The sequence below is a fragment of the Pipistrellus kuhlii genome, unplaced genomic scaffold (assembly GCF_014108245.1).
Source record: "Pipistrellus kuhlii isolate mPipKuh1 unplaced genomic scaffold, mPipKuh1.p scaffold_m20_p_12, whole genome shotgun sequence".
NCBI classification, from domain to species: domain Eukaryota; kingdom Metazoa; phylum Chordata; class Mammalia; order Chiroptera; family Vespertilionidae; genus Pipistrellus; species Pipistrellus kuhlii.
In genome coordinates this window covers 19983095-20127273 of record NW_023425427.1, presented here as the reverse complement: position 1 = coordinate 20127273, position 144179 = coordinate 19983095, and the positions used below count along the sequence as shown (strand labels likewise).

General features: G+C 41.7%; 4 protein-coding genes, 1 long non-coding RNA gene and 1 other non-coding gene across 16 annotated transcripts; 3 read left to right on the top strand and 3 right to left on the bottom strand.

The window, feature by feature from the left end:
• Positions 1-29402: 29402 nt before the first annotated feature.
• Positions 29403-76566, top strand: NAA35 (N-alpha-acetyltransferase 35, NatC auxiliary subunit). 9 transcript variants are annotated; one of them, XM_036433621.2, is made up of 23 exons: positions 29403-29662; positions 30397-30536; positions 34905-34938; positions 37998-38112; positions 39147-39221; positions 41943-42110; positions 50467-50533; positions 50614-50657; positions 51851-51901; positions 52547-52630; positions 53736-53850; positions 57168-57346; positions 60185-60244; positions 62091-62197; positions 64848-64914; positions 66819-66917; positions 67741-67919; positions 69397-69533; positions 71032-71099; positions 72046-72186; positions 72572-72694; positions 75268-75348; positions 76167-76566. In XM_036433621.2, the coding sequence occupies exons 2-23, from the start codon at positions 30413-30415 to the stop codon at positions 76224-76226; spliced, it is 2178 nt and encodes a 725-aa protein (XP_036289514.1). In that variant the 5' UTR covers positions 29403-29662; positions 30397-30412; the 3' UTR covers positions 76227-76566. The 9 variants fall into 9 exon arrangements, with proteins under 9 accessions (XP_036289514.1, XP_045436030.1, XP_045436031.1 ...); XM_036433622.2 differs by having other exon boundaries at positions 29404-29654; positions 30408-30536; XM_036433625.2 differs by having other exon boundaries at positions 29407-29520; positions 30408-30536.
• LOC118716436 lies at positions 44960-46213 on the top strand. Its single transcript, XR_004987149.2, has 2 exons — positions 44960-45396; positions 45431-46213. It is a non-coding gene; the product is annotated as an uncharacterized LOC118716436 (long non-coding RNA).
• On the top strand, positions 68308-68435 carry LOC118716795. The gene has a single exon (XR_004987257.1). It is a non-coding gene; the product is annotated as a small nucleolar RNA SNORA48 (small nucleolar RNA).
• A 4028-nt stretch (positions 76567-80594) lies between the features above and the next one.
• On the bottom strand, positions 80595-109309 carry GOLM1 (golgi membrane protein 1). Of its 3 annotated transcripts, none has more exons than XM_036433631.2 (10): positions 109189-109306; positions 104175-104324; positions 102195-102374; positions 95153-95207; positions 92146-92248; positions 87924-88053; positions 85908-86067; positions 85025-85297; positions 83738-83851; positions 80595-80994 (listed from the first exon to the last, which is right to left on the bottom strand). In XM_036433631.2, exons 2-10 carry the CDS (start codon positions 104301-104303, stop codon positions 80951-80953), a joined length of 1188 nt encoding a protein of 395 aa, XP_036289524.1. In that variant the 5' UTR covers positions 104304-104324; positions 109189-109306; the 3' UTR covers positions 80595-80950. The 3 variants fall into 3 exon arrangements, with proteins under 3 accessions (XP_036289524.1, XP_045436035.1, XP_036289525.1); XM_045580079.1 differs by lacking the exon at positions 109189-109306 and adding an exon at positions 104996-105014; XM_036433632.2 differs by lacking the exon at positions 83738-83851 and having other exon boundaries at positions 109189-109309.
• Positions 109310-121413: 12104 nt separating this feature from the next.
• Positions 121414-125469, bottom strand: CUNH9orf153 (chromosome unknown C9orf153 homolog). Its single transcript, XM_036433618.2, has 3 exons — positions 125374-125469; positions 123409-123889; positions 121414-122091 (listed from the first exon to the last, which is right to left on the bottom strand). Exons 1-3 carry the CDS (start codon positions 125437-125439, stop codon positions 121871-121873), a joined length of 768 nt encoding a protein of 255 aa, XP_036289511.1. The 5' UTR covers positions 125440-125469; the 3' UTR covers positions 121414-121870.
• Positions 125470-131555: 6086 nt separating this feature from the next.
• ISCA1 (iron-sulfur cluster assembly 1) lies at positions 131556-141638 on the bottom strand. Its single transcript, XM_036433620.2, has 4 exons — positions 141452-141638; positions 137556-137609; positions 134490-134595; positions 131556-133227 (listed from the first exon to the last, which is right to left on the bottom strand). Exons 1-4 carry the CDS (start codon positions 141530-141532, stop codon positions 133079-133081), a joined length of 390 nt encoding a protein of 129 aa, XP_036289513.1. The 5' UTR covers positions 141533-141638; the 3' UTR covers positions 131556-133078.
• Positions 141639-144179: the final 2541 nt, after the last annotated feature.

The following is a 144179-nucleotide window of genomic DNA, read 5'->3' as shown; positions in this document are numbered from 1 at the left end:
CTTCTTCATCTTCAGATTAATTGCTGAAAGACTTTAGGATCATACCGATGGTTCTGTAAAACCATACCCATGGTTCTTCAACATCCCTGAGCAGGATATTAGCAAGAAGGTAATATACAGCGGCTCCCTCCAACACATGGTGTTCCCGCTGTGAACAGAGCTCAGGGGAAAACAAGCTAACGGTGCCGTCAGAAAGACTTATGTAATGTTTCCCCAGAGCAGCAGCTGTTTTCTCTCTGAGGTTTTGATCTAGAATCTCCAGAGAACCTTCTCTAAACAAAACTGGTAAAAACAGTTTCATGAAGGATCTATTAAAAAAAAAAAAAACTCACAAAATAATTTTTATTTCATTTCTTATTTCTAATGCCCCATAATTAGGAAAGAAACTAAAAAAATAAGCACAATGGTTATTTCAATGTGGTCAGTCCTTTAGAAAGCTAATGATGCAAAGGTCTGTCATTGTATTATTTGAGGTCTGTGGATAGGAAGATATCATTTTGGTGTTTTTAAAGGAAGTCATTGCAAATTACAATTTAATTGTAAATCTAAATTGCATATCTTGTAAATATTCACTTTCTAGCTGTTACAAGCATAACGGAAATAGATGGTAATACTAATGCTATTGTAATACTACTAAATACCTTTTGAATATCATGACTGCCTTGTACTAGATCAGGGACCATCAAACTATGCCCTGTAGTCTAAATCCAGACACTGTCTGCATTCAGGACCTTAAAATGACCATCCTCATTACTATTTCAGTTTCTTCATAATTTGCTCATTTTTTTTTTTCCTTTTTGGCAATTTAAAGAACTCAGCTTTCTGGCTAGCTAACTTTGATGTGTGAGAGTACATATGCATGGGATCTAGGCATCAGATCCTGCCCAAGAATGGGTAGAATCCACACAGGTGGCTGAAGGAGGGAGCATTTGCAGATAACTCCAGACCCAGAGCACTGCCCGGTGGAGTAGGCTGGTTAGGAAGTTAATCTCTTTAAATAAATAAATAAAAATTTAAATCTCAACCAGTGTGGCTCAATGACTGAGCATCAATCTATGAACCAGGAAGTCATGGTTCAAATCCCCATTAGGACACATGCCAGAGTTTGGGGCTCAGTCCCCAGTAGGGGGCATCCAGGAGGCAGCCAATCAATGATTCTCTCTCATCATTGATGTTTTTTTATCTCTCTCCCTCTCTGAAATCAATTATAATTATATATATATATATATATATATATATATATATATAATTTTTAAATTTAAAAGTTGACTGTTGAAGAGAGTAAAAATTCAGCAGGTCCTCAAATATCATTTATAAGATGCCATAGGAATTTAACTCTTATTTATATCAATTAGCCTCTGGTTAAATTGATTTTGTCCAGTATGTGTCATTTTTTAATATTTTCAATGCTTTTATTAATTTCAGAGAGGAAGGGAAAGAGATAGATAGAAACATCAATGATGAGAGAGAATCATCGATCAGTTGCCTCCTGCACACCCCACACTGGGAATTGAGCCCACAACCCAGGCATGTGCCCTGACCAGGAATTAAACCGTGACCTCCTGGTTCGATTCTCAACCACTGAGCCATGCCTGCAGAGCTATATGTCATTTTGCTTTAAAGTCACAGAACCTATCTTCAATACTAAGTGAGGACTTACTATAGTAATGAATGTATTATTTTACCAATAGACTTTATGTTTTGGACAGTTTTACACAAAAATTGACCATATAGTACAGGAAAATTATCAATACATTCCTTCTACACTCACACACACACACACACACACACACACCTCTGTACACAGCTGCCCTGTTAGTACCATTTTACATTAGTATGGTACATTGGTACGATTAATGAGCCAACATTGATGGATTATTATTAACTAAAGTCAATACTTCATTCATATTTCCTTAGCATTGCCCTCATGTCCATTTTCTGTTCCAGAATCTCTGCAGGAATATCATGATACTATCACATTACACTTAGTTGTCATGCCTCCTTAGGCTCCTCTTGGCTGTGATAGTTTCTCTGACTTCCCTTGTTTTTCACTTTGCCCGTTGGGAGGAGCAAAGTGTTTTGTACAATGTCCCTCATTGTGAATTTGCCTGGTTGGCAAAGTGTTTTGTACAATGTCCCTCATTGTGAATTTGCCTGGTGTTTTTAATCATGATAATTAGGATATTTAAGGGAGGAAAACCTCCAAGGTGGAGTGTCATTTTCATCGCGTGTGTCGATTCTGAGCTAGTTATTTGTCAGCTTTCTCCACTGTACAGTCATATGCTTTTCCTCCTTTTCCATACTGTCCTATTCAGAAGGAAGTCACAGCACACAGCCCACACTTAAAGAGTGAGGAGTCATGCTCTCCTCCTTTAGGATGGAGTACCTACATAAATTATTTGGAATTTTCATCACAACCACCAAAACAAAAGCACAGTTATGAGAGTATTTCATCAGAGCATACGGATGATTCTAGCTCGGTGGTCGGCAAACTGTGGCTCGGGAGCCACATGCGGCCCTTTGGCCCTTTGAGTTTTTAGCAAAGACCAGCGTAGGAGTACCCTAATTAAGTTAATAATACTATAGTTTAAGTTTTAAAAAATTGGCTCTCAAAAGAAATTTCAGTCGTTGTACTGTTGATATTTGGCTCTGTTGACTAATAAGTTTGCCAACCACTGTTCTAGCTGATCCGTAAAATTCCCACTTCAACTGTGAAAAACCTGGCTCCCACATCTGTCATCAATTTGCTTTACTGTTCAAGTCCAGTACACAGGCATGTCAGTATCAAAATTCCCATTCCCCCAAAGGAAACAATTTTATCATCTAGAGTACAGTACTCTGTGCAGTTTCTTTTGCCTTTTATCTAACAGACTCCATTCATGTCCAAAGTTATTTAGATCAACAACTGCCCTTCACCCCCACTCCCTTCAGAAAGGTTGTTTCACACAGTTGTAATACAGTTAGATTCTTTTACCAGAATCTGCATTTTTTTCCTGGTAGCCCCTGACCTCCTAAATTTGCATTCATAACTATTCATTCTTTCTGTTATAGATTCTCTAGGTTTGATCTTTTAAAAAATATTTTTATTAATTTCAGAGAGGAAGGAAGACAGAGAGAGAGATAGAAACATGATGAGAATCATTGATCAGCTGTCTCCTGCATCTCCCCCACTGAGGATCGAGCGCGTAACCTGAGCCTGTGCCCTTGGCCAGAATCAAACCTGGCACTCTTCAGTCTGCAGGCTGACGCTCTATCCACTGAGCCAAACTGACTAAGGCAGTTCTCTAGGTTTTGACAAATGCATGATATTTTGTATTTACCATCACAGCATCATAAGAATGGTTTCACTGCTCTAAAAATCCCCTGTGCTCCACCTATTCTTACCCCCATTCCAACCTCCTGGAAACAACTGACCTTTCTACTGCTATCTCCATAATGTTGCCTTTTCCAGAACGTTATACAGTTGGAATCATGAAATATGTAGGCTTTTTAGATTTGTTTCTTTCACTTACTAATATGCATGTCTTATTGTGCCTCAGTAGCTTATTTCCTTTTATTGCTGAACTGGAGGCCCAGTGCACAAAATCCATGCACAGGTAGGGTTCCTAGCCCTGGTAGGCAATCAGGGCCAATCAGGGCCTTCCAACTGTCAGCCGGGGCCTTTCTTCCCCCAGCTGCCAGCTGCCGGCTGGAGCCTTCCTTCATTTTGTGCTATCCCCTGGTAGTCAGTGAATGTAATAGCAAGTGGTTGAACTCCAAGTTGGTCGAACTCTCAGACAATTTGCATATTAGTCTTTTATTATTTATACTAATATAAGCATAATATGCTAATTAGATGGACATCCTTCCAGACTACCTTCTGGACAAAGCCGGAGTGCCTGCTGGCAGCAGGAGGGAAGCCCGGGTCCTGGGTGCCAGAGGGAAGCCAATGCCGGCAGCTGGGGAAAGGAAGGCCTACTCTCACATGAATTTTGTGCATCGGGACTCTAGTATAGGATAATATTCCATTGTATGTATGTAGTATAGCTATTTTTGTGCAACTTAAATGGGTAAATACCTCATAGTAAGATTGTTGGATTGTATGGTAAGACTTGGTTTAGTTTGAAATTCTCATTTTTATGGATACTCTTATTCTAAAAAACAAAAGTATGTCACTGATAGCCTTACTCTTTTAGGTAAGAGAATCTAGTCATTATGTTTTAGCATCTGATTGTCTTCTCTGTGTTTTTTTATTCTCCATGTCATTTTATTACATTAGCAATAAAATCTTATCCAATTGGAAGACCAATTTGAAATAAAAACTGTGAACTAGATAATTTTTTAAAAATTTTATATCTTTCATATATTTGGAATTAGGAAATAAAGACCAAGTTTGCACTAATAAAGTCTTCTTTTTAAGGATCTGCTTTTATCTAACAGATAATTATTATTAAAAGTAGGACAATAGCCCTAGCCTGTTTTCTCAGTGGTTAGAATGTCAGCCCGTGGACTGAAAGGGTTCAATTCTAGTCAAGTGCACGTATCTCAGTTTCAGGCTTGATCCCCGGCCCTGCGTGGGCACTTGCAGGTGGCAATCAATCACTGTGTCTTTCTCACACAGATGTTTCTCTCTGCCTCTCCCCCTTCCTCCACTTTCTCTAAAAATCAATGGAAAAAATTAATCTCGAGTGAGAATTAACAACAACAACAAAAAATGTAGGACAATATGTGTAACTGGATTTGAACACTGTAGGAAAGCAATTTGTTTACTAATATATGCCTAACATTCTTTGTAGGTTTATTAGGATCACAAGCTTGCCTCTTCTCTCCCAACCGTCACAGAGGGGTAACTTATGTGCCCACAGTCTGCTCCTATTATTTCCCTTATGCATAAGTAATGTTATATACCTCCTCCTAATCTCCTTGAAGGCAGGGACTATAATCTTTTCAATCCTAATTCTTATGTCTGACATATATTAACCACTCAATAACTACCGGTAGTAAGTTCATTATGAGGATGGATGAATAATCTTGAAGCTAGAAAGAACTCTAGGTAGGAATTAGAGCATCTTGCAGATAAATAACCATCATCCCAAACCTTATATGGACTAACACATATTCTAAATCAGTAGAGGGTCTGGGGGAGGGGGAAGGGAACACAAACACAAATCTATTGAAGAATTTGTGATTCCACACTCATTTTATTTTTTTAAATATATTTAATTGATTTTTTTTACAGAGATAAGGGAGAGGGATAGAGAGTTAGAAACATCTATGAGAGGGAAACATTGATCAGCTGCCTCCTGCACACCCCCCACTGGGGATGTGCCCGCAACCAAGGTACATGACCTTGACTGGAATCGAACCTGGGACCAGTCAGTCCTCAGGCTGACGCTCTATCCATTGAGCCAAACCAGTCAGGGCTCCACACTCATTTTAAATGTGACTTCCCCCCAGTATTTATTGTCTATTATGAATTCAGCAAAGAACAAACACATCTTGTACAATTTATCCCCAATCACAAGAGGGCCAGCTCTATATCTCTGGTAATTGACTGACTGAATGTTGGGTGACTGGGGTAACAGGATTCCACAGAAACCAAGCAAGCCAAAAAATGCCTGGGAAAATGAACAAATTTCTAAAAAGCCAGAAAAATGTGAGATTAGTGAGGAGAGAGAGGTGGGAGACCCTTAGAGGCTTTGCGTTGAGAACAAGGGAAAACCACAGTAAAGCAGAGAAGGTGAGGCTGGAGATCGAATAGAGATAAGCTTTCAACTCATCTCAGGTGAACCACAGTGGAGGGCTCAACCATCTGAAGGGTAGATTGTTTGGCAACCTGCAGAGATTCGGGAGTTGACCTTAATGTGAAATAATTGTATCTCAGGATTTCTCATGTTTTAATATGCACACATATCATCTGGGAATCTTGTTAACTGCTGATTCCTCATTCTGAATCAGGATATGGGGCAGGGCGAAGAGTCTGCATTTCTAACAAGCAATCAGGCCATCTATGCCGCTGGTCCACTGGCTATGCCTTGACTAGCAAGGCTGCACTTGACTGAATTTCAACTGAAATTTTTAAGAGATCTCTACGTTTAGCTGAGTTTATCTGGAGGTGCTTAGATTAAATTTTATAATATCAGACAGAAACAGGTATTTGAGATGGAAATTAAGTTCAGTTTTAGGAAAATTAAAGTTACATTTTTACACACCTGATTGTATTATTTAAGAATCCAGGCTTACCACCACTATTACCCTTCAGTGTCCAGGTCAAATTTACCATCCTCCCTGAAGTCTTTCCGCATATTTCCCTGATAGGAATTAACTATTCTTGATAATCTATCTCTCATGTATTATTCACTGAATGAAGTGTTCCCCACAAAATAAGTTTGTTAGTCTAATATCCAAAGTGATGCTATTTAGAGGTGGGGGCCTCAGGAGATAATTAGGTTATGAGGGTGGAGCCCTCATAAATAGAATTAGTGCCCCTATGGAAGAGGCCAAAGAGTTAGCTTGCCTCTTTTTCAGTGTGTGAGGATACAGCAAGAAGTCAGCTATCTGCAACCCAGAAGACAGCCCTCATAGACTCTGTCCATGCCTTCACCCTGATCTGGGACTTCCAACCTCCAGAACTATGAGAAATAAATTTCTGTGGTTGATAAGACATGCAGTTTATGGTATTTTGCTATAGCAGCCTGTGCCTCTAGTAGTGAATAATAAAATAGAACAATTAAGACAATATACTGAAGAAAAAAAAGTTATGTGGATGTAGCATCATTCAATAAAATAAGGGTTACTTAAATGCAAGCACTGTGATACCATGACAATCTAATAACTGGGACTACCAAGCATAAAAAAGGTTTTCATTCATAGAGAGAAATGTTCATTGTGCATTATCTGCTTACAAGCAAATCTATGATGGGAGAAAAAGAAACAAACCAAGCAAACCACCATGAACACATTTCTGAAAAGAGTGAGAGCTCTTCAAAAAGAGCCTGAGGCAGGTTCTTTTTTTTTTTTTTTTTCAAGTAGATCTTTATTGATTTCAGAGAGGAAGGGAGAGGGAGAGAGAGATAGACATACATCAGCTGCCTCCTGCACGCCCCCTATTGGGATTGAGCCCACAACCCGGGCATGTGCTCTTGACCAGAATCGAACCCGGGAACTTTTAGTCTGCAGGCCGATGTTCTATTCACTGAGCAACTGGCTAGGGCCTCAGTTAGGTCCTTTAGGGGGTGTTCCGGGAGAAGGTGTTATGGAGGTGACAGCTACATATGTTTTATTGCCCTGAAGACCTGACCTTGTGTAGGCCTATGCTTATGTGTGTGTGTTTATATCTTAGTTCTTAACACACAAATTTTTTAAAAGTAAAAAAATAAATAAATAGGAGAAAGCTCTTAGCCAACATTACAAAGAAGAAAATATGTTTGTACAGCTGTATAATGTGTTTGTGTTTTAAGCTGTTATTACAGAAGTCAAGCGTTTTAAAATTTAAAAATGTTTACAATAATAAGGCTAATTACAGTAAGCTAAGGTTAATTTATTACCGAATAAAGAAAATACCTTTATAAATTTGGTGTAGCCTAAGGGTACAGTATTTATAAAATCTATAGTAGGATACACACCCTAGGTTTGTGTAAGTGCACGCTACGATTTTTGCACAACAAAGGAAATTGCCTAACGACTCACTTCTCAGAATGTATCCCCCCTCTGTCCTTAAGTGACACATGACAATATAGCTAGCAGTTCCTGCCCATCAGCTCAGACAACCACTCATAATTACAGCTATGAAAATCTGGGAGATGACTTTCTAGGTTTGAGAGTCGTTCAGGTTAGAACTTAGATGAGCGTCTCTCTTTGTATGATTTGTGTCTGCAAGAGTGCATTTGCTTGCAGTGTTGGTGAGCTACCCAACCAGGGCAGACAAGGTTGCCTTCTTCACTGGCAGGGACTGCTGCCCCCTGGAGGATGAATGCCTGCTCCCTGGATGCTCAGAACATCTGCAGGGATGCATTTTCTCTTTTTTTAGAACCTCAAAGGCTGGTGCAAAGGCACACAGGCACAAATCTTTTTCCTTCCCAGGCTCTACCCAAGCAACCTAAAGCTGGAACTACTCTCTGTTTCCTTCCCCAAAAGAAATAAACACATCTCATAAAAGTACATAAATGAGCCAAGTCAGGCTGTGGGGAAAAGCTCTGAGTGCTAGTAAAAAAGTTCTACGGCCTTTGACATCTTTGCATTAAGATCTGTCTCTCCACAATATAACTGGGAAGAATTAGCACATTTACTATGTTGACTCTTCCAATGCATGAAGTATGTCTCTCAATTTGTTTATACCTTTGCATTATATAGTTTTCAGTATATTTATGTGTAAGCATTACTCTCTTTTTTTGGAGGAATTTTAAAGAGCATTGCATTTTAAATTTTGGTGTCTATGCTTATTGTTAGTATATAGAAATACAACTGACTTTTTAAAATATATATTTTATTGATTTTTTTATAGAGAGGAAGAGAGGGATAGAGAGTTAGAAACATCAATGAGAGAGAATCATCGATCAGCTGCCTCTTGCACACCCCCTACTGGGGATGTGCCCGCAACCAAAGTACATGCTCTTGACTGGAATCGAACCTGGGACCTTTCAGTCTGCATGGCCGATGCTCTATTCACTGAGCCAAGCCAGTTTTGGCTACAATTGACTTTTGTATGTTTGCTTATATTCTTGTATCCTATGACCTTGCTGAACACAATTATTAGTTTTAGGAGCATTTTCATGCATCTTTTAGAATTTTCTATATAAACAAACATCTCATCTGCAAATAAAGGTGGTTTTATTTTTTGCAAACTGTATATGCCTTTTATGTCTCCCTCCCACCCTCAGCCTCGCCTTTTTGTTTATTTATTTATTTTTGTCTTATGCACTGGCTCAAAATTCCAGCGCTATGTTGAATAAGAATAATGAGAACAGACATGCTTTTCCTGTTTCCAGTCTAAGGAGGGAGGGAGTGTTCTTTTTTATGTCTGCAGGGTCTGTAGTGATATTCTCTGTTTCATTTCTATTGTAATATTGGAAATTTATAAATTTTATTAATCTTTTCAAAGTACCAGCTCTTTATTGTCTTTATTTTCTTGCTTGTTTTTCTGTTTTGTTTGTTTTTTATTTCATTGATTTCTGGTTAACTTCGTGTTTTTATGCTTTCTTTGATTTCTTTTGCTCTACTTCTATATTCTTGGGAGCTTACATGATTGATCTGAGACTTCTAACCTAATGTATGCATTTGCTATATATTTCACTCTTAGCACTGTTTTAGCTATGTCCACAAATTTAGATATTAACATTTTCACTCAATTCACACCATTTTCAATTTTTTTTTGGAAACTTAATCTTTGACCCATGAATTATTTAGAAATGTGTTATTTAGTTTCTAAGTGTTTGAATATTTTTTTTTCTGTTATCTTTTGCTATTCATTTCTAGTTTGATTCCATTCTGGTCAAGGAATACACTCTGTATGATTCCAAATATTTTAAAATTGTTTATGTTAGTTTATGGCTCAGGATATAGTCTACCTTGTTCTATGGATAATTGAAGATAATATATATTCTGTTTGGTGGAGTATTATATAAATGTCTTTAGATTCTGATGGAATATTCTATAAATATATTTAGATCCTGATGTGTTGGCATGGATTTCTTTAGATGTATCCTGTTTGAAATTCACTCAGATTCTTGAATCTGTAGATTTATGTGCTTTATCAAATTGGAGAAGTTTCCAGACATTATTCCTTTGAATGCTTTTTCAAAACCACCCTTCCTCTCCTTCTAAGACTCCAATGGCACAAAAGTTAGAATTTTATTTATAGTCCCACAAGTCCCTGACCAGCACAGCAGAGTGGTAATATAGTTCTTGAATTCTATATAAAGGCCTGAGGTGGCTGGAATACCACCAGTTCCACAGATATGATTCTTGAGCAAAAGATTTTCTTTTCTTTAGGAAGCTTATGGCAGAAAATCTACAAGAGGGGAAGGATACCCAGGTACCTCTCAAAGTGGGAATCAACCTAACCTATTTTAACAAATGGTAAAACATAAGCCAATGACTTTACTAGTATATTTCATTGGCCATTAAATATGGATTTCGTGAAGAGAAGCTAATGAATAAACTGAAGAATGGTGTATTGATTTCATTGATATGTGCTATCCTTATCTTTCATCATTATGTAGGAGCTAATTATATAATATGGACAATAATGTTTCCTTTGTTTCTTGTTATTGAGGTGTTTCAAAAACAGAAAATTATTTTTGAGCACCTAATTTATCACATATACTAAAATTTGCCATGCATGCTAAAAAGAGAAACTGTTAGATGAATTACTGAAAATAAAATATTGATTTTACCATGGAATGGTTTCAATGTTCTTAGACATGTACATTTGTCTCGGTCTTCTGTATTGCTCTTTCAAGATAAAAGGATTAAAGAGAGCAGTGTTTCATTTATAGAGTAAGGTGAGTGTATAACTTTTGTTGACTATGAATATAAATTGTCTTGAACTGAAGCAACTCTCATTCAAGTCACATATTTTCTGTCTAGTCTCCTATCTTTGGATGGCATATAAATTTCTAAGAAATAGACAGGAAGAATGCTGTATTTGCATACAAATACTGGTATTTTTTCCAAATTTAGCTACCAATGCAAGAACTCTATCTCAGGAGCTGACAAGCCATATTTGAATAATGGAAATTTGGGCTATAAAAGATCATATATCTATCTGATGCATGCATTGCAATCTATAAATAATTGCAAGTTGACTTTTAAAAAATTAATATTTTAATACAAATATTTCAATGAGACATTGAGACTCACGTAGCTTCTTATATTTTAACTTAGTTGACAACCCCTTTGATACTTCATAATTAATTAATTTGTTCAACAGATTTGATATGTGTCAGGCAAGCACTGCTTTGAGCACTGGGTATGTAGCAGTGAACAATATGGGTACTGTTCTTCTCTTTGGGGAGATATTATTCTTGGGAGAAGGCAAGAAATAGCTAAGCAAATGAATGAACAAGGTAATTGCAAATAATGATACGGCAATGGGACAAGATGCTATAACAGAGAGTAACATACAAGTGCACTATGAACTGATCAGAGAGGTCTTTGATCCGAGACAGAAATGATGTAAGGTAGCAGCCATGTGCATAACAATCTTCACTCACTCCAATGTGAATAGTATAAATAAAGGAATCCTGCAGCATAACGTAATGCCTTATTCCTTACAGTTGGTTGGTGCTCAAAAATAAGTTTTCCTGAAAAATGGTCACATTTATAGCAAAATACTTATAATTCCAGGTGTTATTTTGTCATGCAAAGTATGGACATGTTTAGCTTTTGCTTTGAGATGCTATACTTTGATGTCTGGATCAGACGTCCCTGAGGACTAGAGGAAGTAAAACTTTCAATTTCCAGTTTTACTAGTCAGTTTCAATTACTAGAGCCTCACCCAATGCTGTTTGTGCAAAAAATAAAGTAAAATAAAATAAAGTAAAATAAAATAAAATAAAATAAAATAAAATAAAATAAAAAATCTTTGGCTGCATTCTTGTTGCTTGCTTTTTAAATTTTTTCCAGCTGTATTAAGGCATCATGAACAAATAGAAATTGTGTATATTTAAGGTATACAATTTAATGTTTTGATATACACTGTGAAATCATCATCACAATCAAACTAATTAACATGTCCATCACCCCAACCTCTAAGATTCTTATTCAATTCATGTGGGGTCTGGGCGTCAGTATCTTTTTTTTTTTAGTAAGCTTTTTATTGTTGATAATATTACAGATATCTCGTTACTTACTTTTTAAAAAGTGGACAGTTGCAGATCTTTTACAGGCTCAGACACATCTTAAGTATTTCCATTTGTTCTTACTGTAACTATGAAATTGTAAAAATAGTCAGAAACAGAAGTACAATGTGCTTACTCCTTTCATTCTGTACCCTGCCTCTAGCTTAAGATATTTTTCTAGAAGTGGTATATTTGTATATGTGTAGAACCCTAACGCGGGCCTATTGTTCTGTATAACCTGTAGGCATTCATCCAATCGAGCTAGAAAGATATTTCAGATGTCAATGCTTCAAGATGTAGATTATGATTAACGTGTAGCTTTTCTAAGCTTTGAAGGAATTGGCCAAATAAATGCTTTTCCATATCCTGGAGTTCTAAATCCTAGACTCTCCCTGAAATTACCCCATGCTCCAAAAGAACTTGGGCCAGCCAGCAGGGCAGCTGGTGGCTCTGAAGAAACACAGACCTGCGGATCCCTGGCCTCCATCGCATTCCCTGGGCCTTGGACAGCACTCTATTTTCCTGTTGTTGTTCTCCCTCTCAGCTGGACCTGTGTGGTTTTATTATTCTGTGCTCAGTTAGTTTATGGACTCCCAATGTTGTTGCTTTTCACGTTATCTGTTCTTTACTGCTGGATATTATTTTTACTAAATAACCACTTTAATTTATTCTCTTTTACTTTTCTTTGATTTTGAAGTTTAAATTATGCCTTTATTTTATCATGTCTTATTTTATTTTATTTTTACCTCTCTTCTGACATTCTATCTTTTGTTATGTGTCTCTTTTTTTTGCCATTTTAGTTTCACATCATGTTGTTTCGCTTACTAGATTAGGTATGCAATTTTACCTATATGTTCTCAAAAATTCTAGTTTAGCACTTCTTAGTTGGGATTCAGGAATCTGTGTTTTAACAACTCCACCAGGTGATTCTCATCATGAGAGAAGGTTGGGAAACTGCTCTATTGGGACCACATGTAAGTGCTTCTGATCTGACGATCTTTCTCCTGCCCTGTGCTTCTTTATGCCTTCATTCTTTCCACTTGTGTGTGCAGAAATCCAGGTAGGGAGTCCACTGATGTTTTGGTAATTTGCGTGAGACAGAGAGAGCCCACAGATGGGGATAAGAAATTGTTTGTCCCACCGGATGAGCTGGAAGAGAGGGAAGATGAGTTTGTGTGGATGGATGTCAGCAAGGCTCCCAGGAAGCGGAGTAGGCTTGATCAGCATAATGCTTCACAAAGATAGGCATCAGCCTCACCTAGAGAGCTTGTGAAATCACAGATTTCCCAGCTCCACCCCAGAGCTTTTAATTGAGTGGGTCTGAGGTGGGGCTTGAGAACACATTTCTAACAAGTTCCCAGGCGAGACTGAAGCCGGTGGTATTGGGAGCTTGCTTTTGAGAACGCTGTCTACATGAAGTAACAGATAATGGAATCCTGAGTTGGGGAGCTGGAAGGAACTTGCTGATATTCAGAGCAATTGCTTTTCTTTTGAGATTGTGCAAAATAAGTTTTGCCCTTTTCTCCTGACAGCTCTCCCCCAGCCCAATAAACAGGTTTCTGGTTCCTACTTCAGAAGGTTATCAGACTCCAGCTGACTTTGCCTTACTCTGAAAGGAACTTTGTTGCTAAAAGGGTGAGCCTTCTGAGGACCATTTTAAAAGCCAGAATAATAATGATGATCATTAAATAAAATAATTAATAGTAAAAAATGAAATAAAAATAAATGGGTGGGCTTCATTTCCACACAGTAGGAGAGAGGCTTCTCTTTAAAAATTAGGTTTTTAGCAATTAGGGTCAGAAAAGTAAATTCCAACCTATAATAATAAAAGCGTAATATGCTAATTAGACCAGATGTCCTTTCGGACTACCTTCCAGACAAAGCCAGGACTGCGAGGGATGCCCGGGTCCCAGGTGCCTGAGAGAAGCCGGTGCTGGCAGCTGGGGGAAGGAAGGCCTACTCTTGAGGGGAAAACTAGTACAAGACTTTAAGAAACAATTGGTAGGTTCAGTAAAGCAGATTGCCCTCCTGAATGGGAGGTTCATCCAATCAGTTGAAGGCCTGAATAGAATGAATCCATTTCAACCTGTCATGGATAAGGGGAAACTTCTCCTGCCTGGCTGCTTTCAAATGTGGAACATCAGTGTTTTTCAGCCTTCAGACTCTAACTCAAATATTGGCTCTTCCTGAGTCTCAGCCTGCTGGTCTCAGCATTACCTCTTCTGGTTTCCCACCTTGCCAACTGCAGATTTTGGGACTTAGCTCCCATAATCACATGGGCTACAAATTATTTAACATGAACACACGTGTGCGTGCACACACACACACACACACACACACACACAATATCCTATTGGTTCTGTTTCTCTGGAGGATCCTGGTTAATAAAACCGAGATGATCCCAGCCACAGCACATCTTAGCCAATGAAGTCTTCTCAGAAGGCACCTGAGGAAGGTGCTTTGAGTCCAGTAATTCCTCAGGATGGACTAGGCTTGGAACAAAACCTGAGCTTTGTCTTTATTATATTAAAGCTTCTTCAGCATAATCCTCACTGTAGGCTAAACCTAGCCTAGATCAGCTAAACCCACAGTAGGGATCAATGGTTTGGTCTCCCCAATGTATATTTTTGTTATTTTTTCTAGAGCTTGAGTGGTTCTCAAGCTTGGCTACACATTAGAATCACTTGGAGTATTTCTAGAAAATTTCCATTGCCTTCACCATTCTGCAGACCAAGTAAAACAGAATCTCTGGACAGGAGGCTTGGCCATTAGTGTTTAAAGCCCTCTGGGTGATTCCAGTGTGCAGCCAAAGTTGAATATCTGAGTCCAGAACACCCCAAGTTTGCTAAAAACTAAATATTATCTAAATTATGGTTATGAGTTCCCATATTTCTCTGGGTACAGTGTATAAAACTTCTTGACAAACAGGGATCAGAAGAGCAGTAAATATTTAATAACTGATCCTTCTTCATGACTCAAAGCTATGTCATTTTGTAGATTCATTTGTAAACATCTTAATGATACCTCATTTAAATCTTAATCCAAACCTAAAATATGAGTGGTGTTATGACTACTTCCAAGATAGTAAAACTGAATCTTAAGGATATTGTGACTTGCAAAGTTCATATAGCTAGTAAATAATAAAGCCAGAATTAGATCTCAGGTTTGTAAATCCAAATTCATAATCCTCTCTACTCTACCTATTAATACGGTAAAGTGGTATGTTCTCTGCGACCTGAGAAATCACTGTTTTTACTTTGCACTAAACTCTGGATGCCTACTGGGAGGCATGTAATAGATAATATAAAATATTACAATTCTCAGAACTAATGGGTTATTGGCAAGTTAGTAACCTAAATATCAATTTAAAGTAACTTAAGTAAAATTTCTTAATGAAAATAGACATGTTCAAAATACTCATTGAAATACTCCATTCATAAAACAATTATTCAATTGCCGCTGAGGGTTTTTTCCCCCCGAGACTTTTTCTTTCTTGAGAATTTGTCATGGAGAGGTCACATCTTATTTAAACAGAAATTGCCTTCCCTATCTTGTTAACCTATATTCTCAATGTGCTTGGTTCCTGAATTTTAGCAAATACAACATTCATCTTCACATAAGTGTATGCCATCTTTTGTGTCACTAGATCTTTCTGTCTTTTCCCCTCGTATTCTGTAGCCTTTCCTGGGAATGTGGAGAGTATCTCACATATTCCTGTGGCTTCAGAAGTATAGGAAAAAAATGATCTCATTTCATATAAAACCTAAGAACCTAAAAGACAGATGGGTGTTACAGATGACGAACTTGAAGTTTAGCCAGGAAAAAGTAGCTTTATGACTTAAATAGTTAGGTAGTAAATGGCAGAGCAAGAACTAAGGCCAATTTTCATGTAGTCTTAATGACTGCAACCTCTACCTCTTACTCTTGGACCCTCCCCCCACCAAACTTATATTTCCCTGATTTTCCTCTGTAAAATCTATTCATTTAAGGACTTGCCTTTAGCCCAGCCTGAGAACTTCAACCCCTATAGATTGACAATCTAATGGGCTGTTCTAGAATGTAACCCTTCAAGTTAATTTTTCCGTCAATATTTTTTTGTTTTCTATTGCAAACTATAGTGCCAATCTTAGATGAAGTAGCATGTGGAGGACCACAGTGGATGGGTAGTTCTTAGCCTAAGACCAAAGCTGGTATATATGGCATTGCTCATAGATGCTACTGGGAAGGTTTGGTGGGACCTCTTCTGGATATAGTTATGAATACCCCAGTATAGCTATACCACAGTATAGTTAAGCTATAGTAACCAGTGTTGCAAATTTGACCAGAAACTAGATACTTCTTTATAAGAATCCAGTGTGCCTGACTGACAGGGAAACCAGGTAATTAGATGAAGATTTCCCACCGCTCCAAGTCCTCCATGCCTATCTCGGGTTTATGTCCTAGTTCTTCCTGCATTTGGTGGCTAGCCATACGGCTATGTTCTTGCCTGCATGGGAGAAATAGGGAGGGAGCAGAGGCAGTGACTAGGTACGACTTTACTTCTCTGCTTTCTCTCTGAGTGTTAACACTATGAACTCTGATTTCTGGAGCTGTTTAGATGAACACTGCCCTCAACTTATTTGACCTGTGGAATTCTATGGGGGTATTGGGCCATTTCACCCACCAGGAACCAATCCAGTGACCTTACATAACTACTGTCCTAAGAACATCTCCATGTAAGAAGACACCGTGGATAATTATGCTCTGCCTGGAAACCCAATATACATAGAGTTCTGTGCTCTGGAGGTTGATGGACACAGGGCTATAAAGAAATGCTCAGCTTCATAAGTCTTTGCTACATAACCCAGTGGTCAGCAAACTGCAGTTCTCGAGCCACATGCAGCTCTTTGGGCCCTTGAGTGTGGCTCTTCCACAAAATACCACGTACAGGCAAGCATGTAGAGTGCAATTGAAACTTCGTGGCCTATGTGCACAAGTAAGTTTTCAGCTCTCAATCGTTGTACTGTTGATATTTGGCTCTGTTGACTAATGAGTTTGCTGACCACTGACCTAACCAGTTGAAAATTGGCATATGCCTAGATAACTGGAATTTGTAAAATATTATTGCCTGCAGCAAAGCCTCTGGGCCTTGTGGGTGACCACAAATCTCTCCAGTGGTCTGAGGCTGGCCACACAATAATGCACCTCACAGGGAGCATTCAGGGAGTGACACTTCTGCTTCAGGGAGCGTGACTGTTCCAGGAATTTGAGTCTGACCAAGAATATTTCTTGTCTCTCTGAGCTGAAATTCCAAGCCCTCTGAGACTATACTTTTTTTAAATGTTATATTAGTGTATAATTTATATAACAAAATTTTCACTCGTTTTAAAGGGGTACACTTCAATTATTTTTAGTAAACTTAGAATTATGAAACCAGCACCATAATCCCATTTTAGAACATATCCACCATCCAGAGACATCCCTCTTGACTATTTGCAGTCGCTCTCCAATCCCACTTCAACTATCCCAAATGCTTTAAAAAGAAACAAACAAAGTTTTATAGAGATAACTCAGAGGTAGTACAATCTACTCATTTAAAGTGTACAATTCAATGGCATTTTAGTGCATTCAGAGCAACCATCATCATCACCACAATAATTTTTCAAACATTTTTATTACCTCAAAAAATAAAGCTTGTACCCCTTAGCAATTACTCCTACACCAGTCCTTCCTATGAAACTACTAATCTACTTTCTGTCTAGAGATCTGCCTTTTCTGGACAGTTCATCTACATTGGATCATATAATATGTTTCTTTTGTGACTGGCTTATTTCACTTAGCCTAATGTTTGCTGTTTTTTTAATTTTTTATTGAACTTATTTGGGCTACATTGGTTAATGAAATTATATAGGTTTCAAGTGTACAGATCTATAATGCATGTCTGTATATAGTACTGTGTGTTCACCACCCTAAGTCAAGTGTCCTTCCATCATCATTTATTCCCCCTTTACAAACTCTTCTACCTGCTCTCATCCCCCGACCCTTTCCTTCTGATAATCACCAAACTGTTGTCTGTGTCTGTGAGTGGTAGTTGTTTTCTTTTTGCTTAATCCCTTTGCCTATTTCACCCATTCCCAACCCCCTCTGACAGCTGTAAGTCCAATCTCTGTCTCTATACATCTGTTTCTATGTTTGATTGTCTCTGCCATTGAAAAGTTTTACTGTTAATCTTTTTCTAATAAAGGTATTAACTCTGAAAAAGTAAAGTAGACTTCTGTTCAACTAGTTTTCAGTTTGTTATTCAGGCTGATTGTCCTATATTTTAGTTGTAATTCCAGTTTGATTCTGGGAGGAGGTTAGTGTAACTTCTACCTATTGGGCTGCCATCTTGAATCTCAGCCTAAATTTTTCAAGGTACATCCATGTTATAGCATATATCAGTACTTCATTTCTTTTTTTAAGTATTTATCTTTATTGTTGACAGTATTACAGATGTCCTCTTTATGTTTTCCCCCCATTGATCTCCTCCACCCCACACCCACCCCTCCCAGGCCTTTGCCAGACTTTTGTCTGTGTCCATGGCTATGCGTTTATACATATTTATACAAATTTATACAAATTCCCCAGTTAATCTCTCCCCATTTATTTATTTTTATTACTGATTAATCTTCTGTGGTATGGCTATATACCACATTTTATTTATTCATTCATCAGTTGGTGAACTTTTTGAGTTGGTTCCACTTTTTGACTATTATGAATAATGCTGTTATGAACATTCATGTGCATGTTTCTGTGTAAACGTATGTTTTGATTTCTTTTAGGTTTATACCTAGGAGTGGACTATCTGAGTCATATGATCACTTTATTTTTAGCCTTTTAGGGAGCTGTTAGACTGTTTCACATTCACATCAGCAATGTCTAAGGGTTCTGATTTCCTGCCATCCTTGCCAACACTTGTTATTATCAGCCTCTTTTATTGATATGAAGTGGTATCGCATGGTGGTTTTGATTTGCATTTTTCTGATGGCTAATGATGTTAAGTATCTTTGTATGTGCTTGTTGGCCATTTGTGTATCATATGTTGGAGAACCATGTGTTTAGGTACTTTTCCAGTTTTTGAATTGGGTTGACTTTTTATTATTGAGTTGTAATAGTTCTTTATACATTCTCTATAAAAATCCTGACATATGGCTCCTGGTCGGTCTGTGAGGCGGCGCGGACACCTCGGAAGCTCGGCGTGGGGCGGCCCGTCCCCCTGGCGCCAGGTCCGGGAGAGCCGGGGAGCGCCGGGCCGCTCTGCGCGGAACGCAGAGGGAGACGCCGAGGAGAAGGGTGGCAGGTGAGTCTGGCGGGGCTGAGGGAGGCAGCACCACGGAGGGGCACGGAAGGGGAAAGGGGAGGAGAAAGAATGAAGAGAAGGGCCGAGGAAGAAGGGTTCTGAAGACCGAGGGAAGCAAGTCTCCGCCAGAGCCGAGTGCTCCCCTGGGTTAAACGCCATTGAGATGCCTTGAGGGACACTAAGAACCAAGTGAGGGCATTGGATTTGGCCAAGAGCAGCTTGTAGGTACGTCGTGTCCCACGGATACTGAAGCTCCAAATGTTTGAGATTTGGCTGTGGAGACACAGGTCATAGAGGCGAGGCATGCTTACTGTCCTCCCCTTCACTGCTTTCAAAGGAATGCCTTAGTCCCTTGGAATTTCAAAAAATAATTAACCCGGCCGAACCGGTTTGGCTTAGTGGTAGAGCTGAAAGGTCCCAGGTTCGATTCCGCACAAGGGCATGTAGTACCTTGGTTGCGGGCACATCTCCAGTAGGGGGTGTGCAAGAGGCAGCTGATCTATGGTTCTCTCTCATCCATGTTTCTAACTCTGTCCCTCACTCTTCCTCTCTCTAAAAAAATCAATAAAATATTTTTTTTTAAGTAACACTTAAAAAAAATAATAATTAACCCAAAATAAACTCTTGGCCTTTCTATGTTAAATAGTTTAGATCTGTGGCAGATAGTATTTTTTTTTTTTTTAGCTGTTACAAAAATGTACTGAGTCTGTTAGCAGAGCAAGGAGGCGGGGGGGGGGGGGGTGCGGGGGGGGAGGACTGAGACTTCGTGTAAAGATGCCTGTTTATTTTATTCTAATTAGGTAGGAGGCAGGAGTTCAATCCTGGACTCTTGTGCTGCGGGGGTCTTCTGGGATGGGGAAGACCACTCTGACCAGGAAGGGAGTACTGGACTGGGTGGAAGGAATGCTCTATCATAATAGGTTCCATGAAGTCCTCTATCTGAGCTGCAGAGAACTGTGCCAGCTGATAAAGATACAATTTGCTGATTGGATTGCCATGATTGGCCTGGCTGCCAGGCCTCCATCCAGAGATCCTGGCCCAGTCGAGAAATTCTTGTTCTTCCTAGGTGGGGTTGATGAACTGAGAATACTGTGTGAGGAGCACACATAGGATCTGTTAAGACTGGGCAAAGCCGCTGCCAATGCCCCTCCTACGGAGCAGATGTGTAACCCCACAGCCACTGCCCAGACCACCACAACACCCTTCATGCATTCCTTCTAATGTACTCAGCCCAGGCGTCTGGGCGGCCTGAGGACCTGAGGGGCCCATGTTATTTAGCTGCTGAGAGACTCTGAGAACAGGAAATCCAATGTAATAAATTTCAGACACATGAACTGGATTTACCATTTCCTGAATATAAATATGAAGTGTTTCAGAAAAAAAATAAATAAATAAATAGATAAAAATCCTGACATATGAAAGACAAATTTTTTCTTCCATTCTTTGTATTGCATTTTTATTTTCTTCAAAGCTTCTACCTCCGTTGTAGTACCTTACTTCATCCGGCTCATGTTGTAGCTAATTGTTAACAAATAATCACCTCCCTGGAAATCAGGGGCTAATTGAGGGCCACGCTTTTATTTTGGTTTATCCTCAGAAACCTAGGTTGTTCTCTGCACATATATATAGTGTATTGGACTTGAGCCCTAAATTCCAGGTTTTATTATCTGAAATATTTAAAATAATATCACTAAAGCCAAAGATTTTGTTTCCCAAGTAAAATCAACACAGCTTCCTTGTATCTGGATAAAATAAATGGTGAACAAAACTGATTCTATCCATTAACAATTGTTCCCTTTATCAAAGAAAGATAGCATTGATATAACAGTCAACACTTTATAAATAGATTATATTCCAAAAATGTACTTGTATGGCAGTTACTTGTAATGCTGAACATATTTTCACTACTGCCAACATGATAACAATGGTTCAGTTAACAAATCTGGGATCCAAAGCCAATGAAGCTTAATACTAAGTTCATCATAGGCCAAAAAAGCCCTTCATAAGCAGGACTGGCCTGAGAATTGAGACTTCATTCATCATGTTATTTCTAAGGAAAGGTGTGTAATAGCACTCGGTGATAGCATAAACACATATCTCTTTTCTGTGTAAATCAATTGTAGGCTCAGTGACCTCTGGTCAGCAAGCCTGAAATTAGAAGAGGATTTGGGGGTATAAGGAGAATTTCTTACAAACCCCAGTAGAGACTAGTTATTACTAAGGATGGGCTATATAAACTTGAGTTTTGGATATTACCCAAATACCAATGTCATGAAACAGTGAATATTTTAGTATTATAAACTATCAAAATGATGGTCATGAAGATTATGCAGTTACATTTCCCACTTATATACATTATGTATATAAGTGGGAAATGTAGGATCTGATATGTAAAATAGTACCCCCCAAACACACACACACACCCATAAAAAAAATTAAAGCAGAGGCAAAAAATAATTGGAAACAAAGAAACCGAAATGCTAACAGTAATTATATTTGGGCAGAATTGCCTTTTTTCTGCTTTTCTTTCTTTTGAATTACCTTCAATTTGCTTAGATTTATTTTTATTAAAAAACATAAGAATAACTTATCTTTTTAAATATTAATTTTGGTCAGAGCAGGATTTTTTGTGTTGTATATTAAGATACTGTCACTGGCTGAAACTGGTTTGGCTCAGTGGATGGAGCGTCAGCCTGCAGACTGAAAGGTCCCAGGTTTTATTTTCTTGAAGGGCATGTACCTTGGTTGCAGACACATCCCCGATGGGGGGTATGCAGGAGGTAGCTGGTCAATGTTTCTAACTCTATGACCCTTTCCCTTTCTCTCTATAAAAAAATCAATAAAATATATTTTTTAAAAAGATATTGTCACTGCATAGAAGAGTCTGTGTTTCTTTTTTTAAGGCACTTAAAAATATTTGTTGAGTTATATAAGTAATGAATTAAAAAGTTTCAGAGCTGAAAAATAGGTAGGGTTTAGAATGCAGTGATGGGCTTGACAATAAAAGATAATTTTTTTTCTTTATAGTTTTCTCAAATGGAGTAAAGAGATACCAACACCATGTGAAAATTCAAGGAATAATATAGTTTTTAGGAGTCTCTGTTGTAGAGAAAGATTTCACAGCATGAATGCAGTCTTCTTTTAACCAAACACAAAAGGATGTGTAGAAATGCAAGTTCTATACAAAAAAAATCTATATGTTTGCACTTCATATCTTTCCCGGTCTAATTTCCAGAAAGGGTGATCAATACTGAAAGAAGACTTGTGTTGCAGATCCATGGCAGACATCTTTTCAGTTGTCTGTTTCATTATGATTTGTGTGTGTAGAAGGATGTCTCATAGCTTAGATTCTTGTAGAACCTAGGAAATTCTTCAAATTCTTTAGTATAACTGCAAATATTCCAACAGTCATATACTGACATTGTATTATAAAGTTAACTCTAAATTATAACGTATAATTTATAAAGTATTATAAAGTTAACTCTCAATTTCATACATTGGTATATCTGCAGCAATCCTGGTTCTCGAATGTCCTAAGGAGAAAAAGGCTAGAGCAGAACTGGAAACGTTACTAATCATAGGCTGTAACACATGGTATTTGCTCCCCCTGCACACTTGCCGGTGTATTTTATCTGGACTAGTTTCAACTTATGTTAATAATTATTTTGTAAGAAAGATTGCTAGCATAGGTTCCATTTCAGATTCTTTTTTAGCTACTGCATTCCAGCTTTGAACGAACCATATACTTAGTCTTAACTTTTTAATATCACCGATGAACATAAATTTCATTTTGTTTGTACTTAAGCATATTTTGAGAATAATTGGTACTGAATAATGGAAATATGCCATTCTATAAATAACAACATTCTTTTTGTGGTTTTCTACATTTGCTTGAGTTGTCCAAACTTTTCTTTTTTAATCTTGACAGAGTTCTCCAAGGACTTTAGATGTTTAGGGACTGTGCAAGTTAAATAGCATTTTATTTTTTAAAATAAAAGGTAAACATGATCATTTATAGCTTCTTTAAAAAGTCATGTTTAAAGGTTAAAAAGAGAAATCTATAATTTTGGTTTGATTTCATTTAGAATACTAGTAGTTTTACATTTTACCTCAGGGAAGACAATCACAGAGACTTAATATAAATCTCCAAGCACCTAAAAGGCTGCTTTTTAGGCAACTGAAATGATTTTTTCCATCTACACTGAGTACTTGTATAGAAGCTGAAGCATAAGTGCCTTTATCATTTTATAAATTCAAGTAACTGAAATGGATTTTTGAAGAGATGGGAGTATAAAATGAAGATCCTTTCCCTCAAAGATACTTTATAAAATGGGATAAGCAAGCTATGAATCTAAGTGGGACAAAAATGAAGTACTGGACTTCGATTTCAGTGCTGGATAAATAGATTTCTAGACAGTGTATTCAAGTGCTATTGAACAACCAAGACATCCAGAAGTTGATAAAAAGAATTATATTATATAATTTTACAATTCACCAAGCTCTCTGATTCTCATAAACCTGTAAGTGATGTGAAGTCATTGTTTTATGAATGAGGACACTGGGATGTAGGATATTCAGGAGACTGCTCATGCTGCCTTTGCTAGATTTTTTTGTTAAATATGGAGTGAGCCCTAGCTGGTTTGGTTCAATGGGTGAACTATGGACTGTGGACTGAAGGGTCCCGAGTTTGAATCCAGCCAAGGGCACATGCCCTGACTGTGGGCTCGATCCCCAGTAGGGAATGTCCAGAAAACAGCCAATCAATGATTCTCTCTCATCATTGATGTTTCTCTCTCTCTCTCCTCTTCCTCTCTAAAATTAATATATATATATATATATATATATATATATATATATATATATATATATATATATAATGAACAAAGATATTATAACATCCACAAAATGAAAAGTGGAAAGGCACACAAAATGACAAAAGGAATGGAGGAAGTAAAAACAAACAATATCTTGGAAGATACGAAGCAGATGTATGGGACATTGACTTAGCAAATCCAAGAAGTCTCTAGATCAGAAACACTTTCTCTGAGAAACGGAACCAGTCCAAGAAATAAGACCCAAACTTAATTATGTGAGATTCACCCCCTGATTGGTCCCATTAAGTCTCCTAATAGTGAAGGCAACATTTGACAAATCCCTGCTAGTAACACAGAGCCTTAGATCTACTCTTTGAAACCCCTGGCTTCAGTAGGAATTTCTAGCCAAGAATCCCCAGGCTAAATAGGTCGTAACACAAAAGACAGAGACTGAAATAATTAGAAGGGGAAAAAAATTAGAGGAAATAAAGTCTGTAGGGGAAAAAAAAGAAAAATATCATTAATGTTATCAGAGATATGAGAAGATAATGTACATGTGGAAAATATACAATATTTTATTATGGTAAAGAAAATCCATAGAACAAAAAAAGACCTCTTGGGAATTAAAAAATGTGATAACAAAAATGAAAACTTGATAGAAAGTTTAGGAGATAAAGCTGAAAACTCTCCTAGTTAACAAAGCAAAAACCATTTTAATTTTAAAAAATAATCTTTTTAAAATACAGAAAATATTTTTTAAATTAGAGACCAATTCAAGACATCTGTCATCTGGATAGTAATGTTTTTAGAAATTGATGACAAAGGAAAGGAGGAGGATACAATAAAATACAATTTAAGGAAATTCCTGAGAACTGAACGATAGGTATTTTTACATTTAAAGGGTACACTTAATGGCCAGAAAATGATGAAAATAAATAGATTTATACTTTAGCATATCATCATGAAATCTTAGTACTTTGGGATCCTATTTGATTATTAACCAATAACATTTAAAATAAAGATTAAAATACACCAATAGGTGACCCTCACATTTTTATTTATTTTTTTTTTTTGTTACTCCTCATGGGCAGATATTTTTCCATTGATTTTTACAGAGAATGGAAGGGAGGAGGAGGAATAGAGAGAGAGAAACATCAGTGTGAGAGAGACACATCAATTGGTTGCCTCCTACATGAACCAGGATCAAGGTCGAGATAGAACCTGCAATCAAGGTATGTGCCCTTGAGCAGAATTGAACCTGGGACCCTTCAATCCATGGGCCAACACTATCACTGAGCAAAACTGGCCAGGGTGGCCCCTCAACATTAAAAAAATAAATAAATAAAGGTGGAATTTTTAAAAGATGAAATTGTGCCGTGTTTAGCAAGCCCAGAGTGAACCTGAGGGAGGGCAGGGGTTGTGAAGGATTAAAGAAGACAGACAAGAGAATAAGGCTGGGGCTAGATGGGACACTGTTCTCGGATGGAGAGACAGTGCCACAGCCGATAAGCCGAGTCTTTATTTTATTTTTATTTTTTTTTTCAGAGTTAAGTATTATTTATTCACTGTAAGAAAAGCAAACAAGATGTCCTAAGTTTACATCTGAGTGAGCCAACCCTAATGCATTCTCTGGCCAATCTATCTAACCACAAACATGACTTAGAAATTGAAGACTGACCAAAGACACCTGATCTTGTTACAGAAAAATTGAAGTCCTGAAATCAGAACACTTTATAGATCATAAAACTTGAATTCTACAAAAATAAAAATTACAACAACAACCCTAACAAATACTGAGAATGATTCTCATGATAGAGGAAATAATCCAATCACCAGTACAAAACAAATTACTTTCTTGAAGAAAAAAATTATATTGAATAGCTATCATCATTATCAACACAATGAAATTATTAGCACACTTTTCCGAGTCTTTATTTTAAAGTCAGATCTGACGAGGCAAAGCAAGGGCATGGTCAAAATGTTTACAATGTTCTCGCAGTTTCGAATCTACTCAATTACATGCACCTGAACTATATATGCCCACATCTCTTAGCCTCTTGGGACCATAAGGTCAAGCTTACAACTAAAGCCTTTGGCTATAATTGTGCTGGGAGGGCTTTGCCTCCAAGCTGGGACTTGCTCATGGCTTTGCCACAAGAGGACCGTGCCTCTCATTAGTTCGAGTCTTGAACCTGTCCAAACGCTGTAGTCGCTCTCCACATGAAATAAAGAAATCAATGGGAATAGAAAAAAAATGTTATAAACCAAACCTCGAGTAAGCTTTAGCATCTCAAATGTCCTCATTAAATACAAATAATAAAAATTAAAGAACTAACTATTCAACTTATGAAATTAGGAAAGGACTATTAAGAGTCTTAGAAGTTAGTAATAAGGATAGCATATAAAAATTAATAAATTAGAAAACATACAAAAAGGATAAAAAATAAAAAGCTGGTTTTGGCGGAAAAATACAAATGGGGAAAAATTGTGTGAGCTACATAAACTTTTTTTTAAATATATTTTATTGATTTTTTTACAGAGAGGAAGAGATAGGGATAGAGAGAAACATCAATGAAAGAGAATCATCGATCAGCTGCCTCCTGCACATGCCCCTCCGGGGATGTGCCCACAACCAAGGTATATGCCCTTGACCAGAATCGAACCCGGGACCCTTCAGTCTGTAAGCCGACACTCTATCCACTGAGCCAAACCGGTTTCGGCTACATAAACTTTTTGCAAGCCTGATAAGGTAAAAAACTGACAAGACAAGAAATCACAAAGGAGAAATAACCACAATCCTGAGTGGAATAGTATTTGTGTCTGAGTTTTCTACAATTTTTATTAATGTGAAATATATTCATACTCCATTTTGAAGTTAAAAATAGAATATAAAACAGTAAATACAGTAAGAATCCACTTTTAATAAGACAAAATAAAAGCATATGTTGTATATTCATGGAAAATGAGTAAAGCTCTTGAACATTCTTGAACTAAGGTCTTATTTCAGCCTAGAATTATGGGTGATTTCTACACTAGGCTTACAAGTATGGGTAACTTTTTAAAAAAGATATATTTTTATTGATTTCAAATGGGAGGAGAGATAGAAACATAATGATGAGAGAGGATCATTGATTGGCTGTCTCCTGCATGCCCCCTACTGGGAATTGAGCCTAAAACCCGGGCATGTGCCCTGGACTGGAATTGAACCCAGGACCCTTCAGTCCACAGGCCAATGCTCTATCCACTGAGCCAAACCGGCTAGGCTATGGGTAGTTTTTATATTGGTTTTATAACAAATATACTTAAAAGTTAGTGTGGAGGTTAACAAACATTAAAAACTAATTTAGGTTACTGAACAGTAACTATTTAGTGTAACACTTAAGGGAAGACAAATTTAAATTTTTCTATTTACTTTGCAGTTTCCACAACCAACATGTTTTATTTTGTAGCAACATACTTCTTGCAATGTGTCATGTTACCCATATTGCTGGGACTATAGTAATATAGCTCAGTAAAGATCATTTTCTCCTTCAATGAGATAAAGCCATAATGGACAGACATTTGGCTATTTCTTCCTTTCTTCCTTTCTTTTTTAAAGATTATATTATTGGTTTTTAGAGAGAGATTTTTAGAGAGGAAGGGAAAGGCAGAGAGAGAAAAAAAAAGAAAAAAGAAGAAAAAAAACACACACACACACACACACACACACACACACACACACATTGATTGGCTGACTCCTACACAACCCCAGCATTTGCCCCATCAGGAATGGAACAGTGACTTCCTGGTTTATTGGGCCAATGCTTAACCACTGAGCCACAGGGGTTCTGGCCTCAGCGTATTTAGTGAGTGCCTGCTTCATGCCAACCATTGCCCTAAATGCTGCCGATACAAGCTTAATCAAAATAGGCAAAGCTCCTGCCCTTAGGAAATGTATTATCCTGTAAAACATAAAGATGTATTCTTTATTATTTTAGATCAACTTTATTGAGGTTTGGCTTACAAACAATAAAATGCATTTTTTATTTCAAAGGAATTTTTACGCTTGCATACACCCATATAACAATCACCATAATCAAGATATAAAACATCTCCATCACCTCGGATCACCTACTCCTATTCCAGTTAATCATTTCTTGACACCTCCAGCAGTCACTGTTCTGTTTTCTGTCACTGTTTAGATTTGTCTTTTTGTAGTTTCATATAGATGGAATCATACTCTTTTGCCCAAACTCTGATTTCCTTTGCTCAACATAATTTATTTTGAGATGTGTTTTTGCATGTTAAATAGTTCACCTGGGTAACTATTTGTTGGTAATTACTATTAATTACATCATATGGCTATGCCCCAAGTTCACCAGTTGATGAACATTTGGGTTGTTTCCAGTTTTTTGTCATCCTATATAATAAAGAGGTAATATGCAAATTGATCCTCACAAGATGGCACCCTCATGTTGGCACAAGATAGCCAGCAAGGGAGGGCAGTTCGGGGTGATCAGGCCGCCTGGGGAGCCGTTAGGGGCAATCAGGCAGGCAATCAGGCCAGTGGTTAGAAACCAGCAGTCCTAAATTGATAGAGGGATATCCCTCAAGGGGCCCAGATTGGAGAGGGTGCAGTCTGGGAAGAGAGACATACCCCTCTAGTGCATGAATTTTGAGCACTGGGCCACTAGTTAAAAAATAACACTATGAAAATTAACATACAAGCACATTTTTATTCCTAAGTAAATACCTAGCAGCAGAATTGCTGGAACACTGAAGTGCATGATTTTATAGTGAAGACAAACTTTACCAAAGTAGTTGCAACCATTTTGCATTCCCATCAGCAACAAGAAAGGTCCAGCTGCTCCATGTCCTAGTTCACATTTGGTATCTTCTTTTAAAGTTTAATGGGTATGTCGTGGCAAAGATGCGTTCCTTACCCCTACCAGGCTACTCACATAACTCCATTTCAAAACTGATTCTTTTATTAAATTTTTTTTGTATGAGTTTGAAAGCAAATGGCTAGCTTGACCCTACAGATGTTTTGTTTCTATTTTTTTCCCCCAAGAAACTCGCAGGCGCTCTTCAGAAAACATAAACCTGGGCAGCCTTTAGCTCGGTACAACTCCAGGAGCCGGCCCTTCGTTCGAGACCGCACCTGATGGGGTCTCCTGACTTCTCCATGACTTCCTGGAGCCTTCACGTCATCTTTCCAAGAATTTCCCAGGGAGCCGCGCGGGGCGGGCTGTCCCCAGGCCCCGCCCACTACTGGGACCCGCCCACTACCCTGGGACTGGGCCATAGCTGGTGAAGAAAGGTATTTTTCCGGTCTCGCGATTGGCTATATTTACGCGAGAAGAGAAGACGGCAGCGATAGGCCAGACGGTGGCAGTGGCGAGGAAGGGGCGTGGCCGGGGAGCGCGAAGTCCCCGGGAGCCAGTGAGGGGGGCGGGGTCGCGCGCTCCGGGCGTACGCAGGCGCGCACGCAGCTAGGCGTGCGGAGTTGAGGGGAGGGGGCGGCGGCAGGGGAGGCGTCGTTATTTCCGCGGTCTGCTCGGTGCGTGGCGGCGCGGTAGCCACTGGAGTGGTTGGCAGGGACCGCCCGTGCGGAGCCATTGAGACTTCCTGTCTCCCGTGTGTGAGCGCTCAGACCCCGCTCTTGTGGCAGATCCTGGGGACGCCAGGTCACCCTGCGGCCCCGGTCGTACCGCCGCGCCTCAGGTAGGAGCCCGGGTACCCGGATACCCGCTGCCCGTCGAGGACCGGCCTTGACGGGTGTTACCGGGACGAAGCCCCAATCCGAAGTGTGCCCGCATTCCGCCCTATCCTTGCTTTCGCGCCCTGTGGGGCCTGGGCGTGCTGAGCCGGGTGGGGTGTGGGTGCGCGTCCCCGCTCAGGTGCACCCCTGCTCTGGGCCTGGCCGGGGGGGTTAGAGGGTGGAGGGGGACCCCACAGGGCGCCCCCGCGCACCACGCCTCTCGGCCGGGCTGTGCCGTGCCGGGGTGCTGCCGGCTGGGGTGGCGGCCCGTGGTCCCCCCCACCCACCCCGGCAGGTGGGCGATCACCCTGACCGGGATAGCTGGGAGCGGGGACCCCGAAGAACTCCTGGGTCAGTGGCGGCCCGAGTTGCATGTTGGGAGCTCTGGAGTTTGTTCTGCTCGGGCCAGTGCAGAGGTGTGACTTTTTTTTTTTTTTTCCTCTCTCCTGAAATAGAAGGCAAACTCTATGAGCTCTGGTAGGGGGTTGGCTAAATAAACGAGCCGCAGTCGTATTAATTATGGTGAGACTTAATTGTATGAAGACATTTACCCCCCCCCCCCCCCCCCCCCAGTACGGGCCTCAAACTCAGAAGAGCTGGACTTAAACACTTGGGTTAAGGTTTCCATCCCATACTTAAACGCACATGGCTTGCAAATAGGCTGGCCCTGAGAGCTATGTCCATCCTCCTCTTTTACACCAGTATTCATTTTGCAGGCATAATGGTGATGAAAGCGTCCGTGGAAGACGATGATTCAGGATGGGAGCTCAGCATACCAGAAAAGATGGATAAAAGCAGTGCAAACTGGGTGGACATAACTCAAGATTTTGTACAAGCTTGCGGAGGTGAGTTTGGATATTTGGATTAGAAGTTCAGAATCTGGGCAAAGGTAAACTAAAATCTTGATTGTGATTTTTGCGTTGTCTCAGTAAATCAAATCAGTGGATAAGTGTGCTTTATATAAGTTTGTTGATCACACTATTCATTCTCTATCCTCTAGGTTTAACTTTCATTTAATGCCATATATATATAGGTTTAACTTTCATTAAATGCCTATATACATATATATATATATGTATGTATGTATGTATGTATGTGTGTGTGTGTGTTAAATAAAGATATTAAGGTGCTTTCTTCTATTAAAATTTTCTTCACTTTTTAAGTAAAGGTTAGAGTATATAATTTTGAACTGTGTAAATGGAATATGTTTATCTAAAGACAGTAGTATTGTTGTCTATTTGAGGTTTGAAAGTGGTCAGATTATGCCATGCCCTGCTTAAGATCCTCCAGTGGCTTTCTGTTACATATAGAATAAATTTCAACTTCTTCCCATGGCCTTTATGATCTGGTGCCTCCCACCATAAAAATATATATTTTAATCCTCACCTGGAGATATGTTTTTTTTAATTGATCTTATTTTTATTTTTCCCCCTTAGGGCCTAGGGTTGTTTTTTTTTAATTTATTTTTTAATATTTCAAGAAAAACTATCTTAAATATAATAATGTTACATGCAATAAACACCAATTATTCCCCCCCAAAAAAAACAATCTTAAATATAATATTACATGTCGTAAACATTAATGTTTTGAGAAAAAAATAATTTTAAATATAATAACATTACCAAAACTGTACTAGCATAGTATGATATCACAAAAGTTGTAGGAAATATTAAAAATCTGCAAATAGCCGAAACTGGTTTGGCTCAGTGGATAGAGTGTCAGTCTGCGGACTGAAAGGTTGCAGGTTCGATTCCGGTCAAGGGCATGTACCTTGGTTGTGGGCATATCCCCAGTAGGGGTTGTGCAAGAGGCAGCTGATTGATGATTCTCTCTCATCGATGTTTCTAACTATCCCTCTCTCTTCCTCTCTGTAAAAAATCAATAAAATATATATATTTTTTTAAATCTGCAAATAACAGGATTACTTATATATTCTAAAATATTTTTTCACCTGGCTCCGTTTTTGTTCAACAGTTTATGTTGTTCCTTATATTCCACAAATGAGTGAGATCATGTAATACTTATTTCACCAACTGACTTATTTCGCTTAGCATTTTTTATTGATTTGAGACAGACAGAGAAAGAGAGAGAGAGAGAGAGAGAGAGAGAGAGAGAGAGAGAGAGAGAGAGAGAGAGAGAGAGAGAGAGAATATCAGCGTACAGAAAAACATCAACTGGTTGCCTCCCGAACATGCCCCAACTAGGGATCAAACCCACAACCTGGATATATGCCCTTACTTGGGACTCAAACCCCCCCATATTTCGAGGTACAGGACCACACTCCAACCTACTGAACCACATCAGTCAGGGCAAGATTTCTTTTCGTACCCACTGGGTTAATTTATGGGTTTCTTGTTTTGTTTTTTAATATATTTATATTGATTTAAGAGAAGAAGGAAGAGGGAGAGAAAGATAGAAACATCAATGATGAGAGAGAATCATTGATCGGCTGCCTCCTACACGCCCCCTACTGAGGATCAAGCCCGCAGTCTGGGAATGTGCCCAGAATCAAACCTGGGACCCTTCAGTCTGCTGGCCAACGCTCTATCCACCGAGCCAAACTGACTAGGGCTGTGTTAACTTTTAAGTCCTTCCTATCTCATTAAACACTCCAAGGTGGTCTCTCCTTTGAATATTTTGTTTTCATATCTTAAATTACTTTACCCCTAGGTCTTCATATAGCTGGTTCCTTCTTGATCACTTAAAATGTTACCTCTCCAGTGAGGAATTGTCAAAACAACAAATCTAAGCAGATTCACCCCCTTCTATCCAACTCCATCTCAGTTAAATCACCCTGTTTTATTATCTTCATAGCATTTATCTACTGTCATAAATCATCATTTTCAGTTATTGTTTATATCAGTCTCCCCCACTGGATTGTAACTCTGTGAGTGCAGAGATCTTGTCAGTAACCCTAGCACAGAACATTTCCTGACATACAGTAAATTTGATAAATGTTTGGGCATAAATGATTGGGTAAATGAGCATGTTTGTTTGAGGGGGAAAAGCCTTACTGAGGTGGGAGATTGAAGATAAGAGAAAGGAACAAAGAGAGCTTGAACTATAAAGAGAGGATTGGCTCAAAAACATGGTAGAGAAATTAACTTGGGGATGGGGGGAAATAGGGACATAATGAGACAGAAGGAACTGAGGTTAGGATGTGAAGATACAGGTATACACTGAGTGGACAGATTATTATGATCTCTGAACGCATAATCTGGCCATTCAGCATATATATATTAGCGGCCTGGTGCATGAATTCATGCATGTGTGGGGTCTGGCCAGCCTGCCTAGGGGGAGGGGACATGGGCAGTTGGCCAGCCTGCCTGCTGCTCAGACTCCTGTATTTCTAAGTGAATGGAGAGGAATGGTGGAGGGATTCACATGTTGATGGCTTCTATATTAGTGAACAAGAAGGTTAGGTCTTTGGTGGTGAAGCAGGGAGTTTTTAGAACAGTGCTCTTAAGGAGAGGAGAGAAGACTTGGAGCAGCTGCAGATGGAAAGGGAGCCAGTTGAGTATAAACAGGATGATAAATCATGTGCCTACCCTTGGACTCTTAAAATATGTGTCCAATTAAAATATGCCTGAGAGAGAGAGTAAAAAGAACATTAGACTGGGAGTGGAGTGATTGCCCTTGTGCTAGTATGACTATCTAAGGAAGAGAGAAAGAAGTGTGAGGTATAGTACAGTTTTGTGCTGAGATCTTAGACTATTAGTGGATCATACCTATCATCTTGCACTGATTTTAAGTGATCTATATTAGAAGGCAGTTATTATGAACCTAAATGGGAAAGGTTTTATGAAGTACATATGGCTTAAGTTGGGGCTTAAAGAAATGGTTGGGTTTCTCTAAGTGAACATAAGAAAATTATTCTAGACAGATGAACCATTAGAGTCAGATAATAGTTTTTATGTTTGAGGAAAAGTGAATAATTCTGCTTCTTCATGGAAGGACCTTGAGTAGGAGATATGGTTTAATCTCTGCTTCAGTGTGGATTGAGAGAGGGTAGCATATTATTTTGTTGCCAACAACCATCCTATTAACTTCATAATTAGCTCTTGCATTTTCTCAAGTGGCACAAATGGTGTTCTTCTTGAAGCTAAAAGTTGATATACAATAGAATTGTCATTTAAATGTAGATTTAGAACTAAAGGCTTTTGGCAGATCATGAGCCTGTGGTATTAATTATTTGTTTTTCCCTTTTGAAATAATTAGATTCATTGCCTGGACTGTCTGTTCTAGCAGCTTTCTGAAAACTAAATTTAAAACAGATACCATGCCCTAACGGGTTTGGCTCAGTGGATAGAGCATCAGCCTGAGGACTGAAGGATCCAGGGTTCTATTCCAGTCAAGGGCATTTAGCCTGATTGCGGACACATCCCCAGTAGGGGGAATAGAGGAGGCAGCTGGTTGATATTTCTCTCTCATCGATGTTTTGGGCTCTCTATCCCTCTCTCTTCCACTCTGTAAAAAATCAATAAAATATATTTTTTTAAAAAGACAGACATCATTAACCCTACACAGTTTGGCTCAGTGGATAGAGCGTCTGCCTGCGAACTGTCGGGTTCCCTGTTTGATGCCATTCAAGGGCACATACCTCAGTTACAGTCTTCATTCCTGGCCCTGTTTGGGGTGCATGTGGGAGACAACCAATTGATATCTCTCCCTCCCTCCCTCCCTCCCTCCCTCCCTCCCTCTCTCTCTCTCTCTCTCTCCATTGATGTTTCTCTCTGTCTCTCCTTTCTACTCTTTCTCTAAAAGTCAATGGAAAAATATTCTCAAGTGAGGATTAACAAAAAATAAAGAAATAAATAAAACAGACATCATTATATCCTTTTCTTTAACTCTTACAATGGTTTCTCCTGTTTAGTGACAGTATGATGACATTTTTCAGGTACTAGTATTTTGTTTTATTTTTTTCTTAACATTTAAAGTTAAATTATAATAATAAAAGGCCAAGAAGTGTCATGACCAAAACGGCCAAACAACTGGTCACCATAAGGTGCATGGAGCACCTCCTGTACCCTCCCCCGGCTCGCAGTATGGCATGGCTGGCGGCCAGCGGGTGGTTGGGGCACAGGCGGGTGGCGTGGCAAGGCTCCAATTGCAGCAAGGCCGGCTGCAAGCGTGATGGGTGGGAGGTGTGTGCGATGCCTCTAGTATAAATATAATATTATTCAAAGGATTTTTCTCTTTGTTTTTTTTTTTAGAATTAAAGTTGGGAGAACTGCTTCATGATAAGCTGTAAGTATATTGTGCCCTAAGTATTTATGTTTTTTCTCATGTGCAGTAGTGTTCCTTGAAGTCTGAGTAATTTTATATTCATAGCTATAAAAATAAAACTAATTACAAATATAACTTTAACCTTAGTGAGCTATATTGGGGCAGCGGACCCTAATTTGTGATATGAAATGTTTGTGTCAGTATTTAGAGAGTCAATCCATGGACCAAAGGGCCTTAGGTTTGATTCTGGTCAAGGGCACATACCTGGGTTGCAGGTTCGATCCCCAGTCCTGGTTGGAGTGCATGCAGGAGGCAACCAATCAATATGTCTGTCTCACATGGTTATTTCTCTCTCTCTCTTCCTTCCCTCCCTCCCACACTCTAAAAAAATCAATGGCAAAAAATATTATCGGGTGAGGATAAACAAACAAATGTTTGTATCAGTAAAAGTGTGACTTATGTGGAATGTCTTAAAGGTATTGATTGTATGTCATATGTGAGGCTAGGTTACACTAAATGCATAGATTTTTCAGTCCCTGGAAAGGAAAAATAAAGGGAAATGCTTAATTATATTTATACGCCCATAGATAACCCGTTTCCATACTGCTACATCCAAGCTCAATTTGTAAGGTTAGAAATATGAAATTTTAAATTAGTAAGTAATATTGAACATTTGAGGAGGAGGAGTAGAACCTCAAATTTAGTTCTTCTCAAACTTTAAGGGCTTTTTAAAAAGCAGATTGATGGGCCCCACCCCCAGAGTTCCTTACTGAGTAGGTCTAGTGTGGGACCCAGGAAGATGCATTTTTAATATGTTCTCAGGTGAGATTGATACTGCTGATCTTGGGATCACACTTTGAGAACCACTGATGTCATCATTTTGATGTTGCAGACAATTATAGGAAAAATATAATGAAGCAAAATTGCAAGCTAATGCAGAAAGGCTATAGAACAAGATTTGAGAGAGCACAGGCAGAGGAACCTAGCCTCCTTTTATTTCCCCAAGGCTTTAGGCTCAGTCCAGGGAACAATAGCCTACCCTGCCCATCTATTCTAGTGTATCCTTTCAGTTTATATCTTCTTTAGCTATCCTTTTTCTCCCTAGCATGTTCAGTTTTCTAACATACTGTGTAATTTATCTTTATTGCTTATTGTTTGTTTGTTCCACTAGAATGTAAACTCCATGAGACAGACAAATTTGTTTTGCTCACTCATGTCCCAAGTTCCTAACACAGTGCCTAGCACATAAAAGGGACTCAGTATTTGTTGAATGAATAAAATAGCTAATATGCTAATATACCCAGCCCCTCTGGTATTGAGTTTCCTAAATGCTATTGATCATTTAAACTTTATTTCATGGAATAGCTATAATACTAATGTTCTACAAAAAGTACTTTGGCACATTACCTGGATTATAGAGGCCCATATATTTGTTCACTGTGCATTCATAAACCAAAACTAGCACAGGCTTTCTAGAGGCTATAACTACTAGAGAACATAAACACTAAGCGTTCTCAGGACTCTCAGTTGAGCATGCAAAATTGGTAAGGGTCTCCAGACTGGGATTAAGCTAAATCAGTTTCAGAAATAAACCAGTCTCATTAATTTATAAGTACAGAAAACAATTTTTTAAATCCCCAAACTGCATCATATAGATATTGTGCTGAAGCACAGTTCAGTGGAATAGAAGGGCACCAGAGAGATTTGAAATAGATCCTCCCTTTACTGGAGTAAAGCAAGTTTACATCGTGCTTCCCCTCTTTCTCATAGGAGGTCTCCAACACTAAGAAAGCTGGCAGAGCAAGGAACTCCTGAGGGACTGTGTGCTCCCTTTACCCCAGCCCATTCCAGCCTCTATACCTTTGTACACTCCTTTCCCTTCACCCTTACTTTCCCTTATCTACTTTGCTTAGCTAAATATTTGTCCTGCTTGGTTATTTATTTCATATATGCATGTTTATCTTTCAAAAAAATGATTTTAAGGCCCTGGTGACAAGAACTGATTCTAGTTTAGGGTCAAGCCTTTATGAAATATTGCTATAATTATTATATCTAAATGACATGACTGCAAGAGGTTTTATTTATCACTTATATTTGAACAAAATTCCACTTAGATAGATATCCTGAAAAATTAGACTTAATCTGAGGCTCCTGGTTCTGTTTGTTTGTTTTTTTGTTTACTGGTTTATTTTTAAATGTCAACACAGGTTCTAATTCTCTAAGATGCTACTTTCTTAAAACTTAAAGAAGCAACATGAAGGAAAATTGGTGATCGTAGAGACCTTAGGTGAAGTGTTGATGTTGCTAGAAGCAAAGTTCCAGAGCTGTGGTGTCCAGTAACCACACATGGCTATCAACTGGCCCAAATTGAAATGTGGCATAATATATGCATTAGAATAAAAAGCTTAATATGGAAAAAAATAATGCAAAATATCTCACTAATAATTTTCAATACTAAGGATCAATTAAAATAAAACTTTTAGACATATTGAGTTAAATAAAATATTATTAGAGTCAATTTTATCTTTTTACTTTTTTTGTGTGGCTACTAGGAAAGTTATAATTATCTATGTGGCTCACATTATATTTCTGTTGGTCATTGCTGCTCTAGTGTTTTGAGCACACAAGACTAAAACGTGGTCCAAATATTAAATGTGACTACTAATTTATAAAACTTAGTTTCACTTTTTTTCAAGTTCATAGTGCTGAAAGAAAAACCCAACAATAATAAAGTTGGAAAAAAAAAAAAAAAGAAGGCAAACTGGAATCTATTATAGATCAGTTGATGTCTTTTTCAAAAATTTCTAATACCTATTGAAAGAAGTGCAAAAGTCATCTTTGTTTTTTCCTCCACAGTGCATGTAAAATAATTTCATTGACAAATACATGGAAGAATTTTTGTGTTAAAGGAAGGCTATTTAAGTGAAGTAGAAGTGTTAGCAAGTTGGAAAGATTTAAATATTAAATACATAAAATAATGAAGTTATTTTAAATACTATTATAATTTTTTACCATTGTGGAGATCTGGATAAGTTTACTAGTTCAGAAACAATTTGTGGGGTCAATTTTTTTATTTGTAGATTTGGTCTTTTTGAAGCCATGTCTGCCATTGAAATGATGGATCCCAAGATGGATGCTGGCATGATTGGAAACCAAGTTAATCGAAAAGTTCTCAATTTTGAACAAGCTATCCAGGTAGTCATCATTGTGGTTTTTGTGTTTTATTATTCATATTTTAAAACATTTTTATTAGTAATGGAAATGAAACTTAGTATACTACTTAAAGTATAATTTTCTAAGAGTATCAGATATATAAATAAGAGTTATTTATAACCTTTAATTATCTCTTTCTATTGAAATCTGAAAATTATTTAAGATCTTCATTAAAAGTTTGCTATAATTTTGTGTGTGCATTATAAAAATTGATTTTTTAAAGCATTCGAGTATATATTCAAATACCAGGGTAATTGGTTTAAGGATTAAATTTTATCCATTAATATACTTATTATTTTTTATTATATATATTTTTAATCCTTGAGGATATGGGTGTGTTTTTTTATTTTTATTTTTAGAGGGAAAGAATGAAGAGAGAGGGAAACATCAATGGGAGAAATATCGATCAGTTGCCTCCCGTACTTCCTCCGATCAGGAATCGAACCCATTACTTATCTAGTATTTGTTAGCTAAAATGCTTGTGACAGTGAATTTGAAATTTACTCATTTAAGAATTGATTTAGAAATTCATTCATAGTTACCACAGAGTTTAATTTTGCATATTTTATTTAAAAAATGCAAATGGATATTGTAAACAAAATTTATAAGTAGTATATAGTTAACCAACTTAAGGGAAGTATTTTTTTAAATATTTCATTCATAAATTTTCATTCATTAAAATTATTCATGTTAATACTTGAACTGCTTTTAAAATACTTGTTAGTTTGGTTTTTCATTCAGTTCTTTATAAAGGCCTTTATTCTGTTTCAAATGAAAGAAGCTTGGATTTTTCTTACTGAAGACCTATTTCAGATACATTATTTTTAAGAATACAGAGTTAATTTGGCATCCTAATTTTATCAGATGGTGAGATACAGTGTTCTTAGAATTGCTATTTTTAAATACTTAATTTTTGAAAGCCAAGATGCATGGATTTGATATAGCATTTGCAAAATGCCACTGAACATAATTTTGAAAACTTCTGTTTATGTGTCATATTTCCCCTCCTTTTTTAGGAAGGCACCATTAAAATTAAAGACCTCACCTTGCCTGAATTGATAGGAATAATGGATACGTGTTTTTGCTGTTTGGTAAGAATCAAAATAACACTATTGGTTAATTTTAAAATTATGACTTACCTGAATCTTTAAAAGTATACTGATGTTGAGTATGAAATATATGTAATGCTTAACCTAGTAAGGAGTACAGCAGATTAACAGGCCACGTTATACTATAGGAAATAGCATTTTATTTACTACTCTGATAATTTAAGTTCTCAGTTTCTAGAAAAGGGGATATTTTCTTTCTAGTGAAGATAATTGTGTAGCTATTACCCTAAGTACCCTTTTTGTTCTCAAGGTACCCAGGGAAACAAATCTGCAATTGGAAGCTTCCATAAAGAAGCATAGAATTGAAACAAACACTTTTAGATTGGCTTTGGAGAGATGTTTTTCCTAATCTAGAGTGAATTGTACTAAACTGGCCATGTTTTAAAAAATGAAGAAAATTTTGTAGTGCTTTCTATATGCTGGATAAGTTGTCTTCCCTAAACAATATTGGTTAATTGTGGCAAAATTCTCATTTGTACTGCTTTCTTTTTTTCCTTTTTTTGCCTACTTTCTAACCACCCTTTTTAAATTTTTAAATTATTGTCTTAGAAATATGTAAATTTTATCCATTGGTCATTTAGTAAGTATTGATTGCCAGTGTGTAGTACTTCTATATTTTTTCATTTAAGTCTTATATCAGCTCTATTCAATATATGGTATAATCTTATTTGCCTAGGATTACATTGCTAGGAAGGGGCATAACCAGAGTCTTGATCCTGACCTTTCTTCCCCCAAAGCTGTTTCCTTCATATATGTCTTTCTTACTCTTTAGCAGTTTATAGTCCCAGTGGAATAGGACAAATGGAGGCAAGAGGAAGGATTTTTGCCAAAGTTGAGCAGCCATTATTTGTATGAGATTCTTGGGAGAGTTTGGCTTTTACTAGGCAGGTGGTTTTTAGTCTGGAAAATCTTCTGCATACTGGTAATATAAAATACATACCTTAATTCTAGTAATTTTCATGTGCATTTCTCATTTTGCAATGCAGCACTATATGTCTTGCTCTATTGCAGAATTCTTGGGCTTAATGTAAAATATCTATACTAATAAAGGATAATATGCTAATTAGACCAGGAGACCTTCCAGATGTCCTTCTGGACAAAGCCATGGTGGTGGGGCTGAGGCAGAGGCAATTGGGGGCGAGCAGGTCAGCACAGGTGGTCAGTTGGGAGCAAGCAGGCTGGCAAGGGGGGGCAATTGGGGGCAAAAAGGCCGGCGGGGAGCTATTGGGGGCGAGCAGGCCTGTAGGCAGAACAGTTAAGGTAAATCAGGCAGGCAGGTGACACGAGCCAGTAGTCCTGGATTGTGAGAGGGTTGTCCAACTGCCAGTTTAGGCCCAATCCCTGACGGATCCCATATTAGCTGGGATGAGGGACGCCATTCATGAATTTCATGCACCAGGCCACTAGTAACTATATAAAACTTGGATAAAGTTATTTATACTCTTTGAGTCTTTGTTTCTTTATATGTAAAAGGAGAAAAATATCACTCTCCTCAGAGTATTAGGAAATATGAGGTAGAGTATATAAAAATACCTAGCATAACCCTTGGGGCATAATAGTTACTCAGTTTTGGCTGCTATAGATATTCCCAGGTTTGAGCACCTGGTCCCTGGCCCATTTTAACTACTCAATAAAATAGTGTTGAATGATTATTTTTGTGTTTTAGAAAGATGCATCTCGTTGGGGGTATTGAATTAGAGATGGGCAATAAAATCATTGTATGTTTCTTGGGGTAATGCTAGGTGAGATAAGAAGAGTTGGATGAGTGGGTTGGGACCTAGTTCTAAAATTGTAAATTCCATAGTTTATGGATTTTTACTGACTGAATGGGGAATTGATTACTATATTTGGAGGCACTTAATTTAATTAGTCTCCAAGTATATTGCAAACTGAATTATATATAAGAACTAGAGATCTGGTGCACGAATTTGTGCATGGGTGGGGTCCCTCTGGGTGGCCTTCAGGGATCAGGCTGAAACCCTCATTTCAACACTGCCTGCAGCTCTTACTTCTGCTCCCGCTCATCCTGGCCCCACTGTGCCTACTGCAGGCCCACACCAAATCAGTCCTGAGCCCTACGTCTGGTGCCCTCCAAGAGGAGTGGCCTGCAGGATTGGGCTGAAACCGGCTCTCCAACATCCCCTGAGATTGCAAGAGGGCACAGGCCAGGCTGAAGGACCCTACTGGTGCACAGTCAGGCTGGGGAAGGACTGCAGGAGGGCTCCAGAGCATGTCCCGACCATCTCGCTCAGTCCCAATTGGCCAGACCCCAGCAGCAAGCTAACCTTCCAGTTGGAGCATCTGGCCCCTGGTGTTTAGTGTACATCATAGCGACTGACCAGTCAACCAGTTGAGTGTCTGCCCCCTGGTGGTCAGTGCATATCAGAGTGGTTGAGCAGCCTTAGCATATCATTAGCATATTATGCTTTGATTGGTTGTTCAGTTCTGCCATTTGGTCTATTTTCATATTACCCTTTCACTATATATTTCAATAGGATGCTTCCCATATTTATATATTTTAGCTAACCATATTTATGGCATATGACTCTTGAATTCTAACTTTTTTGTTTTTCCTGACCTTCCCTTTAATCACCTTTTAAATCCTGTTATTAATATTATATTTACTTCGGTCTGTGGTACTTTGGTCTTTGACTGTTGGCTCTTTGTCACTTTAAACATATATATTCTTTTACTTCTTTATAGATAACATGGTTAGAAGGCCACTCCATGGCACAGACAGTCTTTACATGTCTTTACGTTCATAATCCAGACTTTATAGAAGATCCTGCCATGAAAGCTTTTGCTCTCGGAATCTTGAAAATCTGTGACATTGCAAGGGAAAAAGTAAATAAAGCTGCTGTTTTTGAAGAGGTAAGATTTTGTAATTTTAAGTGTGAGATGCCATTTTTAAAATAGTTTATTGTCTAAAGTTTTACATAGGTCTCTTTTTCCCCCCCCCCGCTTGACTACACCCCCCCCCCCCCCCCCAGCCATTCCCACCCTGGGCAAACCCCAGCCGCCTCAGTGTCTGTGTCCATTGATTATGCTTATATGCATGCATACAAGTCCTTTGGTTGCTCTCTAACCACTCCTCTCCCCTGCCATTTGTCTGGATTATTTTAGCCAATATATATGTAAATAGCAACAGCACTAGTTTTAAAAATTGTTTTTATCTATACATGTTATAAAAATATGTATCATATAATCATGTAAATTTGTAATAGTGAATAAGCTTCAAGATATACCATTTTTAACCCATTATTTGCAATTTAAATAATGCAAAGTTTATTCACTGTAATGTATTTAAATGATTATATAATACATATTTTTGTAACATGTATAGATAAAAACAATTTTTAAAACTAGTGCTGTTGCTATTTACATATATATTGGCTAAAATAATCCAGTTCTAAGAAAGTACTTTCATTCTAGTGTATGTTCTTTCTGTCAGTATCATTCGTTGAGTATCCATTATGTGCAGAGTACTTTGTTCTGGCTATTGTGATGATTCACAAAGAAAATAAAAGAGTCAGCTTCTGCCCTCAAGTCTCTTACAAACTATAACATAAGAGTGCTTTACTTTCAGTCTTTGGTTGAGAGGGAACTAAAGAAAACAAGAATATGAGGAATATTTTAGGGCAGTGATTTTCAATCTTTTTCATCTCGTGGCACACATGAACTAATTCTGAGGCACACCACAAAAAGTAGAATTTTTCTGCCCATCTGACCAAAAAAAAGGTATAATTTTGAGTCATTCACACCAGACAGCTAATGTTGTATTGGCTGTTATCTTTTTTTTTATTTGACAATCTAAGGGAAAAGAGGTAAGTGCCCCTGACTAAATAGTCAGATATTGCATGATTTAAAAATTATTGTGGCATGTTGGTTGAAAATTGCTGTTTTAGAGTATAAACATTTTCTTAAAGTTTATACTTGCCCTGGGGAAGTGTTCTGAGGTTATTTTTTTATCCTTATAGAAAATAAGATTTCATACCGAAACCGGTTTGGCTCAGTGGATAGAGCGTCTGCCTGTGGACTGAAAGGTCCCAGGTTCGATTCCAGTCAAGGGCATGTATTGTACCTTGGTTGCGGGCACATCCCCGGTAGGGGGTGTGCAAGAGGCAGTTGGTCAATGTTTCTCTCTCATCAATGTTTCTGACTCTATCCCTCTTCCTCTCTGTAAAAAATCAATAACATATATCTTTAAAAAAAAAAAGAAAAAGAAAATAAGATTTCAGATGCTGATAATTTTAAGGGGAAATGTGATAGCATTTGAGATTATTAATAAACTAGAGGCTCGGTACATGAAATTTGTGCGGGGGGGGCGGATGTCTCTCAGCCTGGCCTGCACCCTCTCTCAGTCCAGAACCCCTCTCTCCTTACCACCTGCCTGCTCGCTGCACCTCACTGCTCACCTTGCTTCTCCTTAGCACTGCCACGAAGGCAGGAGAGGCTCCCACTGCTGCTGCACTCGCCAGCAGTGAGCACGGATTCAGGCGGAGCGGCGCTCCCCTTGTGTGGTGCACTGACCACCAAAGGACAACGCCCCCTCATGGTCAGTGCTCATGCTAGCGACTGGTCGTTCTGGCTGTTCCGCTGTAACAGTCACTTAGGCTTTTATTATATAGATGATTATTTAATTTTTCCCTTTGTTGAAGCTGGTAACTTTCTTTTTAATGCTGTTGATCCAAAATAAATATCTTAGGCTCCTACAGTAGTCCAGTGTATAGTCTGTAAAGCTTTTCTGAATAATGTTATGTATGTAAGAATTCTATACTAATAAAAGGGTAATATGCTAACTAGACCAAGTCAGCTGGCCATCTTCCAAATATCCAACTTCCTTCCAGACAATGCCACAGTCTTAGGGACCGAGGCAGAGGCGGTAGGGGCGATCACGCTGTCAGGGGAGGGCAGTTGGGGGCCATCAGGCTGGCAGGGCAGCTGGGGTCCAGCAGGCTGGCAAGGGAACAGTCAGGCTGGCAGAAGTGGTTAGGGTCAATCAGGCAGGTAGGCAGGCAGGTGTGCAGTTAGGAGACGGCAGTCCCGAATTGCAAGAGGGGTGTCCCGGATTGGAGAGGGTGCAGGCCAGGCTGAGGGACCACCCCTGCTATGCATAGATTTTGTGTACCAGACCTCTAATAATTAAATATATACCTAACATGATTGTCCACATTTAAATGTATGGCTGTGTGTTGTCTATGAAATAACTGTCTACTTTTTATGTACTCATTGTTTATTTAGCTACATATTTGAATTGACATGGGTGTCATGGAAAATCTAATCCATCAGGTACAATTATTTAAAATATTAGTTTAAGTTAATTAATAAGTGAGAAGAGAAATATAAATTATTTTAAATAGTTACATTCTCAAAGGACATTGGAAGTCAGTGAGGCAGAGAAATGATTCATTTGAAAAAATTGTATTGGAATAATTGATTATCAGTCTTGAAAATTAACTTACCATTTTACATCTGCCTTAGTCATCTTGGGCTGCTGTAACAATACCATAGCCGAAACCGGTTTGGCTTGAGGACTGAAAGGTCCTGGGTTCGATTCTGGTCAAGGGCATGTACCTTGGTTGCAGGCATATCCCCAGTAGGGGGTGTGCAAGAGGCAGCTGATTGATGAATCTCTCTCATCGATGTTTCTAACATCTATCTCTCTCCCTTCCTCTCTGTACAAAATCAATAAAGTATATTTAAAAAAAAAAATACCATAGACTAGTTGGCTTTTAAACAACAGAAATTTATTTCTCACTAAATCATCCAAGATCAGTGTCTGGTGAGTGCATGCTTCCTGGTTCAAATAAAGCCATCTTTATTTTACACTGTCCACATGGTAGAAGAGAAGAGGGAGCTCTCAGGGGTCCTTCTTATGATGAATGACAGTAATCCCGTTCATGAGGCCCCTGCCCTTGTGACCTAATCACCTCTCAAAGGCCCCAGATCATAATACCATCATCACTTTGGGGTTTAGGACTTAACATAATAGATTTGGGTGGGGTTAGTGGGAAGGCTGTTAACAACATCAAAATAAATTGCAGATAGATGAAATGTTTTAAGTGTTAAAAAGTTTTTTAAAATAAAGAAGATAGTTCACAAAGTAAAATGGCCTTTATACATAAGACCTTACTTAAGAGAAATACAAATTATAAGTGTGAGATACCATTTTTTAACCCATTATTGGTGAGATACCATTTTTTAACCCATTATTGGCAAAGATTACAAGGTTTTTTTTAAATAATACTCCATGTTGATGAGGATGGGAAAACAGGCACTCACATACTGTGTGTGTATGATATGAATGGTCATTGTTTCCTCCAAACTTGGCCAATTTTCCAGATAAATTTATGTTTTATAATTAGGAATAAAAAAAAAAGATTACTTAATAAAAGTCCTTAAGAGATATGGTAATGAACAGAAAAAAAGGGGGGCATCTGTAATAATTTAAACAATAAAGATATTTTTTAAAATATTTGGTAATGAATAAATAAGAATGACATAATAATTTCTTTGTTTGAAATAATATTTCTGAAGTTCCTGTGTGTATTTTGTTCTTGGATTATGTCTGTTTTATTTTAACTCCTGAAGTGGATACATTTTCAAGCTGCCTAAAAATGTTTCTTAATACCTTGCTCACACATTCAAAATGGGAACTGTAATTCCTCTTCCTCCTCCCCCATTAGACCACTTTTCCTCTTGCATTCTGTATCTTGCAAAATGGTATCTAGAATGTTATCTTTGATATATATATATTTTTTAGCCTTCTATATCCAGGTTCTTTTTTTATCTTGCAGATACCTTGAATCTGGGCACTGTTTTTCTTTGTTCCTGCTTTAGTTCATGCCTTTGTTAGTTTTAGGTTTAGGCAGAATTCTTCTTTCTGGCCTGGTCTTTCCCTCTAGTTCATTCTCTACTTGACCCTCTTAAAAGTAGGTAATTTGGTCATGTTCAGTTTTGCTATATAAAATTTTCTCCTGGTGTATGTGGTTTAATAAAAGTAATAATATTTGCACATAGTCAAATAGCCCACAAATCTTATAGTGAAAAATTGTGGTTCTCTGCTCTTTCTTAACCATTCTGTCATATTATTTTCGCTTTTTCCTATTTATTTCCATATTTCTGGGTAATAGGCTTATATTCTAATTTCTGGATTTAAGGACTTAACTGTTTTTAGCAATGGCATATCAGTACATCTTTAGCAGGTGTTTAGCATTCATACATTATCCCCTCCCTTACCTTAAATAGGATTTCAGTGTTTGGTTAAATTATTATTTATTGCTGATATTAGTATGATTATATAAATATTAATGATAGATGAGCCAAACTTGTGTATGCCTACATTTTCTTTCTCATTTTTGTTTTTCTCCCCCTGGCATATTATTGTTCAGCTGATCCTAATATTATTCTCATCCATCATTTCATGCTTGTGCACAGAATGTCTCTTCTGACTCTTAATGCTCTCTCTCGCTCTCTTTTCAAGTTTTAAAACTTTATACCCATATTTTTTAAATTGTTCATTCTAATAATTAAAATCATTATAACAACAACAAAAAGGCACTCTGATTAAACTGCATTTTACAGACTGTATAATAGAACACCTTGGATTAGCGTGGTTTTTACTTTAGATTTCACTGTCATCTCACCCAGCTTCTTCCTTCACCAACATGCAAGAAGTTCTTTTCCTTCCCTGCCTGCCAGACAGACAGATGGGAGAGGCAGGTGCAGCCTTCATTGACAGTAGTTCTTTGATGTGAAAAGGGACAGGAGTCATTTAAACTGATCCAACCTCTTCACATCTTACAAAGTTAAACAGCTAAAATAAGAAGGCAGTGCTTGTAGAATATGTGGTACATATTGGTGGTTTGTGCATATTTGCAGTTTGTGTCTCATTATGATTTGCCTGTTTGCTTCCCCTGTTCAATGGTATCTTTTGAAGGCAGTGGATTTTTCTCTTGTGTTTCTTCTGTCTTCAATTTCAGCTATCAAATTTCTCAATCTGATACGTATGTTGGGTTTGATAGGCATGGTTGCAGAGGAAGAGTTCTGGAGGGCACAAGTGTCACAAAAGTTTCACAGGGCCAAAATCAAGGTACTAGAGGGCTATGTCCCTTTCCAGAAGCTCTAGCGAATGGTCTGTTTTCTTGCCTTTTGCCTCTTCTGGAAGCCTCCTGCATTTCCATCTTTAAAGCCAGCCACTGCATATACTTGAACCTTCGTCATACATAATTACATTTCCCTCTGGTTCTCCTTACGCCTTTTCTCCTTTACTAACCTTTTCAGGGCAAAGTCCTTCTTATCTTTTGCTGTTGTTAATCCTCCTTCAAGGATATGCTTTTTCCCATTGATTTTTAGAAACTGTGGAAGGGAGGGGTGGAGAGAAGGACGGAGAGCAGAGGGGTGGGGGAGAGAGAGAGAGAGAGAGAGAGAGAGAGAGAGAGAGAGAGAGAGAGAGAGAGAGAGAGAGAGAGAGAGAGAGAGAAAGAGAAACAGAGAAACATCAATGCATTGATTGGTTGCCTCCCACATGTGCCCTAAGCAGGGCCAGGGATCGAGCCTGGAACTGTAGGTATGTGCTCTTGATTAGTATCGAACCCAGGACCCTTTAGTCCTTGGGTCAACATGCTCTAACTGCTGAGCCAAACCAGCTAAGGCAGTCCTGCTTATCTTTAAACTTGAATCCCACTTTCCTGACTTGCTCAGATTTTAGTTTTTTCTCTACCCTTCCTCAGCACATTCTTCTGTGATAGCTAGTATCTGTAGGTATTGGTTAGCATGGAACAGTCCTACTTGACAGCTTTTGTTCTGGTGTGATTATTAATAGCATCCTCTTCTACTCTGAACATTATACCAGTTTGACTAATAATGGTATGGTCCACCCATACTAATCTATTTACCTCCAAAAATCTTGATTGCTTCCACTTACTCTCTTATTTACTCTGATCTCCCTACTCCCATTATCCTTCAGTTCTATGGAAACCTTCAATTTATGTTTGCTTTTACTTTATTTTTCTTTTACTTTCCTCGTGTCCTCATTTCCCTGAACCAGTGCTCTCATTTCATCATAATGTGTTATTTATCTGGTAAAACCAGCAGAAGGCTGCTTGAGAAAATCCATATCTGTGTGTCTAGTTCTCACTTTAATTTTAGGATTACAAATCTCACATGGGCCCTCAACACTAGCAACAGTCCTACCCCATAACACTTCTATAATGAACTTGCTTTTCCAGTCTCCAAGGTGACTTTTCCACATCATTTCCTCTCACACCTCTAATGCCAACCCTTCTTTATCAGCTTGCTTTGTACTGTAATGAAATATTAGTTGGAATCCAGTAGAATTAGAAGTACCCTATCTCTCACTATTACAAGTGCTAACCTGTGTTGATTCCCATATACTCTGCCTTCTATCTTGTTGAAATTGAAAGTATTCCTGTGACAGTCTAACTCAGTTCTTCCACTAGCATTCTCAATTCTATTCCCTCTTGCCTACTGTAGTTATTAATCCTTTCTTTGTATCGCATTGGTTAGTGTTTCCTTCACTACTTATTGGCATATACACATGTTTTACTATCACTTAATTTAAAACAGGACATCAGTCCTGGCCGGGTGGTTCAGTTGATTGGAGTGCTGTCCTGTTCATCAAAAAGTTACAGGTTCAATTTCTGGTCAAGGTACATACCTAGGTTGCAGGTTCAATTCCCTGGTCGGGGTGCATTTGAGAGGCAACCAATCAACATTTTCTCTCACATTGATGTTTCTCTCTTTCTCTTTGCTTCCTCTATAAAATCAGTAAGAACATATCCTTTGGTGAGGATGGATGGATGGACGAATAGATGAATGAAAGAAAGAAAGAAAGAATGAATGAATGAATGAATGAATGAATGACAAAACACCAGTTCCCTTGACCCCATGGCATCTTATATTTATAACTAGAGGCTTGGTGCACGAATTCATTCATGGGTAGGGTCCCTCAGCCTGGCTGGCGATTGGGGCCTATGGTGCAGGGGGCCCGCCAGGGGAAGGGAAGGGCTTTGGGAGGTTGGCTGGCTGACACCCCCCCCCCCCCCCCGCATCAAGGCCATTGGGGGGCTGACTGACAAGGGGGAGGGGCTGTGGGAGGTTGTCAACCACCACCACCCCCAAATCGGGGCCAATTGGGAGGGTCTTCAATGCACGTCAGCAAGCCACTTAATTTTTTAATGTCTCAGTATTTTAAATTATTCTTGGGATGGGAATCCATGTGTGAATAATTTTTCTTTGGAATGGGGCTAAAGGGGGAATGTGGTTTTACTATCACTTTGAGTAAGGCTTAATCTTTGTTATCCTAACAGTGAAACAGGCTTTTGAAATAAGAATCTTATTTAAATCTTACAATCTTATAATCAAACAGTAATTACTACATATTTACTATTCACCTGTGAATTTGAAAATGCTTTGTAAATAGGAATTGCCTTGTAATATCATAAGCATTAGCCTTATTTTTTAAAATATATTTTACTGATTTTTTTTTTTTTTTTTTTTTTTTTTTACAGAGAAGAAGGGATGGGGATAGAGAGTTAGAAACATCAATGAGAGAGAAACATCGATCAGCTGCCTCCTGCACACCCCTACTGGGGATGTGCCTGGAACCAAGGTTCATGGCCTTGACTGAATTGAACCTGGGACCCTTGAATCCGCAGGCCCACACTCTATCCACTGAGCCAAACCAGTTAGGGCTATTGGCTTTATTTTGCAAATGAACCTATTAAATGCAAGTATATTTAAATTGCTTAAGAATAAGCAGTTGATGCCAGACCGGTTTGGCTCAGTGGATAGAGCTCGGCCTGCGGACTGAAGGGTCCCGGGTTCGATTCCGGTCAAGGGCATGTACCTTGGTTGCGGGCACATCCCCAGTGGGGGGTGTGCAAGAGGCAGCTGGTCGATGTTTCTCTGTCATCGACGTTTCTAACTCTCTGTCCCTCTCAATTCCTCTCTGTGTAAAATCAATAAAATATATTAAAAAAAAAAAAAAAAGAATAAGCAGTTGAAATTAAGGACATGGAGAGTCTTAGAATATGGATTTTTAAGGCTACAAGAATAAGAAAAGCTTGGAAGTTTGATAGCAATATTAAGATAAGCAGGCTTGACATTCCATTACTGTTTTCTTACTAGCAAATAGTGATTTTGTAAGATAAATATAAGGAAAGGTTTTGCTACTACTCAAGGACCTAATTATTTTTTTGTATAGGAAGATTTTCAGTCAATGACTTACGGATTTAAAATGGCTAACAGTGTGACGGATCTTCGAGTTACAGGTAACACCATCTATAAAGATAATTCACAAGTGTATTCTTTAGATTTGTTTCTTTCTTAACCCCATTGTGTTTCTTTCTAGGCATGCTAAAGGATGTGGAGGATGACTTGCAAAGAAGAGTAAAGGTATATATATATTTCTTTCTCTCTCTCTTTCTCTCTCTTTCTCTTTGATCTAGGATTTTTTCCTTAATTTCTAAATGTCAGATTTACTTTAAGTATAAATAACTGTTGTAGATAGGCTGTCAACTTCCTTTGTATATGCTGTGCCTTTTGGTAATGAGTTTAAAGGCTGTTATAGGAACTTCTGATAAGTTAATGTCACTTTCAAGTATTGAAAAATAAACCCTCTCAATTTTTTAATTTTGGGCCAATTTTTTAGAATTTTTGTATGCTATTTTAAGAGTAGCATATGTGTAGAATTGGAAATTCCTCCAACATGAGGACTATATTCATCTTGGTACCCTTAATAGTTAGGAGAGTGTCTACAACACAGAGGAAAAACTCAGTAAATGATGGTATCCCAAACCTTCTATGAATGGCATCCTTCAGCCAAATGACCTTGATGACTTGAGTCTCATAGAGATTAAAAAAGGGAAAAACTTAATATTTCTACTATTTTTTTCCACTTGTATAACACAGCATAGTTATCAAAGCAATTTTACATTGTTGTTTTATTTGATATTCACATTTATTTATTGAATTAGACAATAAAATGCACACAGTGCCCCACATTTAGAAAATACAGTTCAAATGAGTTTAATAGGGCATGCTACTAGTCACTAGGAGCTCCACTAGGGCATGCTACTAGTCACTAGGAGCTCCACTGCTAGAAACCAGCTCTTTTACAAGATCTTCCTAGAATTTTGTCAAAACAGTTAACCATATATTACTCATGTATTAACAAGATGGCTTGCATTTTAGTGCAGAACAGATCAGTATTCACTATGTGACTTTATTTTTATGATGATGTTTTGTAAATATTACTTTTTTTCCAATAGGGCTAGTTTTGAAAGCATCTAGAATTTCAAAGAATAGATTTTTTAAAAGAAAGAAGTACCATGTGCTATTATTTATATTATTTTACTGTTCTGCTTTTGCTGCTTTTAATACCTTACTCTTTTGTATGATCTTTGTAAAACTTAACTTTTTAAATATAGTATTAATAGGAGGAAATAAATACTAAGAACAGCTTATTTTCCCTCTCAGATATTTTTCTTAAAAATGGATTCTTACATTAAACTAATTTAGTGCTTTGACTTTATTTAATGCTTCTATAAGCTTGTATTTTTTTTAATTCACCTTTCTTAAAATTTTAGAGTACTCGAAGTCGACAAGGAGAAGAAAGAGATCCAGAAGTTGAACTAGAAGTAATTGAACTTATTTTCTGGTAGATAGTATCAGAGAAATCAACCTCTTAATGTTATAGTTTTATGTGTTATAATTTGTGGGAGCCCTTTTAAGGTATTTCTTTACAAATTGGACATTGCAAGGGATTTTATTTCCCTTGTATTTATTTTGATAGAATGATAATACATCTCTTTCACATACATGATTTCAAAACTGAATCTTCAATATTCCTTTGAGAAAGGAAGAAAAAATGACTTTTTACAGATGACACATCAAAACCTGGCAAAAGTCAAGAACTTGCATATAATCAAAAGTTGCCAAACCTTAGTTGAGGCCATAAATTTTCTGACTCTGCTTAAAGTAGTTTTTTCACAATCCTTTTTAATTTATTATTAAATCAATTTTGAGATGATAGTGTAACTTTTGTCTTAAGGAAAAATCAGTCCTTTTGATACAGAAGCTTTCTATTTCAATAGAGTAAGCTTTGCTATGTTTCCTGCAGCTCTAATTTTCGGGCATTTAAAGACTGAGTGAAGGTTTTTGTAATGTAGTTAAGTTATTAACACTGAGATTTAGGACTTAAAATATATTTTAAAATGAAATTCTTTTGACAGACTTTGCATCTTTTAACTTCTAGTTCATATATATATTTTTTCTTTTTTTAGCACCAACAGTGTTTAGCAGTATTCAGCAGGATGAAATTTATTCGAGTGTTACTGACAGTGCTTATAGCCTTTACTAAGAAAGAGGTAAGGGCATTTACTATCATCTGTCTATTTAGTGGTATATAGTTTTGTTTTGTTTTGTTTTGTTTTGTTTTGATAGAATGCTTTATTGAAGTAGTTCTGAGACTTTTTCATTGATATTACCCATTTGCACATGTACAGCACTGAACATTTGTACATTTACACCAGAGTAGCCCTGATGATTTTCTCAAAAATCATATGAATTTTACATTTTGCTCCATAACATATGCATATCTGTTGTTGATATAAAAATAGGAGTCAGATTTGTGAATTGAGAGGAGAAGGTAAAAATGAGAATTTTAGCCGAAAGCGATTTGGCTCAGTGGATAGAGCATTGGCCTGCGGACTGAAGGGTCCCAGGTTCGATTCCATTACGGGCATGTACCTTGATTGCGGGCATATCCCCAGTAGGGGGTGTGGAAGAGGCAGCTGATCGATGATTCTCTCAACAATGTTCCTAACTCTCTATCCCTCTCTCTTCCTCTCTGTAAAAAATCAATATATATATATATATATATATATATATATATATATATACACACACACACACACACATTTTTTTATTTATACACATATATTTATACATATATATATATTTAATGTTAATTTTAAGATGTCCTCTTTCATTCAGAAAAAGCTGTTAGATTTGTGTAGATGCAAGCCCAAGATGGTGATTGTGTGTGTGTGTGTGTGTATCTCAATTACAGGAAAATTAGTGAATAGTTAATAAGTGGTGAGTAAAAGGCCAACTTTTACCAGTGTTCTAACTTTTGCAATTTTATTTTTTTCTGTTTTTATTTTTATATTTCACCTTGATGAGTGACAGAGTTGAAATTTTCCAGTTGGCTACATCTCTCTTTTTAAACAAAATATTAATAGAATAAACCAGAAATGTTTTCTATTGTTTTTTAATGGCTCTTACAAAATTATAAAAAATAATTTCTATCCTAACAGGATCTGGACATCCTGTATTAAGTGAATAGTTCATGAAAACCAATGTCATTACAGCAAGCACTTGATTTCACTATTGTTTATAGGATTTTCCTATCCAATGTATATCTTTCAGTGAAAGAATATGTAAGAATGTTTTTGGTGATTTATTTGCTAGACCAGTGCTGTTGCAGAAGCTCAAAAATTGATGGTTCAAGCAGCAGATCTTCTTTCTGTCATTCATAATTCATTGCATCATGGCATCCAGGCCCAGAATGATACTACAAAAGGAGGTAATTGTCTGTTTTTGCTCCTACTCTTTTCATTCTTTCCCATCCAGATTGCTTTGGGTCATATGGATGTTCGCTAAAATTTTATTTAATTAAGTCTCTCTGGGCCTTGGAATGTTTTGCTCCATAGACTTATAAAGTATTTATGCTCCCTTCTTTGTATCTTCCTGTTAGTGCTCTGAGTATTTTCCCTGTCTGGTGACCATGCTGTGATGTCAGCAATACATTTTTTTTAGTCACCTCTCCTTTTTACTTCTTTAAGAGATCATCACTTCCATTACAAAGTCTTTCATGACCCAACCAGGCTTATTCAATAAAGAAGAATAAACAGGGAAAGGAGACAATAGCAACAAAATTTTAGAAGCTGGAAAACAAAGGACATTGATCTAGCTGATCTCAAATAACTGAATTCTTAGCCACTGATAAGGAAAGTCAAGAACAGCAGTTTGTACTATGGATTCACTCAAGAGCCCCATTTTTATATACCAGGTACCTCAGAAAATTAGGATGATAATTATGCTAATGACGTGTGAACTAGTTTAAATTCTGTTTAGAAACAGAGGTTTCCTCCCTGTTTCTCCTGCATACTGGAAGAGTTGCTGCCTGAGGATCAGGCTTCCATTTAGCGGACTTGTAGGGCCTAGGTCAGATCTTCCTGAGACTGGGAAAACCAGCAGGCATCTTTCCCAACTTCTCCAACTTGTTTGCAATAATAAAACCCAGTTACCAGTATCTCCCAGAAAGAAGCTTGCACACAGCTGTGCTCAAGCTTTTGCAGCTGTCAGTCATTGGATGAGCCCTCAATCATCTGGCCCAACTAACCAACTGCGCTTGCTTTGAAGAACCCCACTTGACTATAAAACAAAAAAACAGTTGTTAGCAGGTGTGGGAGCACCCTTCCCCGTGGTATACACCCAGAAGAATTGAACAAAAATGCCCATCTCCCAGTTACTGCCTGGAAATGGGCTTAACTATATACTTCTCCAGCTGCTACCTGAGGATTTAGCTTCTAATTGGCCTACATGTAGATGCCGACTCTGGGACACTGATGGGTGTTGGCACAATCTCAGCTACTTCTAAGAACTGAAGAGGAGGTATGGACAATCACAGAAGTTTGAGAGGAAGCTTGGGCTGGGCTGAAAACATAGAAAAGTACAAAACTGTTAAAAGTAAATATACACAGCCATCCCTCTGTATCAGCAAGGGATTGGTTCCAGGATCCTCCATGGATACACATATAAAATAGCATAGAACAATGCATACAGTCAACTTGTATCTGCAGATTCCAAAGTGCAGATTGAATCCTGTTTTTGATCTGTTTGGTTGAATCCATGGATATAAAACCTGTAGATACCAAGGGCCAACTAGTTTCGTTCAGAATACTCTAATGGTGGTGGATAAATGACTTAAATTTTTTTTTCATTTTTTAATATATTTTATTGATTTTTTACAGAGAGGAAGGGAGAGGGATAGAGAATTAGAAACATCGATCAGAGAGAAACATCTCATCAGATAGAGAATTAGAAACATCGATCAGAGAGAAACATCTCAATCAGGGATAGAGAATTAGAAACATCGATCAGAGAGAAACATCTCATCAGAGAGAAACATCGATCAGTTACCTCCTACGCACCTCCTACTGGGGATGTGCCTGCAACCAAGGTACATATCCCCTTGACCGGAATCGAACCTGGGACCTTTCAGTCCACAGGCCGATTCTCTATCCACTGAGCCAAACCGGTTAGGGTTCAACTTAAAATTTTTGTCTGAAAGGTTAAAAGATAAAAAAGTATTTAAAATAATTTGACAGTCCTAACTGGTTTGGCTCAGTGGATAGACCGTCCGCCTGTAGAGTGAAAGGTCCTGGGTTTAGTTCCAGTCAAGGGCATGTACCTTTGTTGCGGGTACATCCCTAGTAGGAGGTGTGCAGAAGGCAGCTGAACGATGTTTCTCTCAATGTTTTTGTCTATCCCTCTCTCCCTTCTTTTCTGTAAAAATCAATAAAATACATATTTAAAAAATAATAATTTGTTAATAGATATACAGTGTAAAAGATGCAGATTGTGCCCTAGTTGGTTTTGCTCAGGGGATAGAGCGTTAACTATGGACTGAAGGGTCCCGGATTCAATTCTTGTCAAAGGCACATGCCCCGTTTGTGGGCTCCATCCCCAGTAGGAGGGCATGCAGGAAGCGGCCGATCAATGATTCTCTCTTATCTTTGATGTTTCTCTCTCCCTCTCTCTTCTCTCAAATCAATAAAATCTATATTTTTAAGGGGGAGATGAAAATTATGACATCAGATATAAAATGGTAGGGATATCTTTGTGTGTTTGAAGTTATTAATTTAAAATAGACTATTATAAATGTATTTTATGCAAACCTCATGGTAACAACAAAGCAAAAGCCTATAGATATATAGAAAAAAAAATAAAACGAACAGAATCAAAGCATACCACTATTGAACATTATCAAATAACAAAGGAAGAGAACAAAATTTTAAAAATTACAAAACCAGGAAACAATTGACAAAATGAAAATGGCATTTCTATTCCTATTGACAGTTACTTTAAATGTAAACTAAGTTCTCCAGTCAGTAGACATATAAGAGTGTAGCTAAAGGTTTATCAAATTTTTTTTATCTTTCTGGTAAACCAGTTCTTGGTTTTGTTAATATTTTCTTTTGTGTTTTTGGTCTCTTGCATTTATTTCCACACTAATCATTATATTTCCTTCCTTTTTAACTTTGGGCTTAATTTCTTTTATAGTTCCTTGGGGTATAAAGTTAGGTTGTTTTTTGAAATTATTTAAAATTTGTAATATCTGCATTTATTGCTGTAAACTCCTCTGTCACAACTGCTTTTGTAACAAATAGGTTTTGGTATGTTATGTATCAATTTTTCATTTGGTTTGATATATTTTTAATTTCCTTTTGATTTCTTCTTTAACCTATTAGTTGTTCAGAACTGTGTTATTGTTTAATTTTCACATATTTGTAGATTTTCCATTTCTAATTTTATACTGTTGTTATCAGAAAAAGGGACTATATTATCCCTATTTTATCCCATTCCTGGCTTGAAGGTAGAAGCCCCCCTCATCACTACCAACATCATGTAGATAGGAAATAAATTTTAGGTTATTAAATATGCTTATCTACTTTAAAATATGTGTGTATAGATATGTTAATTGTAAAATATAAAATCTAGATAATGTCATTAGAATTTGTTTGGAGATGTTTTTGAAACTGGCCTTTTTTACTTTTAGTAGTATTTGAGTTTTAAAATTCTGAGAAACATTAAAAATTTCATTTTTCTTCTTTTTAGATCATCCAATTATGATGGGCTTTGAGCCCCTTGTTAACCAGAGGCTACTTCCACCTACCTTCCCTCGATATGCAAAAATAATTAAAAGGGAAGAAATGGTCAACTATTTTGCAAGATTAATAGATAGAATAAAAACTGTCTGTGAAGTCGTCAATTTAACAAATTTACATTGTATCCTGGTAAGTTCAAATCTCTATTCTGGAATATAACTATTCATTTTAGAAATTAAGAAACTAAAGTCTAGAGAATTTAAGTAATTCATCAAAGTTTTAGAAATGGGAGTTTGGGGTGGGGAAAGGGCAGAGGGTGGGGTGGGAACCTGGAAGGGGGAAGAAATGAGGAACCTTTGTAATAATATGAACAATAAAGATTGATTTAAAAAAAAAAAAATGGGAGTTTGAACTCTGGATTCTGTCTTCAAAAGCTTTTAAGTATGCATGTACACCAATATTTTTTCATATAAAAATTGTATCATGGTATGTGGTAAACTTTTTTGTTAATTATTAATCTTTATATTGTGAATATCTGTCTTTTCATGTCAACAAATATATTTCTATATTAATGGTTACATGGCATTCCACTGTAAACATAAATTAGGTGTTTTGTTTGTTTTCAATCCGTTCATATTAAATTATATGAAAATTTTTTTCAGTGTTTTACTATTATAAACAATACTGGGGCAGATATCTTTGTAGGTACTTTCTTCCCCCTTAAGATAAATTCCTAAACAGTGAGGTGGCTGGGTAAGAGAGTATGTACATTTTTAAGTTGACAGTTTTTGGATTAACCTTTTTTATGGACATAAATACAGAAAAATATACTTTTATTTTGGAAATATTAAAACATTCAGAGGTGGAGTTTTGTTAGTTGGTAAGGTTGTAGTGATATTTATGTTTAGAAGGTAAGTAGAAAATATGCAAAATAATATTATTGATATTTAGGCATAATTACACTAATTTCTTTTGCATGACTATGCGTTTGTTCCCCCTCCATGCTGTGATACATAATTCTTAGCCCCATGTCATTTCCTCTGTGAAATCTTCCTTATTGGTTCCAGATCTCTTCTGTCTGTATTTCCTGAGATGACAAATTAACCAGTTTACATTCCTAGAATTAAGCAGCAGTTATGGGACATAGTTGGTGGTCAATGAAGATTTGTGCTTTTGTTTATGTTTTGTCTTATAATAATTTTATTTTCCCTTCCACTAATTCTTTGACATTAAAGCCCAGCTTAAGTCTTCATTCCTTAGTGAAACTTTCATTGATTATGCCTTTATTACTTCCTGTTGTGTTTATTTACTTTATAATAGTCTGTCCTTAAGAATCATGAATCTTAAAGATAGAAAAGATTACAAGCATAAGCCAATTCATTTTGTAATTCATTGTAACTTAATTAAGATTGGTTATTAACTTATCTGGTTAATAGAGATTTTCTTACTCTCTGCTCTTACTTTTCTGTTCCTTAATTGTTACATAGGTATTTAATTGTAGGGTTTTAGAAAAAGAGAAGATCAATGTGAATTGGAATCAGAAAATATAATGCAATAGTTGGGATTTGTATTCTGGCAGGAGATTATAGATTCCCTTAGAGGGGTGAATGCATAATGACATACCATAATAGAGGAAAGCTGGGGAGCCAGGCCTAACTTGCTGCCCACTGGACACGAAAAGAGCCTAGTCAGAGAAAAGTCTGGATCTCTGGAAGGCTGGGGACAGAGGAATAGTTCATGGTAGTGGGGGCCTGTGGCAGAAGCCAAGAGTAAAGTGAGGAAGGATAAGGGACCAAATGGTCTGCTGGAACTGCATAAGAAGCTTGTTATTAGAATAAAGTGACAGATTTTAGAGAATGCAGACATATCAATAAGATAATGTTAAGCAACAAAATGTAAAATTGGGATAGGACATAAACATTTAAAAAGCAATAAACATTAAAAATATTCAAACTTAATAGTAATTAAAGAAATTCACAACAATTTGATAAGTAAAATATTATTTTAATATTGTAAAGGGAAATAGTCATTCTACTGTACTCCAGTGGCTATCTCTCTCATCTTAAAAATGTACATACTTTGACCCAGAAAAATATGAAGTTAAATAATTACCATCCTGCCGAAACCGGTCTGGCTCAGTGGATATAGCGTCAGCCTGCGGACTGAAAGGTCCCAGGTTCGATTCCGGTCAAGGGCATGTACTTTAGTTGTGGGCACATCCCCAGTAGGGGGTATGCAAGAGGCATCTGATTGATGATTCTCTCTCATCGATGTTTCTAACTCTCTATCCCTCTCTCTTCCTCTCTAAAAAATCAAGGGAAAAAAAATAACTATTATACAATCCTATAACCTATTGTTGTTTTTTAAATATATTTTTATTGATTTCAGAGAGGAAAGGAGAGGGAGAGAGAGCGAGAAACATCAGTAATGAGAGAGAACCATTAATAGGCTGCCTCTCCACACCCTACACCAGGGATCAAGCCTGAAACCCAGGCATGTGCCCTGACCCGAAATCGATCTGTGACTTCCTGGTTCATAGATTGATGCTCAAGCACTGAGCCATGCCAGCCAGCCAGCCTTCAGTGTCTATCTTTTTTTCCTCTCTGTGTATAAACTCAGTTTTCTGAGCATATCTTTTGGTCTTTCCCTAAGATCAGGAACAGTCATTTGGTAATATGAATCCAATTAGCCTACTTACTTGGTATTTATTTATGTGAAGTAGGAAGTAAACCTCTGTCATTAGTAAGTTATTACTGTTACTGTTATTTTCATGGTATACAGATTTAATATGAGTATCCACACAATACTATTATTGGTCAGTTTGTTTTAAAAAATTAAGGCTCTAAAATTATCCAAAATCTTATTAGTACAATTAGACAATTAAGAGAACATATTCTGACTCTGGTACGATATTATTTCTAGTAAAAATTACACTCTCTATGCAGATGCTTTTCTGCTTTTATTTAATTTATTATTGACATTACTTTTTTTATTTTTGACATTACTTTTTCTCTGTTTCTTTCTTAGGATTTTTTCTGTGAGTTTAGTGAACAATCACCTTGTGTTCTTTCAAGATCTCTGTTACAAGTAAGTTCCACTTAGTATTGAAAAAACTTCCTTAAACATCAAATTATGTGATTGATGGAACAAAAGGTAGATATTTCTTGCCATAGGATTTCCACATTTAATGTAACTTTTGTTTTATTAGAAGCATTGATTTAGAGAGTGTTAGACATTTATCAAGATCACACCCGTGCCATAAAATAAACTTCAAATTTAAAACAAAATGATACAAAGTATGCACTCTATTTTGGAATTAAATGAGTAATCAGTAACAGGAAGATACCTGGAAAATTCTCTAAATATTTGGCAATTAATCCATGTCTAAAGAACCCATGGATCAAAAAGGAAATCTTAAATTAGAATGAAAATGAAATTAACATGGTAAAATTTTGACCAAGCACAAAGATAAATCAATAGAGAAATGGTAGTCTTTTTCAACTGGTGGTGCAAATTGGACGGGCATATGGGGAAAAATTTGACTCAGAATACATCATAAACCTAAATGTAAAATGTGAAACTATAGGACTTTTAGAAGAAGACATAATAAAAGAGAAGAAATCTCTGTGACTTTGGAGAAGGCAGAGAATGCTCAGATGTGACATTAAAAGCATAATCCTTAAATTGATAAATTTAAAACTTTACTAGTAATTATGTGGAAGACAATTAAGAAAATGAAGATCCTCTACAGCAAGTGTCTTCAAACTACGACCCTCGGGCCACATGCGGCCCGCAGAGGAGTCTGATCCGGCCCGCCAGGTTTTTTGGGCAGTGAGCGCAGCCGAGGTGTTACAGTAGGAATTAGTAGTTCATATAGTCCGGCCCTCCAGCTCTCTGAGGGACCATGATCTGGCCCCCACTTTAAAAAGTTTGAGGACGCCTGCAGAGTGTGAGAAAATATTTGTAAATACTGTGAGACAAAGGACCTGGATCTAGAACATATAAAGAACTCTATAAGCATAACTATAAAGAAACAAGACAATCCAGTGAACAAAAAATTTGAACACTTCAATATGGTAAAATATTTAACATCATTAATATTACTGAATTGCAAATTAAACTGTAATGAAATATTATTCACCTTTCAGAATATCTTTTTAAAAAAGAAAGAAAAATAGAATATCAACTGCTTGTAAGGATGTAATGCTGATGGGAATGAATGCTTCAGATACTTTGGAAAACAATTGGCACATTCTTATAAAATGAAATATACAAACCCCACTCCTACTTGTTTACCCTAGAGAAGTGGAATCTGATGTTTTGGTAATCTGTATGTGGATATTTATACTGTTGGTTCATGATCACAAAAAACTGGAAACTCCTCAAATGTGTTAGGAAGCAAGTAAGGAACAATATAGTAAATATTACAGTGCATTGAGGTTGAAGGGAGAAAGTTAAATACAAATTATTAAATTATTTATTTTAAATTTAATATACTTTTTAATAATCTATTGCTTCATCCAATTTTGGAAAGGTTGTATATATTCCAAAGCATTCACTAGAGGTAAAGGTTATTGACTAGTTTAATAAATATAGCCATTTACTATTTCACAATTTATGACGCTCATTCTTATGTATTAGCTCATTTGACATATTTAGACTAGTTAGTTAATTTGACAAATGCACAATTACTACTTTTGACTTGAAAGACTTATTCTCTTGCATCAAATACACCTTAAGTAGGGATTAATAAGTAATATCCATTGTGGAGACTGATTATAAAAATTTTCCATCAACTTTCAATATTTTAATCTCTTTTTACTTTGTGGTATTTTAAAAAATTAAGCTCATGTCACAATAATGGCAGATATAGGTGCAATGGGTCAACAGCAAGTTTGTGGCAGTATTACTAATATATAATATTTGTTTTAAGACCACTTTCTTGGTGGATAACAAAAAGGTCTTTGGAACTCACCTCATGCAAGACATGGTGAAAGATGCACTTCGATCTTTTGTCAGTCCTCCAGTGCTTTCCCCAAAGTAAGTATTGTAGAAAGTTTTATAACAAATGTGTGGGTTTTTTATAAGAAGAAAGGCAATTTAAAAAAATTATAGATAAAGATATATACATTTATTGATTTCAGAGGGGAAAGGAAAGAGAGAAACATCATGATGAGAAAGAATCATTGGTCAGCTGCCTCCTGCATGCCACCTTACTGGGGATCAAGCCCATAACCCAGGCATGTGCCCCTGACCAGAATTGAACTGGGACCCTTCAGTTCGTAGGCTGACACTCTATCCACTGAGCCAAATCAGCTAGGGCCCTATTTGTTTCTTAAAAGCCCAAATTGCCTGACCATCTCCTTTTTAATCAAGGCATTAAAACTGTTAGAATCAAGTATCCATATAAAAAAAAAAATCGGTCATGTTAAAATAGATTTATGATACATGTTGTTTAGATTTAGACAGAGGTTTTAGTGAAGTTGACATTAGGTCCAGTATAAGAAGAAAAATATCAAGGACTTATCAGAAATTTAGTAAATTGCATTGACCCTTACTAAGTGCAAAGCACTGTTAGGTGCTTTGGGAAATGATTACCAAAAAAAGATAAGGTCTATTTTCAATGAGCTGAGTCTAGATAGAAATAGAAAAATACAGATAATTTATTCTTAAATTATGTCTGACAGAGTCATTGCCCAAAAAATTGCTGCTATAAGAGGCTGGCAAGTATTTCAGGCAGAAGGAATCATCATTTGAATTGGCATTTTGGAAAATTCGGAGAGCTTTCCATGGCTGAGGGAAGAAAGGAGTCTTTTATTTTTTGTTATTCCTCACCTGAGGATATTTTTCCATTGATTTTTAGAGCGAATGGAAGGAAGGGGGAGGAGGGACAGAAACATTGATGTGAGAGAGAGAGATATCCATTAATTACCTCCCATAGGGCCCCTGACCAAGGCTGGGGATCAAGCCTGCAACCCATGTACATGCTCTTGACCAGAATTGAAACCAGGACTCTTCAGTCTGTGGGCCAAACTATCCACTGAGCCAAACCGGCTAGGGCAGGAGCCTATTTCTTAACAAAGAAACCAGTGTGTATGAAGACTGGGTGTATGAGATTATATATTAATATTAGCCCAGTGCACAGATTCGTGCACCAGTGGGGTCCCTTGGCCTGTCCAGCGGCCTCTTGCAATTCGAGACCCCTTGGGGAATGTCAGAGAGCCCTGCAGGCCAGGCCAAGGGATCCCACTGGTGCACAAATTTGTGCACTGGGCCTCTAGTATGCATATAAGAACTTTGGTTAATCTTTCCCCATTCCCTCTGAGATTCATCAGTCTGCTCAGTGCGCATCATAGCTATCGGATGGTCAGACGGTTGCTTAGGCTTTTTTATATATATATATATCTATATATATATATAGATATATATATAGATATATATATAGATATATAGATAGATAGATAAGAACAGTTAGTGGTTCAGCAACCAATTTCTTGAATAAATCATGCCACATCCCACTTAGAACTTTCTAGTAGCTTTTTTCTGAGGTTGGATTCCTCAGAAGCAGACCCTGAGACAAAGATTCATGTAAATGTAATTATAAAGTGTTCCCAGGAAAAAGTATAGGATATTGCTATAGGATATATCATGGAGAGTAACTCCTCCGGTTCAGTCCTGTCGGGGAGCTCTGGAGACATTGTGGGTGACACCTCAGAGTTGTCCTATTCAGGCAAGGGAACTTGAGAATTTACCCAGACACCTCTCATTTAAGGACTGCTTCTTAACTGGGAGGAAGTAAATTCCCAAGCATCCTCGGTGCTGGTTAAGGTTCATCACTTCTTTCACAGTAAAAGCCACAATCTATAACTGAGCCTTTGAAGCCCCATATGCTCTTATCTAGACCCCTGTGCCGATACCCCTGTGATGTCATCTCTAACTGCCCTCCCTGCACCTCCTTTCCTTCAGCCACACTGGCTTCCTTACTCTTCCTGGAACATACACGTTCTCTCATGGTTTTACACAGAGATGGGAGTGGAGGACATTTTCCTCAAAAATTCCCAAAGATGGCCCCCTCACTACCTTCAGGTCCATTCAGTATCACTTCAGTGAGGGCTATCCTGATCAGTCTATTTAAAAAGTGTCAGCTGCCCAGCAGTGTGGCACAGTAATTGAACATCGATTCATGAACCAGGAGATCATGGTTCAGTTCCTGGTCAGGGCACATGCTCGGGTTGTGGGCCCCAGTGAGAGGCATGCAGGAGGCAGCCAATAGATGATTCTCTCCCTTTTTTTTTTTTTTTTTTTTTTTTCTCTCTCCCTCTCCCTTCCTCTCTGTGAAATTAATAAAAACATTTTTTTTGAAGTGTCAACTTTCTTCTACCCCCTTTCCCCCCAACCTAATACTCTATTTCTTTCATTATTTTATGTGCCACCTTGGGCCAAGGAGAAAGGGAGCTAGAACTTTGGGACTTCACAGAGGATGAAGGCAATTCACATGGAGATGGAAAAGCAAATATTTGATAGGTGTTTTCTGGGCCATCTTTAACAACAGGACACAGAGAGGCCTTTGATTGAACAGACCTTGCTAGGTGCCTCCCTGTCTGCCACATCTAGTTCCTATTAAACTATAGTTATTTCTGATGGTAGTTCCCAAATAGTTTGATTTTCATGACATGGATATTTCTTACAGGTGCTGCCTATATAATAACCACCAGGCTAAGGATTGTATTGATTCCTTTGTTACTCACTGTGTTCGGGTAAGTACTACAGTTTGGAACATTGTGATGGATACTTTAAAAATTGTGGGGTATAATTCCTTTAGTAGCATTAATTTGTGCTATTTTTCCATCTAATATTTCTTATCCATATTCACTACATAGAAAGTTTCTATCTCTTCTTATGCTTGAGTTGATAGCATCATAAGCTATTGTGATCCCGGCAGGTTATCAGGTACAGAGGCATTTTTGGATGCCTCTTACTAATACCCTCAGGAACCACAGAAACGGGTTATTACGCCATCTGGGGAAACAGCAGTCCACATTATTTTTTGGTGTTTTTTTTTAAATGGACACAAATCTTTACTTATTTTTGACCTTATAAACTAGGCATATTTGTAACATCCCCAGGCACTTATCCTCAAACTATCTTAATGACCAGGATTAGAGTAAAATTATTAATTTAGATGAGATCACAAACTTTTTTCAAATTTCAAGGAGTTAAGAAAACATACAACTCTTGTGGTGGATTTAGTTTATTATAAGCCATTCTTAATTATAATCTCTTTACTGAGAGCTCTTTTTAGTCATTCTAATTACTAAAACAACACACACACACACACATACACATACATATATACATGAAGACAGCATGGTATGGTCAAAAGAGAGACCAGATTTCATTTTTATCAGTGGTAATTTATCATTATCAGGGAGGTCACTTTACTTTTCTATAAATTTCCCGATTTTTAAAATGTCAATGTTAATTTTACCTCTGTACCTCTTAAGAGGATAGACTAGTTAGTGATCAAATGAGATAATCTGTCAAAGTATACCATATTAAAATAATATTATACTTGAATCTTATGATTCATACTTCTTAAATCAGAGCATCCTACTGTTCATGGTTGTTGCTCGATTACTAAAATGTTACAATATTTTACATGAGAACTAGAGGCCCAGTGCATGAATTTGTGCATGGATGGGCTCTGGCCAGCCCACCCTGACCGGGGCTGATCTGCCTGGGCTGGCCAGGGGTGGATGTGAGAGGTTGGCTGCTGGCTGGCCCCACCCCCGATCAGGGAAAGGGGGTCGGCTGTGGTGGGGCCACAGGCCGTTGGCCAGCTGACCCTAACCCCTTGGGTTGAACTCTTGGTTGAGGGACAATTTGCATATTAGGCTTTTATTATATAGGACTAGAGGCCCAGTGGACCACATTCATGCCCTGGGGAATAGGGGGTCCCTCAGCCTGGCCTGCGTCCTCTTGAGGAGCGGGATGGACATCCCCCAAGAGGTCCTTAGCACTGCCATGCAAGCGAGAGAGGCTCTCACTGCTGCCACTGTGCTCACCAGCTGTGAGCCCAGCTTCTGACTGAGTGGTGCTCCCCCTGTGAGAACATGCTCATCACCAAAGGGCAGCTCCTGTGTTGAGCGTCTGCCCCCTGGTGGTCAGTGCACGTCATAGCAACCAGTCATTCCATAGTGTGGTTCGGTTTGTATATTAGCTTTTTATTATGTAGGCCATTGTATAGATTAGGAACAGAACAACCAAAGAGTTTATAGTTATTCGCCATTGTCAAGTCTTACAATTATTAGGCATTCTGGTGTATTTAAAGCTGCACAGATGTATCAGCCTTGAACAGTGCTTTTTGCCTTGAAATAAGCACAAAAGAAACTCCTCTTTAAAGTGTGGAATGACATCTGAAGATTAAAAGAAGATATTTTTGTCCTATGCAAACAAGTTTCATAACAGCCACTTCTATCTATTGATAAACCCTGGTGTTCCTCAAAAAGAAACACCTATGTAAAAAATATACATAGGCATGATTCTTACATATTCAGTATTTTTTTTCTCCTTAAACCAGATTTTGGAAACTTGGAATGTTAATTTTCTATAGTATCAGGAAATTTCATATTGATAGTTAACAAATTTTAATGTGTTGCAGCCTTTCTGTAGTCTTATTCAGATCCATGGGCATAATAGGGCTCGACAGAGAGACAAGCTCGGTCATATTCTCGAGGAATTTGCTACCTTGCAGGATGAGGTAAGAGTCAACAAAGTAGCCCTTCCTTTCTAAAATTCAGCAGTTCATATGACGTGACCAGACTTTTAAAACAATTTTTTGGAATAGTATTTTGACTATTTAATTTTTCACTATGGTGAATTCTCTTTTCCTTACAATGTAACAGTTTCATATACCAAAGTAAGAGTTTCCAAAAAGTAACAGAACAAGCCCAGGCTGCAGTGGCTCAATGATTGAGCATCCACATATGCAAGAGGTCATGATTCAGTTCCTGGTCAGTGCACATGCCTGGGTTGCAGGCTTGATCCCTAATAGGGGATGTGCAGGAGGCAACCAGTCAGTGATTTCCTCTCATCAGTGATGTTTCTGTTTCTCTCTCTTCTTCTCTGAAATCAATTTTAAAAATCATGTATTTTTTTAAAAGAAACAGAACAATAATTCAAACTGAATTATTTCTTTGGTAATCAGGATAAGTTATAAAACATATGTAAAACTATAATTTTACAGCAAGTTCGTATTATAAAAATTATTACATATTAACCTCAGAGTAAATTTGTGAGCAGCAGCAATATTAATTGAAAATATAACTAAAGACCTGAAATCAGTTATTCTTATTTTTGGCCTATTAATTGGATGTCTTTTTAGCTTAAAGACTATTTAGCTAAATGTTATCCATTGTGAAATGAAAAGTTTGGTTATAAACTTAACCAAAACTACTTTTGTAAGTATGAGTTCTTTTAGTGGCAAGATTTTCATTTTCTGCTCATGCTGTTTTTAGCAGTTTATTTTAAATTCTCTCATTACTTATAAAGAAAGTAAATGTTGCGCTATTTCATTCTGATAGGCAGAGAAGGTTGATGCCGCTCTTCACACCATGCTGTTGAAACAGGAACCCCAAAGGCAACATTTGGCCTGCTTAGGTACCTGGGTCCTTTACCATAACCTCAAAATTATGATACAGTATCTTCTCAGTGGCTTTGAACTGGAGCTCTACAGCATGCACGAGTACTACTACATATATTGGTAAGTGTGGGGGGATAGAAAAGATCTGAGAGAGCATCTGTAGAATATAACCATAGAGTACTTTTTTCATTTGTGTATTTTAACTTTAGCTTTGGGACAATTGGAAGAGCTCTTATCTATTTCTAAGGGAAAAAATAATACACATTTTGGCCTAATTTCAGTGATGCTAGTTGCTATTAGCTGTGTATTGTACTTATCTGAATTAAAGTTCAAAATTTGAGCCAGATCTTTCTTCTGAGAAGAAATCAAGGCTGAGATTATCATTTGCAGACTGCATCCCTAAGGACTTGTTTCATGTGGTATAAAGAAGCTGATGAGAAATGATCCTCAGAGAAGTTCTCTTCTTTCACTTGGAGATAACAAGAGCTAGCAAGAGGATGCTTGAGAATATTTTAGGCATGGGAAAACTGTCACAGAAGAAAGTGAAGAATTTCAGCCAGGAACAAGTCACTCCTTGTTTAACCCCGATTGGCTTTTGGTCTCTGCCCATGCCTGATTCATGTTCTGGACACATGGGAGTGGGAAAAAGAGAGCTAATGGATTGAGCTAATGGATTGAGTCTGAGTCATCTTAAATCTTTTTCTTAGTCTGGCAAATTGTGATGGTAATTTTAAAATAATAATCTATTATTGCTCATCACAAACAATTAAGTTTAGTATATTAAATCTTAATATAGTTCATCTTTTAACTCAAATTATTTTATTTGTAATTAAGGTATTGTATATTCCTTGGAGTAAATCTATGAAAGAATGAAAGTAATTCTCTTCCATGCAATTGACATGTTTTGTTTTGTTTTATCATGGCGCTAAGGGTTCTTGAACCAAAAGCTCTTGATTATGAAAATTGAATTTGAGCATCAACTATAGTGATATGATAAAAATATTATTTAGTATATTCTCCAATATTTTAATAGATAATTCTTACCAAAGGGTCTTGGTATAGATACTTGGGTTACATTTTGTTAACTAATAGTAGACAAAGAAGACAGTTTATGGAGAAAATGCTCAAGTTCTTTGTTGGTGGTTTTAGGAGGCTGATTGGAAGCTTTTGTGCTCTTGGCTTGGACTTGCCTTTTTTTTTTTTTTTTTTTTTTGTAATAACGGGGGAAAATATTTACTTAATAGGTTGAGGTGAATGTGTCCTGATATAGTAAAACCAATGTAATGGGCATTAATTTGATTTACGTATACACATCATTATCAAGAAATATTTTGTAAAGTAGTAAAACACATGTCATTGTAGAAAAATTAAATTTTCCAGTATTGTGTGGCAACATAGATGGCTACAAGAAAGGGAAAGTTAATCACTTGTAATGCTGATTCTCATCTAAGATCTATTAATTATCTAATTGGATAATCTATTTTTAAAATACTTTTTTAGTATTATGAAAAATAGCTCTTTATCAGTATCAATACATGTGTTGATAAAGCAATCTCATTTAGATACTCACTGTTAACTAACATTTTTATTCTATAAGGTATCTGTCTGAATTCCTTTATGCATGGTTGATGTCGACATTAAGTCGTGCTGATGGCTCTCAAATGGCAGAGGAACGGATAATGGAAGAGCAGCAGAAGGGCCGTAGCAGTAAAAAGACAAAGAAAAAGAAGAAAGGTGTGGTGGATTATTTTTAAACTTAAGAAACAAACAATATTGGAGACACTTCTGTCCCATGTAATGGATGAATTAGTCATAATATTTTAATTCTCATCTTTTCTTCAAAAGTATAAGAAACGGAATCCCAATATTAGTGATACAACACTTTTTTTCTCTTTTTTTTAGAGGAAGGGAGAGGGATAGTTAGAAACATCAATGAGAGAGAATCATCGATCAGCTGCCTCTTGCACACCCCCTACTGGGGATGTGCCTGCAACCAAGGTACATGCCCTTGACCGGAATCGAACCTGCGACCCTTCAGTCCACAGGCCGACGCTCTATCCACTGAGCCACACCGTTTTCGGCAGTGATGCAACACTTTTTGATTCCTTTCTTTGCAATTCCATGTGTCAGAGGACCTTAGGACAAGAAGTAGCACATAGACCATGCAAGCAATTTAGTTAAAGTGCAAGACAGCAAGCTTCTGATCTTTGGACAGAAGGCCGGCAGCTCAGGAGAGAGGCAGATCTGGAGATGTGCTTTTAGAGTCTGCACAGGATGACTAGGACCTTGGCACACCACTCAGGGACCACGAGGAGAAAGAAGTGTTTCAAAGGGACTGCCCCATTAGTCACTTGTGGATGGGTACAGATACTGCTATAATCATTACAAAATATTTCTTTGTATTTCCATCAGATTTAACAGTTTGGGTGGGCTATTAAATGACTGTTCATGTGTTTCCTCTTTAAGAAATCTCTTAACTCTGTGCAGTGCTGGGTGGGTACTGGAAATATGAGGAGAACTCTGTAAAGTATAAGATTGTCTAACCACTATGCAATACATCGGAAACTAATACAACATAACTTTGAACATAAACTGTAATTGAAAAAAATTTTAAAAAAAGAGGAAACATCATTTATCACAGCATTTGGGACTAAATACATATTATATTATATACAGGGAAAAAAAAGGTTACATCTCTATATAATGAACTCAGAAGTTAAAATTACTTTACATTAGAATTCTTTGATATTAACCATTCAAGGAACATGATTTTCATTTAGTCTTTAAGTTATATTTTATTATTTGTAGTTTTGGACCATAAAATAAAATGTAGCCTGTAGGAACAAACTATTGGAAATTTTAATTTAGTAAACATGGAAGATTCTTTTTAAAAATTATATTTTCTGCCGAAACCGGTTTGGCTCGGTGGTAGAGTGTCGGGTCTGCGGACTGAAAGATCCCGGGTTCAATTCCAGTCAAGGGCATGTACCTTGGTTGTGGGCACATCCTCGGTAGGGAGTGTGCAAGAGGCAGCTAGTTGATGGTTGCAGGCACATCTCCTGTAGGGGGTGTGCAAGAGGCAACTGGTTGTTTCTTTCGACATTTCTAGCTCTCTATCTCTCTCCCTTCCTCTCTGTAAAAAATCAATAAAAATATATTTAAAAAATTATATTTTCTCCTGCAATAATGCAAGAGGGTGAAAGAGTACAGGTGATTTTCTTTCTAATTACAGTTCGCCCTTTGAGCCGAGAAATCACAATGAGCCAGGCCTATCAGAACATGTGTGCTGGAATGTTTAAGGTAAGTTGAAAATAAAGTTCTTTTTGCTTTTTAACTATACTACTATCATGTAGTTTAGTTAAAATTGACTCTCTTTGTGATTTTTTTCTAGGTTCTAATTTCACCTATGTTAAACATCTGCTTGAAACCTTTTTTCCAAGTCTAGTTGTTTTCATGAAGTTGTGTACCAAATATTTGAGCCCAGGTTGTATGCCAGATATCTTGTAATGAATACCTTGCAGAATACCAAGTCTAATCAGATGTGATCCTTATCTCAGGTGCCTTATTAATGACAGGACAGTTGACATGTGTGACACAGATAATCAGAGAAGGTTTATCAATGATCAGCAAAGGTTTCTTGGGAGAGACAGGGTTTGCATCTTTTAGGAGTGTATTAGGAAAGGAGCAGGCTCCACAGTGAATGGTTTAAACAGACAGGCATTTTCAAGGAGTCCCAACTTTAATGGTAATAACAAGAAACTTAAAACACCCTGTTTTCCCGAAAATAAGACAGTGTCTTATATTAATTTTTTCTCCCAAAGTTGCGCTAGGTCTTATCTTTCCATGCGCTAGGTCTTATTTTTGGAGGATGTCTTATTTTCGGGAAACATGGTATACAGAACATGTACTCTTTTTCTTATAAAAATTTATATGCCTACATGTTTTTTCAGAAACTTTTACTTGAAGCTTTCAAAACTATTGTAAAGCATGGAAAAAATAATGTGCATATGGTATAATTTCACTGGGAAAAATAGTAATATCTATCCTAGGCCTTGAAAACCTTTTATATAAGGTTTTCATAAAAATAAACACTAAAGCCAGTTTTTCTCTTCCTGTTTCTGACTTCTGAGCCTTAAGTTGTTTTAGATATCTGTAAATAGCTATTTCTTGTTTTCTATTCTGAATTAATGAGAATGGTTACTTTTTCATATTGATATATATTTCCTTGTTCTCTTTTTTCCTGTAGACCATGGTAGCATTTGACATGGATGGCAAAGTACGAAAACCCAAGTTTGAGCTTGATAGCGAACAAGTTCGATATGAGCACAGATTTGCTCCATTCAACAGCGTAATGACACCACCCCCAGTGCACTATCTGCAGTTCAAGGTGAACCTGCTCACTAAAGTCACTAAAATATTTATTCTTAGGCTTTCTGAGAGATGTTTATACCTAGCCACTTTGTTAAAATACTGAAGTTAGACTGTTGGACTAATGGGACAAAGTAAGAAAATGGCAATTTCAATCAAAATTATTTGGTTTTTTGGGGATACTACAATATTATCATGTTTAACACTTATTTAAGAATGAGAATAATATGAGGCAGTATTTGAAGGTTGAAAATTTAATATTACCTAGGAAAAAATAGGGACATGCTGAGTGTTTGCTTAGTTGTCTATATAGGAATGGATAGTCAATATAGAATTAATTTTAAAGATGTTTTAGAGTTGTTCATATTGAACATGTTTTGAATAATAGTGTTTCCCCCTTTTAGGAAATGTCTGACCTCAATAAATACAGCCCTCCCCCCCAGTCTCCAGAACTGTACGTGGCAGCTAGCAAGCACTTCCAGCAGGCCAAAATGATCCTGGAGAACCTTCCGAACCCCGACCGCGAGGTAAGGCTCAGTCTCAGTGACTCTACAGGAAAAGATGGTCGGGAGTACAAATCTTACCGCTGGGTGACAGTTCGTGTAAAAGTGAACTTCATGGTATTCATAAGTGAAGCCTGTCATGTTTCTGCCCCAGATTTCAAATGGCTTTCTTAACCTACCCTTGTCAGGCTTAAAATTTGATGAGAGGTGATATAAATACCTTCTATGGGTAAATTTAGAAATCAATGCAAGGAAAAATTAAGACACAACTGTGAAGAATAGAAATAAGATCTGGCTTGTTAGAAATGTTAGTTTAAAATATTTAAATCTATAGTTTATTATATTCAAATATAATCACATAAATATTTAATCTGAAAAATTATCTGGTTAGTTATCACAAGAAGTGAAAACCACTTTATCTTCTTGACCATATAAAATAAAGACTATTGTTTTTGGTGACTTTATTTTAAAATACCATTTTACAAAGCTTGTACATATTAAGTTTCAGGTTTTTATAATTTTCTCAATTTGCTGTATATCTACTTTTATTTAAATGCACTTATTCTGTAAAGAGAGTAACTTGTATCATACACCTTGTGGGGGAGTATATCTCGGTACAACCTCCATGGAAGGGTAGCTCAGCAGTTCTGCTTCTTAGGGTTTTTCTACAGAAACATGTGCTCATGTGCAAAGTAAGGGAAGTGACCAGAATACAAGAGTATTTATCACAGCAGGATTTATATTAGCAAAAAAGTGAAGAAAGTCGTCATTCAACAAGGGACTGTAAAATAACTTAAGACACGTGCTACAATGAAATACTATGCAACTTTTGAAAGGACTAGGAAGACCTTTATATACTGTAATGGGACATTCTTTAGAATACAGTAAGTTTAAAAGGCAAGGTAGTAAGCTATATAATATGTTGCCATTTCAGTCAAAAGGGGAAAGTATTATGTAACATATTTCTGGAAAGATAATAGAAATTAGAATAACTGTGTGCTTCTTGAGAGGAGGGCGTGTCAGGAAACAGGGATGGGAAAGAGACAACTTTTTTTTTTATCACATACTAGTATATCCATGTAATAAAAAAAAGGAGGGAAGTATAAAAATTAAAAAAACAGCCTATTTCTTTTACTAGTAGTGGACTTGACTTATTCAAGTATTTCATTAGTGCCTCCTATGCCTCCAGCACTGTGGTAGAGTCAAACAGTGAAAAAAAGACAAAAATCACAGCCCTCCTCAGTGGTGAGTTGCAGACAATAATAAATGAAAAGATAAGTAAAATAGTATAGTAGATCATAAATATTACAAAGAAAAAAATCAGGCTGGGAATGGGATAGTGACTGCTACAGGAGATAGGAGGAAGAGGGGGTGATGCATTTTTTAATAAGGTGGCCTTTGAGCAAATCCTGGAAGGTGAAGAAGCAAATCATGTGGCCAGGTAGGCATGGAGCCTTCTAGGCGGTGGGAACCACATGTGTAAAGGTGTGATGAGGCAGGAGTGTGCCTCGAGTACTTGAAGAACAGCCAAGGACTGATGTGCTGGAGTGGGGCAAAAAAGGGGAGTTGTTAGAGGGTTTCAAGCAGAGGAGTGGCCAGATCTGTGTTCAAAGGATCATTGTGGTCACTTGGCTGAAAATAGACTATAGTGGGGTCAGCAGAAGCAAGGGAACCAGGTAGTAGGCCATAGCAGTATCCGGGTAAGAGTTGGAAGTGACAGTGGAGGTGAGCAAAAGTGATAGCATTCTGTATGTATTTTAAGGTCAAGCCTGCAGAATTGGTTGATAATGGATTGGGTATGGAGTCAAGGATGACTCCAAGGTTTTTGGCCTGAACACCTGGTTGGATGGAATCACTTGAGAAAGATGCAGGTGGAGCAGGGAGGGTGGCAGAGCTGGAACATTGAGCTGTTTTGGACACCCCACATAAATGGAGCTGCCATCAGGGCAGGTGGAGGTGCGATCTGGAGCTGAGGAGGAGTGTTCATTAAAGTACGGTGAAGTGTGTTTCCTGAGTGGTCAGCAAGACGACAGAACTTGTCCCTTCAAGTTGCACATCCCATCAGTATTCATGTGTTGGAGTGAAGCTTTTTAGACAGAGATAGAAATAACAGTTAACACTTACAGGATACTTACTACCTGTGAGGCCTGGTTCTCAGGTCATAATATATATGAACTCATTTAATCTTTACAACAGATCCTGGTGGGATAGGGAAAATTATTAACCCCCTTTTTAACAGATAAAGAAACTGAGGAAGAGAAGTTAGAGAACTTGCCAGAGATTTCATAGCTAGTAAGTGGCAAAGCTAGAATTTGTAAGCAGACAGCCTCACTCAAAGTCCACGGCCCCCTCCATGGTGCTGTCTTCGCAGCTCAATGTTCTTTTGTTTTCCTAAGAGCAAGCTACAGTAGCCCCTTAAAGTTTTCAAAATTGACTGAAATAGGGTTCTGTGTTACTAAAAGAAATCTATTTTTAAATTACCTATATTTAATAAAATGTCAACACATGTGCAAAGTTCCTATTAGTATCTATAATATTAAGACATCTTGATTGTAAATTTTATGTTTTGATAAAGTTTAATGTTGCTCATTGTTTAGGTCAATAGAATTTTAAAGGTTGCCAAACCCAATTTTGTGGTTATGAAGTTACTGGCAGGAGGACACAAAAAGGAATCTAAGGTAAGTTAAGTACATTGTGGGGAAAATAAATGGTCCTAATTTATTATAGAGCTTCACTTTTTTCAATAAGATGTTTCATTCCAAAAAAATTAAGCACTCAAAAATCATCCTAAAAGAGCATCTGAAGCAGGAAATAGAAAATAAACTAGAGCTTGCCCTTTTGACTTGAGACGTAAGTTAACTTAAATTTTCAAAACTCTGCCTTTCATTCCCCTCCTTACCACTCTTCAAATTACTTGGGGTAAAAAAAGGTGTATACATACATATATGGGAGAGGTATTTAAAAAGTCGCCTGTGGTTGGAAAAGTGGATGCTTCAATAAGATATTTTTAATGGTTTAGGAGATGGATGCTTGCTTGATATTTTATCAGTGCTATGTAAATATTCAACACAGAGGTTCTGCATCTCGTTGGAAGCCAACCGCTGAGGCTTTTGTGGTGCCATCTGCCCGTTATATGTACTGCTATTTGTTTACTCCCATTGTTTTCTATCTCCTTTCCTGCCTGGCTTTACCAGCGACTCTAATCGTTCAGTACTATTGGTGACCCTGGAACTAAAAAATTTGCCGACCCATGACTTTTTCCTGTAATTTAAGTCCATTTTCCTTTTAACTGTTCTCTAAAGATAGATGGTCAGCCTGTTTTCTAGTGATCTTCATAAACCCAGGTTAGTTCCTAACTTAGTTCTTTGCTATTTAACCAGCTTTTAAAAAATCTCTTGTATTACCTTGTCTTTAAAAAATCCTCTAAAATAAAAATAATCTTTGTTTACTGTTTGAATATTTGTTAGATACATTGACTTCCTGATTTTCTTTACAGGTTCCTCCTGAATTTGATTTCTCTGCTCACAAATATTTTCCTGTTGTGAAACTTGTTTGAGACTGACAGGTGATCATAAAGGAGTAAAATCTTTCAGATTCTACTTTTTAGGACCCACCCATCAGTCTTACCATATAACATGAAGTGACATGGATTTCTTGGATGACAAACCATTATGAGGAATTTTTATTTTGACAGCCTTATATGACGTGAATGAAAACTGCTGTTTTAAAGTGGTTTATTATGTCTGTGGATGAAACTGATCCCGTTGAATGCATTGATGAACGTTATATGGTTTTGTTACAGATTTAATGATAAATCATTTTTTATAAATGATTGAGTGAAAATAGTGTTTATAAAGGTTAATAAATATGACCAAAACGTGTTACTGGAGATAAAACAGTAATATTTTGATGGTACATGTTGAGAGCTGAAGGTGTTTACTGTTTAACAATTGAGTAATTCAAACAAATTATCTAAAAGATGTTTCAAATCAAGGTCTTTAGGCAAAATACATTTTGAAAGGGGCCTAGTCTAAGCTATGTAGGGAGGCTATTATATGGGCATTGATTCCATGTCACGACAAATTATATACCTGTAAGAATGTAGATGTTTTAAAAATGTCCTTAACTATTACTTTGCTGCTTTTAAAAGATTAACATTTAGACCAAGCCCCTTAAAAGTACTTAGCACTTTTAGTTGTAATTTCAATAGTAGTTTCTATCTTCCCAACTGTAGAATAAGCTTGAGGAAAGTGACAATCTTTCTAGAACCTGCTCATTCAGTTAATGGAATGTGGAATTTATAAATGTGGCATTGAGCTATTCTGGGGTAAACTGAGTAGAGAAGGTAAAAAAAGGTCAGTAGGACAGTAAGTTGACTGCTTTAGTAAAAGAAATATTGATGGTGGGAACACAGGATGGCTGGAAGTACAGAGGAATTTGGAGTAGTAAGTTGGAGTCTGGTCCTTGCGCTTAAAACAGTTTGCTTCAAGCTGATAAAAGTTGGTTCATTTGTCAGGTATTTACAAATCAATCCAAGCACACAAGCTGGTATATCCAATACCTCCAAATCTTAAGGAGAGTAGGGAATCAGAACTGGTTGCGTCTGCTTATAATAAGGAGCCATAAAATAAAACTTGAGATGACTGAATATTTTGCCCTGCTACAGCTGCCCAAAGAGTTTTAGGGTTTTGAAGAGATGAAATGACCTAAGATACTGAACCAATCTACCTATGCATTCATTTTCATTGTAAGATTATAAGGGTGTTTTTTTTTCCCCCTGAAGTCCTCTGCTAATAATGCCTTCCATTTAAAAAGAGAATTTATCTGCTTCTGGAGGATCATGTAAAGTTATTACACAACTCCGAAACTTTGTCTACAATTCAAACATTAAGCTAAGTTTAAAGGTGGTGTACTTTGTTTTGATCACAGATATGTCACCTGTTGAGTCCTAGAGTAATTTTTTAATGAGTCTATCTCAAAAAGCCAGAGCAAGATTGTCCTTTATAGGAAAAACAAAAAACAAAAACACTGCCAGTTGTAGGCTGCTGGTTGGAGTCACAGGACTCCTTTTTTAAATGGTACAAAAATGTTAAATGTCAATAATGCAGCAGCTTTTTTGGAGTGTGAGTGAAAATGTTGAGATGATTATTTAAATGTGAACTTAAAAGAATTTGGATAAAGGCAGATGTGGCATATCACCCTGGAGATTTCAGAGACAAATTAATAAGAAGCAAGCTACAATACTAACACAAAGACTCTGTCCAGCTTACCTCTTACAGCCAAGTGGGTTTTCACCTTAATTCCCATGTGTTTAACATGCATACAAAAAGGTATCTACTCATTTAAGTGTTTCTAAAAGGCAGATTTTAAAAGTTAAAAAGTTAATATGAAAAGCAATTTACCTATCTAGGATATCTCTGATGAATTGCAATCATTTATTTAGACTTAACAGTAAAACATTTACTAAGCACCCAGCATAGTACTAGACTCTCTAGGGGAATAAACTATATTGGCAGCTTATGTTCGATGTCACTCAATTCAGGAGTAAGAGCAGAAAGTAAGCATTTGTCTCAATTGGTTAGGGCCTTGGTTTGTAAAACTCATTATCTGAAGTGTATAGTTTAAAGATAATATTGAAAGTCAGTTAACTCTTCCCAGAGATGCACACCAGTAAGATTAAAGCCTTTCAGTTATGTGTTTTAAGTGCATGGGAAGGAACATATTTTAGAATAATCATTCAGTGTATACATTATCAGAATTTTACAAACCAGTTTTTAAGGAACAGAGGCTTAGTCCACTTTAAGAAAGTGTTGCTCTCTGAACTGAGAAATAGCATACAAATACACAAACATTTAAATACACAATCAAACTTTTCCCAACTTTCAGGCACTCATGAACATTTTCATATCTAAGCTAATATGTGTAAATATAACCAAGTTAATGGAACCTTTGCTATTAAAAATGTTTCTAAAATTCATTTCAAAGACAAATGTTAGAATAACTTATTTGTAATTAATAATCTTTAGGCTAAAATATAATGGTAGTAAAACTAACCTCCAGGACCATGAATTCACAATTCTCTTCACCATACCAGGTTCTATGAATGGATTACCAATTAAAACAGTCATGCTAATTATCTAGTTATTTAATGACAACATACTGACTGAATAGGGAGTGAGATGTTTATTTCTCAAGTTTCATCACATACAAGTACACACTAGATGTGTGCTGTGATTAAATTCCTCGGGAAATATAATCCAAGATTGCTTAGAATCTCCACCTGCAGTCTGATCTGCAGGAGAAAAGATAAAAACGACTCCTCTCTCCTGCCTGCACACCATTTGAGAACAGAGAGGACAGGTGCGAATTAGTTTATGCCGATTACAGGTTGGAATAGATGATTTAATTTGGACCACACGAGAAGACCAAGGTTAGGATATGTACTTGATGCTCATTAACACAGGTGTGTGTGTGTGTGTTTTAACAGCCATAATACCTCTAAATTGTGCCTTGGGCTAGGTGCTTGTTGCACAGGAAGCCAGTGGTAATAAGCATGACTGCCTGGAGAAACCGCAGGGCACACCCCCTAACGGAATGGCCTTGGTGCCTCTGTAAATGAAGATGAAATCATCACCACGGGTTAGTTTTCATTTACATTGACGTCTCATCTCCACAACTTAAAAGCTGGCCCTTTAGCGATCCAATAGGGGGTGAAGGGAAAACTGGAAGTTTTAAAAGCTGGACTAAGTATTTTATTTCTCAGCAACTCTGCACACTAACTAAATATGAAATGAATCAATTATTTGCAAAATCAAGCCTAAGACTAAGGGAGTGGGATATGGACTTAGATACAATCTTATAGAGCTACTTTTATATTCTTAGGTGCCTTTTCTGTGTGGGAAAATTCAGTGTTAGCAATTAGGTAAAAGGGGTTATACAGGAAAACATCCAAGTTGTAGAGATGCTAGAAGGCAAAGCAGGGGCTGCCTCAGTGACTTCCAGGGGCACAGCAAGTCGCCCTGGGTGTGAGGCCAGGTTCGGCTCCACCTCCTCTGGGCCAGTTTCCTTTCCAAGCGAGGGAGTCCCACCAAATGCCCACAGAGACCGCATCCCAATCCTGTAGCTCCAGATATTTCAGTAAGCACACCAGCCTCCTGGCCATTAGAGAGCCTCACTGAAAGCCATTGGTATGGTTCTGCCAGTTATTCACAAGTGACAAAAGCCTATTTTCCTGAAATATTAAGGGCCAACTAAAACCAAAACGATCACTATTATCAATGTAAATTATGATTAGTCATTTTCAAATGAACATTAACTTGATTTTTTAAATCCATTTTGATAGGCATTTACAAGCTAAATATGTAAACTATGACACAATGCCATTTCTCTCCCCCTTCTAATATTTCCCAACTTATAACAGTATACTGTTCAACACCAACTTTCTCTTCTCCAGCAAAGTAGGCAGTTTGTCCACAACAAACCCTCCCCATGGTACCGTGTCGCCCTCGGGCCCCTGTTGTGTCATGTCTAATCCACTTGTAGCTTTTTTTGGTGATGCCCACTCATCACAGAAGATGCTGCTTTGCCTACACACATTAGCAAAGTACAGATCACAAGTTTTCACATTGGAAGCCACTGAACATAAACAACAGGGGCTATTATACAAGTGGTCGTTAAAAATCCTCCCACACACACAGTGGTGTTTAAACGAGTTTACAATGCTGTCAGTAGTGTTAGCGTTACAATCAGCACTCCAGGCCTCTGAGTATCAGAACCAGGAATGAGCACAGTAGAGCAGAAACCCGTAAAATCCAGTGCTGACAGGGAGAACAGAAATGATGGCTGGTACCCTTACTTGCCACCGCATCTGGAGAAGAGAATAACTCCAGAAGGACCCAAGAAAAGGTGTGTGTGTGTGTTTCTTGTGCAGCAGGCCTCTCCTTCGCATCAGAAGATGGACTCTTCCTGTGGGTTTTATTTTAAACACAAGTACATCCCAGGATAAGTGCCACTGTCGCTATCCTGGAAAACCTGTGTTCTATTTTTGGTATCGATCTTCTCATGAAATACCTATTAGCCAACACATGTAAACATCTTTAATACAGATGCTTCAACAGTAACCCCCACTGACATACTAAAAGTCCACAATAATCATCTTTAAGTGTATATGTTACTTAGTAAATTTCACAATATCCCTCGAGAATATTTTGTAGTTATCACTGTTCAGTCCTGACATGAAAAAGTTATTCCAGTTTGATGGGTTTCCTCTTTTCATGCTGATCAAGTAAATTTATCTTCTCTTTTCTGATTTTCTGCATTAAGAACTAAAAAGGAAAAAAACACACACATAATATTCTAAGTATTAAACGTTTTGAGAAACCAGCCTGGCAGGTCCATTGACATAAATATTTAGAAACTGTCATAAAGACTACCTCCCATGACAACACTGCAATGGGGAATTGCATTCTAAGGATAAGATAGCAAACGAGACCACTTGTTTGGCCAACAGGTACCATTACAACATCGCAAACATCTGAATGTGCCATATTTGAAATAATGTCCCATGTCCTATAAAATGGGTAATATAAAACGTGGATGCTGTCACAATCCTCATGAACACCTCTGTTTGTTAGTGCACCTTCAACAGGAAGCATGTGCCTCCTGAGAGCCTGGGCAGCTTTGGTCAGCTCTCGCCACTCCAAAGCTCTTCCCTGACTGAGTAGGAATGGACTGTGGCTTCCATCATCCTTACTCTGTCCTTGGAACACACAGACAACATCTAAAGACGTGTCACAAATAGACTGAAGACCCATACCTGATTTACAACTATTGCACATAAATGGCTGACTTAGATAACCCCAGTGAATTAATCAAGGCCCTGAGCATCAACTGCTGCTTGTATCACAAAAAGAGAGTCGCCAGACACCACGTGGGTTCCTCCTGGCGAAAGAACAACACTGTCATCTTACCAAAGGCTTGACCAAAACCTGAGTCTTACCAAGTGTCTGGTTTGCAAGAGGTAGAAAGAACATATAAACTGCACTATCCAGACTGCTGGCTTTGGCTCTTTAACAGACTACAAAGAAAAAAAGGGAAGGGAGCCCGGGGACTTACTGGTTAAAGAACATACTAAATTTAGGAAAATAGGCAAGACTAAACTACGGTGTCCAGGGATGCCTACTTGGGCGATAAACCCATGAGCAAATGTAAGAAAATGCCTACTAGCTCTGTCAGGAGAGGGGGTGCTACTACCAGGAGGGAAGGTGCTGGGCCTGGGGCAGGCGCAGGGAGGGGCTTCTAGAGGGCGGGCCACATTCTCTTTCATGACTGGGGGTGGACGGTGGTTACAAGGTGTTTATCTTCTAAAAGCTCCTTTGCTTTGTGTGGTTTGACTTCCTAACAGGAAAATTTTGTAAGCGTACTAAATGAAAACACAGGTAAATTCCTTCCAACTCCCAGAGGCAATAAAAAATACAAAAACTGTAGAAACTTGTGCATGGCAAAATCAAGACAAACTGGGAGAAAGTATCTGCAACTTCACAGATAAGGAGCAATGTGTCCAGCACACACAGACTCTTAAAAACAGAATTAAAACACCAAGAATCTGAAAAAATAAAATTTTTAAAAGGAAATCATAAGTTCATAATGATACTAAAACCAACCAATGGGTGTGTGTATGTGTGCGAGTGTATGAGTATGTGTTGCAGCAGGGAGGTCCCTAAAGAACGGCAGCCAGTCCTGGCTGAGTGGCTCAGGTGGTCAGGGCACATGCCTAGATTGTGGGTTCGATCCCCACCTGGAGCACGTGGAGGCGGCAACCAAATGATATTTCTCTCTGACGACAATGTTTCTCTCCATTCCTCTCTAAATCAATTTTATTTATTTATTTTTAAAATATTTTTCTTGTACAGGTCTATTTTATTTTATTTTTTTAATATATTTTATTGATTTTTTACAGAGAGGAAGGGAGAGAGATAGAGAGCTAGAAACATCGATGAGAGAGAAACATCGACCAGTTACCTCTTGCACATCCTCTACTGGGGATGTGCCCGCAACCAAGGTACATGCCCTTGACCGGAATCGAACCCGGGACCCTTCAGTCCGCAGACCGACGCTCTACCACTGAGCCAAACCGGCTTCGGCTCTAAATCAATGTTAAAAATTATTTAAAAAGCATGGCAGCTAATACCTGTGAAGGTGACAGGATCGGAAAAGTCACCATTAGACAACGGGTTCCAGTGGGTGGTAAAGCCAAACCATTGCAAAGGACCCCTGTCCCCATGGGGATGGAATGTGTAGTATGATGGGAGTGATTAACAGTGCCTTATGATAGTATGAACGTTGTTAAGAGCATGGATCCTAAGTATTCTCACAAGGAAAAAAATACACTTTGTGTTCCTATGAGACGATGGACGTGAATTCAACTTACTGTAGTAATCATCCCACGATATATATGTCAACTCATGCTGTACAACCTAAACACACGGTGTTGTATTCAATTCTGTCTCAAAAATGGAAAAAGGCGTCCCATTCTAGATGACAAGTTAGTTATATCAGTTATATGGAAAGTGGACTTGGGCAAGGGAGAAGCCTGGAGTGCACTGCCGTCACCAAGCCGCCAGCCTGCCATCGATGCCTCCTGGTGCAGGGCAAGAGGAACACACGGCAGCTGCAAAAACACCCAACCTGAACCCACTCACAGCAAAACAGACACACCCAGACCTGATCCATCCCGCTGGCCTGGACTCACCAAAAACTCAAAATCGTAACACTACAAAATGCTACTGTAAAAAGCTGCCTGGAAGCGCTCTGCACTGTAATAGGGCTTTTTGTTTGGTGCTAGAGTCATCAGCAGTGACCTGGCCATTTTGTTGGAAAAATCCCTAAGTGTCGCTGAAGACCCATCCTCGGCTGACTCGCGAGGGCTGGAGCCCCATGAACACGCTCCTCAGTCCTGCACCTCCCTCCTGGCCCTAATTCGAAGGCTTCTGAAGAGAAGGCCTTCAGCTTACAGAGCAGAGCGTTACAACTGCGCCCAGAACGAGGCGACCCCCCCACAGTCATTACCATTTACGTTCCTGTCATTCCCTGCAAGGGCTGCCTGCTTGTCTGTTTCAGATTCTGCCTCATTTTCATCCATGTTGTAGTCGTCATCTCCTCCCACTTTTTGCTCGTTTCTCCCTGTAACATTAGCACAGACAACACATAAAACATAAACTCCATCATTTATCTTGGTGCTAGAGACTGGGTTCTCCCAACCATGGTTTCACCAACAGATCTTTCTGCCACATCTCGGAACTGACAGGGACTCGTGTATTTGCTGCCAGTATATACAGTGAAGGAGTTCTCTATTCACGTATTCCACTTTGACTCCGAGTCTATATAAAATGGGGCACTAACTAGCTAGCTGAACCCAAATCCCAGTTTTTTAAAAACAATTCCACTGTTTTTGGAAACAAAACATTTCTAATTAACTAGAGGCCCGATGCACAAAATTCATGCAAGACTCTCAGCCCTCACAGCCCTGGCTTCATCCAGAAGGTCATCCGGAAGGTCGTTCGGCCATCTGGTTTAATTAGCATATTGTGTTTTTATTATTATAGATAAGGGCATCTCTTCAGAGTAGCTCGTTGCTCCAAAAGAAGGAATCGGAGTGGCTGCCGTGAGCCAAAGGATAAAATTTCCCGTCAGACCTACAGAATTCCATCATTCATCACTACATCCATCTCTGGAAAGAACAGCTACCGGAAAGGAAGATCAGGACAAAATGCATTTCACAGACCTCGTCACAGGGTTTAACCAACACATGGCATATACGTATGTAGGTAAATAAATCTTTTTTTAAGCACACCTGGAAAAATCAGCTCTAGGTTATATTTCTCCGCACTCGCTGCCCGAGGTGGACATGAAGCACAAGCCAGTGCCCTGTCGCTTCATTCCACAAAGCGATCACCACCAGTGCCCCTGGGAAGAGGTGCATCCTCCTGCCCTGCAGGAGCACGCCCCCTGGAGGCTGTTACACGTTGTGACCAGCTGCTCAGTGGTCTGAGGGTGAGTGGACAGCCACCAACAGAATCAGCCACCCGAGTTTTATTGTTTCAATTCTCGAACTGAGAACTTGTGAGGACACATTCTTCAGAAAGGTCTCCCACCTGGAAAGTCCCCTGGCTCCCTGCGAATATTATTTCTGAAAATTCTAGGTGGCCAGGGGGTGTACTGCTCTTCCCTCCTGCCTCCTACTTGATGATGGATACTGAATACACAAAATGAACCACCAGACCATGGGCTGCTGTTCGGTCAACTTCAGGGGGACCCTTCCCATGTCCGTGGGCAGCCCCCCAGCCTCTCGCCCACCTTCCTCGTCAGCATCCGGCTCCTCCTCCTGCCCATCCCGGACCACAAGCTGGTCCTGCTCAGGCTCCTCCACCTCCTGGTCTTCCTGGCTCATCAGCAGGGTAGCTGGCATCCGTGGGGTTTGGCCCAGGTCCCGAACATCTCCCATGCCTCTTCCACCCGGACGTCCGCCTGCCTCCACAGCCTGCTGCTTGTGGTCTGGCTCCTGTGGCAGCGCCTGGCCGTCCCTCCGAAGCGCCTCCTTGCTGATGACTTGGATGTCATTGGTTTCCTCTGGGCACGGAACAAAGTCAGCTGTGAGCCCCCTGGCATTTCACCTCATTAAAAACAAAAACCCTCCTACCACTCAATTCCCAGAGCCCTCCCACGGACTGCGGATGGGGGAGCCGGGGACAGGTGGGGCGGCTGGATCATTTGCTCAGTGACCTCAGCAGAAGGCTCCGGTCCTATCAGAACTGGGGCCTGCAGTTCATCTTCAGAACCATGAGCAAGCGGAAAGTAGTTTAGGGGGAAAAAAAAAAAATCTGGACTAAGTTATCCTGTTTACAGGGGCGACCTACAAACGGGGGGAGGTGTCCTGCTGGGGTTATCTGACCATTGCATGTTGGAGACAAGTACTTGGGAGCCACTGGCAGCTCCCGCCCTGTGATCCCAGCCCCACCCTGACCTGGATAAAGGCGCAGCCTCGGCCTTTCTCTACACGGAGCCCAGAGCAGGCACTTCCTGCCACCTGCAGCCCCATGACCGAGCTCCCTGACGCCTCCAGCAGCACACTGTGCCCTGAGTGTGTGTTCGGAGTGCAGGGCCTGAACTCCACTGTCTTTTGTTTGAACGGGGCTCTTGCGGGCGTTTAGACATGGAATTGCTACCAAGCGTCACTTACCTTTCTCACCCTCCCTCCTCAAATCCAAAGCTGCCTCAGAACCGGGGCCTGGCGTCTGGGGCTCGTCGTTTCTGGGCATATTCCCTTTCGCTTGTGGCACCTCTGCCGGGGGCAGGCCTGCTTCCTGCAGCCGTGGCTGAGGCTCGCTGGGAGCTCGGAGCTGAAACAGGAGCACAGGACAGCCACGACAGGGCTCCGTCACCGGAAGCCTTACAACAACCCTGAGCGATGCGGTGGATCATCGCGTCCTTCTGACAAAGGGGAACACGGAGACCCTGGGAAACGCCATCTATCCTGATGGTGCCCTTTCACCTGGCATAAGTCAGAACATCTGAGGCTGAGTCAAGATCTCCCAGAAAGTACTTTCCATAATGGATGGACACGTGGGCAGAAGATCAATAAGAAAAAGGAAACTAGACAGAACAGACATTAATAGAACACTCTGCCCAACCAGAACAAAATAGACATTCTTCTCAAGTGTACACTGAATATTCACCAGGACAGACATAGGCTAGGCCACAAAACAAGCCACAACCAATCTAAAATGACTGAAATCATGCAAACTATGTTTCCCACCCACAGTGGAATAAAATTATTCATCACTGCAGAATGGAATTTGAGAAATTCACAAGCAATGGATCAAAGAAATTGACAGAGAGAAAAAATATTTTCAAATCATGTCCAATAGCTGTATATATGTATGAATTCATTACAAACTCTTACAACGCAATAAAAAATAAATTTTAAAAATGACAAAGGAGCTAATAAACATTTCCTCTGAAGAAGATACACAAATGGCCAATCAGCACATGAAAAGATGCTCCACATCATTAGTTATTAGGAAAGAAACTCACAATGAGAAAACACTCCACACCCACTGGAATGGCTGCAATGGAAAAAGTAGGTAACAACAAGAGTTGACAAGAATGTGTAGAAACTGGAACCTTCATAAACTGCTGGTGAGAATGTAGAATGATACCATCACTTTCCAAAAATAGTTTGGCAGTTCCTCAATACGTTAATTTGCCAAGACCCAGCAATTCCACTCGGTATAAACACCTAAGAGAAATGAAAACTTACACCCATACAAAAATATGTACATGAATGTTCACAGCCACATTATTCATAATAGCCAAAAAACTGGAAATAACCCAAATAACTATCAAAAGACCAATGAATAAAGTGGTATGTCATATAATAGAATATTATTCAGCCATTAAAAAATAAAGCTACAACATGGATAAACCTTGGCTGCATTACGCTAAGTGACAGAAGTCAAAGACACAAAAGGCCACATAATGATTTCATTGATATGAAATGTCCAGATCAGGCAACTCTACAGAGACAGAAAATGGGTTGGTAGTTATCTAGGGCTTTGAGGGTTTGGGATAAGTGTGTGCGTGTGTGTGTGTGTGTTGGGGGGGGGGGGGGTTTGAGCTAATGAGTATGGGGTCCCTTTGGTCATGAAAACGTCCTAAAATTGACAGTGATGGTTTCACAACTGAATAAACAGTTTTGAATATACTAAAACCCAAAAACTGCAAATACTGTATGGGTGAATTATATGGTATATAAATTATATCTCATAAAGCTGCTAGATTTTAAAACAAAAACAAAGAACTCCCAGGAGCAATCTCACGGACGTGCTTTACACAGGAGACAGCCTGGAGGCAGGGGCTCTGACCAGCACCACCGCTGTCCAGGTGAGTGTGACCTCGGCCTTCGCACTTAGCCATCACCATGGGCCTCAGCACCCTCAAAGCAGCAACTCCCTCCCGAGGTGGCAGTGAGCTTCACAGGAAGTAATTTCGGGAGAGCCCGGAGCACAGGGCCCGGGCCTGCAGCCAGCCTCCTCAGCACCCCAGGACCAGGCCGTGTGTCTCAGGGAAGCAGACCCACCGGGGAGAGCAAAGAGCAGAGAACAGAGCAAACCTGACAGCAGACGAGGGAACAAAATGCCTGGAGAGGGGTTAGGAGAACCTTCTGGAAACCCGTGGCAGCGACGTCCAGAATTACCTGCTGGCTTGGTTCCTTGTGGTCAATCGGGTCTCTGGAAGCCACAGCTTCGTTCCCCTTCTTGGTGACTTCTTCTATCTGCTCCTCGCACTGCTCCTTCACCTCCTTCATCTGACTGATGCACTGGCTCCTTTGGGGACAGGAGGAAAGGACAGACATCCATGGGGTGTCTATACGCCAGGTGCGTCCCTGCAGGGACTGAAATCCACAGGAGACACTCTCCTGCCCCAGGCACTTCACCTAACGACACTATGTGAGGCGGGACAATGCCTGCTTTCATTAAATGACAAGAAAACTGTAGCTGGTTGAAACTTCCTAAGAATATGGCACCTTGTTCTAGAACAGGTAAACTTTACTGGCTAAAAAAAAATATATATATATATATTTAAACATAATCTGTGGCCTGACCAGCAAGGCTCAGAGGTTGAGCTTTGACCTGTGAATCAGGAAGCCACGGTTCAATTCCCTGTCTGGGCTGTGGGTCAATATCCAGTAGAGGGTGTGCAAGAAGCAGCTGATCAATGATTCTCATCAATGATATTCTCATCCTTCTCTCCCTCTCCCTTCCTCTCCAAAATAAATAAAAATACTTTTTTAAAAAAAATAACAGTAATGTATGTATTGGTTAGTTAATTGTGACAAATACACCACACTAATGTAAAGTGTCAACAATAGGGGACACTGGGTATGGGATATATGGGAACTCTCTATACTATCTCAGCAATAAATCTAAAATTCTAAAATTCAAAATGTATATTAAAAAATGAAAGTAATTAAACTGAACTGGAGGATACCCAGTTGGTGCGAGAGAACTGCTGAGGGGCCATGGAATCTAATTTGGCCCGAGCTCCCAATGAGCAGGGACACTTAGAGGCATCACTTCAGCTTTGTACCTGGAACTCACGTGTCTGCTATAAAGTAACTGAATTAGCCACTTGTACAAATGAGGAAGCTGGGAGGTCACCTGACTGACACCACCCAGGCCTGCAGAGGAGAGAGACACAAGGCTAAAATCAGGCCAGACTGTGGTTTCCTGACTGCAATGCTCTCTCTGCCGCACTGCCTCTCCGAGTCACACCCATTTCAGATCAGAGCCCGGGGAGAGTGCACTTGACCTCCAACTCTTGTACTGTACTGGTCAGTTCACGGGACTGACTTCCTGTTCTCAGCCACACACACACAGAGGACATCAGGTGCTTTACAAATAATGAAAGACAGAGATCCTAACCGGGCACAGCTTACAGGTCAAGAGAAGACTTGGGAGAAAATCCGCTTGTATAAAATTCTCACACACGCGAGCCGCGGGTGGTAGACCAGTGCCCCGTAGCTCAGCACAGCGAACAAAAAGAAAGACCTCTGCAAACGGAAAGAACTGGACGTGTCCAATGCACTGTTATCTAACAACGTCACAGCAGCTCAGGATTAGCAAAGGAGCAGGTGCAGGGCCATTCAACCTTTCAACCTACAAAAAGGAACTACTGTTCTCGCCTGCTCTCAGCCCTGCCAAAACCAAGTACGAAGAAAAGAGCCTGTGTGTGCTCCCTCCGCCTTGCGGATTAAGGTCAGCTTTCCGCACTCCTGCTCCACCGCAGAGAGAGGAGCTCACGTGCAGGTCCTACAGATCGGGGCAGTAGGCTGGCTTCTTCTTACACCTTCATGGTGACTGTTCAGGCATGAACTAGGGCTCACATGTAGAGACATACCCACCAGAGATCACCCCAACTGGTGCAGCTGGTGGTGGGAGGACTATGAACAGAACATGCTCCGTACAGGGATCTATCGAGGCAGACGATCTGATGACCCAGGGCGCTGACATCAGAGTGTTACCGCTTACATTCCACCGGCCTCCTTCCTCATGGCATGCAGAGCAGACGGCAGGCAGTTCACCTCATGCACCCACCCTCGGGGCCCTGGGGAGGGAAGGCAAGGCTGTGCCTGCATCAAGGACAGCGATCGCGTAGTGATGTCTGCCACAGGGTCGGAGGAAGAAGTGGGGACGTGCGCTCACTCCGGTATTTGAAGGAAGAACACAAACTTGTTTACCAGGAAGCCTGGCCTTTCCACCCGCTTCCGCATTCTCAGCATTGCCTTCTGCAAAATGCTGAGGCCCGAGAGGGTGTGTTTAATGGACAGTGGGCACATTTATGAATGGACATATACAGGAAGCTGTGCATTCAATTTGTGGGGCCTTGATGCACAACGCTGTGTACATGTCCATTCATAAACTGGCTAACAAGGTGTTCCCTGCCGAAAACCGGTTTGGCTCAGTGGAAAGAGCGTCGGCCTGCGGACTGAAAGGTCCCAGGTTCGATTCCGGTCAAGGGCATGTACCTTGGTTGCGGGCACATCCCCACTCGCCCCTCCTTTTAGGGAGCAGACAGGGCTCCCCGGGGAAGGTCCAGGCCCCTCCAGGAGCCAGGCCTTCGGAAAGAATGCATTTTATTGTAGGTTGTGTTGGCTGTGCGTCAGAAAGCCCCGGGAAGGTGTTAGCCAGTGGCTCGCCATACAAGGTAAAGAGGAGGGCTGCTCTCCGTAGCAGGGAACGACTTGCTCAGCACGCTGCACACCGTGATGTAACTTCCTGAGCCGAGAAGCACAGGTGACCTGGCTAAGCTGGCACATCGAAAGCCTTTCAGTGTGTGTTCCAAAGGTGCTCAGATGTGACCTACGTCCACCTCCCAGACAAGGGGCAGGCAGATCTCCGAGAGGACTCTGGCACCTGCGTGGTGACCGGCAGTGTCCGAGAACAGGTCTCCACACACCCATTGCCCTGGCAGGGAGGCTGATGTCTTCTTCCAAGCGACTATGCACCGTGACACCTTCCTGATCACTTTAAGACCAAGTACAACCCAAACTAACCCCTCCCCCCCTGCTCCCAGGACACACATAAACGAAGGACATGTGTAGTGCATAAGTAGGCAAAGGACGTGTGTAGTCAATGCAGAGGAAACACAGTAAGAAAACATGCCTATGTGGAATCTTGGTCAGCTCGGCCAGGGTTCCGCAGGGGGGGCACTGTGCCCAGGGAGAACTTCGGTGGACATTTTTGATGGTTATAACTCAGAAGAGGGCGCTACTCGTATCTGGTGGGTAGAGAACAGGGACACGGCTAAACATCCTGCAAAGACGGGGCTCCCCCCACCACGAGGTTTTACCTGCCCCCCACATACCACAGGTGCTGGGCTGAGGAACCCTGAGCTAGGCTGGAAATCAATGAAAACTTTCAGACAGACACGAAGGGCCCCAGTCTTACTCTCATTCATCTTTGGAAAACACCTTACCGCCGTATTGCCCGGCCACTGACTGAAATACGGTGAGCTGTGAATGGCCTCCCTGGGTATAGCTGACCCCGACGGTTTTGGCTGGACGTCAGCCAGGGCCCAGCGACAGGGAGGGCAGCCCCGCCTCCGGGAGAGGAGCAGAGACCAGCAGTGAGCGGCATGCGCTCACCGGGCCGGCCATGCGTGTGGGACGCACTGCTTTCCTCTCAGGAGGAGGACAGATGGAAAGCTCCGGCTGCGCACACCCATGTCATTAATTGTGCCCGAAGCCCTGAGCCACATACAGAAGGATTCCCAGGGATGATGCTCATGGAATGTCGAAAGCTGGAAAGAGCTGCTCTTGACTGTCTTCGGATTAGAGACCCTTTGTGAGGACCTGATAAAAGGTAGGAACGCCTTGTTATTATTATTTTTTAACCCTTTGCACTCCGCTGTCCCCTCTCAGGGGACATCGGAATTCTAGCATATCACTCGGATGTCCCCTCTCAGGGGGGACATTGCAGTTTACTAGTGATTACGGGGAATTGACTTAATTCAACGCACGTTTCGCAAAGTAGCGTCGAGTAGCTGGTAGCCAATGTCCAGAATGGTTCAGAGTGCAAAGGGTTAATATATTTTATTGATTTTTTACAGAGAGGAAGGGAGAGAGATAGAGAGCTAGAAACGTCGATGAGAGAGAAACATCGACCAGCTGCCTCTTGCACACCCCCTACCGGGGATGTGCCCGCAACCCACGTACATGCCCCTGACCAGAATCGAACCTGGGACCTTTCAGTCTGCAGACCGACGCTCTACCACTGAGCCAAACCGGTTTCAGCTATTATTATTATTTTTTAAAGTATATTGTACTGATTTTTTTTTTACAGAGAGGAAGGGGGAGGGATAGGGCGTTAGGGACTCTGCCGGCCCGGCTGCCCGCCTCGGTGCGGAGCCACACTTACAGGTCGTAGGAGAACTTCCTCTCCAGGTTGGTCTGGTTCTTCTGGAACTGGAGCACATCCTGCTGCAGCCTGCCGTAGTTCTTCTGCAGGGCCTTTAGCTGGTCTGGGCGGCGAGGAGGGCGGCGAGGAGGGCGGGAGATCACACAGGACGGCGGCAGGACAACGGCGGCGGACACATCCAAGCCCACAGCCAGAGCACGGCATTGCACCCGGAGGAGGAGGGGGAGGGAAAAAGGAAGGGGTGAGCGCACGGCCCCTCCCAGCACCCCCAGCGCCCCGGCCAGGGAGGCCCTCCGAGGTCCACGGCCCTGCAGGAAGCGGCACTCAGTCCTCCCCAAACATGTCTTCTCTCTCACATCTCCTTCTTGACCTCCAACCTGGAAACGCCCGCTTCTTTCTCAGGCACCATAAGCCCTGAGCTGTCTGTCCTACAAGGTCACAAAAGCTCCCGTGCGCCCCGCTGATTTCGACACCTTATCGGGGAAGCAGCCCCTCGGCCCCCCAGCCCGTCCTTGGCTGCCAGGCTCTGCGAGGGGACTCTCCAGGCAGCAGTTCACAGCCGAGCTTCCCTCTGAGGGCCCCGTGTTCCTGTCATCATCTCGCCCTCTGATCTGGGAAACCGCAGCTTCCTTTGAGGAAGCTCATCGGCCCCACCCCTGCCGCCCCCGACGACTCCGCTCATAAAAGCAGCACAGGCCCAGCCGCGGGGGCGCAGTGGCTGAGCATCAACCTCTGAGCCCGGAGGTCACCGATTCATACTCGGCCAGGGTTGTGGGCTCCATCCCCAGTGTGGGACATGCAGGAAGCAGCCAGTCAATGGATGATTCTCTCTCTCCTCTCCCTTCCTCTTTGAAAGGAATAAAAACAAAAATAAATTTTGAAATTTTTTAAAAAATAAAGGCAGTGCAGTAGGAAAAGCAGAAATTACAAGTAGGCATTTACAAGTCTGGTGAGAACTGCAAAAGGAAACGGGTGGGATGCCACAGAAGCACGGGGGGAAAAGAAATCGTGTAAAAGCCCTGCGGAAAAACAGCAGCAGCTGCCAGAGCGCCACGCCGGGGGGTGGGGGGTGGGGGTGGGGGCGGGCACGCTGCCACGGAGGCGACCGCGGAGTGGGCAGACGGCAGCAAGCTGGGCCGGGACACGGCCCTGGGCAGACGCCCGCGTCCCCCAAGGCTGTCCGCACAGCCCTAGCCGGGCCCGGCTCTCAGCGGGGAAGGAAATAAGTGAAAGTGGCGGGTCCGGGGACCTGCCGTGGCACACGCCACACGGATCCATCTCACACGCAGGCAGGGGATGTCCTCGAAAAGGCAAAACCGGGATGGGTCAGTCGGCGTCATCTCCGGGGTGGGAAATGACGGCTCCGTGGGTGCCGGAGGCAGAGGGGGGAGCGGGAGACGGACCCCGGAAGCCTGCGGGGGGACATCCCGGCGCGATGGACACGTGCCGTGTCCTGGCTGTGACTGCGGGGTGCTCTGGGGCACTCTGCACTGGTCACACCGCCAAGGGCCACTGTGTGTGTCCATTAACAGCCCCATTACCTAACCTTAAAACACAGAAGACTCCGCCATCCAAGCGAGCACGGGCGATGGAATACTTCCCCACCATGAAAAGGAATGAAGCGCGGCCACCTCTAACAGCTCGGATGGATCGCCAAGCATGCCGAGAGGAAGCAGCCAGACACAAGGGACGTATGGTGTCTGATTCCCTGTATGTAAACCTGCAAAATGCAGACGCATCTGCAGAGACGGAACCAGACCAGAGGCCACCGGGGAGGATTACCGTGGGGCCCGAGGACACCCCGGGGTGACGGATGTGTCCCTGTGCTGGCGCTGGGGGTGGTCTCCTGACACGCGCACCCATGTCAAAACCTGTCCGGCTCCGCGCTTTACATTAGGGTCGCTCCCTCTGTCAGCGGCACCCGAGGAGAGCCGTTTAAAAATACCACCTACAGCCATGCACTGCTCACGATGTGCTTTTCGGTGACAGGCCACACGTAGGCAGTAAGCTACACCATCTAGGTGTGGGTCAGTACGAGACTGTGTGCACAGTGAGGAGACTGCCTCAACGTTATCGGTGGTTAAGCAGCACAGCACGGCCTGGGAAAGGCTGCAGACCGGCATCCCTTCCTGACGTGTGACCAGGAGCATCCACAGATCACATGCTCTGAGAAGCCCCCGACCAAGGAACTCACTTAACTCTGTGTAACCCTGCCTTTCCCCTCCGAACATTCTTAAGACTCCTAGATGGACACGAGCTGCACCCACTCGCAATCCGGGACTGTTGGCTCCTAACCACTCACCTGCCTGCCTGATCACCCCTAACCACTCACCTGCCTGCCTGATCACCCCTAACCACTCACCTGCCTGCCTGCCTGATCACCCCTAACCATTCACCTGCCTGCCTAATCACTCCTAACCAAACCACTCACCTGCCTGCCTGCTGATCACCCCTAACCACTCACCAGCCTGCCTGCCTGATCACCCCTAACCACTCCCGCTTGCCTGCCTGATTGCCCCTAACTGCCTCTGCCTCAGCCCCCATCACCGTGGCTTTGTCCAAAAGGACCTCCTGAAGACATCTGGTCTATCCGGTCTAATTAGCATATTGCCCTTTTTTTTAGTATAGATCACTATATTATTTTCCAATATGAACAACTGTAAATCTACTTTTGCCCCACCCTGTGCATATACCATAAATAAAAAACAGATCACATACATATCATAGATATGTGTGTGGGCACCTACGTATATTCTTTTCAACATATCAAAAAAATGAAGAGTGTGAATTCTTCTGTGCAGAGCAGCTTACAATGTAGTCCGTAACATTTTTAAAGGAAGGCTCTTTAAGGAAATATAGTTAGGCGAAAAGAATACATTAAAGATTACTCAATCTCTCGTAAGTAACCACACCGACCTTAGGCTGGAATCAACCGCCCACAGAAGGACAAGAGGGAGCGGTCCCGACCCCAGGGGCCTGGTGTCCGGAGGAGGAGAGGGGAGCTCACCTTGCAGGGTTCTGATGAGCTTCTCGCCCGCGGTGATGTTGTTCACCAAAACCGCCTGCAAGGGAGACAAACGCAGAATGAAGCGCCAGAACCCTCCCTCGTGAGACGTTCCCGTGGGGAAAGGCAGGGTGCAGCCCTCCCCCGCCCCACGCGGAGGGCAGGAGGGCAGGCCCCGGGCGGGCGGCTCTCTGCTGGACTCCCTGACGGCCACAGCCAGAAAAGGAACTCGCACACAGAGACCTGGTGTCCCCGGAGGAGCGGCCCCTGGCTCTCACGGAGTTCCAGGGCAGGCCCCTCCGCGGGCGAGGCCCCTGCCGTGCCCGGCTGAGTCCCAACGCTGGCGTTTTCCTGGGGGAGGCTGGGTAGTCACACCCTGGCTCAGAACCAAACTCCGGGCGCCAGGCCGGCTCACAGAGCAGAGAGAAGGAAGCTCGGGGACCCCTCCGCCAGCACAGCGTTCTGAGTCATTTTAACCCCTGGCCTCTTCCTTCCGTCCAAAGTCTACAAGCCTGGGGTTCACACCTAGTTGGAGACACAGATTTGGGAATGCTGATAACAGAAACGGGGAAAGCTGCTCAAAACTCAGGGTAACGATGTTAAAAAAAAAAAAAAAGGAACAAGAAAGAGAAGTGAGAGTGCCGTTGAGAGGGATCAGCAGCCTGTACTCCCCACCCAGGGGCTCCCTTCCCTCCGGCGGCAGCCAGCAGCGGCGAGATGGGGCAGAATGCTCCTCCCCTGGGGCACAGGCGGCTCAGAAAACCCAAGTCCCATGGCTCGCTCAACAGCAAGCGGGCAAAGCAACGCCTGAGCCCCAGCGGGAGCGGGCACCCCACCGCTACTTGCCAAACTGGGTCTAAACCCGAGCAGGACACCAACCCAGAGGGCTGCACCCAGCGCTACAGGCAGGCAAGAACCTAAAGAAGGTTTGGCTCCGTGGACAGAGCGTCGGCCTGCGGACGGAAGGGTCCCAGGTTTGATTCTGGTCAAGGGCATGTGCCTTGGTTGTGGGCACATCCCCAGTAGGGGGTGTGCAGGAGGCGGCTGATCAATGATTCTCTCTCATCGATGTTTCTAACTCTTTGTCTCTCTCTCTCTCCCTTTCTCGCTGTAAAAAAATCAATAAAATATAATTTTTTAAATAAAAAAATAAATAGAGGGCGGGACTAGAGCATGAGAGAGCACACCACACCGGACAGCACTGCTCTGTGCGCACACACTGTGCGCTGGCCACCCGGGGGAAGTTTCTTCCTGGGGCGGCATCAGCAATGAAGCTTGGAAAGGGCCACCCTAACCTGGAGGCACGTTTCTGTCCCGTTTCTGGCTCCCGCCTCCCCGTCCTGCGCCTCTGGCTCGGCCCCAGCCCCCTCGTCCACCCGGCCCCCTCCGTCTGGCCCCCGCTCTCCTCTGGCTGGGACCGAGCTGTCCAGAGTCAGGTGTTTATGAAGACAGGGCTGTGCACTCAGAAGTGAAATCTGGTCAGACTGACCTGGTGTTTGTTTTGGGAGAGCTGAGAGCAAAGGAACATTTCCTGGTACAATAGGGAAGAAGTCACGGTGGTAATACACTGTATAACTATTCTCTCGGGAAGAGGTCATCCAGAGGGGTGTTTACAGACGTTCTACGCCAACAAGAAATAGCCACGCGGGCAGCGCAGCGGAGAGAAGAGAACCTGCGGTGACGGGAGCATTCGCACGCCGGGAATCTGATTCACCCAGCGTGCAGCTCCGGCTCCTCTCAGAAAGGGCTTGCACCCATTCAGCTGGGAAGACAAAAGTCAACCACAGAATCCAGCATCCCCACTCCTGGGGATTTATCTGAAAGAACGCAAAGCAAGATCCTGAGGCGGTGTCTGCAGCCCCATGTGCCTTTTTAAATCTATTTTATTGATTTTTTTACAGAGAGGAAGGGAGAGGCAAAGAGAGTTAGAAACATCCATCAGCTGCCTCCTGCACGCTCCCCACTGGGGATGTGCCCACAACCAAAGTACATGCTCTTGACTGGAATCGAACTTGGGACCCTTGAATCCGCAGGCCGACGCTCCATCCACTGAGCCAAACCGGTTAGGGCTGCTCATGTTTTCCAGCAGCACCACTCACAGGAGTCAAGCGCTTCAGCCACCGAGTGTCCCTCGATGGTAAGGAAAATGTGCACGCAGCGGACTACTCTGCCGCCTTGAAAAAAGAATGCCCGTCCTGCAGTGTGGACGAACATGGCGGACAGAATGCCACGCAAGACAATTCAGTCACCAAAGGACAAATACCACCCGATTCCTTCCGATGAAGGATCGAAAGCGGTCAAAACCAGAGAGAAAGTGGATGCTGGGGATGCTGGGTTACGTGGACAGCCGCCAAGGGCTGCCGGTGCGGGGAGGGGAGTTAGGGTTGCACGAACGTGGAGCCTCAGATAAAAAGCATCCAGAGGTCTTTTGTACAACGTGACCTGCACACTCAAACTTCCCCCTCGCCTAGCGATCAAACCCTTCCCTCTGAACTCCGGAGCTGAAACAAACAGAAAAAGAAAAGGAACCCTTCAATGACTGGTCTCGGATGTAATCAACTTAAAGCAGGATCAATGAGAAAATTTTCCTTTCTATTCACACTAAGTCTTCAAAACCCATTCACATGACAGCACATCCCAATGGGGACATGTTCCGTGCTCAGCGGCCACGTGCTGGCAGGGACAGCTCCGTCCCTGACGAGTAAGGAGGGAGGATAGAGAGGGTCCCAGGAGCAGGGAAGGGCCCGTGTTTGTTCATAGCAGCCTCTCTCCCTTCCTTCGCGCTGCACCTGTCGCCCGGCCTGTCGGTTCCTCCAGCTGGCCGCCCCTCGAATCTGCTCGCTTTGCAGAATTCATTCCACTCTTACCTCAACTCAGCACATCGTTTTTGCTTCAAATATTTCCAGAGCTGCCTCCTCTCTGTCCTGCTCCCCACCCCCACCCCCCAAGGACACTCCCCAGGGCCAGGACCCACCTTTCAAACCCCCAGGCCTGATCGGATGACCTTGATCCACAGAGTAAACCCTAGGATGGCTCCCCTGTCCTCCAACTCAAGTGTGAACTGTAAGGGGCTTAAAGACCCTGTGTGAGGGGCCCCTGTGCTCCTGTGTACTCCCCATATGTCCCTCAGGTGAATGGGGATAGAAACAGAAAGGTAATGGAGATAAAACCAGCCTCACACCCAGCCAGGAGGTGCTGTTCCCACCCAGCCACCCTCCAGGGACAGTCACCGGCTCCCCGGTCTCAGGGGAGGACAGCGCCCCTGTGACTCCCACGGCACTTGGGCACACACCCCCTCCCCCACCCTCCTGCATGCCTGGTGGCCGACGCAGGTTGGCACCTGTGGCACACAACCCTTACTGTGCCTTCCCGAAGAGGCGTGGAAGCTCAAGTACGTTTTCCAGACCCACGCCCAGCGGGACTCAGATCCAATCAGACACACTCCCTGCAGACTGGAACGCTGACTGGGGTTAGAGGCTGGAGGCCCAGGACGGAGCCCGGAGTGCAGTGTCTGAGCGAAGGCCAAAGGCCCCTCGGCAGCCTCTGGTGCAGCCTCTGGGTCGGGCCCTGGGGGTGGTGCTGACCGGTGAGCCACCCCAGCGTGCCTGCTCCTCCAGGCCCTTGCCACCATCCCATCGGCATCTACGTGCCTGAACCAAATCGTTTCTGCCTCAAACAGCTGGAGTGGTTTCTGCCCACGACTGACTCCCACAGACCCCCTTCCTCACCGTCCTGCAGCACTCAATGGGAAACGCAGACCACAGGCACAGCCGGTCCCCATGGGGCACCAGCCCAGGGCCCGGCAGCATCCTGAGCAGGCAGGCAGACAGAACTGAACACAGAAAATCAAAGGGGATAAAAGCAGAACAGCTTTCCTATCAGTCACAGGGACAAGAGGCGATAAAAAGCAAAGAAACGACAGTGAGCTACAATAGTGAACTACACAAGTCCCCACTGGCCCTCCAAAACACAAGCACACAAACAAGGAAGCTGTCTCCAGAAGAAAAGCACCTCGTTCTCAAGGGCACAAGAAAAGCCGACCTGGAGAGGAGACACGGGGACATCTCGAGAGCCGGGGCGGGCGGCAGGGAAGGCAGCGATGGGGCCAGCAGCCTGGGCTGCTCCGGCCCCTCTGCAGGCCCTGGAGCCAGCCAGCCACCTCTGGGTGCAGCCTGGGCCTCCATCGCAAAGGCCACACCTGTCTGCCCGTTGGCACCTTGTAAAGTTAAACGTGTGCTTGTGTGAGAGCACTCTCAGCCAGGACAATGACCCAGCTGCTTCATCTTCGGCAAGTCCTTTTTAAGGGGCAGAATTTTCCCGAGAAGCCACTCACAGGAACAAACACCGAAGGGGGCAGCCCCCAGCCCAGGCCCGAGGCCACAAATCCATAGCACAAACCCTCTCAGCTCTCCTGCTGTCCCCGCCTGGCCCCCGCGGAGAAAAAGGCCCTGCTGACTATTAAAAAGGTGCCATGGGTTTTACCCCCGAACCTATACATGAACCTATGAAAAGCCTATTCAGAAACAGCATCTATGAGGCTGTAGTTAAGTTAAAGTCCAGAGGGTAGGTCCTAATCGATATGACGGAAGAGAACAGGCAGAGCCAGAGACGTGGAGGACACGCCCTGTGCAAACAGCGGCAGACACCAGGGTGACAGAATTGCCAGCCAGGTAAGGTCCAAGGCTGCAGCGAACGCCGAAGCTGCAAGCAGCACAGGCAGGATCCTCTGACAGAGCCTCCTGGGCCCTGGGACGCCCTGATTTTGGACTTCCAAGCCTCTGGACCATGAAGGAATAAACCTTCCTTGCTTTAAGCCCCTCGGTGTATGGTAATTCGTTACGGCAGTCCTGGGACTCAGACAAAGGCGGCAGCTTCCTCCTGGCTCCATCTCTCTCTCCCTGTCAGGATGCCTGGCCTGGGAACCCAGCCTCCACAGCTAAAGGCAGGCAAGCAGCCATTTGGAAAAGCCATGCTGGTGCTTCAGCCGGGGCCCTGGTCACTGATCACCAGGCACGAGTGAGGAAACCTTCTGCCCCAGACTTGGAGGCCCTCCAGACAGGGTACAGGGTGGAGCAGAGTACATACAGCTGCCCCGAGAAGCCCTCCCAGAACACAGACACCTGAGCCAACTACACGTCGTCTGTCACGGTTTTAAATCACTATGTTTTGGGGTAATTGGTTCAGAAGCAGTAGCACGTGTAGGTGCAATCCTGTTCACCTGAATCAAATGCAGACCTTCACGTCCAAAACCCAGTCACCTCGGGCAATCAGACGCCAAGGGAATCTACTCCAGGTCCCTTCAGCACACGCTGAAGAAGAACCCTCTCTGATCTCCAACTGCACTCCTGACTTTCTATCACTGAAGTGGTTGCCTCAACACTCCTGAAATAGCAATGCATAATAAGTAAAGAGTTTCTAGGCCTTTACTTATTTTTTAAATGATGTGCAAAACCAGACGTGTTCGAATGCATTTATCACTTCAAGAGCCCCCTTTACATTCTATAATTTTCGCGGCAGGCCCACGTTTATAAAAGCCCAACTATAAGTGATTCAGAAAAGCTTAGATGTAATCTCTTTTTGTTTAACGGGGGTGAGCTAATCTCTGAGTGATAGAACTGCAGGTGATTTGAAATTTCTTTTTTGTATTTTAAAAACTACAATATTTTGATAATTAAGAAAGACAACTTTTCTGGAAGTGCTGACTTATACACAATCATTCCTGTTTCAAAACAAAGCTGTATAACTCTTCTATATACAACTACAGTATATGAGGGCTTCCACCAAGTTGTAGCAATACAAGATGAATTCAAATAATTGCATTTATGTATCCAGCCCCCATAAACATACCTAATTCTGCAACAGATAAGGAGGCAAAAAAGAAAACAGAGTGACAATTCAATCCCCAAGAATCAGCTGCAGCCTCAAAGTCAAATGATCAAACATTGTTTCTTTTTAACTTAAAATCCAGCATCCCTGAGTCCCCTACTCTCTTTGTTAGTATTTAAAGGTCTGCAATCTTTCCAACCCATGAGATATAGAGAGAGCACAAATTTTACTCTTCTTTGAGACACTAACACCCAGCACAGCCCCAGCACAGAGCAGGGACTTCACACGATTGAAGACAGGGGAGAAAAAGGAACCTTCATGCACTGCTGGTGGGAATGCAGACTGGTGCAGCCACTGTGGAGAACAATATGGTGTTTCCTCAAAAAAACTGAAAAAGGAACTCCCATTTGACCCAGTAATCCCACTTCTAGGAATATATCCCAAGAAACTAGAAACACCCATCAGAAAGGATATATGCACCCCTATGTTCATAGCAGCACAATTCACCATAGCTAAGATTTGGAAACAGCCCAAGTGCCCATCAACAGACGTGTGGATTAAAAAACTGTGGTACATCTACGCAATGGAACACTATGCTGCTGTAAAAAAAAAAAAAAGAAGGAATTTTTACCATTTGCAACAGCATGGATAGAACTGGAGAGCATTATGCTAAGCGAAACAAGCCAGTCAGAGAAAGATAAATATCACATGCTCTCACTCATATGTGGGGTATAATGACCAATATAAACGGATGAACAATAATAGAACCAGAGTCAAAGAAACACCAAACAGACCGCCCAGCCTCAGAAAGGTGGCAGGGGAGAGGTAAGAGATCAACTAAAGAACTTATATGCATACATATTAACACAACCAATGCACACAGACACTGGGGCTGCGGGGGTTTGTCCTGGGGGTGGGAGTGTCCAGGAAGGGGTCAATGGGGGGGAGGAGGAGGAGACATATGTAATACTTTAAACAATAAAAAAGATTTAAAAATAACAATAAAAAAGCCAGCAGGCAGATAATCTGATGCTAAGGTAGTTCTTTTCACTTCCCTCGTTTATCACCACTGAGAAGGGTTTTTCAGGAAGCCCATCCAGAGGCCCATCTCAGGGAATCCCACAGACACACCCAGCCGCCCCCCGCCCCTCGGGAAGAGCTGCAGGCGTGTGAGCTCGGCTCTAGGACACACGGAGGGAGAGCACCAGGCCGGCCTCACCTTTTCGTCCTGGTGCAGCCTATTGACGCTCTCCATCTGGAGGTTGTGGCTGGACTGGATCTGGTCCAGCTGCTCCCGCTGCTTCTCCAGCTCCCCCTGGAACTCGTTCTTCTTCAGCTCCACCGCGCCCCTCTCGGCGGCCGCCCTGCGCACTCTGCCTTCCAGCTCCAGGATCCGCGTCTGCGAGGACACCACAGTGTCAGGCGAATGTCAGGCCACCCCGGAGACCAGACCACCTGCCCGAAGACAGCCCGGGCCCACGGCCGGCAGCAGCCTTCACCCACAGGCCGCGCCCAAAGCCCAACCTGCCATCACCGGTGCAGAAGCTACAGCAGGTTTCTCTACAAGCAACAGTGTTCATCGCTGTGAGCTTCCCTGACACCACCGCACATCTCCATGGAAACACCGCCATACCCCGCACAGGGATTTTGTGAGCTTTCAATAAATACATAAAATGCCTCATGCCTTACCAGGTGTGAGATGCTGCTCAAGCATTTAGTTCCTTTTTCTCCCACTTAAATTGCTAAGGGCACTTAACGACTCCTTATCCGACAAGATTTCTAAAAAGAGACTCAGGCCCTAACCCACATGTGTCAAACACAAGGCCCGCCAGGCCTTGCAATGTGGCCCGCACCGCGCTGTCATCACTGCACTCCGCTGCGTTTCCATCACAATGACAGTTTATGACTGTTCAGTAAACCATTCGGCCCGCGATTTAGGCTGGATTTTAGATTTTGGCCCCTTCTCTGATTGAGTTCGACACCCCTACAACCAGTTTGGCTCAGTGGTAGAGCATTGGTCTGCGGACTGAAAGGTCCCAGGTTCGATTCCGGTCAAGGGCATGTACATTGGTTGTGGGCACATACCCAGTAGGGGGTATGCAGGAGGCAGCTGGTCGGTGTTTCTCTCTCATCGATGTTTCTAGCTCTCTCTCTCTCTCCCTTCCTCTCTGTAAAAAAAAAAAAAAAAATCAATAAAAAATATTTTTTTTAATTTAATAAAATTAAAAAGAGAGAGAGAGAGAGAAACTCAGTTCTCCAACTCCGAACGCTAAGAGCCCATCTGTGCAGAGAACAGGGCTCAGACAAAGGCGGGTAAGCAGGAGAGGAGGACTAAACACTCAGGGGCAACGAAGTTCCAGGGCGAAGAGCCCAAGCTCTGAGGTCAGACAGACTGGGTTGGAATCCCAGCTCCCCAGGTACTTTACCTCTCTGGGCCTCAGTCTGCCTACCCGTGAAATGGGAAGAATGAAGTCCCAACCTTGTAGAGCTGTATACAAAAGATGCATACCACCCACTGTTAAAGGAGAACTATTCTGATGCTTAGTAACACAGTAAGGAAAACTTTATTTCAGACTACCCCACAGGGTCATGACTTGGGGAGAGGGTGGACCGGGCCGGGGGCAGAGAAACCGTGCTCAACTCTGAAGACAGCAAAGACAGCAGTGATTTACAGCCAAAGAGCAGACTGAGGGGGTCAAGACACAGAAAAGCATCAGCAGGAGACACCTTGCTAGAAGTGGATTCTTGCTCAGTGGGCTAACAGGATTCTCGTTAAAGGCAGACTGAGGCTTAAAGGACGAGGGGTGAGGAGCTTGGTCCGGTATGGAGGCACACACAGAGCCTGCACTGGCTTAACAAGGAGCACATATCCCTGAGCAACGCCTCAGGGGGCGATTCATGCAAACTCCTCGGAACCCACCACCCAGCACCGTGAAACTGTGGTCGGCAAACCGCGGCTCGAGAGCCACATGCGGCTCTTTGGCCCCTAGAGTTTTTAGCAAAGGCCAGCTTAGGAGTGCCCTAATTAAGTTAATAACAATGGACCTATCTATATAGTTTAAGTTTTAAAAAATTTGGCTCTCAAAAGAAACGTCAATTTGTACTGTTGATACTGGGCTCTGCTGACGAATGAGTTTGCCGACCACTGCCGTGAAATTCTCCACGGCAGCCACACAGACAGAACAAGCGAGCAGCGCACCTGGAGGTCCACACTGCGGGAGCTCGCCATCCAGTAGTTGAAGCCCAGGACGATGATGCAGGCCACCAGGGCGGCCAGCACGAAGGGCGGCGACTTCATGGTCCGACGCCCGTTTCCCAGGCCCATCATCTCCTAGGCCAGGCCGAGAACCTGCCGATAAACACAAAGATAAACAAGCGTCAGTATTGGGACCCACCGCCGGAGCAGGCCACGTCCACGGTCACAACCAAACGGAAGCGTCCAGCCCCAAAGCACGACTGGTGTCCTCTCCTCGACACACGGAGCTGCCCGGGGGGACAGGCAGCAGCAGGGAGCTGCCCAGGGGGACAGGCGGGCAGCAGGGAGCTGCGGAGGGGGGACAGGCAGGCAGCAGGGAGCTGCGGAGGGGGGACAGGCAGGCAGCAGGGAGCTGCCCAGGGGGACAGGCGGGCAGCAGGGAGCTGCGGAGGGGGGACAGGCGGGCAGCAGGGAGCTGCCCAGGGGGACAGGCGGGCAGCAGGGAGCTGCGGAGGGGGGCAGGCAGGCAGCAGGGAGTTGCCCAGGGGGACAGGCGGGCAGCAGGGAGCTGCGGAGGGGGGACAGGCGGGCAGCAGGGAGCTGCCCAGGGGGACAGGCGGGCAGCAGGGAGCTGCCCAGGGGGGACAGGCAGGCAGCAGGGAGCTGCAGAGGGGGGACAGGCAGCAGCAGGGAGCTGCCCAGGGGAACAGGCAGGCAGCAGGGAGCTGCCCAGGGGGGACAGGCGGGCAGCAGGGAGCTGCGGAGGCAACAGGCAGGCAGCACCGCAGAGGGTGGTGTGGCCGGCTCCCGGCACGCTTTCAGACCTCGGCAAGTAACCACTTCTCTCGAGCTTCGTTCCCCCTTCTGTAAAACGCAGACAGGATTCCTAAGGGCACCCAGCTGAAGTGTTTCTTGAGCAACGGGGAATGTGAGGAGAGTGACCTCGCCCTGGGTAAGTCCCGGGACCAGCAGGGCCTGTGGGCAGACACCAGCCCCGAGCTGCCCTCCCTCACCGGCGGGACCACAGCAGGCCGAGCTTCGCTGCTCGGCACCCCCAAGCAGCGACGGCTTGGAGAGCGGCGGAGAGCACCTCGTTCTTAAAAGAAGCACAGACTCGGCTGCCGAGAAAGGAGCCATCCATCTGGTTCATGGGCTTCAACCCAACGCCAAGTCTGGCTGGATGCCAGCACTGGGCTCCAGGGATAAGGAAAAGTTGACTTTGCCAAAAGGCTTCTGCTGAGCCAGATAAAACAGGACCTTATCAGAGGGAGGGCAACAGCAGTAACTGCGTCCATGCCAGGTGGGGCCAGCCGTGGAGGAGGAAGAGGACGAGGGGGAGAGGGAAGAGAAGAAGGGGAGGAGGGGGAAAAGACCACCAGGGACTCACCTTTGAAGTCAAGGTCCTGTGAGTGAGAGCACAGCAGAGCTCACAGGCCGCCTTACCCTACGGCACTTCTAAGTGTGTCACTGGGAGAAGCCCTCCTTCTTAACACAGGCAAACCTGATTTTATTGCTAGTCTGCTTCCTGAAGCTCATAGGTGTTGCCTTTTTGTCAAACGGAAGGCAAGGCCCTCCACCGGCAAAAAGGTGACGGCTCGCTGACTTACACGGCTGGCCGGACCGCGGTGGCCTGGCCCTGAGCCCGCAGCAGCTCCGAGGGGTGCCTGTGCTGAGCCCTGGGCCCGCCTCCGCTCCTCGTTCTGAACGTGCGTGCGTGAGGCTGGGCCCAGGTGACGGTGTTTTACAATCTCCCCAGGTTATTCTCATGAGCAGCCACGTTTCTCCACCTCCTTCCCGATGCTTCTGGATGCATTTACAAGCAAATGTTCCTGAGCTGAGTTCCTGGACATGTCCCGAATCAATTAGCCATACCCATGTCACCCTTTTCCTGGTGGCACGTGATGGTTTGCTCCATTCTTGCTAAAGGGCAGAGTCAGGAAGCTCTGTGAACCAGGATTTACATAGCCAATCTCCTGCCAAGGGCCTGCGGGGTTTTCTAGGCTTGTTTTCCAGCACTGCTGCCACGAGCACTCTTCGGCATCTGCGTCTGTGTTTGCAATCTCTTATGCGGGTGTCCAACCCCTTACCCACGATTCTGACATCCACAATGCTCTAAAACCCCAAACGGATGTTTAATCACTCCCCCGGCAACAGAAGCTGACCTGAAATCAGACCAAGGTCTGGCCAGAACTCACCTGAAGCTACTAAAACATTGCCTTTCCCTTCCACCGGTCATACATCGTGTAAGTCCGGGGGCAGGCAGGGCCATCCATCACGCTGCAGAGAGATCCGTGTTTGACCACGGACTGCTGCTGCACAGCTGCCACGTAAAGGTAATAAATGCATCCTACTGGCTTCTGAATTCCGAAAGAACTCAGAATCCCAAATACCTCCGGCCCCCAGGGCTTCTGGGAAGGGAAGGGGGCCCAGCAGGTGTGAGGCACTGACCAACCTTGGTTGTGGTCACATTCCCTGTAGGGGGTGTGCAGGAGGCAGCTGGTCCATGTTTTCTCTCTCATCGATGTTTCTAACTCTCTATTCTTCTCCCTTCCTCTCTGTAAAAAATCATTAAAATATATTTTTAAAAAATAGATTTCCCAAAGAATGGAGACAGAAGTTAGATGTTTTCAAATGTATTTTGTTCATATTATATTTGATTCTGGAACCATGTACATGTTTTTACGCAATCATAATATAACCTTAATGTAAAATTACACTGTAAACAAGTGAACTTAAAAATAGATCCAACTGATGGCATCCCTTCAGACAGTAACATTATTCCAATAATGACACGAAAGGAAAAATACCATTGGTCATCCTTGGAGGATTTTAAGGAATTAACGCATTATGCCATAATAACAAGAGTACAGCCGAGACCGGCTTGGCTCAGTAGATAGAGCGTCAGCCTACGGACTAAAGGGTCCCGGGTTCGATTCCGGTCAAGGGCACCTTGATTGCGGGCACATCCCCAGTGGGGGGTGTGCAAGAGGCAGCTGGTCAATGTTTCTCTCTCATCGATGTTTCTAACTCTCTATCCCTCTCAATTCCTCTCTGTGTAAAATCAATAAAAAATATATTAAAAAAAAAAAAAGAGGACAATTGAATTAAAGCCCAGGGCACAGGGGCTCTCCACCCTCATCCCAGCCTCCCTCCTCCCTCCTGGTCTCCCAGGCAGTCTTAGGAAAGAGGAAGTGGCCTTCAAGCTCCCTTTCCCTCAAGGGCCATCAAGGAGCCTCCTTCTCTGCTCATCACAGCCTGCGTGGTGACTCTCCACCCTCCAACTCTCCCCGGAGAGGCGGTTCCCGCAGGCTCTGCCGGGAAACCCAGCGAGCCGGAACAAGCACAGGATTGTCAGCAGGGTCAGCAGTGCCCTCCCTGCTAGGGGAAGGTGGCCACAGAAATAGCCTCAAGGTAGCCCTGAGCCTGACCAGATCAACCATGTTCACTACGATTTCTACTCCCTCACCCCCTCGGCCGCCCCGCCCTAAAAATATAAATATAAATGCAAAACCTTTGCATTCCCCATCAACAACTGGGCCAGCAGGCAGAAAGCAGATGGCACCCTTAGCTCCTAACAGCAACCTCACTGCAACCTGACCGCTCTTCCCTTGCTCCCCAGCACTCCTTCCTCTCATCTTTGGTTGAGCAAAACCAATGGGGGGTGGGGGGAGGGAGTGTGATCACCTCTCCATAGGAAAACAAAATATGTCTTGAAAAGCTAACCTTTCCCCTTTAAGCATTTTAAGAATTCAGTGTCTTTTACCCCCGGGTGACACCTTAAAAACTGAGTTCTGGACGAAGGACAGTAAGTGTTAGCAAGTTGCAAATAAAGTAACATTCCTCTTCCCAATAGCAGCAGCAGCAGCAGGAGGAGGAGGAGGAGGAGGAGGAGGAGAGGAGTTGGAGGAGGTGGTGGTGGTGAAGAGGAGGAGGAGGAGGAGGAGGAGGAGGAGGAGGAGGAGGAGGAGCTAAAATGCCCCAGGCCACCATAAAGACCTGCTGGAAATCACACTGCTCCCCAGGTGCCATTGCTCCGAAAAAAAAATTCAGGAAGACTAAAACTGCCCAACTCCGCGTCACTCCCCAGGCTGTTCAATACTTCCTGCGGCTGCTGGACACGTTAGCGATCCGCCCCTGGGAATGCCCCTCACCACTGCCATCACCACGTGCACACGGTCAGGCTGCAGGCCCGCGGGGACCCCAACCAGACAAAGGCCATCTCCAAACGTCGGAAGGCGCACACGTTGAAGGCGAATTTAGAAACGGGACATCTGCAGTTGGCTAGCATCATCCTGGCAGTCCGAATAGCATAATGATCCTTAAGATCCGCTACAAAGGCCATGTATCAAAATAGACTATCTTCCCCACTTTACCAAAGAAAAGGCAACACACATGCGTTGAAAATATTAAAACAGGGCGTAAATAGAGAGCATAGGAACCCCGAAGGCCCTCTTGACGGAAGAGCAAAAGTTGTGTGGGTCCTTCACACACACGGCCCAAGGTGGGAAAGGCAGGGGGGACCGGGCGCACCCCTAACGCGGCCCTGGCGGCGCGGCGAGAGGATCAGGGCACCAGGCACCAGGGAGGCCGGGCGCGCTGGGGCTGGGTGGGGAGGGGAGGGGTGGGCGAGGAGGGCGGGCGAGGAGATGGGTGCGGACGCCGCCAGCCTCCCCTCCGGCCCTCGTGCCCGTCACGCCCACGGGACGCGCACGCGTTGGGCTTCGGATGCGGACGCTCGTGACCCGCCAAGAACAAAAAGCCAGGCCCGCAACGCCAGGGCCCGCCTCCCTCCGCGGGGAAGGCCATCCTCCCTCGCGCAGCCCCTGGGCGCCGGGGGACGGAGCCCGAGGCGAGGGCTCCTCCGGGGCGGGGCGGGGCCGAGCCGGCTCGGGGAGAAGGCTGCTGCAGCCCCGGCGCGAGCCGGCCGGCGTCTCCCGGGCCCGCACCGAGCCCCGGGCGCAGGGGGGAGGAGAGCATGGAGCGGCCAGGGCGCCGGGGACGCGCGTCACACACTCACCTCCCGCCGCGGCCCGGGCGGCCGCTCGGCGCTGTAAGCCGGGCTCCCCGGTCCCCCGCCGCCGCCGCCGCCGCCGCCGCCGGCCTGGCGCTCCGCCCGCCCCGCGCCGCGCGCCTCCGGCCTCCGCAGCCGCGAGTCCCGCCCCCGGCGGCGCCCGCGGCGCGGGAGGAGGCGGCGCCTGGAGCGCACGGCGGCGAGGCCGGGCCCCGGGGCCGCGCCAGGACGCCGGCCACTCGGTGCGCGCGCCCCCGGCGGGAGCCGGACACCGCGCTGCGCCCCTCCCGGCCGCCCGGCCGCCGCCCCTGCTCTGCCCGGGCCCCGCGCGCTCCCTGGGGACGCGGCTCCGACTGCAAAGCTGAGCGATCGGGAGGCTTCTCCAGGCGGCGGAGCGGAGGGACCTGGAGAGGCGGTTCCTCCCGCGCCCCCTGGACTCCGGGAAATTGTCCGGAAAGCAGAGCCAGCCCCGCCCAGCGCCACGCACCTGGCCCCGCTCTGGTCTCCGGTGGTCCAGGCCCACGCTGCTCCGATGGAGGAGCCAGCGAAAAGGAGATGTTTGCGAGGGAGGAGGGGAAGGTTTTTTGTTTTTTTCCTAATTCTACATCCATTCTGGGTTGGCCATAACCCCTCGTCCCCCCCTTGGACTGTTATCTCTCAAACCCGATTTTTGGAGCTGACTTCTTGCGACAGATGATAACAAGGAAGGTTCCTGGGCGCACACAGCTTGGAAAGCACTGTCCGGTCCTTCCTCCCAAAGTGGGTGCCACAAAACCAGGGTCCTCTAGGGTTCCTGTTCTAGAAAATTCTCCACCAGCGGTTCTCAACCCTGACCGCGCGGGGCAGAGTTAGAACTATCTGGGAGCTTTTAGACCACATGTGTCAAACACAAGGCCCGCGGGCCAAATCCGTCCCGCCAGGCCTTGCAATGTGGCCCGCACCGCGCTGTCATCACTGCACTCCGCTGCGTTTCCATCACAATGACAGTTTATGACTGTTCAGTAAACCATTCGGCCCGCAATTTAGGCTGGATTTTAGATTTTGGCCCCTTCTCTGATTGAGTTCGACACCCCTATTTTAGACTATTCAGGTGCGAGGGTCCTGCCGCTGGAGTTGTGAGTCCAAAGAATTGATACGTATGGGTATTTGAAAGCTTCCCAAATAATTCTAACAGATGCCCAGGCTGAGAAACCTCCTCCCAGAATGATCACTTTCGGAACCTCCCTCTGCTGTCTGGAAGGGAACCCTTCCTCTCACCCCTCCCAAATCCCAACGACAACAACAAGAGAATACCCAAACTCCCAGGGAATGCTTCCAGCCAAACTTGTTTTCCCCCTGAATAAGACTCAGCTTGAAGAAAGTGACCAAGATAACCTTACACCTCCTGTCCATGGATTCCCTTAACTGTCAGAAAATGCCTTTATCAGCCAAAATATCCTCACTGAATGACGAGCGGACAATAATGGCCCCTTGAGAGTCACGTTTTACCATGTTCCAAAGTGAATTACTCACTGTGAGACTGCCACCGGGTCAGACCAAATGCTCAAACTCGGACATCAGCTTTGGCTTTCCCAAGGACTTGACTTGTATCATCTTCTCCTGGCCTTAGTGTCCATATCCATATTTGGGGACAGACAGACAGAGTAAGTTTCCTTGATTGCTCCCTTTGGCCCTCTTAGATTGGAACCCCCCAAAACTTCATCTCATTTGCCTGTAAATAGATCTCCATTTATCTGCAACTAGTTAGTCAGCAATGACTCAGCCAGTGATCATTTTTATGGAACAGGTCTTATGTCTACGTCCTAGGGCAGCTGGCTGAATTAACCACCTCTTTCCTGGGGAGGCATCAGTCCTTTTCAAGTTTCATGAGAACCTTTATGACAGAATTTGGAATTTTTACGATGCGGTTTTATCTATATATAACATATAAATACAGTATATATTGCATGTATAAGTATTGGATTTACATTCCTTACCACGTTTTCTATTTCTACAAGACTTCTTACCCACAGTATTTAGCCTAATCAGTCGCTGGCCCTACAGACTCAACTGGACATATTTTGATAAAATGTGCCAGGGGCTGTGGTGGCTGGTGGCAGTGGGCAGCATGATTTGCCTGTTCAGTATCCTTCCCTCACTTGCTCATGGCACCTGCTTTTCAAACAGGCACCTCCTCCCTACTTTCCAAGGCTTGCAGCCTTGATAGGACTGTCAATCTCAAGGAGGTGGGGGAGAGAAGGCACTTCGGATTATTTTTTATTTGCTGCCTCAACAGTTTACCACAAACCTAAATCAGTCAAAAATGATGCTGTTTTATTTTTTTTAATGTATATTTTATTGATTTTTTTAAAGAGAGGAAGAGAAAGGGATAGAGAGTTAGAAACATCGATCAGCTGCCTCCTGCACCCTCCTTCCCCGCCCCCACCCCACTGGGGTTGTGCCCGCAACCAAGGCACATGCCCTTGACTGGAATCAAACCTGGGACCTTTCAGTCTGCAGGCTGACGCTCTATCCACTGAGTCAAACCCGTTCTGGCTCAAAAGCCGTGTTATAGGTCAGAAATCTCACTGGGCTGCATTCCTTTCCGGACTCTCTAGGGATGACCCATTTCCTGTCTTTTAGGACCTCTGGAAGCTGCCTGCATTCCTCAGCTGTGACCCCCTTCCCCGCATCTCCCAAATCAGCAGCATCTCTGTCAGCCTGCTTCTAGAGTCACATCTCTCCAGTCCAGCTGGGCAGGGTTCTCTGCTTCTCAGGGCCCTGTGATTATATGGGTCCCACCCAAATATTCCAAGGTAACGTCCCCATCTCAAGGTCCTTAATTTCATCACAACTGTAAAGACGCTTTTGCCTTGTGAGGGAGCATTCACAGGTTCCAGGGATTAAGCCGTGAATGTGTTGGAGGGCCCTGTTTCAGCTTCCCACAGACTCCTAGCCCAGGCTGGTCCTTCACTCCGTTTCTGGATTGAACAAAGGGATGACCAGGACGGGAAGTATTGATATGCACTCACCTCCCTAATGGCTCCCTAGACCTGCAGGGCTGGCTCCTGCTTGACTCCTCAATGTGTCCTTCAATCCTTAGAAGTTCCCCCTAGCCTAGAACTTGCTAGGATTGAATGTAAGACATCACAGAACAGCATCAGTGTGGTGTCAGAACACACGGCTTCCGACAACAGAAACAACCTCTCTCATCTTAAGGAAAATGGAAATTGATTAGACAGATGTCAGTGTCTCACAGAATCAATGCTGAGAATTAGTGTCATGATATTGATTGATTTCCAACCCATTTGGGAAACTGAGGCAGCAGGAAACCCTGCAAAAGTGATACAGCAGAAAGAGTGGTTTATCTGCCACACTCTGCAGCAGCTGTAAGGAATGGGGCCTTCATTCCTTTCTAACACTGGCTCAGGATACACACTGTCAGGAAGGAGCTTCTAACTGGAGGAATTTGATTCCTCCCTAGTGCTAGCCGGGACAACCCCTCTGGTTTCTCTAGTGGGATGTGACCACGGATTTTCATCAAAGCAGGCACCACAGGACATTCCCCATAAGGAGGTAGGATGCTGGCAGGTGAAAAACTAGCAAATGTCCCCCCACAAATATCCCAAGAGAAATTCAAAGAGCTTGGGGGAGATAGAAGACATACCTATTTAGGAAAATCAGGAAAGACTATATGGAAAGAGGGTTTAGAACAGGGATGTCATATAGAAATAGAATTCAAGCCATCTATGTAATTTAAAATGTCCTAGTAGCCACATTAAAAAAAGTAAAAAGAGCCCTGACCGGTTTGGCTCAGTGGATAGAGCATCAGCCTGCGGACTGAAGGGTCCCAAGTTCGATTCCGGTCAAGAGCATGTGCCTTGGTTGTGGGCACATCCCCGGAAGGGGGTGTGCAAGAGGCAGCTGATTGATGTTTCTCTCTAATCAATGTTTCTAACTCTCTATCCCTCTCCCTTTCTCTCAAATCAATAAAGATATATTTTTAAAAAAAGAAAAGTTCCAGCAAAGAACACTTTAAAAGAACCTATATAGCCAATCCCTATTCTTACTACACTTATACAAATTATTAGACCAAACTTAATGAGATAGACTTGTTTAAAAAAAAGAAGAAAAAAAAAAGTATAGTAAAAAGAAACAAGTGAAAATCAGTTTAATGTATTTTATTCACTATATCCAGTATATTATCATTTCAATGTATCATTTATATTATATATATATATATATATATATATATATATATATATATATATATATGCCTAAGCGACCGAACAACCAGTCACTATGACACACACTGATCACCAGGCGGCAGACACTCAATGCAGGAGCTTCCCCTGATGGTCAGTGCACTCCCACAGCGGGAGTGCCACTTAGCTCACTTGCAGGTGTCAGACACAGGACTCACAGCTGACAAACACAGCTATGGTGGAGCAAGCCTCTCCCAATCGGGACTGACTGGGTTCGAGCCTGCGGCAGGTGCAGCAGGGCCAGGATGAGCAGGTGCGGTAGATGGCATTGGACAGCAGGTTTCGGCCATGCTGAGGGACCCCACCAGTGCATGAACCCATGCACTGGGCCTCTAGTTAACATAATAAAATGTTAATGGAATATTTTACATGAAATAAACTGTTTAATGCAAAATTTTAGTTTCAATTGTTATAATTTAAACAAATATGTGTATTTAACCAATCTCCATGCTTACATGTATTTTCATATTATTGTTATCTTCAGAATATGTACATTCTAAGAGATTTGAGACTTTCATACTTGTTGAAAAATTGCCCTCCAGAAAGCTATACTAAGTAATAATTCCCCTTCTAGTGCTCTAGACCATATCATCTTTTTAAAAAATAAAAATGAATGTATTGACTTTAATGGAATAGTAGCTTCGTAGTGGTATCCTCTTAATTACAGTGAGGGGGGAAATATAAGTGAATAAGATATTGTGTCCATCACCTAGGGCTTAATCACAAGGAACAACAACAGCCTGTAATTATTGGAATCGAGAGTCTAGGGCAGTGGTCGGCAAACTCAGTCAACAGAGCAGCAAATCACATGTGGCACGAGAGCTGCAGTTTGCCGACCACTGGACTAGGCGGTCATGGTTCTGTTCCAGATCAGGGCACATGCCCCAGTTATGGGCTCAATCCCCAGGACGGGGTGTGCAGGAGGCAGCCCATCAACAATTCCCTCTCATTATTGATATTTCTATCTCTCCCTCTCCCTTAGTCTCTCTGAAGTAAATAAAGACAATTTTTAAAAAGCTGTCTTGGTATAGTATCTCAAGTGAGGGAAGTTGGGATCATGCTTTATAAATGGTAAAACTCTAAACAAATAAGCATCACCCTTACTACTGCTTAGAGCCCACAGAGGCATGCTGTCAGAGAGAGATCAATAACAGCCTGGTCATTAAGGATGGGGGAGGGGCAGATCTAAATAAGTTACCACATCATAAGTATAAAGCCCAATGGATAAGGTGGTTCCGTGTTTTCAAAGCCTCCAGACTTCGTTTGGCACAAAAGGTTTATATTGTCTTCCTCTTTTCCTTTCTGCCTTTGACCCATGTGTATTCCAAATGCTTTAATTAGTGTCACCCAAAGGTCTGCTTTACCCATCACCCTAGGCCTCCGGAACATGATAAATTATTCCCTTTCTCAAGATCACAATGTCTATTTCTATTTTCAGACACGACAGTAATTAGATCATTTGTCTTGGTTTTGGACCTGGTAAGAGACCCCAGCAGTTGCTTTTTAATTGTCCCATTTCCCCTTAATCATCATTTCTTAATAGAAAGTCACACAAATTCAGAACCAGTATGCTTCTTATCATCATGCGATTGTATCATTCAAGCGTTAATTTTCTCATAGTAATTTTGCAGATTACTATATTTTTTATCTCATAATTCTGATTATGTTGCATACTCTTTTAATGAAACTGTGTACCCATGTGTATCTGCAACCCCTAATCTTATTTTTTAATATGATTTAGGTTGATTTTATTACCATTCTGGAAACAGATACAAATTAGAGGAAAACCAGAAGCAAAATTGGCACAACAGATTCTCAATTTCATGATGCATTAAATTTGGAGGCAATTTATCATAAGTGAAAAAGTTCAAGAGCCCTTAAAGAAATATAATTTTATCTGAAGGTAAGAAAACTCATCTGTTACTACCCTAAATAGAATTGAGTTCATGGAAACCATTTTCTTTTAAAAAATATATTTTATTGATATTTTACAGAGAGGAAGGGAGAAAGATAGAGAGCTAGAAACATCGATGAGAGAGAAACATCGACCAGCTGCCCCTTGCACACCTCCCACAGGGGACGTGCCTGCAACCAATGTACATGCCCTTGATCTGAATCGAACCCGGGACCCTTCAGTCCGCAGACCGACGCTTTACCACTGAGCCAAACCGGTTTCGGCTCATGGGAACCATTTTCAATAGTGAAACACATGGATTATTCAGGGATTTAGAATTTTTTACTTTCCGCCCTGACCGGTTTGGCTCAGTGGATAGAGTGTTGGCCTGCAGACTGAAGGGTCCCAGGTTTGATTCAGGTCAAGGGCATGTACCTTGGCTGCAGGAACATCCCAAGTAAGGGGCGTGCAGGAGGCAGCGGATCAATGTTTCTAACTCTTTATCCCACTCTCTTCCTTTCTGTAAAAAATCAATTAAAATATATTTAAAAAAAAAAAAAAGAAGAAGAAGAAGTACTGATTGAGAGTTACAAAATAGTCATGAGATGTAAAGTACAGCAGGGGGAATATATCGATACTCAATAATGCTGCAATAACTATGTATGGTGCCAGGTGGGTACTGGAAATATCAGGAGAACATTTTGTAAAGTATATGATTATCTAACCATAATACTGTACACCTAAAATCATAAAAAATACTATTAAAAGTCAACTGTAATTAAAAAATAAAAATTACGCCCTAGCCGGTTGTGGGCTCCATCCCCACTGGGAGGTGTGCAGGAGGCAGCCAATCAATGATTCTCTCTCTCTTCTCTCCTTCTCCTTCCTCTCTGAAATCAATACAAAAATATATTTTAAAAAATAAAGAAAATTAAAAACCAACACAATTTTTAAAAAGATGTATTCTAGGCGCTGGAGATAGAATAACAAACAGAATGACAAGATTCCTAGTGGGAAAAGCAGACCAATAGGGGAGTTGAGGAGGTAAGTGAAAAAGGTGATGGTAGTGGACAGTCATATCTTCTGGATGAATAAACTTTAATGATTAGTAAGTAATTGTCTATTTCTAATGATGCTTCTTTTTTTTTTTTTTTTTAAAGTTGGCTTTGTCTGATAGTATGGATATAACAACTTTCAACTACTGTTTAGAAGATACAACTTTTCCCATCTTGCACCTTCAACCTTTTTCATTACTATTATACTTAACTTATCTTTCTTATAGCAGCATGCCATTGAAATAATTTTTAAACAGATCAACAGTCTTTTGGCTTTTGATAGAAGTATCAATATTTATTCCATTCATATTTAAATCAATTGTTGGCATATCAATATCTAATATCTTACTATTTACTCTGTTTTTCCCACCTGAACTGTATTACTTTTTCTTTACTTTCTTGTCTACTTTTGGATTGATTAAATATTTTTTGTTCCTTTTCCCTCCTCTATTTGCTTGTTAATTATACATTATCTCCCTGTCCTTTTAGTGGATACCCTACACACTACAGCAAACATCCTCAACTTACTGAAAACCAATGTCTATTAGTTCACTCTGTCTTAGGGCCCTCTCACTCCATTTACCTCCAGCCAACTTGCGTTCATGTACTTTAATTCTATAGAGAGAGACTCATCCCCTAGCGTTTATAGGATTCAGGGAAGGAGTACAATGGAGGCCCACACGTTGTTTATCTAAATAGTTAAAAATACAAATCAAGACAACAAATCATTGAATAAAACGTGCTATTCACCAACAATTCTTCATTGACAACTTGGAAAACCAAATTTAAATTTAAGTTAAAATTTAGAAGTCTTCTGCAAACAACCCCAATGTTTGTCAATAGCAGAACAGACACATAAATCAGGCCATTTTTTTTAATGTATAACTGAATACTAAACAGCATTGAAAATAAATAACTACTGCTACATATATAACATCAATGCATCTCACAAACATAATGCTGACTGAAGTCAGATCAAAGGAATCCATGCAGTATGTGTACATTTGTATACGAGAGTGCAAAAATAGACAAAAACAACCTGTGGTCAGTACTGGTTACAGGAGGGTAAAAATTTAGGAAAGTGCAAGAGAGGGGCTTGCTGACAGTGTTCCATTTCATGACCTGGGTGTGGTTCCATAGGGTATGTCCAGTTTGTTATAATTCATCAAGCTTATGATTTTCTGCATGATATTATACTTAAAAAACAAGTTTACTAAAAATAAAACAAACACCAATGCTACTTTTAAAAGATTTCTTTGTCTATCCTTGGACATGACTAGAACATCAACCCCTTAATCTGAAAAATGGCAACTACAGAGGGAATCCTAAGCAATAAAATGAGAAAATTATAGTGAGTAAACCCTAATGACAATAACTGATCCTGGCAAAGATGATTGTACTAGTGACCGATCGCTGTGTAACAGATGACCCTAAATGAGCAGCTTACAATAACACATGTTTATTGTCTCACAGTTTCTGTGGATGAGGAAGCTGGGTCCGGCCTAAAGGGGTGCTCTTGGCTCAGGGCCTCCCACAAGGTTAGAGTCAAGGTCAGCAGTCATCTCAAGGATCACAGGAGGAGGATCGGCTCCCAAGTTCGTTCATGTGGTTGTTGGCAGATCTCAGCGTGTTGCTGGCTATTGGCCATGTTTACTTGACACATGGACATCTCCAAAAGGCTTCTCTGACGATGGCGGCTGGCTTCCTTAGGAGCTAGCCAGTGAGTGAGAACAAAACAGGCATCCAAGAGAGAATGCACATTTTTTAAAAAAAATACATGTTTATTGATTTCAGAGAGGAAGGGAGAAAGAGGTAGAAATATCAATGATGAGAAACAATTATCAATCGGCTGCCTCCTGCACACCCCCTACTGGGGATCGAGCCCACAGCCCAAGCATGTGCCCCTGATCAGAATCGAACCCGGGACCCTTCAGTCCGCAGACCAACGCTCTATCCACTGAGCCAAACCAGCTAGGGCTGCCCTTTTTTTTTTTTTTTTTTTTTTTTTTGTAGCTTAATCTTGAAGTAACATCCTATCACCTATGATGCATTCTTTTTTTTAATTTTATTTTTTATTTTTATGTATTCCTTTCATGGGAGTAAGTCGTAAGTCTAGCCTGCTCTCTGGGGACACAAGGGTGTATCCACACTGTGGTCAGCAAACTGCGGCTCATGAGCCACATGCGGCTCTTTGGCCCCTTGAGTTTTTAGCAAAGGCCAGCTTAGGAATACCCTGATTAAGTTAATAACCATGTACCTACCTATATAGATTAGGTTTAAAAAATTGTGGCTCTCAAAAGAAATTTCAATCGTTGTACTGTTAACATTTGGCTCTGTGGACTAATGAGTTTGCTGACCACTGCACTAGGAGGTGGGGGTCTCTGGGAGCCTCGCAGCGGGTGCTACCATGTTCATCCGCGGGTGAAAGCCATTAGGTGAAAGGTTGGTGGGGAACTTTATAAAAAGGCACCAAGCTGTCACCACCTGAATGCACTACTCAGTCTTACAATCACTAACCCAGGGACAACCAGATATTATGTGCCTTCTATGGTGAGGCAACCTGAAGTACACAGCATCACCTACTGAATTTATTCTTTGCAAAAGGAGGTGAGCCTAAATATAATCAAGCCACTGCAAACATTCAATTTACAAGGAATATGGATGATAGAAGAATGAGTTAAATGACCCCCTGAGGTACAAATCTGGATTGTGGAAACTTGTACAGGACAATGGACCAATTTTTTCAGTAATTCGATTGCAAGAAAAAAAAAAAGTGAGGAATTGCTCTAGATTTAAAAAAATCTTTGAGAGACCAAATAAAGTCCCTAATCTTGCAAGTAATCTGATTGAAACAGACCAACTGGAAAAAGATAGTTTTGAGACAACAAAGAGACTTCAAATATGGATAAATAGACTGTAGTAAGGAATTATAATTTTTCTTGGAATAATAATGGCATGGTGGCTATAAAAGATGATGTCAATACTTTTGAGATGCACACCAAAGCATGTAAGGATAGTATCTTAGATCTGAAACCTAAGATTTGCTTTAAAATAGTTCAGCATCCACAGCAAACCCAGCCATAGGAATAGATGAAATGAGTGTGGTAAAATCTTTTTTTTTTTTTTTTTTATTTTATTGATTTTTTACAGAGAGGAAGAGAGAGAGATAGAGAGTCAGAAACATCGATGAGAGAGACACCGATCAGCTGCCTCTTGCACCATCCCCACTGGGGATGTGCCCGCAACCAAGGTACATGCCCTTGACCGGAATCGAACCCGGGACCTTTCAGTCCGCAGGTTGATGCTCTATCCACTGAGCCAAACCGGTCTCAGCAGAGTGTGGTAAAATCTTAAGTGTTGAATGTAGTTTGAACAGTTTTATAATAAAATAGGAAGAAAAATGTCAGGACTAGATGATTTTATAACTAAGTTCTGGGTAGACTTTAAAGATCCAGCTTTAAAATATTTCTAATGTTATTTAAAAGGCTATGACCTCAAGTAAAAAGATGAAAACTCCCCAATTCATTTTATTTATTTATTTATTTATTCCTCATCCAAGGATATTCTTCCATTAATTTTTGAGGGAGAGTAGAAGAGAAACGGGAAGACAGAGAGAAATATCAATGTGAGATAAACACATCAATTGGTTGCCTCCTGTATGAGCCCAGACCAGGGCCAGGGCCAGGTACGTGCCCTTGGCTGGAATCAAACCTGGGATCCTTTGGTCTGCAGGCCGACACTCTATCCGCTGAGTCAAACTGGCTAGGGCCCCAATTCATTTCATGAAGGTAACACAACTTATAAACCTTTTTTGGTGAAGTGTAACATGCATGATAAACCTTTACAGTTGTTGCCCTAGCCTGTTTGGCTCAGTGGATAGAGCATCGGCCTGTGGACTCAAGAGTCCCAGGTTTGATTCTGGTCAAGGGCATGTACCTTGGTTGCGGGCACATCCCCAGTAGGGTGTGTGCAAGAGGCAGCTGATTGATGTTTCTCTCTCATGGATGTTTCTGGTTCTCTATCCATCTTCCTTCCTCTCTGTAAAAAAATCGATAACATACATTTTAAAAAACGTTTACAGTTGTTAAATGTATGGCTTGGGGAATTTTTACATACTGAACATACTTGAGTAGATAGATTTAAAAAAAAACCCAGAATGTTGTAAGAACCCAGAAACCTCCCTCAGGCCAATTGTTAGACAGTACCTTCTGCTGAAAATATCCACTATGCTGAAGCCAAATCTGATTTTTAAAATTGGTGCAAACAATGAAAACCACAGAATAACTTCTCTTATATAAAGGTGAATTTTAAAAATATTAGGAAATAGAATCTAGAAATATATTCTAACATTGACACAATTGCAATCAGATGTTATTAAGAATTTAATTGCTCACTCCTTTTTCTTGCACCCCCTCTGGGTCCTTGCTATTGTATATACTTGCTAGTTTTTTCAGTAGAGGGTATTAATATTTTTTTGCTCTTATATGTTTTAACAAATATTTACTTTACTCTTACTTTTTTAAAGAGCGTTGTATGGTTAGTGAATTCCAGATGGACAGTTACTTCCGTCAGGACGTTGAGTATATAAAACCTTCACCTTCTGACTTCTGTTGTTAATGAGAGTTTCACCATCATTTTGTCATTTGTTTGTCCTCCATCTTTTCTCTTTTGTAGATTATATTTTCTTTCTTTGCCAAATGCTCTTGGGGTCTGCTACGACATTTTCTTGCCAATTGCTCAGTAAGATTTTTCAATGCAAGTTTTCATGTGTTTCCACATTTCTAGAAAATAATCATTTTTCCCCCAAGTGTCATCTTTTCTCCATTCTTTATATCTCCTTCTGCAACTTCCCTTGGATATATTTCTGAACTTCTCATTCTACCCTCCATTACCCTTAACTTCTTTTATAACTTCCTCCTTTATCTTACTGTGCTGTGATCTGGAAACTTCTTTCTCAGTGCTACCTGCCAACTCATTAATCCCTTCTCTTTTCAGATAGATCCAGTATATCATTGATATAATTTATTGAGGATTGTCATTGCTTTATTTTCAATTACTATGTTTTTCACTTCTAATATTTCCAACTTGTTCTTCTTAAAATCTTCCCACTCTTATCTCATAAATGCTATTTCCTTCCTCATGTCTTTGAGCTGTTAACATATTTTGAAATTCTCAAATTGCCTCTATAGCCTCAGGTGTTAATTTTCCCTTTTGTTGAGTTTACCAACTATTTTTATGATAGTGGACTGTTTCATGTACTTAAAAAATTTTATAGAGCTATTCTCATGTGTGTTCTCCTTCCTATACACCCTAGAAGGTCAGGGTGGATCTTTTACCCCATATCAGTGATTTAATTTTAGACCTTATGTGCATATCATATAGAATCAGGTCTGTGTTCCATGGGGCATCTGCTTCGTAAATCTTTGTGTGTAAATTCAAAAATTTTAAAAGCAAAATCTACATCCAGAATATTTTCAATAAACTACATATTTCACTTACAAGGTTAAATTTGGTGGGAAATTAACTTGAGGATAAATGACCAAAGACCTACGAATGAGTGAGGGGAAAACAATAGTAGGTGTCTCCTTGTTCTCTACAAACCTCTTCTCACTGTTATACTGTATTTTTGCAAATGCATCTGAAGTTTTGTGCTTCCACTTTGTGATCCCCTTGTAATATTTCCACTCCAGATCCCTCAGGTCCAAGAATTGTTTTTCTGAAAAGAATCACATGGTGTCATTTAGCCTTCAGCGAGTCAGAGGTGTTTCGTGACAGAATAAACCTTTGATTAATTTGAGTCTCCTTCCTTCTGGTAGAAAGCCTTTTCTGCATCTCTATAAACTAAGGGGGAACCTATGGTGCCCATCTTATGCATTGGGTGGGGTCCGGCTAGCAGGGCTGGAAAGGAACCTGCAGGGTCACCATGGGTAGAGAAAATGTCTCATTTGGTGCTTGGAAACGAAGAACGTGCAAGTGGAGAGACCTGCAGAGCACTGAGGTCAACTGGGGGCAGGATCCTAATGAGTGGTGGAAACAAGGAGGGAGATTTAGCAGAAGTATTTACATTCTAATGTCACTTCTTCCAAGATGCTGGTATAAGCCCTGAGTACAGTGTCTTAGCTAGAATTTGGCTCTTTCCTCTTCTCTTTCAGGCCTACCAGTGTGGTCAGTCACTAGTAGTTGCAATTTCTTCAAGAAGCCAATGAACCACAGCCAAGATACACTGCCTATTCCCCTACTCAGCAGCCATTTCTCTTTCCCTTCCCTTCAATTCCTAAGTAAATCATAAACTTGAGGGGGGAGCGGAGGAGGGGGAGGGAAGGAAGGCCGAAGGCAGGGGATTAAATGTAAAACCAGAGGCCAAAGAGCCAACATGAGTTTGAGGAGTTTAAAGAGAATAATTGGTACAAGCAAGCAAGTAGGTCTATTTCTCATGGGTAATTTTACCATCTTCCCTGTTTGGTAATATCTGAGAAGGTCACCTATGGCTCTTTTCATTATAACTTACCAACATATGTTTTACATATTATTGACTTTCTCCATATGGTCTTTGGACTTTTATGGGTATTTTTTTATTAAAGTGTCAGAACTGGAGAGTTTCCTTCTCTTTGTAGAGATGTAACAATAGAAAAGAATAAAGGTTCATGAAAAAAATCTAAAAACAAAAAACAAAACAAAAAACCCCACCCTCAATTGAAGGAAAAATCAAAATATTTAAGAAAGAGAAGTCATTATTCAGAAAATACTTGACTAACTTCGTGAAACAATAAACAAATAGTTATGGTGCTTTAGAGTCCAAGCTGAACTTGACTCATTTTAGAAAAGTAAGTTTAAATGCACCTTTTTGGGAATGAGTCTGAGATTTGAGCCTGGAGTGTTTGATAAATCTCTGTTCTCATTGCTTTTACATGTAGCAGAGCACCAGAACTCCACTATTCCCATCGATCGATATTTGATACTTTCAGCTTTAGAAATCTAGTCACATTTTCTAGTAAGATTTCCACTCTTTTTCCTTCCACCATGTTTAGCGTACCTGGTTCTATGATTGAGTATTCAGTAATTCTATCTTCAAATAAAAGCTTGTCTGTCTTCACCTTGGAAATGCTTATTCTGGGTACTTTTCCGGTACTCACAAGCCTCTTTTGTGTGGTGCCTGAAAGGTTGGTGTCAGTGATGATAACCTCAAAGGGAAAAGTGTGCATGGGAGGAGGGATCCCATACTGAGCAAGTCTCTGCTTGGATTCCCCCAGCCTGCCTATATGAGACGGCGAGCCGGTCAGTAAGCTGTGGTGGAGGAGGTCAGTCAGCGATGGTGGCTTCTCCTCCTTTCTTTTAACCTCCTTGTCCTTGAGAACAGGTTGGGAATCTTCTCCTGAATCCGTTCTGCCAGTGATAGTCAGGATTTGAGTAAGTATTCTCCGTGCTTCAGTTGGTGAAAGACCAAGAGTTTTTAGGCGATTCGATTTTTTGCTCTCTTTGTTAACATTCTCAGCCAGTGCATATAATTCTGGCAGCTATGGGGGGAAAAGAAGGGAAGTCATGAAACTGATGAATGGTGATTGCCTGGCAGACCCGCAAACCCTAAAAACAAAGAGCATACCAAGCAGCTATGCAAACACAGAAGCATCTATCTTTGGAAGACATGGTTGCCTAGCTAAGCCACATCAATGGTGGCAATGCGGAACAGAGACCAGAGGGACAAGTCTCAGACTCATTCTGCAAAAGAGGTAGTATTCAGACACATCACCGAAAGGCTGCATTGCAAAATGAGCCTGCTTTCTAAAATCTTTAAGATCTTTCCAACTCTATGACTGTGTGAGTTACCATGGAGAGACGCAGTTATGGGGGTTTGTAAAGTCTGATATGGGTGAGGCTAAATTTTTTTTTTTTTTTTTTTTTAAGAAAAAAGGGAGTCAGATCATCTAGATATCAGAGCTTCATCCTGGTGACTGAGGGGCTTGGCATATTTAGGAACACTGTAATCAAAGGTGTAATTGTCCTTTTTAACTGGAATATTTTTTTAAATATATATTTTATTGATTTTTTATAGAGAGGAAGAGAGAGGGACAGAGAGTTAGAAACATCAATGAGAGAGAATCATTGATCAGCTGCCTCTTGCACACCCCCCACTGGGGATGTGCCCACAACCAAGGTACATGCCCTTGACTGGAATCGAACCTGGGACCTTTCAGTCTGCAGGCCAATGCTCTATCCACTGAGCCAAACGGGTCTCGGCTTAACTGGAATATTTTACCAAAGCCAATGGCTAATTGGTGAACATTGTGCTGGGATTTGTGGAGTGTTTGGGAAGAATTGTTGTCAGAAAAGACTATAAATGTCCCCCTTCTTTATCTAAAATCCTATATTAAAGGAATAAAATGTATCTTCTAGAGCAGTGTTTCCCAAACTTTTGACATATGTGCACCCCTTCTATAATTTCCGTAACGCTGAGTACCCCTTGTACTCATGAGAACGTAGAATTAGGCGCAGCTAAGCACGGTGCAGTGCATATCCCCACCAGATTCCGGTGCAACGCGTACCCCCACCAATCTCTTCCCGTGCCTCTGGGGGTACGCGTACCACACTTTGGGAAACACTGTGCTAGAGCATTCTGCCTGCTAATCCCATTATTCCCAAGAAGTTTCTTAGGTCATTGACTCGGAAGGCCAAAACGGCCAAAGTGGGAGCCCAAACTTGTGTCACTTAGCCCAGTGCAGTTTCCCTTCGATTCTAGTCAAGAGCAACAAATAGGAAGTGGGCCGAGTTGATCAATGGCTCTTTCAAACGCATTACCAACAACACAAACACAAGTCAGCACTCAGGACCCGCTGCCCACAGAGGCGCTGTATTTTGCTGTGCCAAGGAAGGGAAGGCACAGAAGTGACATGACTGTGTTCTCTTCGCCCCCCATCCACGGCATGCCACCGCGTACTTAATAGTTCTTATAATTTTTGAAAGCACAGTTTCCTGTGCATATTAGAGCATTGGAAGGACATACCGAACACCTGGGAAACTCAGCCTCCACGTCATCTGTGCTTGGATCATCGTCTCTAGTGGTGAACATTGTGCTGGGATTTTACTCTCTAATTCCTAAAAAAATCAAGATGAAGAAAGATGAAATGAAAGAGCAAAAAGTCTGATAAAACACAAAGGAGAGGGTAACACCTTTAAAAAAAAAATCCAAAACCAAAACCACATATTTTTATTGATTTCAGAGAGGGAGAGAGAGATAGACACATCAATGATGAGAGAGAATCACTGATCGGCTGCCTCCTGCACGCCTCCTCCTGGAGCCCGAGCTTGTATCTGGGCATGAGCCCTTGACCGGAATTGGACCTGGGACCCTTCAGCCCACAGACCAATGCTCTATCCACTGAGCCAAATCAGTTAGGGCGAGGGAAGCACTTTTTAAATCTTCTACACTTTATAAGTGGAACACTTTAAATTTTATACCATTACAATTTTTCTTTTGTTTTCTTCTTACTCCAGGCCTGCCAAATTAATCATGTTTCAATGGAATATTTTTTTGTGAGACACTTCAAATTCTTATATGACACATATGTTCAGGCATTTATTACTAATTCAAAGAATTCCATATAGATTTTTGTTTGTCTTACATATTTTTGATTTCCCAGATAATTAAAAAAAAAACAACTTGCACTTTTTTACCCAGGAAAAGTTTTTTTTTTTTTATTGGAAGAAAAACACCAATAATAACAATAATTAACATTTTGAAATTATTTGCTTTGGGCCACAAATGATTGCAGGCATTTTGCAGATGGAATTATGTTTAATCCCTTTTTGAAGGGTTAAAAATGGCCACAAAACCTATACAATTGGTATCCTCAATAAGTGGTACCTAAGTCCTCTCCCACATTAGACTCTAGGCTGGTATTAGCTTGCCTTTACCTCTGTACTTGCTATTTTTTTTATATTCTCCTAATCTAATCTTCAGTATAACAACACTGAGCTTCTACCCTGACTGATGAATCAAAATTGAAATCTTAAAGGTAACAGTGAGTTCTCAATAATCAATTCTGATGTAGTTTTTATCCACCTTATCTCTTAACCTTTCATTTTGAAGTTGATTTTTAAAAAGTATCTTCTCTAGTCTTCTTATCAGAATCAATGATTCTGATAAGAAGCCTAACTGACTTCATCTTTGAACTGCTACGAAGATCACCTACCGGTTTTCTTGCCTGCATGTTGTTGCTGTTATTATTATTATTATTATTAGTAGTAGTAGTAGTAGTAGCAGTAGAAGTAGTAGTAACAGCAGCAGTAGTAGTAATCTATCTAAATCACCTCTTTACCCATTAGTTCATTCTTCAAACTTGGCTCTTTATTCCTTTTAGGATAAGATGTAAATTTCTTTTTTAAATATTTTTTTTAATTGATTTTGTACAGAGAGGAAGGGAGAGAGATAGAGAGTTAGAAACATTGATGAGAGAGAGTCATCAATCAGCTGCCTCTTGCACACCCCCTACTGGGGATATGCCCACGACCAAGGTACATGCCCTTGACCGGAATCGAACCCGGGACCCTTCAGTCCCCAAGCCGGACGCTCTATACATTGAGCCAAACCGGTCTCGGCAAGATGTAAATTTCTTGACCAGACTTACAGAGCATATCCACAATTTGCTTCTCAACATTTCAAACATTGACAAATCATATTTCTATGTCACACAAAGCCATACATGTTCTCTCTGTTTCAGCCAGTGGGGGAATTCATTTTTTTCCTGAAACAATAATAATTGCTCATATGCATTCTTCATCGCATCTCTGTTCACTCTGACTCCCCACTTAATCAAGCAGAATGTTTATTTAATATCCCTTTATGTCAGTCTAAGCAAGAACGTAATAGAACTGAAGAGAAAATGGAAATAAGCATAATGATAATTAACTATTGTGGCAAACAAAAGCAAAATTGGAACAGGAAATAGAAATAAGGTGGCTAGGACAATTCAGTGGAAAAAAGAATTTTTTTTGTTTGTTTTTAATAAATGTTGTTGGGGCAATTGGATATCCACGTGAAAAACTAAAAAAAAAACTCCTAGAAGAAAACATAGGAATAAACTTTTGTAATCTGGCGTAGGCAAGGATTTCTTGGATATACAAGAAATCAGAAGCAAAAAGAATAAAGAAATACATAAACTGGGATTCATTAAATTAAACTTCTGTGCTTTAAAGGACACTATGGAGAAGGGGAAAATGACAATGCACAGAATGGAAGAAAACGTTTACAAGCCATAATATCTGATAAAGGATTCATATTCAAATATACAAAGATCACAACTCAACAGTAAAAATACAAATAAACTTAAAAATGGGCAAAGGATTTGAATAGAAATTTCTCCAAACAAGATATACAAATGGCCACCAAAACATGAAAACGTGCTCAACGTCATTAGCTATCATGAAGATGCAAATTTAAGCAACAGTTGACTATCATTTCACTCTCCCTAGGATGGCTATAATACAGATAATAATGATTGTTGGCAATAATTTCGAGAAATTGGCACCTTCATACATTACTAGTGGGAATAAAATATGGTGCAGTGACTTTGAAAAAACAGTTTGGCAATTCCTCAAAATGTCAAACATAGAGCTGCCATATAACCAGAAGATTTATTCTGAGGTATAGATCTAAGAGAAATCACACGTCTACACAAAAACTTGTACATGACTGTTAGTAGCAGCATTATTCTTAACAGCCAGAAAGTGAAAACAACCCTAGTGCCTTCACCTGATGAATGGATAAACACAATGTGGTGCATCCATATAGTAGCATACTGTTCAGTGATAAGAAATGAAATATGTTGCAGTATGATAAATCTTGGAAATTTATGCTAAGTAAAAACAAACAAACAAACAAACAAATAAATAAACAAATAAAAGAAGCCACCCACAAAAGGCCAGATATTGTATGATTGCATTGATATGAAATATATAGGATTAGCAAGTCTATAGAAACATAAGGTAGATTAGTAGTTGCCTGAATCTGGGTGCATAAAGGAATGGCGAATGACTGCTAATTGTATGGGGTTTCTTTTGGGAGTGATGCAAATGTCCTAAAATTGATTGTGGTGATGGTGAGTGGGTTGCTCTGTATACTTTGAGTGGGTGAGTTTTTTGGTATATAAACTATTTCTCGATAAAAATGTTTAGAATGACTTAAGAGAGAAAATGGTAGGTATAAAAGTTGAGCTAAGGAGCTATTACATATTTAATTGGATATCCTAAAGAGAGGAAAAACAAAATCCCGGAAAAGAAAAAAATTTAAAATTAAAATTCAAGAAGGTTTTCCTGGAATTAAAGATTTTAATCTCTAGATTGAAAGATCACATTCTTGTGGTTTCAGATATCCCTGGTCAACAGTGGTCCAAATATAGTAAGCAGAAAATTCCAGAAATAAACAACTCATGCGTTAAACTGCGTGCTGTCCTGAGTAGTGTGAAGAAATCCTGCGCCATTCTGCTTGTCCTCAAGGCGCTGGTTCTGGGGAGGGGGAGAGGAAGCTCTCCTATTTTCCCATCTCCTCCACACGTGGCTCTCATCTTTTCCAAGGCGCTCAAGGCTGGATGAAGGGAGAAGGAGGAGGAGGGACGCCAGGCATGGGGGGAGCAGAGCCACGCCAGGGCCAAGAATCTGTGGGAATGTGGCGCAGAAGGAAGAAGCACAGACATGCAGGGAGAAGGCAGGGCTGTTTGTGGAGAAGGCCCCGAAGGAAGAGGGAGATTGTACAGGCACAGTCGCCGCCATCGGCTGGGGCCGGCTTTCTGGGACCTCCTGGAAGGAAGGACAGTCTCCCAGCCACCACCTTCTCTCTTGGCTCTGGCCATTCCTGCCTCTCTCTTCACTACCCACTTCACACACACACCCCTAACCCTAACCCTAACACTAACCCCCCCCCCATCCCCCCCTGCGCTCCTTGCCAAGCCCATACTGGCTTCCTCTTCACTTTTTGTGCTTTTCATGTCATTATGCCCATTATTCGTCACTGCACTTACCACCTGCTTAGTAATCACCGGTGTATGTGGCCATCTCTGCATGAGTCTGTGTGCCTGGGGCAGGGGCTGGGTTCCATTCATCCAGTGGCCTCATGGTCTAGGAGGGTGGCTGACATCTCCCCAATGCTCAGCTAAGTTTTGAGTAAATGAGTGCCTGTCCATTGTGACATAGGAACATCCTCAAAGCCACATAAACAGCTGTGTAACATTAAGGGCCAGGGGATTGTCTTCCTGCATGAGGGAAATGGGTAGAGTGGAGGATGGAAAGGAACTTTTTATTTTATTATTTTATATATATATATTTTTATTGATTTTTTTTTTTTTTTTTTTTTTTTTTTTTTTTTTTTTTTTTTTTTTTTTTTTTTTTTTTTATGGAGAGGAAGGGAGAGGGATGGAGAGTTAGAAACATGGATGAGAGAGAAACATCAATCAGCTGCCTCCTGCACACCTCATACTGGGGTTGTGCCCACAACCAAGGTACATGGCTCTTGACCAGAATCGAACCTGGGACCCTTCAGTCCGCAAGCCGATGCTCTATCCATTGAGCCAAACTGGTTAGGGTGGAAAGGTAATTTTTAAAAAAGTTAAAAAAGCTCTGTAGGGTGTTAGATGGCAGGGAAGGGCCAGGCGGCTTAACATCACAGGCTTTGCATTTCCTGATCTCTGAGGCACCACAACTAGACAAGAAGCTGTTTTGTTTTGTTTTGTTTTTAAAGGTATTTCCTGCTAAGTGAAACCTAGGAATGTGAGGAACATCGGATCTTGTAGGGAATTTTCCAACCCCGCTCCACCCTTTCCTTGTTGAGAAAAAAACACCATTCTGTCGGTCCTGAGACAGGGCAGGGGTACGCTGTGTGGCAGTGTGGCCCAGCACCCCTGCCGTCTCACGGGGTGTTTAGCCACAGTGGCCCGAGCCGTCCAGTTAGCAGGATGTGGAGGAGTGGGCTTTTATTGTGGCAATCCACCGGTTCTGGCTCTGCTTCTGCATCAAGAACCCTCCACAAAGCTGATGGTCTACCCGTCGCTCAGGATGCCTGGGGTCTGGAGTGGAGCTTGGATGAATAGGACACAGAACACGTTATGGCTGCTAACAGCTGTCGGAATCATTTTGCCAAAATACTTAGGATGTGCCTGGTGTTAGGTGAATAGCAAAGAGAATGACAGAGCTCCTGTCAAGATCCTTTCAATATTGTGCAAGAGACAAACAAAAATAAAAAATACCAGAACAAGTTTTGCTGGTGTGGGCAGCCATGAGGCGCAAAATCATGGCCTTGTCGGTGGGTCTGTTCATGGAGTTGCACTGATTTCACCTTAGCCTTCCTCGCAAGCCCTGCTTGGTTTTGCAGTAGCTTCCTGCGCTCTGCCTCATCGCACACCTTCTCCAAGCTCCGCGGGGCAGTCCAGCTGATACCTCCGAATGCACTTGTTTTGACATGCAATGTGGCCTCGCTGCTAGGAACCTGGGGCTGGAGCCAGACGCCATGGGCTGTCATCGACTTGGCCACGTCCTGTGTTACCTTAGCCAACTACTTTATGTGCTTCAGGCTCTCTCTACGCAGAAGACAGAAGTCAGGCCTACTTCACGGTGTTGTGAAGATTATATTAGAACAATCCTGGGCACGTAGCAAGTCTGTAATAAACGTTAGCTATGAGCAACACTTAGCATATTTTCTTTACTGGTGTCTGCCTCATTTGTCAACTCGAAGATCTTAGAGGCCAGAGACAGACTAGTCATCTGTGAAATCTCAGGGCGAGTGGAGAGCAGGTGCTCATGAATATGCCTGAAGCGAACTGTTAAGCGTCTTTTTGGAGGTGAATACAAAACTCGGAAGACAGCCCTGAGAAAGCATTCCTGGTACGGAAGATGACAGAAGAGAATGCCTGAAAGAAATCTGTGTGGGAGGCTGGAGAAGCAGCTTTGATGACATGGATGATCCTTAAAGTGAGACCGGGAGAAAGACAGCATCAAGAAAGGGAATGTGGAGGACTGTGGAGCCAAGAGCAACTGGAAATGGTTGTGTCAATGGTTGTGACATGGAGAACCCAGCAACTGAAACGCAACAGCATCAGGTGGAGAACGTTCTGGCAGCAGGAAAAGTATGGCAACTATTCATAAGTAGCTATCACAGTTGTTATTCCCCAACCAGTCTTCCTTAAAAAGAAAAGGCAATTTCATGATCACAGAGAGGCCACATTTTTTTTATTGACAACTCAAATCACTACAGACATTCAGTATTGCACAATTATAAGTGGGTTGACAATTGATATAAACTCATGAGCATAAAGCAATTGCTCTAGGTTTTGGTGCAATTTGTGACAGGTACTTTAGTAAATATGACACATTTCAAGGAACTTAGCTACTTCAATTCATAAGACTTGGCTTTAAAAAAAAAGCATATGGCATCTCATAAAACAATATGTCAAGCTCAGGAAAATTGAGAATTAAATTACAAAAGGAACACTGTTAAAGGGAAAAACTGGTGACAAAAATGTTGGGTTAAAATATTAAGATTTAAAAATGTTAGCACTTGGACTTAGGGCCCAGGAAGTCTATGCATCCTGGGAACTTTAGGATAATCCTGTGCTCTGCTACACTCACTACATCCCAAAAGGGCACTCTGGGTTACCACGTCTTCCCTGCAGGTATAAACCACTGCTTCATACTTAGAAAGAAGCAACATGGTCATTCACATAGAGGGGTTTACAAATAAGATCCTTTTCACTCAAAATAAAAATATGATCTCCATCAAATTACACAGAAATCTTATCAAAACATCATTCAGCGAGGAAGCCTGATTGACCTTTTACCTTTGATGCCTGCCTCGGCGCTCCGGGCCTGGCCTGTCACCTGCACGGAAGGGGAGATTGAGTGGTCCCCGCTCCGTGTGTGCAGGTGGGCACAAGCCCTCCTCCTTCCCTGGGGTTTTGCTTCCTAAGGAATAGAACTGAGGGGGTGGGCTAGATGGCTTGTAGGAGACCTTTCAAATGAAAGGATCTAAGTCAGCTTGAGATCCCACCTTCAGCAGATGTTTAGAGTGGCAAAGTAAATGGATGAAAAATGGTGGGCGAAGTATTTACCTTTTGATGCCATCACTCAAAACCATTCTGCACTGTATTTCAAGGAAATCTTTGACACTTGCATCGAAGGCTGATGCTGCTAAAGGGTAAGGAAATGAGGCATCTGACAATGACATTTTTGGATCAAAATGTAGAATGGCTGAGCCAAGTTTGGGTAGAAAAACCAAGCACCACCATGTCAACCTAGCAGTCAGGACTTTCTGCCTCTGAATTTTAAGAACCATCAACCTGGCCTAGAGATGCACATTCACTACATTCAACGGAGACACAGAGTGCACACCTACTGAGAATGTGTTTCCCGAAACCCACCCAGGCCGGCACCTTCTGTAAAACTGGTTCTGACAGAAAGGATGCAAGAGAATTCAGTACAGGGCAGGATTTATTTTTCTTTACAGATCAGAAAAATGACCCAAAGAGAGTGATGGCTTCTCATATTCTGTCCCCTAAAAAAGAAGACAAATACCACTTCTGAAATCTAACACACTGGCTTCATTTTCAAAATGCGTCAGTTTATTTTCCTCGTAAGGCAGCATGCATTGTCAACCTTAAGCACGTGACAGTCACGAGTTCTTCCACAGCTTTCCTGGAGCGGACAGCCAGAGCAGTCCCGAGGAGTCAAATATTGAAGCTTTCTCCACAGCCACATGTTCCTTTGATGTTGGGGTTATTGAACACAAACTCACTGGATAATTTGTCCTCAACATAGTCCATTTCTGTTCCTAAAAGTGTTAGCTGTGCTTTCTTTTCGATGAACACTCTGACTCCTAGGGAGAAGAAAACACACGTCATATCAGGCCTGCACACCAATAGACCCTGCCGAGCCACGGCTCAAGCAAGCTTTAAATAGTAACACTGACAGAACCCAAACAGGGCGCTCCGGAACCTCCCACTGTTTCCTTTAAGGGAGTCAGGGCTGTTTCCGGTCCCCTTTCTACACAATAACCTATGTAAAAACAATTGAATTAGGTCAGAAAGTTGTACCCAAGCAAATTCCATGACAAGTCTATGTAAAACTAGAATTTGCCTTTCACTATATTTCACCCATTTTTCAAATTTGCAACATAAAGAAAATATGTACATTCAGTGAATTTTATAAAGATGGAGATGATACATTTATGAAAACCCTATAATGCCATCAGCACACATGCCACACTGCCACACCTAGAGACACACCAAAGACTGGTAGAGTGGGCTGGTTTAAGACGCAGCAATTCTGTCCTTCTGTGCATGGGCTAGAAAACTGGTAAATACATAACCCATAGTAATTATGTAGGCAGAAGACAGCATCTTCATAAATACCATCAGTTTAAGAAAGCTTTCTTCCTTATAAGAAATTGAGTCACTATTTAAATACAACCATACATATTTAATAAAACGAACTCACACTAGGAATCCAGGAAAGCTAGCCAACAGCACACTTCTAAAGCATGAAGCCACCACTGCAAAACCCATGTGCACTGAAGTTCCCCCAAAGCTGTAGCACTGTTTGTTTCAAACAGGCTTAAGGGCAGGCAGTGGGGGCAAATATAATTAAAGACCTGGAAATTTTAATGTGGCAATTAAAAATGAAAGTACAGAGTCCTCAAAAGCATGACATGACATTGCTTATTTGACATATATGTAAAACTGCGACTTCACACAAAAGCAGTTGGTTCATTTTGAAGTTTTATAATCTTAAAAACTTTTTGCACAGAATAAGCTTTCATAATTGAAACAAATAAACACATTTATCCAATAATCTACCATAGCACAGCTTCTGTCGTAAATCTGATTGGATTCAAATGTTCATTAGGCCACTTACTAGCTCTGTGAAACTATACAAATTATTTAATCTCTCCTGCCTCAGTTTTTCTTACCGGCAAAATGGGGACAATGTGGTATCATTCTCATTTGGAAAGTCTCTCAAACCATGTCACCTCATAGTGAACATTATATATGCCATCCCTACTGTTATTATTACTCTTCATGCTATATAAGGAGAAACATTTTAGGCAAAACAAAGTGCCCAAAAAAGTTTAATACTCACCATCTTGAACAACTTCTTCATCAGAATCTCCTTTAGTTTTTGTATATTCTAGAGTATATGAAAGGCCGTTACACCCCCTGGTTCGGACACCAACTTTCACGCCTACCTGAAAAACAATTGTAAATAAAACTCAATTTTAACATAGTACAGATTAGACAATCACATTTTAAAAGTCCCGGATATATATTATTCACTTCTTCATAAGCTAAAAGATATATATTAGGTTCCTGACTATAAAATAGCCCTTTAGCAAGTATAAGTGGGATGGGAAGCAAGTGTTTTAAATTTTTACTTATGTACAAACACCATCAGGACACTAAGAGGTGGCCCAAAAAGAATCAAAACTAATTATATTCAAAGAAAACAATACAGAGGGGGTAAAACCCAAACTATAGTCTCTGAGAATAACATTGTAAAGGAAAGTATTTTAATTTAATAATAATAATAATAATCACTTTATTTTTTTATTATTATTTTAAAAAATATATTTTATTGATTTTTTACAGAGAGGAAGGGAGAAAGATAGAGAGCTAGAAACGTCGATGAGAGAGAAACATCAACCAGCTGCCTCTTGCACACCCCCTACTGGGGATGTGCCCGCAACCAATGTACATGCCCTTGACCGGAATTAAACCTGGGAACTTTCAGTCCGCAGGCTGATGCTCTATCCAATGAGCCAAACCAGTTTTGGCTAATCATTTTTTTTTCTTTTTTTTTTTAAAGGAAAAGAAAAGTATCTGATGGCAGAGATGACAACTTAAAAAACTGAACTTGTTCAAAAACACTACTGCTCCACCTCATCATATGAGGTGTTCCCTATGGTTGCGTTCGCCAAGGTCCACAATCATGCTGCCTCTAACAGGGCCTTCATTCTATGGCAGAGCTGTGTCAACACTCTCAAATACCAGGAAGCAAAAGACTGATGCCAACAGAAATGTAAGAAATTTAAAAAGTGACCAAACAGCACTTTTAAAATACCAATGTCTACCTTAATGCAATTTTCTAACAATGTCTACAGAATTTCTATTCTTGGATCCTAACTACTTTTTCATTTATATATATAACAAGAGTATCATCATACGAAGTATTTCACTAAGCAGATGTTGATTCTCGGAAAAGCAGCAACCTTTGCTTGCTTTCGGAAAGCGATCATGAAGTAGGAAGACACTGGTGAAAAGTGTGGGTTAGAATGTCAAGCTGTCTGGGAGTGTTGATGAGCGAAAACATTCAGACTAGTCTCTTCTGTCTTCAAATAACAGCAAGAAGACAGAGCCACAGATTTATTCACCTTCTTAGTGCCAGCTTAGAGAGTCTTGGAGGTAGTTAATATCCTCAGTATGATTAATACACAATAAATTGTCTAGCTGAAGTTCTGCAGCTCAGGGCATAGTATTTAACTTAGCAAGCAGAAGTCCAACCCATTCTGAAAGTACAGCTTTAGGTAACTGGAATCTGGAAAAGGGACTGACTTTGCCACAGTGATATCTGATAAAGTGTTTGCTCAATTCTTTTCATGTCACCATGAACAAATCTACAAAGTTAATTTTTGTTTCATTTGGTCAATTTCTACTCTAGTCATTAGTGTATCCAAAGGGAGGTGGAACACTGACAGACGTTAGCAGGAAGGAGCTAGAACTCCCATTGTAATGGGACACTGTACAATGGAATCTAGAACCACTCTATAGTCTAAGCAGTAAATGTTAACAGTCTTGGGAGTAATTTACAGTATTCTGTAGGCAATTAGTGATGCCATAAGATTAAAATTATGTACCCTTACTCATCAATTCCACATCTAGGAATAAAGCCTGTGTACATGCACTAAGCTACGCTTACAGGCCTAGATCAATGAGCTTGGTATACTACAGACACTACATATTTGTTGAATGATGTTTGTGGCAGCACTGAATGAAAACAACACAAAAAAACTTTAATATGGGGGATCTGGTTAAATAAATCAAACTTGTTCAATGGACTGTACTATTAAATGCAGCCAGGAATAACAATGAGGTGGATCTTTATGTAAAGACCAGAGGCCGGGTGCACGAATTCATGCATGGGTGGGGTCCCTTGGCCTGGCTGGCAATTGGGGCGGATGGGGGAGAGGGAGGGAGAGACTGGCCGGGGTGAGAACCGCGGGAGGTTGGTCCCAGCAGCAAGTTAACCAACAGCCCATTCTGCGAGAAACTGGGCTCCCTCCTCCCTCCTGTCTGGGTCTGAGGTGCAGGTGAACCAGATTTGGGGCTGTCTGGGCCCCAACAGCAGGTCTGGGTCAGTGCGATTCATAGCTGCCAGCCAGCTGCTTCTGGTTGCTTAGGCTTTAATATACGCTAGAGGCCCGATGCACAAAATTTGTGCAAGGGGCTTTTCCCTTGCGGCCGTGGCAGTTTGCTGCAGCAGTTTGCCTTGGTCCTCACAGCCGCGGCTCATCTGGAAAGTTGCTCAGCTGTCTGGTCAAATTAGCATATTATGCTTTTATTATTATAGATAGATAGATAGGAAAAGATCTTCAGGCTATTTCATTAGGGGCAAAAAGCAAAGTGTAACTACAGCATATGTGGTATGTTCTCACCTAAGTAGAAGAAATACACACACAAGCTTAACAAGCAGAGTTGAGGCCAGTGGTTCCCTCCAGGGAAATATTTTTGGTTGTCACAATTGAGGGGTGAAGTGGAGTCACTGGCAAGGCTATAGCTGACAAATAAACATCCAGCAATCTAAACCCAAAAAAGAATGACACAGCCCAAAACCACAGTGCTGAAGCTGGGAAACCCGGGCCTCGGTAAATAAAATGTACAGATTATCTCCAAAGGACACTAAGAAGTTGCCTCTTAAAGGGAGAATGATGATGAAGTGTCTGGGGTAAGAGAGTGACTTCCTTTTCATTGAGAATCCTGTTGTATTACGTGGATTTAGGGAACGTTTGAGATCTTGGTCTCTGGCTTATGTTGTCAGTTTGGCTCAAATAAACTAACCCCTAATTAATAGAAGCATCTGTTTATCACAAGACGAATTCACTGTGAAAATACAACTTCATTTTTTACTAAGTATTTGACTGGTTTTACTTACATGTTCAGGCTTATCTTTAAGAAGTTGTTTTATCTTGTTTACTGCTGAAGGTGTCTGAAAAATAAAATGTTAAGTTTTTAGCTACAAAATTTGCATTTTTCAAAGTCTTATGCTTTTTCTAGTCTTGTTCCATTCTCATCAGAGTACCTTGTGGATTTTATACACAAACATATGAACTGTACTTAATTAAAGTAATTATTTTTATTTATTTTTAATCCTCACTAAGGAAATGCTTTCATTGATTTTTCAAGAGAGAGAGAAAGAGAGAGAGAGAAGACAAGAGAAGAGAAGAGAAGGGAAGAGAAGGGAAGGGAAGGGAAGGGAAGGGAAGGGAAGGGAAGGGAAGGGAGAGAAAACTTGGATTGGTTGCTTCCCATATGCACCTGGACCAAAGATTGAATTCACAACCTAGGTAAGTGCCCTGACTGGGAATAGAACTTGCAACCTTTGGTGTATGGGACAATGCTCCAACCAACTAAACCATCCAGGGCTTAATCATTCTCTTTATTTTTAAAACGTTTTCTAGCAACAGCCTTTTCATCTTGCTCCCCCCAGCAAAGGTCCACTCCCTGTCATAATCTCTATGATATTATCTACGTACACCACAAATGCATTCTTTCTGGGCAGCATCTATTTTGTGCTCCTACTGTATGCCCAGCAATAAGCACACTGCCTGATACGCTCACAAGCCAATGAATGAATCAAGTTAACTCCTGGGAAAGAAAACTTTCAGGCATTTTTCCTGCTGATTATTAATTCCATTGCTCTTTTTGCTTACCCCATATCTGTTTCAATCCAATAAAATGCATACCTAGATGAAAGAGTGCTACCATCAACAAATAACCCAGAGTGTCTCTCTCATCCCAGCCCCACCGAATGTTCAGATACTAAAGCTGACTTGCCCAGCCAGTGTGGCTCAGTGCTTGAGCATCAACCCAGGAGGTTAAGGTTCAATTCCCAGTCAGGGCACAGGCCCAAGTTGTGGGCTGGATCCCCAGTAGGAGGGCATCCCGCTCTCCTTCTCCCTTCCTCTCTCTGAAATAAATATATTAAAAACAATGTTAAAGTTGGCTTACATCAGTATTTCAGGGTATCTAAGCTAACGAATAATAGACACGAGAACAGAGAGGAGTTTTTTTGGGGGAGAAATGCTCTTAACCTAGACCAGCGGTCCTCAAACTAAGAAAAACATCACAACGTACCGCATGTGTACCACTGACTGCACTTTCCTGAGGAGGAGGCTGTTAGGGACAAAGTCTGTGCCAGGGCTTTCCTGGTCTACCTCCTAGCTGTGTCCCAGTCCTCTACTTGGCTTAAATGGGCATAGCAGTCCCTCTTCTTCAGGATTCATGAAGATCATTTAGAGCAGTGGCAAGTATAAGCCAGCTGTTGTTACGACGATGAAATTGTGTCCTTCCTACTTTATTAGCTCCAGAAGCTGACAATGCTGTGCTGGTCCTCCAGTTTTTTGCACTGACATTCTCATGGTTTGTGAAACCCCAAAGACATAATGACCGGTGACGGGGCAGTAGCTGTGGCCAGAGCTCAAGCCTGTGCCGCGGGAGCAGACCCAATGGGTGGCCCCAGAGGATGCTTTTCTGCTTTGCCCCGTGGGGACCCAGGCACATGAGGACGGTGAAGCAAAGTCTGCACCCAAATTAGAAAGGTCAGGAACCAATCCAGAAGGTCAAAACTAGCATTTTTAAAACACAGAAAACAAACATAAAATAGAAAACATGCATTGCAGTTGATAAAAATAAATGTGCAGTGAAACTTTGATTTCAGTTATTAAAATTATATATATATATATATATATATATATATATATATATGCGTATCACTGTAAAAACAAAACATATTACTACCAGTGTCCGTAAATGACTACCAATGTCACTGGAAAAAAAAAATTAAATCACTACCAGTGTCCAGAAAGGCCCTTTCTCACGATTTTATCCTAACAGGAAGAAAGCAGCTCAACAAGACAGTACCCAGGGGGAGAAAGAAGGAAATGCTGACGAGAAGAATTATGGCTTTTATTGACTTTGGAAACCACAGCATTCCAACCTCACAGAAATATTAATGAAAAAAATTTAAAGTGTTCATTTACCCTTCTAAATGACTGAAAATAAAAACTTAGCTTGCATAATTTTTAAGGTCATACTTCCCACGAGGCCCGAACAACTTACTCGAATTACTGTCAAAAGGCCAAAGACAGCTGACAAGTTACACAAAAAAGACACAGCCATGAGAAAATATTCTTTGCAAGTACAACCCAAGGTATAAGCTTGGGTAAAGCTGGTGGGTCAAAGTGTAGAGGGCACGCCACTGCATGAAGTAAACAAAACTCAAGGGAGGGGTCTGTTCACTAAGCTGTCAACAGGCCCCAAGGGTTTTTATCTCCAAGTGACTTTCTAAGTGACCTAATTAAGTTTTACAAAATAACATATTTTCTTTTTTTCTGAACTCTTAGTAAAAAGAGAAACCCTCAGTTTTTCAGTGTCAGGCAAATCCCAAATAAACTCCATTGGGAGAAGTGCTACCAATGACGGATACCCTAGTAGTTTAATACCCATTTAGGGGGAAAGGTTCTTGTAACTTTCCAAGTGGCGGATCTGATTTTCTGAACAAGTCAGAATGACTAAACAGGGGACAATTGGGACTAAAAGAAAACTTCCTGGCAGAAGCTTAACGGGCCCACTTTGCTCTAAATCTTCTTGCACACGTCAGCAACTTTGCACTTAAGTAAAAATCAACCAGGGAAATGGCACAAAAACTTCCACTCAACAACAGGCTGCAAGCTAGCAGCCTTCCCACTTCCCTGCATTTCTCAAGAACCCCATGCCTTTCCAAGAAACTTATGTATAACTAATGACTAGGTCAACGATTCCACCTCAATACAGTAACCCATTTTCCTCGTATCTGGGTGACAAATACTTGAACAAAGTCTTCTCCTTAGTCAGAGAGAGGGAGGTGTGTGTGAGAAGGACACCGATCATTAGCTTTCCAATGGGATTCATCTCCCCAAATTGCAAATGCACACGACAGGGTTTTCTTTTTTGGGATGAAACGTTTTGGAACTACGTAGACATGATGGCTGGACAATACTGTGAATGTACTGTCACTGAACTGAACACTTTAAAATGGTTCATGCTCCGTGAGTTTTCCTCTGGTTGAAAGCAGCCAGAGTCGGGGGTCGGCCTGAGGGTGCACGCCCGCGCCCTCTGCGCATGTCAGACCTTTCACCCAGAAAAGGCTGTAAACAAACTCGGGGTAGGAAATCTCGCTCCTCCTTTGTTCTCCGTAAGCGGCCTCGCACGGCCTGAGCTCGGAGGGTGCTCCAAAAAGCCTCCGCTCGCCCAGCACCAGGAAGTGACCCCTGGTGCCCTGCAGCCTCCGTCCGAGCCAGAGGGGGTGGGCTCTGGGGAGCGCACTCTGCCCATCACCCCGCAGACACCGAGGTCCGCCGCCGGCTTCCGTCCCCCCGCACCTCACGGGTACATTCTGGTTTATTCGCCCAGCTCTGTCCCGTTCGACCTCCAAACCCACGGCCTCAGCACAGCCCCCCAAGGCGCTCCCGGGGGATCCCGGGCGGCAGGCAGGCCGCGCCGACGGCGACCCCGGGGTCACGCACACACGCACAGCGCCCCTCCCCCCTGCGGCGCGCGGCCCGATGGGAAACGTAGTCCGGGGGGGGGGCGCAGGCTCGGGAGAGGCAGCCCCTCCCGGACCTGTTTTCCCAGCAAGGACGGGGGCCTCGGGTGGAGGACTCGGAGCTGTGGAGCGGGCTGGGGCCCCGCCGTCCGGCCGGCCGGAAGCGCACGCCGCCGCCCCGACCTCCCCTTGCGGAGCGGAGGTGAACCAATGTCACGGGCCAGGCCGTGCGCCCGGAAACTCACCAGGGTGAGGGCGGCCCGGGTGGCCTGCAGCTTCCTCTTGCTCACAGCCCGGACGGTGGCCCGGACTAACGAAGCCGACATCCTGGCCGTCCCGGGGCCCCTGATGGTTCGGGCCGCAGCAGCTCAGATGCCTCAGCCTCTCTCCATGGACACAGCGGCGCATTGACGCCACAAGCTCCGCCGCGGCCGCCTCAGGCCGCGCCCCGCCCCGCCCCGCCCCGCTCCCATTGGACGGGCCGTCTGAGTGACGGGCGGAGGGCGGGCCGTGGGCGAGTCAGTGACTAGGCAGGCAGGGCCTGGGGACAGGTGGCCTCCCAGGGCGCTGGGCGTGGTGTGGGAGCCGGGCCGGCGCGTGGCTGCGGGCCCTGCCTCTGGGTCAGGTGCGCCGCCAGGCTGGTTGGTTCCGAGGCCCAAACAGCTCTAGACGCTTCAGTTTCCTTTTTCGGTATAGCTGGACCAGATGGCTCTCCATTTGAAAGAACGTCTTGTTCTTTTGGAGCATAGGATTACCGTGGGATAAAGAGTCCCCGAGCCTGCGTGCTGGACTGCCCGGGATGTTGAAGGATGGAGCGATTGCAGTTTTTGCTCCAGGTGTTGATTTTGGAACTCTGGACACGCACATTGACAGTGTTGTCAGACCTTATCGCGGCTGCTTAGGTGCCCTGCCTTTTAATCCAGCAAATATTCCTGGGCACCAGGCACTAATAATAGGAAGCCTGGTGAACAGAGGGCCCAGGGAAGAATGAGATGGCCTCCGCTGTGTGAGGGAGTGACTCAGCCCAGGAAACGTGGGGTGTCTGCCTTCGGAACTCTATCCCCCCAAGTTCCCAATCCTGGCTTCTGCTCTCCCAGCTCCAGTCCATTTCACCCTCCCTCTGCAGAGCACAAGGTGGGTGGCTCCAATGGGAATTTTGTGTGTTGGTCCTTTAGGGGGTGCCTGAGAATTGAGCTGTTACTCCCTGGCAGACAGCACCCGGTGGCTTTTCACAGCCAGATGTTATATGGCTACTCTCCTCAGGTTTGGTGATCTCTGTTGGGAGACCCAGCTTGGGGATTAGATCTCCGAGTTCTCAGTGGCAACCACCTACACCTGAGACATCTCTTCGGAACTTCAGTTGCTGTCTGTGGGTGCCCAGCCAGCCCTTTCGAGCCTCCTCTCCTCCCTCCTACCAGTCTCTATGCGGTCTCCACTTCCGGTCCTCGGGTATCAGGGTTCTCTCCTGCAAGTTTTCCATTGATTGTTCAGGAGGTTTTTCTTGATTTTAGTTGTAATACCAGTTTGTTCCTGGGAGCATGTCCGTGCTGCATCCACTTACTCTGCTACCATTTTTAATCTCTTATTGCCTGTTATACATAAATTATATAAAAGCCCAATATGCAAATTGTCTCCTGGGGAGTTCAATTGCTCGCTATGACGTGTGCTGACCACCAGGGGGCGGTGTGAACTGAAGAAAAGCCCTGGCTGGCAGCCAGAAGGCCCTGATCAGCCCTGATTGCCAGCCAGGTCTGGAGACCCCACCTACACACGTCTTTTGCGCTCTTGTCTCTCTCTATATAAAAGCCAAATGACTGGAACGCTGGAATGACGAGTTACTATGATGTGCACTGTGGCCAGCCAACTGGCCCCATTACGGAGGTGGCCCCTCCCACTGGCCTGGCCCGATTGGCCCCACTGGGGTGGGCCGGCTGGACCCCACCCATGCACAAATTCACACATCGGGTCTATAGTTATTAATAACGAACTACAACGTTCGATAATGACTGATTACTATAATCATGTTGCATTCATTTCCTTTACGTGCCTTACATGTAGGCACACCGTTTCTCTCCACTAATACCAGCAGCGAATATTTTAGCAGCCAATTGCCATGTCATGAGCCTTGGACTGACTTGTTTGATATATGCCACAGGAAATATTTCACGTTTGAAGAACAAGAAAAATAGGTTTATTTGCCTTACGTTTATTAATTTATGCAGTTATTCAGCGTCTGGTAAATTAATGTTCGAGAAAATATTTTTATTAAAATGTTCTATTTCATGTTAACAATTACTTTTATTTCAGCCCTTTGTATTCAGTATGTCTCTATTGAAATAAACCTATGTTTCTATGAAAATTGAAGCTTTTGTGTTTTTCTTGTAGCCCACAGAAACTTAAACCTTATTTGGCCCGTGCTAGCTTTTGAGTTTGACATGCTTGCTCTAGAGCAGTGGTTCTCAACCTTCCTAATGCCACTACCCTTTAATACAGTTCATGTGGTGATCCCCAAACATAAAATTATTTTTGTCGCTTCATAACTGTAATTTTGCTACTGTTATGAATCGTAATGTGAATATCTTTGTTTTCTAGTGGTCTTAAGCAATACTGCTAGTGGTTCTCGACACACAGGTTGAGAATTGCTGCTGTAAAGCCAAAGACCATCGGAAAACAGATATTTACATTACAACTCATTAACAGTAGCAAAATTAGTTATGAAGCAACCAAGAAATTTTATGGTTGGGGGTCACCACAACATGAGGAACTGTATTAAAGGGTCATGGCATTAGAAAGGTTGAGAACCACTGCTTTAGGGCCCACAGGATTGGTTAGAAATCCTGTTAAATACCGTGTTTCCCCGAAAATAAGACATCCTCCGAAAATAAGATCTACTTACAGGTTTCCTTCTGAGTGAAATATAAGGCATCCCCCCGAAAATAAGGCCCCCCTAGGCTCTGCTATTGCTAAACATGA

Bases quoted from the DNA above. Each gene is read 5' to 3' on its own strand.
- NAA35 (XM_036433621.2), top strand. From the start codon at position 30,413: ATGGTGATGAAAGCGTCCGTGGAAGACGATGATTCAGGATGGGAGCTC. The intron at 50,534-50,613 runs GTAACACCATCT...GTTTCTTTCTAG, and splicing joins GACGGATCTTCGAGTTACAG to GCATGCTAAAGGATGTGGAG. The intron at 75,349-76,166 runs GTAAGTTAAGTA...TTTTCTTTACAG, and splicing joins GACACAAAAAGGAATCTAAG to GTTCCTCCTGAATTTGATTT.
- GOLM1 (XM_036433631.2), bottom strand. From the start codon at position 104,303: ATGATGGGCCTGGGAAACGGGCGTCGGACCATGAAGTCGCCGCCCTTC. The intron at 102,375-104,174 runs GTGCGCTGCTCG...GTGTCCTCGCAG, and splicing joins CCCGCAGTGTGGACCTCCAG to ACGCGGATCCTGGAGCTGGA. The intron at 80,995-83,737 runs GTAATGACTGTG...TTTCCTTTTTAG, and splicing joins GAATGACAGGAACGTAAATG to TTCTTAATGCAGAAAATCAG.
- CUNH9orf153 (XM_036433618.2), bottom strand. From the start codon at position 125,439: ATGTTCACCACTAGAGACGATGATCCAAGCACAGATGACGTGGAGGCT. The intron at 123,890-125,373 runs GTATGTCCTTCC...TTCCCCCCATAG, and splicing joins CTGAGTTTCCCAGGTGTTCG to CTGCCAGAATTATATGCACT. The intron at 122,092-123,408 runs GTACGCTAAACA...GATTCTTTTCAG, and splicing joins ATACTCAATCATAGAACCAG to AAAAACAATTCTTGGACCTG.
- ISCA1 (XM_036433620.2), bottom strand. From the start codon at position 141,532: ATGTCGGCTTCGTTAGTCCGGGCCACCGTCCGGGCTGTGAGCAAGAGG. The intron at 137,610-141,451 runs GTGAGTTTCCGG...TTTATTTTTCAG, and splicing joins CCCGGGCCGCCCTCACCCTG to ACACCTTCAGCAGTAAACAA. The intron at 133,228-134,489 runs GTGAGTATTAAA...TCTTCTCCCTAG, and splicing joins TGAAGAAGTTGTTCAAGATG to GAGTCAGAGTGTTCATCGAA.